This window comes from Gymnogyps californianus, chromosome 5 (assembly GCF_018139145.2).
Source record: "Gymnogyps californianus isolate 813 chromosome 5, ASM1813914v2, whole genome shotgun sequence".
Lineage (NCBI taxonomy): Eukaryota > Metazoa > Chordata > Aves > Accipitriformes > Cathartidae > Gymnogyps > Gymnogyps californianus.
The window spans coordinates 55,015,823-55,137,718 of NC_059475.1; the positions used below are offsets into that span (position 1 = coordinate 55,015,823).

Below are 121,896 nucleotides of genomic sequence, written 5' to 3' on the forward strand. Positions count from 1 at the left end.
GGTCGGCCCTGGGAGGCGCTGGCAGTCCCATGCAGCCATCCTCTCCTCCAGGGCACCCCAGAGGCACAGAGCAGAACTGGGTCCTCGAACAGGGGCCGAATGTAACGTGCAGACACTCAGCAGCTTTTCATACATCTTCATCTCTTCTGCCGTAAACTACAGTGCACTGCGCAGATTTATGGGAATTCTTTCCATGTTCACAACTTATAAGTATTAATAACCCGTCCAAGTTGGAAAATAATACACCATTCCTAACTCTATTAACTACAGAAATCTGGCTTCACTTAAAATAAGATCCCCTTTAGCAATGCCCAATATACAATAAATATTACATATAAAAAAAGCCAGGCCGCATCTTATCTGAGGTACAGTAACAGTAATGTTTTTGCCTGAGGCACTGCAAACTTCAGGCTTAAGAAGTCAAAATGACAGGGTGCAGATGATCACTGGAAAGTTATCATTTTTAACCCAAATAGTTACCTTAAAGTCTCTTTTTATCTAATAATGATTACAGACAGGCAAATTCAGCATGCCCACAAATCTACACTGAGATATTAGTTGTAGATAACTTATTCAAAAACTGATTTTTTAATACTTGTTTCTGTCACTGATCTGCAAGAAAAAATGGCATTAGCATCTCTGCTACTGCTGTACAAAAGCAGCTCTGAGTTTCCCAAACAAGCAGTTTCATCCAGTTACCAGCGGTTTTAAAACTACTTGCCTTCTAATTTAAGACTAAACCCTTCAGTCCTTACTCTGACAAAACTCCTGTTGCAGTCAGTGGAAGGTCTTTGGTTGAATTAAGACTTCAGGATTCAGGTTAAGATCTTCTAAGGTATTTAAAAGCCAGATTTACATGCTTTCAGTAGATGTTTGGTACCTGAATACCTAGGTCTGGGCCGTACTGGTACATAAAAACTACATCAGTGTGTTACAGTATCTCAGTATCTTTCAGGATTAAACAAACTAAGAGATGTTCCCAGGGTTACTCAGTGAATCTTTAAGTTGGAAATGCTTCAGACCAGCACAGCCTCACTGGAGCTGTAATTCTATGGCTCTCACCCTGCCTTAATGTAGCAGAAGAGACTCGCTGCATATTCTGCCATAGCAGGGGTCACTTGCAAAGTCAGCTGCCAAACCCGTGCCATTGCAACCTGTGGAGAATGCAAATCCCTCAAATTATTTACTGAGAACAGCCTGGCTCTGGCCTCAGAAGTTCAATTAACCTGATATCCAGTTAATTAAAAGTTTAAACCAGCCATCATCTCAGGTACTACTCAGATGCCCTTTACCAATTCCTGTGCCTCTGTTATGACATTTTACCCTTTTCTCTTCCCTGTTGCTTGGGGAACCCCCAGCACGGTCCTCGAGGATGGTGTTGGGGCAGTGGTCTGTCCAGGAGCTGTGTCACAGACCACATAAAAAATCCTGCTCCTGGAAAAGCATTAGCCCTTCTAGCTGTGCACCAGGGCAGGGCTGAGCAGGGACGTCCACGCTGTGACTCAGTACAGGGTGCCTGCCCCTCGCCTGGCCCCTCCACTGGCCTCGGTCACCTGTGGGAAGAGCGGGATGCGGTCAGTGCCCCTTGGTAACCCGGCACAGGGACATGTCTTGGGCCACTTGGGGCTTTTTGTTGAGTTTTGTTTACGTGATCACCCTGGGCATGAGATCCTCTCAGTGCCTCAACCTCATCACGTATCAAAACGGGCATGATGAAATGTAGGTATCTCTCTATGTAGTGTGAGATCCACAGGTGAGAAAAACTATCTGGAATCACTGCAGTGGCACGCTGTGGGAAAAATCTGTGAATTTATTAATTATCATTCCATTGGTACCTATGATTACTGTTTGCTCCATTTCTGACATCCTCAGAGATTCATGGTATTCATTCATTCAAATTCCCATTTTCTTGCATTATTTTGTGGCTTAGTGTTAGTCTACAGGCTAGATGCCAGTTTAAAGAGTTCAGGATCAAAATTACCCAAAATTTGCTTTTATTTGAAGGTGTGGATGAAACTGTTAAGAAAAGGAAACAAGCTAGTGATGCAATTCACAGCAGCTCATGGACCCTCCTGCACCTACAGATGTTAAATCCAGAACATGAGTTTGATTACATCTTTGTTAATCATATTGCAATACTGGTTGGCTCAGTATTGCTTTTTTTAGCGTTTTTTGTCTGAGCAGAGAAAGTCAGAAAATTATCTCTTTGGCAAACAAGCTCTTTTAAAAAATTATTTATTTATTTATTTAACATCTTTGTCCAAGTTACCAGTCTAACAAGCTTAGAACGATTGAAAATTAAAGTCAATGGAGAAACTGAAAGATTTCACATGCATACCAGAAAGCAAACTCATGTTCAGAATGAGATTTGGACAGAGTTATCTCACTCTGAACATGACCTCATGAATCTGGCAGCTCTGTTGGCTTCCACCCTTCAGCAGAGTTTGAACTCTTTGGTGGATCAGCGGCTTAATCTCTGACTTGCTTTTCATTGTAACAGTGAGGGGAAAACCTCGATAATTTTGCAGGATTTTGCAAGCAAGTGTCAAATCACTCATTCATCAGACTTATAAAGAGTCTGCAACTGCTGTTGTTTTTATCCAGTTCAGGTCTGTTCTTTACCTAGTTAGCTTCTGATTTTTTTTTCTTTTTTTTTGTTGTGAGTGGAGTCAGGAATTGCTTAGGGTCCCCATGAATTCTGAGAGAATGGTACTTCTACCCCAGAAAAACACCCTTAGCTAGATTTCACAAGAGCTGAAATCCCCAGGGCCAGCACTTTCAGTTGAACAATGTCCATTTGAAACATAAGTCACAACACTGACTTCAGCAGGAAGATTTCAGATTTGCACAGGTTTGAACACGGAAGCGGGCCCTTGGAGTTACTGTGCACATTGCTCCTCCAGTGATGCTGGGCTTTTCTGCTGCTCCAAACCTTTCAGACTTAACCAGAAGCAAGCATGGGACACCCTGGCACGGGTTCAGACGCATCTCGCTTTTCCCATATAGAATCTGGTAAAGAGAAAGGCTTCGTGATGCTGTCTTTCCACCTTTGCACCATACAAGAAGCAGCTTGGAAAAATTGGTATTTTTCCATATGGCAAATGCTACCTTTCCAGTGAATACCCTAAAATTTTGGTTGGTATTGCTTCTCACAGCCATGCCAGTTGGGAAAGCTAGGAGACCCTCTCCCAGCATTTGTGTCATGTTAAGGCGGTGGGATCCCACTCTCCCTCCCGTGTGCCCCACAGCCAGCTCTGCTACACCACGTCGGCCCCTCACACCCTTGCAGGGCATCATGGATATATGTCCCCACACCCACCGCCACTGAGGGTCACCATTTTAACCAAGGGAGTGGGAGAGATCTGACGGGAAGATGTTTCCACCACAAACTGGATGTTCAATAGCGTGTTGAGAAACAGCCCGACGCCAAGCTGCAGGCAGTGCCAGGCCAGACGGATTTGAATACAGCCCGTTCTGCTCTTAAAGTATTTTGGGAAAGAAACAAAGGGCTAAATAATGGGAGTCCATCAGGGTGGGGGAAGCTTTTATTTTTATTTCCCATTATAGTTTTTATCTATGAAAGAGGTTTGGCCAAATTCACTGCTTTCTGAGCAGCAGCAGTCATATTTAGGGGAAAGATATTGTGAAAACTCTGGAAAAATTGAAAAACACATTCTTTCATAATGAAGTATGAACTAAGGGGCTTGCCTGGGTTTCAATATAATTGACAGAAATTTGTGAAAGACATGAAAAACAGAAAAAGAGGGAGCTTGCTTTGATCATCTGCACGGAAGAAAGAGATCTTCAGAAGTTTGGATTTCTAAGTTATCCTAGACAGTTACAGCAGGTTTTGAAAGTCATTAAAGGCTCCTTTCACAAAAGGGTTTGGATTGGCATTTCCTCCAAACAACCAAAGCTTCCTTTCTCAAGCAAATGAAATTTTAAAGAGTGTCTTTAATTATGACAGTTATTGTTGTTATGGAGGCCAGACAGGTTTCCTGTTAAAAACGGCAGGAAAGTTTTTTATACGTTTCAGTTTGGGCTCAATGGCTGTACCTGCAGAGTATTTTAGGAGTAGGTCAGAGCTGGAGCTAAGTCCAGTGCCTGCCCGGAGCCAAGGCTGGTGCAAGGCTGGCAGCAGAGGGAGAGGTACCGGCACAGCCCGTGCCTCGAGCTCCGTGCTCGGCACAGCAAAATCCCACCTCCACAAAGCCCAGGGCCCTTTCTGCAAGGGCTCAAACATCACCTGCTCCCAGGAACATCCATTTAGTAGACAATGTGAGTTGAAGATGACTCCCTTCATCCTTGTCCAGTCTCCTGTCCACACACAGGAGTGTGCTGCCTGCAGTAGCTTTTACATTAATTTTAGGACTCAAACTAATAACGCCTAACCTACATACTAGTCCCATTGAAGTGAACTGGAATTATTCACTTGTGCAGAGATTAAATCTCTTGAGAAACTGTAGAAAAAAAAAGAGTCATGCTTTTAATAAATACTAGAAACATCCAGCCTCCTTATGCACAGCCATTTTTAGTAATTAATTTGCTATAGATGTAGTTAGCTGATTTAAAGAGTCAGATTTATTCTGATTAAAGCATTTACTTCAATGTCAGCAGGAGGAAAATTTACTGCCTCAGGAAAACATAAATGTCAAATGTGTGCTTGGATATACAGAGTACGGTAGATATAAAGAAGACTATGTTTTCACAGGCCATGTGCTTAAAGGTCAGTCGGGTTAAAGAGTACTTTCTGTTGCTTTAAAGCTGCCATACCTGAAGAAGCTGTGCAGCTGAAGGGAAAATGGCAAAAGGGAATGTGCTTTCACGTCCATGGGAAGAGCACCAGCCGCTCAAAAGGAGCACATGCATATAAACAATAGCGGAATTTGGCCCAAGACCCATAAAGAAGACTTTTATGTAATATTGCTCCAGTGCCAGAACTACTGCTTTTCTTTTCTGATGCACATTGGCAGTTTTGGGTTTTTAGACAACAACAGTAACCATGGGTACTCTTCTCTTCATAGACTTGCAACATCTAAGATCCGTTATACTTGTGTAACAAGTTGCTACACCCAAACCGATTCTTATCCGGGGAGAATTCCAGCCTCCAGAAGACTAAGCCAGGAACATTTCACCTGCACAAATGCAGTGAGAACATGAGAGAGAAATTATTGAAATAAATTAAAACCTACCTCTTCCATCCAGATATTCCTGTTGGAACTAAGGGAGCGGTGCTGGTGCCTAGCTGTAGGTATTGAGTGCTGTCCTAGACCTCTGAGGGTACCTAGGACATTAGCACAAGACCAGCAGAGATGACAGAGGATGCCTACAAGAGACTCGTGCCCTTATGGAGTGGTGGCTGGAAGCCACCTATATGTAGGGACCTGTATGTCTCCCTAAGTAACTGAAAGGATGGGAGTTTTTAAAGCAGAAATTAGTACAGAAGCCCAAGAAATTCAGGCTACCCTAGACAGAAACGTGAAGGGGACGATGACTCCCAGAGTTTGCATGTTCTGGGGACCAGATCCCATGTTCCCACCAGCAGTTCTGGCAGGGACTGAAATCCTGCTCCGCATTCCCACTGACTTCGGGTGTCATCCTAAAACAGTCTAGGTTTCTGCTGGCTGTGGTCAGTTTTGAGGCTGCTCACTCAGCACCTCAGAAGAGGTGTTGCAGGATGAGGCCATTAGCCCGTATTTACATTGCCTGGTAATGCCATCAAATGTTCTACTTCTAGTCATTAGCAATCCATCCCTCCTGCCTTTCCGCTCCCTGAGGAAGTGCTCTACAAAATCTGTCTCATGGATTTCTGTTTTTTCATTATTGTTGTAGTCTCCCCAGTTTATCTTGCTCTTTCATTAAACAGCAAACCACAGATACAGTTTCAATCTAACAGCCTGTTTGCAAGAAACTAACCATTCAGGAATAGGAACACATCCTTTGCACGTTCTTTAAAAATTCATTTAACATGATTCATTGCTTTATTCTTTGCTTGAAGCATGTTTCACTTACATTAATAATATTTTACCTTTCACTTACAAATTCAAACACAAAAGCGGTTGCAGTTCTCCAAACGCTCATATACGTAAAATATTACAACATTATCGCTTTCCAAAGGTCAGTTTCTCTTCTTTCCCTTAATTAGGATTCAAGATTTCCAACAATAAGTTATTGCAGCAGATGTATAGCTCCTTTATGTTTACTAATTCACATCTCTGCTTTTTCACTTTGCGAAGAGGAAAAAGGAAATGGTTTTAAGTGGGATAAGTACACGTTTTTCTAAACAAAATAAAAGGAAGTTCCAAATATGGGGGAAACAGAAGTAATTGGTGATCTGATTCAGTAAAAATTTATACACAGAGTCCATTACTTTTTGAAAAGTTTATCAGTCAGTCCCCATAAAAGCCACATTCGAGTGAAGTGGTATCAGCATCTGATGTACTGTGTCTTATGTGCCTGGACATGCAAGTCAGAGTTCCTTATTAATAGAGCTCCAGGATCTTCTCACACCTAAAATGACAATATAATACCAACATCTTTAAATAATTTTTTTATGTTCTTGCAGGAGTAGATCTCATTTTGTGACTGATTAAAATAAAGGAGAGGATTTCATTATGAAAATATACTCTAATTTGTTAGATAATACCCGAAAGAAATAATCCTTGTTTGGAGGGAAAAAGGTGTGTTAAATCAACCAACCGGTCTTAGAGGACAAAGATAAACATAGTGAGCAGTGTTATTTCCTGTAACATGATTTTGCTGCATCTAAATATAAAAATCTCACGTAACAGGAACCATGTCCTTTGGGTCCCATAACAAGAACCTTCCCAAGGGGTCATGGAGAAAGTTTATAAATGTCTTCTTGTGAAAAATACCTGTTTTAAAAAAAATTAAATTTGAAAATGTGGAAAAGAGCAAGCAGTCCACACACAAGGTGATGTCTTACCATTAAGAATTTTTCTTGATGCAATTCCTATTTTTCTGATTTCATGGGTATATGTTCTTGGTATTCCCTCTAACCTGGCTGTGCTACAAGGGAAAGGAACTTTTTGGTTTGGTTACTTACCTGGACCTCAGGGTCTGGGCTGGATCCCTGCCCCTGTTGGAAACTGTTCGTGTGTCCATGAGCAGATGACTCCATTTCTCCCATGTCTCAGCCATTCACAGGTTACTTGTATTTTTCTGCTGCATCCCTGCGCTTCCCAGCTGGAGCACAGCCCCTGGGGTAATGCTGCTGCCACAGGCAGGGACAACAGCGTCTAGGAATTGGCACCTGGACCTTGTCAGCAGTTCAAGGCACGGCAGCCCTTCGGGGTCCAGCCTTGCAGTCGCCACTACCCTTGAAAAGCAAAGGTCCTGCTGATTAGGTGGTTGGGTGCAGTTTCCTAACCCAGATGCCAGCGCTTTGCTTGGGAATCGCTGATCACCTTCTCGGGACTGAGCAGCCTTCCCGGGCAGCGTGATGGCATTTTGGCCCCCGGCTGCCCCTTCCAGCCCCATGTTTTGAGGTTTCCAGCCCTGCTGCAGAGACGACTCAGCTGCCTGTGAAGCCGTATCAAAACCATGGCAGCTTACAGCCCAGTGTTAACCAGCCCCGGCTTCAATTTACCTTCATACGCCAGCCAAAAACGGTGCCAGTTCTGATGCAAGTCAGAGCCCTGAGTCACCTCCTCATTAATTCCTAGATACAGGTTTTAGGTGCTTTAATCATTCCTCATAATTCAGTTCCCCTGGATTCCCAGTCACTTTATCATCTCCTCTTTGAAGTTCTTCCAGTTTACCTAGATCCTTTTTGGTAATAGGGTGCCCAGCAGTGAATGTAATTTTGTTTCCCTATATATTTCCTAAATCCTAGCTCTTAAAGCATTAGGGTTTTATGTGTGCATATATATTCTATTATGTATTATAGTATATCATACTATATACAATGTGAAGAATTTGCCTTCATATCAGTGATATCAATTTTATTGGGAGAGAAATACTAGCAGGATTTGATTTTGAATCACCAGCTGTTTTTTCTTCAAGAATATTTTTTTCTTATTGGTGTCCCAGTGAACGACTAAAATGTAAACTAAGTTAAGACTTAACAAAACACTGGGATGATTCATACAACCATAAAATTATATTGGTCCAAATTTTTCTGAAGTCTCTCCAGAATGCTTTGAGTTTACTGGACAGATTTCAGGCTGCTATCACAAAAGTCCAAAACCGGACTGAACTTTCTTAAGGCTCAGTTATCAGCCATCTCAAAGCTGCTGGTGCCATTTCTCCTATCAAAATCCACTTGCTGCCAAGCTTGGGCAGAGGACAAACAACAGCAATAGTCACAGTACAACCTAAGTTTTCAAATATCTGTGCAAACACTTTTACTCCAGGTCAGTGATATTAATAATAAACTTTCAATCAATTTCAGTGGGAATCAGCCCTAATATACACGGAAGAGAAGTGTATATATCAGCAGATATCCACCTAACTATGATAACTAACCTACATTGACCCAGCAGGGGTTTGTGCCCCAGTAAGAAAGCTGTGTCAACATGTATAATCTAGGTGCAAAGGCTTAAGGAGAGCTATTTCAGAGAGTTAAAAAAACAGAAAAGTTATACATGAGATATGAACCTCTAGTTCAATTCTGAAGTCTACCACAGACTCCTTGGTGATACTGTGCAACCTGCTTAGTCTGTCCCCAGATTCTCCACCATAATGGAAGTCTTCCTCGCTTCTTTCAAAGGGGAGAGCCATAGGACCCAGCCCTTGCCCACTGTGACTCTCTTGATTATGGCAATGACAGTAACTGACTTCAGTGTCTTTGTTTCTGGAATTATTTGTTAGACTTTTTTTGTGCTTTTTTGGACAGAAAACTTTCCAGGAACTGAACTGCCTTTTACCAAGTGAGATGACAGCAAAGGCCCCTCGCTTGCAGCCCACTGCCAGCTGGAAGGAAGGGGTTCTGCACCTCCTGAGGTGGGCAAAAACCAGGGGGAAACCCCCCCGGGGGGGGCGGGCATTTTGGTTGCGGAGGGGCGGCCGGAAAGCAGACACTGCCCCTAAGCTCCATTCACAGACAGAGTCAAAACTCGTCTCATGCCATCTCACCAGAGGGAGCGTGCTGCTGGTGGCCTGGAGCTGGTATCAGCTGTGCTTTGGAGGTACCATGCAGTGAACGGTGAATCGAAACCATTCACCACTGAACAGACCTGCGGAAGTTTGCCTGTGCTGTCCAACACACCCAGAACAAGAGCAACTTGCTATAAACTTGTTATATGAACCTGGAAAAGGACTTTACAAACTTAACGATGTGTTTTAAGATAGTAGTATTTCATTTTCCAATTAGCTGAAAAAAAATTCTCTGCTGTGCCACACCTTGTGAAATAGCCCACCTCAAGGCTGGGAGGTAGCAGCTTACACTAATTTTGCACTGGTGTAAATGAGAGCAGAGAGTAATAGAAAAATCACACTGTGTACCAGGCTGAAAAGCAGACAAAACTGCACTCTTCCATTAGACAACCATGACTGTAGGAGGGGATTCATATAACCTCCCCAGCCCAAAAAAGTGCTGCATGGGGTGAGTACTGCTGTTTAGGCTGAAAATCTTTGTCTCTAGCAGAGATAACAGAAGCTGCTAATAACCTCCAGGACATCAATCGGTGCTGAGCTAGGTATGTTTTTTGAACACAGAATTTGAAGGATTTAAGCAATTATATTTAAAAATGCCTCTTTCCTTTGTAAGCTACACAGTTACATACTATTGCAACCCACTCTGAAACTCTTAAGCTAAAGGCAAGAAATAGGAAAACATGAGGACTTCTGAATAGTGAGAATTTGCATAGGGAATCAAAGAGGTTTCAAGTTCACTTAGTGCAGATGTTTCTATAATTGAGACACACTAGAAAAATGCATTAATGCACAAATCAGTCTTGCCTACAGTTATCTGAACCATAAAAAAATGTCCATAGTCAGGATGTAATTCCCTATTAAATCCTATAGGATACTTAAAAAAAAACCACCATAGGTTCTTTTTTCCTATTACACTCTTTAGGACTTTTTCAGTAGGGGAGTCCACAGGGAGCACAAACAAACCTAAAATCTGTTGACCAATTCACCCCATAACCCCCTTTCATACACTTACCCACAGATATTAAGGACCTGAATTTTAATGAGGCCAGCTAAGTGCAGCTGGTGACCTGAAAGATTTATTCAGGTCCTGATCTCACTCCCATTTAAACCAGTAAGACTTCCTTTGGAACTGGCTCAAGCTCCCTTTACTGCATGTGCTCAGTCAGCCATCCAACTGGAGTGCAAATTCCTGCATGCAAGGGCAGGAATTGCACGTACACATATGCTGCTGATGCAAAATGCACACCCGTTTCACAGGTAGAGGGAGAACAAGGAGTCTCACTGGCTTTTGACGTCTCAAAACTGTAATGCTTGAAGCATGGACACTATCCAAAGGAAAGAAAACGTCTCGGACAAATTTGAGACAACCTGAAAAGGATAATTGAGTCCTCATCTTTCTAAATATGACACAATCCTCCACTTTTATGGTCCCACATATATAAGGAGAACTGGCATGTTCTTCTCAGCAACAAACTGTTAGCTCCCTATCCAAAATCAGCAGAGACCAGCTGTGCCCTGCTGTAACATCCTTCAGGAACATTGTCTTTGCTGGAACTCTAAAACCCCCGGGAGTCACTCCTACCTGCAGGCTGCACATCTGTTCACTTCTGAAGAACCCCTCAGGCACACAGCCTCTTGCTGTTACACTAAATTTTAACAAGGATCGCCTAACCCTAAATCCAGAGATTAATTACGATTATCAGGTGCTGGCTCCCAAACACATCTGTTTACCCTGCATTGCTCCTCTAAAAGAACAGTAAACACTACTTTCTTTTTTTTTTTCCATCGAGACCATGATTGCCATGATGGATCAAAATAATTATACAAACAAGAAGGAAATTGTGTCTCTCGGTAATCTTTATCTCAGCCCAGCGGGAGACGGATGGATAAGTATGAATAACAAATTATCTTGCAGTGGATTCCACTAATCAGCCCCAGGGCTGGGCTGGTTTAGCATGAAGCAGTTCTTAGTTTTTTGCAGTGCTAGCTTAGGACTTGGGCAGAGGACCCTACCCCCTAATTAAGAACCTGAAACAAATTGAAAACAGCTGTGAATAATTAGACAATTTAAGTGCTGTTAAGAAGGAATAATTTTTGTAGCCATCGTAATAAATCTTATGCTGTCCGAACCCATACGTTTTACGTGAACTTTTTTCTGCTGGTGGGTTAGTGCATTACTCATAAAAGAAACAGTATCCCTTTTGTTTTGATTGGGCCTGTTTAATAACAAAAGAGCATATCACTATAAGTGGAAGTGTGATGACAAAGAGAATAGCCTTTACTTTCCTTAATTTTCAATCGTTGTGGTTCAGATCTTATGTCAGATTCCTGGCATGTGAGTTTGGTGGAAAAAAAAGAATTCTTGATTTGCACTGTAAATAATACCTGAGCCCAAGCTACTTAACATTTTTTAGATTTCTTTGGAAAAATACATGTCAGGAAAATACTTAAAAATTTAACAACCAACCCTTTAGCCCTATATAGCAGATAAGTTCTTGAAGTATTAACTAAGACTTCAGGAAATCTATTTGTCTCTGAAATTTTCCACCTTTTTTTTTAATCTTCCCACTTGTCTGGAACTCAGTTAAAGTGTTTCACAGAAAGTAATTTACAGAAGTAAAGCTTTCAGCATGCACTGCCAAACTATTCAGGGCCTGATTCAGCAACCCATAGCTGGCTTTATTAGAAATTAGTTCTGTGAACACCTAAATATATATTTAATTTTTATGTTATGTATAATTTTTCTGAAGGCAATGTATCTGCTTACACACCTAATGGTAACGCCGTTCTTATGTCCTTGTAGGATCCAGCCTTTGCTTGGATAATGGCATTACTTGCAAACAGGATATGGAAGGAACTTGATTATTCAGAAATATGCTTTGGCTTTATTACTATCTTAAAATAACCTACAGTCCTCTGTCATTTTGATGGGCTTATATCACATAATTCCAATCTGGACACAGATTCTGAACACCCAGTTTTTAGAGGATTCATGAGATGCTGTTTTGCTTTTCTTCCATTTCCAGGGAAGAGAAAACAGAATTCACCATGGCAGCCATGTGTTCACAGTATTTGCAACCCAGCCAGCAGAAGTGCAGCTGTGAGGAAATACCTGATGCAAAGTGCCTGGTTCTGCTCTCCAATGGTCTAGATTTAAGTACAAAAAAGGAAACAAAGCATTGTGCAAAGCCTCAGAAAATGAACCTTATGAAAGTGGTCTAAGTGGGGGTAAGGGTTGAGATCTATCTTTTCTCTAGCTCATACAGTGGCAGGCGGTTCAGCCCTTGCTACACACCATTCTGCTGTAGGTCCTATGACACCTCTCGCTGTTCTGCGCCTGCCTGCAGACGAGATCTGTGGCAGTTGCTCCTGTACTTGAAGCTCTCCCCATCCTTGACAATATTTAGCCAAGGCCCTGTGGGCCATTTCTTCAAGTCTGAATCACCCTTTGTACAGCTTATCGCCAAAGTACCTGCTGTGTATGACCTCATCAGGATGTTGCTATGATGTGGTGAGTTCTCTTCTTTCCAAGCTTTCCATGACTGTACTTCTGTCCTTATGTTGGCATTCGGGTATTCTGCATGTGGAATCAGTGCCCCCTCTGCGTATGAGGACCTGAGATTTAAATTTCAGATCTTATATCACCTAGGAGCCTGAAGACTACATGCAGTAATTAAGAGCCTGCTTTGTACTAAAATATATTTCAGAAGTTGTTGTGGAAAAGCCAGGATGTCACACAAGCAGGGTGACAGTTCTTTGCTATGCTTTCTGTGCAGAGCCACGGCAAACATTTCCATCACTGAAGTTATTTACAACATTCAAATTCCTTTAGAAAAAAGGGAAATAACGTTTTAGGTCCTAATGATACTTTAAAAAATAGTAGCAATATAAATGCACTATCCCTACTTTTCCACCCTTCATTTTTCATTCACCTACTTGCAAGTGCATGTATGAATTTCTTTTTTTGAGAACAAAGATTGAATGTCTTCCCCAGAAAAGAAGTGCACTGACAGCGAGGAGGGACTTAATAGATTGCTCCCTCATCAAGCAGGAGAAGATGAAATGTCAGCGGAGACATACCTGTCTATTCATATGTATTTCTCCTCTTTCCTCTCTATCAGACTGGTGTCCTCTTTGGAGGACTAGTGTCTAATGAAGATCCCTAGATGTTTTCTAATTTTGGCCTAGTATACAGCTAGAGTTTACAGCGGCCAAAAGAACAATTTGATGTTTCAAAGATACGTCCTTTGGTAACCAGTTCAGGCACAAGCCATCAGTTGCATCCATGCTCGGGGCTCGCCGTTAACCCCAGGGATGATTTCTGGGTGGGTCAATGCAAGTCCTTGGGGGCCAACAGGCAGATATAGAGGGAAGCAGATGCAAATCAAAACCAGCTCCTTTGGTTCTTGTTGGCCTTGATGGAGTTGCGGTAGGGGAAGGGGTGGTTTTGGCCACCAAAGGAAACACCTGCGTGTCTGCCCACCAGCAGCCACCTTTGGCCTTCAGCTTCTCATTCCATAAAATGGGGCTAATAGTTCCTTACCCTGTACATGGCTGCAAGTCTTAATCGATGAAGGTTTATAAGGTGCTTTAGCAGCCTTGACTGCAAGTTGCTGCAGACTTGCTAACTACATTATTTCAAAATAAAATAAACACATTTTATACAATCGAAAGGAAAAGAAAAAAAAAATTCACGAGTCCTTCCTCCCCTCCAAATCAGCTTCTCAGGACTTCTCCAGCATGCATTACACTGCAGTCCGTACTCAAGGTCTCACAAATAGACATAGCTGGTTGGCCAAGAGTTTTTTTTTACCCTGGTGTTTATAATTCCAATTGGTGTAAAATTTCCTGATGGTTAACACATCCCGTTACAGACACTTTTGAATGAATGACTCATTCCCAAATAATTGACTAGCTTTGTAATTTGGGAAGTAAAAATCACATTTATGAGTCCCTGGGGGGAGGGCCTATAATGTTGTCCATAAAAAGTAGATAAATCATAAAACCTGATTTTTTTTTCCTTTTGTAAAAGCTTCCATTAGCCTTTGTGTGCACATTAAAGCAATGCCCTCTAAATATGTGCAGCTGCTTTAAATCACTGGTGCACTTTAAAATCAAGTCTTTTTATATCTTGATGTTAAAATTACATGTTGGTTACTGTAATTCTGTCTTGTTTTTTGTGGGACATCCTTGGATCAGATCTGCTTCTGGAAAGACCTCTCCCTTTGCACTAAGTTTTCTAATCTCTGTAAGCAGAAGAAGCCTAAGCATTTTGCAGCCAGTGTAAATGGTATTTATCAGGTAAACAACAGAGACAAACAAAAAGGACCAGTCAGTGCCAGTGCAATTAGGACCCCATCCTCACTTAGCAAATGCGTGCATTTTAGATTTAGGTTTCAAATAAATGTGCAATGTGATTCTAATGGGATTTGACAAGGGTATTTGATGGCTGCAAGGCAAATCTATTATTATCTACAAAATATCTAGTTACAAATCTAACCTCCCCCCCCAGAGGTGGTACTGAAACTGCATAATATTTAGACTCCTGAATGTAATGGCCATGCCACTTGCCTTGCCTTTGCAGTCTAAAAGTCCCGTATACCTTTATGCTAGCAAGGCCTTTCCCACATTTTCAGAGTACTGTAAATTAGTTTAGTATGCTTGAAAGAACCTGTAATTGTAACTGCTCTTGTTGACACATCAACTTGATGCCACACAGAGCATGACTGGGACCATATCCCTTGGTTTTGCAGCTACAGTGCATTTCAAGTGCTTGACAGGTCCAGCGCTAAGATGTTCTGAATTAGATTTGAATTACAACCGCTAAATGCCCTTGTCAAAGCTTGTTATGCCTGAAACTAGCCATATACATTTAACTGACTATTCCTATGGAAGGTATACTGCTTAAACAAAGACATACTCCAAAGTTTTATACAGAATTGTCAAAATATAATTGAGTTAAAAAAACAACTAAAGCATAAGAAGAGCAATCTTTACTGCCTTTTTTCCCCCCCTTTTCCCTCTTTGAAATAAATCCAAAGGACAATTTAGTGGAATCTTAGTATAAAATAAAAAGAGCATATGCAGTTCCCACAGAGACATTGAAATCTATACGAATACCAGATTCATCCACACAAGTTGATCCTAGCGTCATGGAAGGCCATAGCAAAACTTTAGGATCTTGCCCTGTGAAAAAGGTTTTGTATCACATTGCTGGCATTGGAGAGCATCTGGTGCTGCAGGAATACAATAAGCTAAAGCTAATACATATATGGGAATAAGGATCAGGCCTTGAATTCTAGAGGACCCCAAATTTGTGCTTCATCAAATAAGGGAAGCATAATATTTATACATATACACGTGTGTATGCATGCATATACTTCTATGCCCATATACAATGTATAATGCACGTATGCAATGTTTATACAGTTTAGCCACACATAATAGGAACTTCCTTCTAACTTGCAGATGCATTTACAATCACATACTGGTTGTGCGAGGCTGTAATCATACATTCTTAGGCTAGAAAATAGCAACCAAAGAGCACAAAACAGATTTAAACAGTGTTTGTCTATCAGTCCGTGCCATGGAGATCTCAGTAACTCAGTGGGGCTGTGTTGTGTTGCTCCTTGCTAAACCCTGGGCTGCTAACACTTGCTGCGTGATTACTGGAGTGGTCTGCTGCGGCTGTCCTGGCCGGAAAAGAAAATGCTTGTTGTAAGCACTGTTATGCGCAAAGGAGCTGGCCCAAAGCTGAAAGCTGAGAGAAAAGAGTGAGGATCTCCTGCAGACTAGCTAGCTATCTTAAACTCTCTTTAAAGAAGCAAGACAGATTTGCTTAACCTAAACCCACAAAAGTTCAGACTGTGCAGAAGAGGAGGAGCAGGCTATTGCATCCATGGAAGACAAGACAAACGCGGGCATACTTGTGTACATGACACAGCATCATGGGCTTCTCTTCCTCCCAAATTTTCCTGCATGAATGCAACAAAACTTCTAGGGCAAAGAGCTGTTTCTTCACCACAGATTTCCCAGTTGAATTTGAAAGTTAACATAATCCCGGAAGTTTTCTAGACTGGAGGGCAGGTGTACACTACGATGAGCTCCTGGGTTTGTGTTCCCCGGCTGACCTAACTGAAGACATAGCCCTTGGTGTCCTCGCTTACCGCCTCTCCCTCTCTTGAGATGGGAACTGCGAGCGCAGGAGATTTTAGAGGGGAGTTGTGGGCCTTCCTCAGTAGGGAGCCAGCACATGGTAGAGGTGTATATTCAGAAGGATCCTACGTCCTTCCACCCACAGTAGATGTGGATGTAGCCTCAACATCAGTCCTCTGTTTCCAAAATAAGGATAAAGGTCCTTCCTCTCTGTGCCTTGGCTTGTAGATTGCAGTTTCTTTGGGGAAGATAAAGTCCCTCCCTGGGAAGTGCATAAAACACCCAGCACAACGGCATGCCGTTTCATCCAGGGCCTCTAGAAGGTACTGTAAGACAAATAGAGAATAATCCTGCCTTACAGATGGACAAGGGCTAGACAAAGACCAGGGCAGCTGCAGCAGGGCTGCGTTCCCATCTCCAGTGGTGTGGCGGTGCAAACAGATTGGGAGCGCACAACTAAGATTTCTCCCATCTAAAGCTGCCCTAGGCATTACCTCAAAAGATGAATTCTCCAACAACAACAACAACAAAAAGATTTCTAACCCCATTCCAAGAGCAAAATGTGGCCTGAACTGGTCAAAACCTGCTGACAGCCTTAAGCAGCATGAGAAACCTGTTTCATGATGGCAGTTGGTTATTTTAAAACTGAGCTGAAAGATTAATGGTGAGATTTTCAAAAAATGTAGGCTCCCTGTGACAGGAACCGACAATTTGCTCATGCAATTTCCCATCGCTATGTGTGCAATGGGGAGAAACGGGTGGGCAAAATGACACAAGGCCATTCTGTGCCTATACTTTTTCTGGAAACCTTAGCCCTAAGAAGGCAATAAGCAAATAAGCAGAGCATTTAAATGAAAGGCAGAAAGACTTAGGCTGAGAGATACATTGATATTCTTTGTTAATTTTTTTATTCAATTAAGAGGCACATGCTGATTATTTTTAGCAGTGTCCCCCTGATACAATTCAGATGTAAATCACATTTCTGTAGTCAGCTGCTGCTGTTTAAGCAGAAATATTTTGACACTATAATTATAGGGTTGAAACTATGCTTTACATTAGTGTATAAAACACTCATTAAATTAAAATTCTTCCATGAAATCATGAAAATAAACAGTCTGTCTGAACTAGCATCAACAAATTCACAGGATGCTTCTGCGTTTTCTCAGGGCTGGCCTTCAAATGACTGTATTACAAGGCCCTTATTTAACCATGAAGTGTTAAAGGTTCACATTCTTTTGAAGGTCTCATTCTGCTTATTTTTAAAATTATTGCTTTAATTGTTTTTACAACTTGTAAGATTTTAAAGCTATTAAGCCTCAAAGTTGTGGGAAAAATTAAAATGGTGATTATTATAACTTGCATAAGTCTGTGAGATGGCAGTGGCACTGCGGTTTTTTTCAAGGGTGGATTAAATAAAAGGGGTCCATGGCACCATATGTAGCATGTCACATTGGTCTATTATGGCTGAGAAGCAGGATACACAATGTATACACAGTGCCTTGTGGGACAGAAAAGAAACCAAAAGCTCAAGGTGGTAATGGTGTTAGGGGATCCTTCTTGCCCTCTCCCTTGCTCCCCACCATCTTCCTGCCTTTTGTCCCCCTCCCATCCATCATGGACTTGACAGTCCTGCAGACGACGGGTCCCACTGTCTGTGCGCCGGAGCAGGCAGAAGTTTTCAGCAGGAGGTGCCAGAACAAGAGCATCCCAGTGAGGTCCATCCACTTCGCAAGAGAGGGAAAGAGGACACATGTCTTAGCTCTGCCCCGCTAACGCCGGGATTAATTTATCATCAGGTCTGTTTTCATTTACTCCACTCTCCAAGGATAAGAAGTTGCTCCTCATCAAACTTTCAAGTGTCCCAAACTGAGGCCACTGTCCATAGAAAGAGGCAGTCTCTGCTGGCCTGCCAGTCTCATTAGAGGCACCCACTGACGGGCAATGGCATCAACCCTGGTTCCTCCACCACCCACCATGGGCTTGAGCAAAGCTTGCTGGGTGGGACCGTGGTTGACACCCTTGAGCCTCACCCTCCACTCCCTGGGCATGTTAGCAAACCTGCGTATGTTGGCACACTAATCCCTATAAGCCCTGACGGGGTTTTGTTTGTTTTCTCTTCATCTGTACAGTATCACTGATCTTTACAATGTACCGAGCGAGCTGTGGCTGTGCTGGGCTTGGGAGGGAATGGCACAGGATCTTCAAGATGTAGATGATGTAATCACAGTGGTCTGAAATATTTTTGCTACATCTATATTCCATTGAAATCCACAATTATGGTTGACTTCTCTTTGATTGAACATATTCCAGAAAGATGGACTGCAATGGTAATTGCATCGTTTTATCTTAAGATACGAATCTGAGACTGATCCCTCTGGTCTTATGAAATTACAGTCAACATGTTATTTTCTCCATTTGTGCATGAAACATATATACAATGGTGGTTGCCACAATGTATATTTAGTCTTAACTTGTCAGAACCATCAGCTAAAAAACATTCAAACCCTTCAACCATTTTATTAATCAGGATTATGCACAAGAAAGTCTGTTTCAGAGTGTAAGTTTTAGTACACATTGTAATTTAATAGTAAAGATTTTTTTTTAATGCTATAGTTGTCTTCCTTCAGCAGCCACATGGATGATTTTTTGTCCAGCATTACTGGTATTATGGTTATCCCTCCTCTCCCACAGGATGATATTTTCCACATTGGATAGCAATAACCTTCTTTTCAGAGACTAGATACTATAGTCCAGTGAATTCAATTAAAGTTTTCCTTGAGGTCAAAAGGAAGAAAAATATTTTAGCACTGGAAAACATTACTTTTTTATTCTAACTTCACATCATCAGTTCCAGATCATTCCACAATATATTTTAGTTCTCAAATTAGATAATTGGCAAATAAAATTTTTTACTTAATATGTTTATTCAGATGAATTATTGTAACTCTTGATCATTAGATTTTCAGGTCCTACACAGAATGTCATGAGAATTCTTTCAGATTTTTAAGCACTTTATACAGAAAGTTTTGTTGTTGAAATAGGAAGGAAAGGCCAGAATAGAGGATCATTTCTTGGTTAATATAGGCTCCTTCCAAAGAAGGAGAAAAAATTTTTAAAATCTAAATGTCTTTTCTCTTGAAAAAAAATAATTTTTCAGTGCAAAAAATATTTCTAGTGAGCAATTAGAAATATCCAACATTAAATTTATTGAACATATTACATGTTATTGCCTCTGTTTGGATTACCACAAGATAGGTGTTAATGTGCACTCTTATGTAGTTGTAGTTTACTTTCCATTGATATTCTCTAGTATCTGCTCGGCACTCATTTTTCCTAAAAACATCTCTGTTAGCAAAGTTGCTCTCTACAATATTCACAGAAGACAAACACAGCTGAAGTGAACTCAGGACTTGGCTTAACAAAAATATTTTTCTAGAAATTATTTGCTGGGACTATTAAAGACGTTACATATATAAAATGTAATTTAGTGACAAGTAAGTGGTGACACATTAGCGTAAGGGTGAGTGTAAACTCTGAGGACAGAGTGACTTAAAACAGTACCTAGTGATGGCAACATAAACAGACATTAGCAAACACTTGCAACGACCAATGCCCAAATAAATCAGATTACTCTGCAGTATATATGTTTATACAAATAGTCATTTTGGTGAATTTGAGGCACTTCAGATATGAACCTTACATTTCAGAGCTGCATGACCTCCCACCCATGGCAGAGGATTTAACTACCTGGTCCTACCTCTTCTGGCAGAGCTTCTGGAATATTTTTGAGTCATGTAAGTGGAGGCCACAAACAAGACTCCATACTCTTCACTTTCCACCAGCTATTCTGCCTTCCCGTTTTCCCCCTGTGCCTGGAGCAGCTCTAGGGATACTCAGGAAACACAGAGCTACTCATGGTTGAAGGACACCAGTGACTGACCACCAGAGCTAAATACCCAGCCCCACATGTTTCAAGAAAGGCAGTTTGACACCCATTCTGTGTTCTGTTTCAGCTGCCTCCAAGTACCTCCCCCTCCCTCAGGAACAACTCCATTTCTCCTACCCTATGGAAGGGTGGTCCATTTGTGGCCCTTTACTTAACCAATGATAATGGAGACATCTGAATTCCTCAGTGTCCAAGATCAACAGCTGACACCACCATGACTACAGACTTCATCTTCTTGCCCATACCTGCCTCATCTATGGAAGTCCAGGAGTTTGTGGCTTTCTCAGCTTCCCCATGGCCAGGAGGCACCAACATAGTCCAAACCTTCGGGAAATATTAGAGCTTCCCCTACCTTCTGCACTTTCTTCCACCTTTCCTTATATTCTCTAGGAAGAAATTTTCTCTCCCCTACCCTCTCACATACAAGAGTTGAAAGAGTAAAATAGGAACTAATTCCCTCTCCTTGTTAACATCCTAAATGATGACTCCTGCTATGGACTGGCTCAGGCATCTGGGTCATCATCATCAGCTGGCTCTGCTGCTGCTGAGTTATGCCCAAAGAGCTGCTCATCCTCTCAGTAAAGCAGCTTTCCATAGGGAATGGAGTTTTACTTTTTTAAAGTTGAGGAAGCTGCAGCCTAAGTCCTGCAGTGGTACAACCTCCATCCTCAGCCAGAAGGGGTTGGTAGGAGGCAGAAATGGAGGTGGCCAAGTCTTTGGAAAACATGAACATATGACCCTCCCCCACCATGGTGACAAAGACTGTTAATGGACAACCAGATCACTGGCTGTCAGTTTTACAAATGGTAACAGATTTCAATTTAACGCTCACATTTTTCCTGAAAACCGGAGAGGTGCCTCGGACACCTCTTCTTGAGACACTCAGGAAATATTTGGGAGGCAAAGAGGGTGACCAGCCCCCTTTTTGTGCCCAGAACCTCTCCTGGACTTGCTCCAGGGTGGCTTGAAGGCCAAATTCCCATGCAAGACCTCTGCCCAAGCAAAGTGTGAGGGTCTCCTGCAACACCCAGTGGAGAGCAAAGCTTCAGTCAGATATGCAGTGTTTTACTGCTTCTCCTGTCACTCGATTACTGACTATGAGACAGAAATAACTCAAATGTTGGCTAACGCACCCTAAGTGCCACTGTGTGCCCGAGGGGGTTGGGGGTTGCTGGGCTAGGCACCTGCTAGCTGGTCGCAGGGAAGGTGGTAGATAGTTGCCCCATCCTGAGCGTGAGGGATGAAGCCTCCTGGGCAGCACCCGCAAAGGGACATCTGGCTGTCCTTCTGTCAGCAGGCGTTCGGCAACGGGGTGTTAACAGCCATCATCATCTCAGCTGATCGTCTGATGATGAGGTTAGAGCGTTCACCCTCAGACTGACAAAGAAAAAATTAGGTGTAAACATTATTTGGCCTTGCTAGCAGCAAAAGCCCCTTCTCTCCACCACCTCCACCTCCCTCGCTCTCTCTCACATGTCCCCAGGCACACTTGCAGCCTCTGATCGCTTTATTGCTTCCAGGGGGAGAATGTTACTTGGTCTTTGCACAGACCTCTGCGCCTTCCCTTACATCTCTCTTTCTTCCCATCCCCAGCTCCTGAATATGTTAGTAGTACTAAATAAGCAGCACTTCAAATGGTTTTGAATCTTCCTCTGGCAAAACCATAAAATCTGTACTGGTAAAATATATATATATTTCTGTCCCAGATTCCCAATCTGTTTCCTTTAAATCCAATAAAATTTATATCATAGGGCTTAAGGGCAGAGGGCTTCATACAATTGAAACTGATTCAGTAAATGTAAAACATAAAAATAAAGTATTGGTATTTGATATTCCTATATTTCAATATTGCTTTGATATTCCACTATGAAACTTAAACTGGCTTGGGGTTTTATGCATTCTTTTTCCCCCCTTTTTGATTTTGCCCACTTTTTCCTTTGAATTTCGTCTCTTTAATCACTGGACCATGGATCAGAAATACTTGCAACTTGTTTGTGGAAGGCCAGAGTCTAAAGCAGCAGCTTGTTTAGAGAGTTATTTCACCATCTGTTCTCTCTTTTTCCATTAGAGGGCTGGTTTTACATAGAGATTTATTTTATCGAGTTCTCGTTCGTTCTGTAGTGCATCATCTTGTTTCATTCACATGCTCACACAATTGCTCACCTATCTTTCTCTTTGTACACAGTACCTATTTGTACAACGATACATTGAGAGCACACATACCTCAACAGGCAATATTCTCCACTGACTTTCACCGATACCACATGTAATTCATTGAAGCCAGAGTAGAGTTTTTCTAAAACTGTATAATAGATCCAAAGATCTGATAGCTGAAAGGGGTTGTTATTATCATATAGTCTGACTTTTGATATAACAAAGGCCTTACAATAACAAAGGCCAAGAAGCGATTCCTGAACCAAACCAATACTTTCTGGTTGAGCTGGAGAACGTTAACAGAGATCTCCAGTTTGGGCAATCCACTACAACCTTGGAGAAGTTGTTCCAGCAGTCAGTAGTGGTGTTGCAAAGTATTCTCAATGCTGGGTTGAGGACGCTTTTTCAGCATCAAGGTGATTCATTTAATTCCTGCCTATATTACAGTAACACATGAGCTCTGCTGTCTGAAAGCAAGGACAGACGGCAATCTGCATAGATCACGCACTTCTGATCACTCAAACCCTTCACCTAGCTAGGAAGATGCAGATTAGACTCCACACAACAGATAAAGTTGATCCCACCTCAGTGGAGAAAGTTGAAATAGTTAACTTCTTGAGTTTCTTTCCAGCCTTGTTTTCCATGATACATAAATACATAAAATACATAAAATTCACAAGACTGTGTAATTAATGTTTTTTTTACCTACTGTCAGCTGCATTCAGTGAGTTAGGCATGTCCCTAAGGCTTTCCCAATCTCTAAGCAACTTCAATAGCCATTTTAAATACATCCATACACATATTAGAAAAATCTTTTCTTTCCTTCCTCCAAAATTTGGCATTCTATACCAATATGATCATTTCTTGACATCTACTCTTTTCAACATTTAATGTGATATAGTGACACCATTGCATATGTAAAACTACCATAAGCTGAAAGGCTGACAGCTCACAGCCTGCAGGGTGAGATGCTGGAGACTTTCACAGCTGGAAGGATGGATGGAGCTGGAGCATGGCAGGGTCAGCCAGTACTTGTCCCAGCCCTGGAACCAACCAAGGGATTAGACATTAAAATCTGAATGGCTTTAGCTTAAGAAAAGCTAATTTTGATACAGTTGTTTATTTATTACTTATTAAAATTTTCCACCCAAAAAGCGGTAATTGTGAATGAGCTTTTTTTGGAACATCTAGCCTTTAGCTTCTCAAGAAGCTCTTTGCAAGGGGAAGATTTGTACTGTCACTGCTAAAAGAGAAAAAAAAAAATCAGGAAACTTCTTCATCGCTTTTTTTTCTGTTTTCTGACTAATTCTTATTTCAGGATAATCTCCTCACATCCCTGGTTTAGTTAATGTTATGAACTATTCTTGATGTTACTAAGAATAGCCCCTGGACTACGATTTCCTCTTCTATGAAGGTGAAAGGATGTGTGTCACCTTCCTTATCCTACTTGGTGGCTGTCAGAATTTTTCAGAGTTTTATCTGACATACAGTTAATCTCAGAAATTAATTTTTCATGTATATACAGAAATTGTACAACAGGGGATTGAAAGGGACAGAATTCATCTGGAGTATCGCAAATTCTGAAACATTCTTTTAACAGTCAAATAGCTGACATCTGATTATTAGGAAGATGCTCTAGATAATTCAGCCCGTTCTGTGGTGCCACTGTCATTTTTAAGTCATATGATGCCTGTTTCTTAGCACAAATTGCTTAACACATCCACCCATTTTAAGACAGAAAAAAATCAGTTTGACAAGCATTCATTATTCTGAAATCACATATTAAAGAGAGTAACATTTGCAAAAGTACCACAACTATTAAGGGAGAAGAACTTATATGAGGTATAACCTTACTGTGCAGTGGGTAACAGAAGCATTAATAGGAAAGACCTAAGTGGAAACAGTTGACAAAATAAATTAAAGCACAGCTCTCCCCTGAAAAGTGACTAAAAATGGCATCCTAGGGTCCCATGTTTATTATGTGTTACCGACTCCAGATCAGATTTGCTCAGTATACAAATAAGGGGTGAAATTCTAGCTGGGCTGAATTCAGCTGGAGCTTTGCAGATGACTTCAGTGGGGCCAGGATTTCATTTTAAGAGACCTTTTCTTTCCTTTTTGAGCAGCCTGTGGAGATTTGAATTGGAGGATCACAAGGCTGGTTGAAATGTAAAACAGAAAAATCCTAAAAAATTTCAAAATTGTTTCCATTTTGTAGAGTTGAAAACAAGCCAGTTTTTCACTTCTGTGTTTTATAGCTGAAGATTTTGCATACGATATTTTTAATCAATGTTCTTATCAAGGATATCGCTGACATGTTTATTAGCATTCTTTTCTGCCAAAAACATAGAATTTGGAAAAATGAAAAATCTAAATGATCGTGCTGGCATTGATCTTGATAATGCTTGTCAATAAAAATGTCAACAGAAAAAAGCAGCCAAATCATGACATGTGAAAAAGTCCAGTTTTCTCTAATGAACTTTGTCTTCAGTAAAAGTCAACTTTTCAAAGAGAGGAGGAGAGAAGGGCTTTCCCAAAACAGAGACTTACTTTCCCCAGTGCTTTGCATACCTGGACCGGTTTTACGGGTGCCTCTGGTGACTTCTCATCCTGAAGCCCATGAAGGCTGGTGGCTGCCCGCTCTGGATGTTTTAACATGTCGGAGAAGCCAGCAGGGAAGGATAACCCACTGTGCTTCCCTCCTCCCTGGCGCTGATGGGGCTGGGGAGCGGGACTGGGGAAGGAAGTTTGTTTTGCCATTTCCCGTGCTGTACTCCTTCTGCGGTTAAAAAGAGACTCCAGACTCCAGAGCTGTCAATCTGGCACTTTTCACTAGCACTTAAAAACAATTTCAAAATCTCTTAAAAAAATTAGATCCCAAACCTGCTGTATGTGAACAGACAACAGCAAGAGCCGTATCAAGGGCTTTGATTGTAGGCGAGGCTGGCTGTAGAGAGTCGGTGCTGTGCGGATATTACATTTTATTTTTGATAGCGCAGGACCTCTCTGTGCTTCTGTCATGTCTAAGCTGCCTGTTTCCATCAGGAAAAGGTCTTATGAGCACAAAACACATGGGCAGCCTTTCGGCCCTGTTTCAAATTTCTGCAACACAATAAATCCGTTTGTTTTTATTTCTTCTTTCTGTAAACATTTCTCCATCTAACATAGTAACTGCTGTTTATACAGTGCAGTAAAAACACAGGTCAGAGCACAATAAGATTATAGTCTTACTTCAATATGTCCAATCTATAATAAAATAAAACCTTACAAAATATCCAGAGGAACAGTTTGGGGTTCTCTTCGTATTAATGTATGTCATATGGGAGGGTTGTATTGGGGCATAATATTTTCCACAGCTGTCAGGACTTATTTAAAAGGCAATATCCTTTTTCTGGGATTTTATTTAGGTTCTGTTTATACCATGTGTAGGATTGTTAATCCCATGATGTATGACTCAGTGGTGTATGATTACTTGAAGGTAGTACGTACAAAATGAGCTAAATATTTTGGGATAGATCCTTGGGATCTGGCACACTGGGCTCACAACAACAGAGAGAGATGCGATAAGGAGGGAACAGAAAGGTAACTGCAAGCTGATTTGTGTCGTGTGCTTGGCCCAAAGGGAAACTGCATCGGTCCTGCTCTAGTGCGTTCCCCATTCTCTGTGGCCCCCACGCTCCCTTCTGCAAGGAGGCACAGGACGGAGGCTTGGATGCTTTGGTCTTGAATCCTTTTTCACAGCTCTCTGTGTTATACCTCTCTGTGCTGGGGAAGGAAGAGGCATTTATGCCCCTGCCCTGGCTCTGCTCCATTCACTGGGGGCATGTCTGAAGAGGCAGAAATCCCTAAAAGGCCAGCTATGTCAACTTTCATGGGTGATCGCATCGTGAAGGACAGAAGTAGGTTGATACAGTGTTCTGAGGGCTATTTGATGTGGAATATGAAACATATAGTATGTCTTCAGATTTAAACGACATGAAACATGGGTTCATTTCATGGTCGGCGTGAATGTACTGAGATATGCTTTCTATCAGCTGTGAGTCCTTTGACATGGAAAAGAGACGCATACCTAACACCACTGAGCTAAATTTGTCCCAAGTGTAACTTCATTGGCCTTACATCAGGAATGTGTTTGGCCCAGTGACTCTACAGGTATTTATTTTTGCTGTTTAGCCAGGTTCTTTCCAAGTGAATGGAAATGAAAGGAAACCATTAAAAGGACGTAAAGTAGCCGTACACTTAGGTTGTTAATTTTCTTTTAGTTATTCAGTATGTCTGGTAACCAGCTTATTTGGTTAGAGAATTTGCAAGGACACCACTAACTTCTGTGCTCCCAAACTCTGGGTGCTCCTGGAAACAGACGAAATATGTAGACATAAAACTTGTTAAGGTCCCAACAGGCCAGAGTTTTGTAAGTATTTAAATGCTTACAAAATGCTTTTCCCCCAGCTGAAACCAGGACACTGGAGAAGCAGACAGACTCCTAAGGGGATTTCCTTAAAGTGCCCATATGCCTGACTCCCCCAAGTCATGGGAGTGCGAGTGAGGAGGGAAGGAAGAGCTCAAACATCTGAATAAGATGCCAGGCCAGGAAGATTTAACAGCTGAGATCCAGCTAAGTATTTTTTGCCATTTTAATGCATAATATAGCCAGCTTTTGAAGGGTATAAAGCAGGACAAGTCTTTCTTGAAGCACAGGACCTGAAAAGGAATTCTCAGTTGCTGGGTGCATCACCAGGAGGCATGAATGTGAAACCTTGAAATCTCTGAGACCCTGGCTCCTCCCAGGCCTGCAGTTACCTTGAACAACGTTTCTGAGCCCCGGACACACCTCTATTCTTACACAGTTCGCAATTGCATGAAACCACTAGGAATGACATACGTACAGTATTCAAGTTCTCCTACGAACAAACTCACGGCAAGAGGTGCCCCACCAACGCAAGGCTGCCCAGGAGGCAGGCAGGCGGCTTCAGCCCCAGCCATGCGCAGGTGAGGGACAAAGGGGCAACAGCAAAGTAGCAGGAGAGGAGATGGCCCCCGTGGCAGGAAGGTCCTGCTTTACGTGAGGTTTAGGCATCCACCCAGAGAGATGCCTTGTGTGGGGCTGGAGGGTTACAGTCCCCTGCACTGCTGCTCAGTGCACACTGCCGGGCTTGATGCACAGAGCAACACAGGGGGAGCAGGAGAGACAGCAGATGAGAAGGGCTCCTGAACCTTGTGAAATACTGGAGAGGTGCCTTCATGGGATGGCATGGGACAAGGATGCTCAGCTGTGTTACCTAAGCATGAAGAAGTCGGGAAGAATATGGCCTGTTTCAGAGAAAATAGATGGTATTGAGGCACCTTCATCACTTAAAGCCAGATTCAGAAAGATTTACATATCCCTAGATAGAGATATTAAACCTGACTAGAGGGGAAGACTGGAAGACATTCAACGTAGCACAGCTGTGGTAGGCTGTATTTGTACACTCCCCAGATGAAAATTAATGTTCAAACTTTGCTCTTATCCACATCAGTTAACTCTGTTCAAGCCCAAAGCAGCCATATGGGCAGCCTTGGCACCATAGTTGGGGGCAGGAACTGTATAAAGTGGGGAGATGAATAAGAGAGCGGGTAGGGTGGTGAAAGCACTCGCTAGGCTGAACTTCAGTGATACAGTCAGCCATTTTACTGCAACATTACTGCATACACTTACAGGCAGTGTTTCACTAGCAATGCAAGCAGCAACCTCGGTTACAGTTGGGCATTGACCGCTTTGATGGAAAACAGTTCTTAATGGGGTGAACTGGATAACTGCAGTTTTCCTGAAAACCATCAGTATGAGCCTTACTCAGCAGGGAAATGGCTCTTAAGGAGAGTGGTAGAGCTTTTCTCACGTAGGATGTTTAACACCGCAGGATGCTACACGGGATGTTACTGAAGCATCTGTAGGTGAGAACCCAACCAGACTGCATTGCGCTGGCCACTGGCAATCCAGGGGCCATTCACTGGCTGCTGACACAGGCTCTCTTTCCCCCTTATTCCCAGATGCTATGTTGCATTAAAAGAAATAAACAAAATGTGAAACTGTGCACAACATTACTTTCCCCATGTCAAAGTGTTTGCTGGAAAACCACAGGGAGGCAATGTGATTCCAGAGAGGGGGCAACAGGCAGTGGGATGCATCCTCCTTGTCCAAGAACAGCAGTGCAGCCCCACAAAATCAGGACAGTGACTTAGAAGTAATCTGTGTGATTGAGTTATTTAAAAATGCAGGGCAACTGCTGCCTGCTCTCCTGCTCTTCAATCCTGAATACTGAGCTTGCTTCCAGTTTTTAAGCTTTCTGTGTCACCATGACATCTAAAAATTTACATTTCCTTATTCAGAGGAGAAGGAATATTGTTTGTTTAGGTTTGCTTTTTATTTTTTTTTCCCTACCGACAAAGTGGGGCATTATGCAATATACTGGATATCATGATACTGGGTAGTTTTTGGCATAGTGTCTCGATTAATGTGCAGCCACAGTAAGAAAAAATTGAGAAATCTTATGTACACCTCATAATCTGACAGACCTATCCCATTTATCATTTCTATGGGCCAAATCCTGAAGATATTTATTAGCTACGGATAAGATCCTTGTTTATTTTTCAGTGCAGATAAAAGACCTTGTCACAGAGCAGGGCCTTCTGCTGGATGCTGCACAAGCCTTCCTTTTAATTTAGGGAAAAGAACATTTACACAGTGTTCTCCAGGCAAACATCAGCTCACTCTGCACATGCTCAGAGCAGGCTAAAAGCAATGGGGTCGTGTTAGCACAGTGTTGTACCTATGCTAATCTACTTTTCTAATAATTAATAGAGCTGCACTAGCCATAACTTCTGGTCAAGACTGGCCATAGCAGAGAAAGCTTGCATTTGTTCAGAGCAAGGTTAAACTACTTCAGAAAATGGGCAGACCAGGCTCACACATAGACAAGCTCTACAAGTGGCTTGCAGAAACTGTTCGTTTAAGTAGGCGAAGGATGCAGGATTTTGTGCTGCAATTTAATATTCTTTACACATAAAAGAGGCTGAAGACCTTCTGAAGCCATAAAGGTCTCTGGTGAAATCCATAGAAATCAATAGAAGTTTTGTCTAATCTTTCTGTAAGCACTATTTGATGATGAAGGGAAGGCCAGAGTAGTATCTAGTCTCACTAACTCTTGTGGTTTTTACCATGAGACCTTACAGCTCTTTGGTGTTCCCCCACCACCCAAACCCCATGGTTTCTACAAAAAAAACCACTTCCCCATGTCCCATATTCCCCTTCCCACTTTTCTCTGGAGCTGATTGTCCTCTGAAGAGGAACTTGCCTGGAGAGCTGCTAGGTGGAGGCTGACACTGTGACCACGTTTTAGGCCCAGTCAGAAGACATAGTTTTCAATTTTCTGCATTGTGCAACACAGAAAGCAAATTAAACTCCCATGTTTGCATTTTTGAGGTAAAGAGGTTCCATGATGAGCCTCGCATGCAAGGGCAGGGGCTTTCCTCTAATTCTCATTATTTGTGACAAGCTCTGGTTGCATGTAAATAACTCCTGCACACCATAACGCTATTATCCAGTAGTGTCTTTTTCTTGCCTTTCTATATCATTGTCAAGTTTATTTACATGGCCCCTTGCTCTTCAGTTAACACCCTTCCAGACATACTATTTTCCTGCTCTATAATTATCAAGCCATTATAAAGCTAAATTGGCAGACACTATATTGTAATTCTGGCACTTTTAGCCTAATTGGGGATAACCACATCAAGAGAAGATGGTCAGTGACAAATGAGCATTTTTTTCCCTGAAAGATAATAGGTAGCTGCTTCAATCACTTTTTTGACAGCTCAACATTTCTATATCTTTTTGAATATATATTTCTACAAGGAGAAAGCTATTACCAATACACCACACAAGCATCTGCTGTCCATAAATCTGGTTTTTTATTATGGGAGAGCTTTACAACTCAAGACACTGTGGGCAGCTTTCTGCATTAATTTCGGTAGGCACATCCAGCAGGACCTGCAGCCTCTCCACCTGGTGAAGCAGGACCAAGCTCTGCTAGACAGCCTGTGGGCCACTAAAGGGGTCACGAAAGAGCTTAATGGACAAACGAGAGAAACCACAGATGACTTCTGGGCTCAGGAGAAATGTATGATACAAGCAATGTAAAAATCCAGGGCTGCTGTCCCGGGGATTAAGGGCTTTTTTTACACTTTGAAAGATATTTCATCTCATTCATGACATATGGGCCTTGGAAGTCATACAAGTCTTGTGAGATATTAAATATGTAATGCCTTCTGGTGACAAATGTACATTGCCGAGCAGAGGGTAACAGGGGCCATGTCCCCTGCTAGATCTGCCCAGGCACACGTGTGGCGTCCCAGGGGAGAGGCTGTCACCATGCTGCCTGCCCACACCACGCTGCCCCACTGGGCATTTGGCCTTCCTTCTCTGCATCTTTCTTATTAATTCCCTTAGCCAAAGACAAAAGCTTTGGCAAGAAGCAGCTTATTTTGTACACTTCTGGGGGGTTTGGTGTGAGCACAGCACTCAGTGCTGGGAGGTGCCAGTACAAACATCTACCTTGACCTACCCAGCAGCCAAGCCACCACAGATCCCCATGGGGCTGTCAGAAGAGACTTCAGATCCTCCAGAAACTGCTCGTGACACCACGAGGGCCACTGGCATGCGAGGGACCTCCTGCACCTCACAAGTCTCCCTTCTTGCCTCAGGCCAGGTTCAAAACCCCTTTGGTCTGTGGGAAGATACTCCAGGAACCCAAAGCACTCTCAATGAGCCACTCTTTCATTTCACCCTTGTGTTGGTATTTAGGGCAGCACAACAATAAAAGGACTCAAATCTTTCACAGGCTTTTAATCTAACTGTTTTAATCTACACATCTGTACCTCTCTTAAATATGTTGCTTACTCCGCCTCCAAATTTCTGCATAATCCATCCATCCATTACACCCTATACCAAATGTTTTGCCTTGTCATCTCCTTGTAAATAGAGGGTGTCAAATACATGGCCAGATCATTGGACACAGCTAGGGAAATAGTTTAATCTTCCCAGTGGAGTAATTAAAGAAATCATCCCAACTAGTCGGTCAACTCCAGCCACACACCTAATCAGCCCGGCTGGAAGCAGGAGGCTTGCGATACACATGCACTGGAAGGGGAAGGACATGCAGGACGTGTGGTCATACATGGAGAATTCATGTTTTTGGCAGCTGTGTTCCCAAGGATCCAACCGTGGGACTCATTCTCAGAAAAGTAGCCCTAAATACTGGAGAGACATTAAAAAGCCTGTGATGGGCTCTCCTGGTAACTGCTTCAGGAAAGGCAAATCCTTGAGTTCAGCTGAGATTATGTACATTTTGTCCCCAGTTGATAAAATTCGTACCATGTTTTGGGCAGTAACCCTCCAGCTGCAGTCACAAGCAAGGAGCCTTGCCCACCCAAATAAGAAAGTTATCCATGAAAGCAAGAACTACTTTTTTGCAAGTATTTGTCTAGTATTGTTCAAAAAGTACTGTACTTCATTGTATCCCACCGTGTGCCTGTTACAAACTCTGAGCAAAAAGGATCTGATAACCCAGAGACTGGAGATTCCTCTTTTCTTCATTTTCTTGAAGATGTTTCTTTTTGCCCTACTTAGTTTTGTGCTGCATGTTAAAAAAAATCTCCAAAATAAAAGTCTGTTGTGACAATATTCTAACTCGATAACAAGTCTGGAATTTAATTAAAATCTCTTATTTCAGTCCTTCTATGTGCAAGCTAGCAATCCTTCAACTTTTCATGAACTAAAAGGCTTTTTTGAGGAGCCTGGGAGTTTGGTAGAGGAAAGAATGGAGATCAGTAAACCTGAGAAGTGCAATGGCATCATGGTTCTTGCTGCTGTCTTCAATTCTTTAAAGGGAGACAAGAAAAGGAACTTGATCAACAGTGAGAGACAACACTCATTTTTGCTGTGTCCCTTGGTGGCAACGCAGGAATTGTTTCTTTTCTTGCCTTATTTTTAGTCCTAGGATTTTAATGGACTTCCCTATTTTTCTGCTTCATCCCCATAGGGAAGAGTGTTTCTTTTCCTTTCCGTTTTATTTCCATTTGCCTCACAAAAAGAACTCTTCTTAGAAGAAAGAGGAAACTACCAGAAAACTGTTTGTCCTAATGTGCTTCAAGCATGGTTCCATGTTTATAGATGAGACTTAGCTGTGCTTCTGTTATGTGCTTTAATTAAGCCAAAGTGCAAAGTCCCACCATACCCAACAGAAACCTTTGGCTTGGAAGCATGACCGGAGCCATTGAGGGAAACAAGGAATTCAGTGGAATGAGGTAGTCAGTGCACTAATTAGTGTCCAACAGCTGCATCAGAGGTTTGAAAAAGGTAATATTGAGCTTGCAGCTGAAAGGACATGAGATGTTCTTTCCTTCATGCTCAGCCACATGTACCTGTCCCTCGCTATGTTCGCAGCAGGACTCGAGGGGGTGAGGTCAATTGGATGAGGGAGTTGATCTGGCTGACAACTAACCCTAAGGGAAAGGACAGGAAAATCCAGTACAAGCAGTATGTCTCTGGGATGAGGAGGAGGGGGCGGCTGTTTGTAAAACTACACCCAGGTATATGGAAAATAACATTTAAAACATCTGATCTATGATTATTTAATGCTGTGCATCAGCAGAATATCCTGTTAGCAGAGAATAAATTCACTCCAGAGTTCTCCTGTCTCAGTTCACCAGAAAATTTGTATTTTTAAGTTCCCAAGCTCAAACACAAACATGTTTCTTCGAATAGTGAAGTCTGCTTGCAATTCATAATACGTGTTCTTGTATTCTGGGTTCTGATATTTATTTTAACTTTCTGGAGCACCAGAAGAAAAAGGTTCATTTATCAAATGATTTGGTGCATTTCAGCAGGAGAAAGCTGCTTCCATAGGGGTGTCTGTCTGCTGCTGTTAGGAGGAGAAGTTTTGTCTGTTTATACTAGAGGTCTCAATTAGGTCAGTGTACCTCATTTGCCAAAACAGGCTGCAATGAGATTTCCAAGCTGACATTACTAAAATGCCGTAATAGAAAGAAAAATTATCTGACTTGTGAACTGAAATGAGGCTTTTGATAACTGCAGAACTAGAATACATCCTATTCATCAGTGACATTCAGATGGGCCACTGCGTAAAACACATGTCAGCATCACTGATTAGACATCTGCCAGAGAAAGGCGAGCAAACCTCATAGGAGAAGACATTCTTCAATCAGCAGGGCTCATAACGCTCCCTGTGGAAGCTGCTCCATTTCAAACAGTTCTGTTTCCTCTACCGAAGGTGTGGTGGAAACATCTCATTTCTATTTAGCTGATCAGACAACCATTTCTTTGCAAACTGCAGTGTGGTATAAAACATTCAGAATGAGGTCTTTAAGAAGTTATACTTTTTCTTGGACAGTTTTTAATTTTAGACCTCTGAGTCTTGTTACTGTCCAGCCAGAGCTTGCTAGCACTTTGGGAGTGCCAGTTTCCTTAGTGTTTGAAGTGACAGCTACATGAACTGTGACATTTTAAAAGCATGATGTCTGCTAGGCATGTCTCAAAAGTTGTATGTGTTTGTTAAGCCCATAAATCTGCATGTTCACTTGTTGCATTGCAGTTTTAAATTCAGATTCCAACTTTTGCTTCTTTTTGCCAAAAAAATTGTATATGTCAGTGTTTAATTTTTCACTGTAAATTTATTATAACTGGAAGAACTCATGTAGTCTAACACTCTCAGACAGAGGGGGTGTCTATACTGCAACCTGGAGGTGTGACTGCAACTTGAGCAGACAGCAGAGCTAGCTTTCATCTGGCTTGCTGGGTACTGATAACAGTGCAGTCATGGCAGCAGAAGGCTGAATAACCCATCGAGAGCCATGCGCCTCACCATGGCCTCCAAGCACTCTGAGGCTGCTAGTTTCAAGCTAGGTTGGAGGGCTTTCATGAGCTGCAGTCTCCTTGGGTTTCTGACATGGATAGACAAATGGACAAGGAGACTATACTGGAAAAAGATACTTTTCAAAGAAGTTATGCCAATGGCTATTACGGCTGTCAGATGAACGAGTCTGGAGTTTCAAAATAAGGTCAGAAACCAAGAGTTCTTATCCGCTTTTCCTTAGACCTAGGCTCTTCAAGGATAAGGGCAAATTCCTCTTGCAGGTTAATAAATGGCTGAAATAAAAGGTATTCAAAAATCCGTGTGAAAGTGAACAGAGGAAAGGTCCCCCAAGGACTGTGAGGGGGATGCAAAACAGATGCAACTTCCTGGCCAAGAAGTTTCCAAGCCACAGACTGGCATAATATGGAAAATATATACGGAAAATACATACAGAAAATATCGCAGTATAACACTTGGTTCTTTCCCTAAGCATCCACAAGCCACTATCAGAGAGACAGGGCTGTGGGCAAGATGCACTTCTGGTCTGATCCAATATGGCCATCGTTTCATTCTTGTCAAAAAGCTCGAAGAACCATGTTTCATTTCTCCAGTGGAGAGAAAATACCCACAAGGAGTTGTCTCAAGGAGTTGTTCCTGGAGATGTGCTCCTTAAGCAGGCTCAAAAACTATTTAGGAAATAGAACTGGGTCTCATTGCAGTTTGTCCTCTGAAAGCATCAGCTCTGGGATTCACAGTGGTCTAAAGAGCACACATGATCTTAGAGTTAGGAGAACACAACCACAGTGCTCACCGCCCCACTGTGTAAATGCATGGTGCCCCCACGTCGTGAATCCCTGATGCTGTTTCGGCTGCCCAGTCTCTAGCAGGATGCAGCAGAACTGCAAAAAGATAAGGCAACAAGCATATTGGAGAGAAGTCCACCAAGGGCAGTAAAAGACAAGGATGTATTGAACTTTCATGCATGGAAGCAGTCAGTGGAAAAGATACTTTGAAAAGAAATGACTGAGTGTGTTGGGGTGGAGAGGGTAAGGAGATACAGCAGAACTGTGTAAAATCACAAATGCTACAGAGAAAGTAGATAGCGAAAGCTTAGATCTGTTGCAAGGACAAGGAGAAAAGGAAGACAAACCTACTGTTTTGGGGACAGAGCGCAAAACATATAAATATTTCCAAGCCTTGGTGTCTCTTGCTGAGCCCATCTGAGAAGAGGTGCTTCAGCTCTTCTTTGGAAGAGGGGAGTAAGGGAGCAACCAGAGGCTCTGAGATGTCTCAGGATCTGCTGGATGATAAGCTGGGAGGAGGCAGGAGGCAGAAAGTATAAGAGATGCCCCTGGGGCCATAACAACTTGTGGGAATGACTGTTCACTCTTGTCCACCCCATGGGAGCGGGCCAAGCAAGCTCAGAACAACCAAAAGTAGGTGCCTTCTCACCCAGGGTGTAATTACAACATCGGATGTCACTGCCACAACATGTAATGGAGGCCAAAATATAAAAAGGGTTCAAGAAGGAATAAAAAATTTCAGTGGCTATTAAGCCCTGTGGTGGGGACGCGGCCTCAAGGACTCAAGCCAGGAGTCCACAAGACATGAAGTGCCACAATCAGATGGTCTACCGGGAAGGATAACTCTACGCCTACTCCATTGCTTATATTCTTTCCTCAGACACCTATAGACCACTGCAAAGGTGCATCCTGAGCAGGGTGGCCTTTCAGTGTGACCTTTTCTTACAGTTTTATGTCACACCCTTATGTAATTCACTCCCTAAACAGACTGGCTTCCTCCATATGTATTTTTTCATTTCTAACAAACAACTTGCCGGTGAGATGAAGTCACAATTAATCCTTCAAATAATGGCATTCTACAAGAGTGACAGATCTGGGCTCAAATAAGATATATTTTTTAAATTGGTTGAAAAAGTAATTATTTCCTGGAGCACAGTAGGAACCAGTGTGAGTGCTGCTCTGTTAGCTCTAGAGCACAACATCTGCAATACTGAATATTTAATAGGAAACATGCTTGCCAGGATGGATCAGACCAGTGCTCTACTGTCTTCATCAGTAGCTGTTCCCAGAGGCTTCACAGGAAGGTGCAAGACAACCCTTCATAGACCACTAGGAAATAATTTATCCATAAGAAAACCATCTCCTTAACTCATTTTGGTTAATGATGTCCTCCCTACTTTGAAGGCTGATACCTTTTCCACTTTGGACCTCTTATTATTCATATAAATTCCTAACCCTGCAGAGTGGTTGGCCTCAGTAATACTTCCTGGCAGAAAGTTCCACAGGTTAATTATGTGTTAATTATTTCCCAAGTTCCCTTTAAAAAACCTGCATCCAAGTCAAAGAAAATCCTCACCTCCCTTTGGTTTCAGTAGACTCAGGGGCTCTCAGACCTTGGCAGTTGGGGGTGGCATTGACAAGGTGGTAAAGAATCCAGCTATGCATGTAGTTTGCGTTAAATGGAGCATACTCCAGCTGCCCGCACTTTTGATAGAGATCTGAGAGCTGCAGAGATTTAAGGTTCCCCACAGTGATCCATCATGACTCTAGACACAAACAGAGCTGCATTCTGGGATGTGCAGCTCCCCGTGGAGCATTTTTCCGTGCCAACAAAGAAGGCATTGTGTGTGTGTGTGTGCGCGCGCATGTGTGTGTGCGTGTGTGTGCGTGTAGTGGATGGGGAAGTAGGTGAGCGGGAGTGAGCCACAGCACACAGACTGATATCTTCCAGAAGTATTAAGTAAACTTCTGTCTCACCACCGAAGTGAATTGCTAAATGCTTGCTGTGTCTGACATGAACATGCTGAGATGGTGCTTTGATCCATGCCTCCACGCGGGCTCGGTTTCACACCACACCTAGTCTGACCCAGCTGCCAACTGCTTCCAAGACAGTGGCCCAGCTCTCCCTCTCCTGCCCATCGTCATCCATTTCTGATGCTTTCTTTGTGCTGGGACTGCATGGCCGCATGCAGACACATTGGCTCGTCAAGTAACCTGACGACCAGGTCAGGAGCTGGTCCTGGTGACGCTCCCATGGTTGGTGTGACGGGAGACATGGATTGGGAGCACATGGCCAGCGGTCTTGCAGCAGCTCGCAACCAGGGGAAGCGGAGACTGGTGTCAGCCCACGCTTCCCCCGCCTTCAGCAGCCCTGCCTTCTCCCTCATGTTGATGCCAGTGCTCCTGAAGTTATGCAGTAGGTCAGATGAGGAACCTGATCCAACTGAAAGCTAATGTGACCATAAAACAGAAAAATACCCAAAGATACTCTGCGATGGCGGTAGTTCCCTCGCCCAGCTCAGTGTGCAGTCTGCAAACACCACTGCTGGTGGTGGGGGAGAGGCAGGAACACAGCGCTGGGAGGGCAAGGGAGGGCAGGAAAGCAAGGCTGGACGTCAATCTACACAGCGGTTAGCTTACAGGAACTGAAAAGTCATAATTTTTTCACCTTTTAGTCCTTACATTTGGGAAGCTCTAAACATGCTTCCGACACAGCCAGCAGCCTTGGGTTTGCACAGCACGTTGCACACAGATGCCAGTCCATTGGTGAGGCTGAGTGCTGCCCAGCACACGCTGCGTTACTCCCACGCGCACTCCCCGGTGCAGGGGCAGGATGCAAAGGGGAACGTGAGATCCAGCATGAGTCCAGATAAAGGGAGCCTTGCAAAGAAAAAGAAAACAAACAGCACAGGGGGGTTCAGAGACAGGAAATCAGAAGAGGACAAGGTGAGGTAGAAGCAGATTTGTCTTCCAGGGTACACAAGCTTTATCACAAGAGCTCTGAAACATCATATGTTCTCTGGGTGCCTCCCTCTGGGGACAGTAGCTGCTAGGACATGGTGGGAGGTGACGCTTGATAGACGGAGCCTCTCACCCAGGTCTGAGAGACCAGACAGACACAATGTCCCTACTAGACAGGATGGACATTTTTTTGCAGACCAGAACACCAAAGCTATTAGCCGTGCTTAATGTCACCAGTGTTTCAGTCTTATCTTAATGGATAGAAGGGTCCTATTTTTAGAATCAGTCAAGAACCTAAGAAGATCAGCTCAAACAACAGTTTCCTCCAGTATTCAGATTACATTGCTCTGACTTTGAGGAAAGAGAATAAACCCAGAGACCATAATTTCAAAATAGAAATAAATGAACAGGGATATTTTAGGATATAATTTTCACAGGTCACAGAGTGCTTGATGGATGTGGCTGAACGTGTGCTAGCATCAGAACTGCTGGCTCCTGACCCAGTAGCCATTTCCTTCCGTATTTCCAGACACAGAATATTTTTTTCCATAGTCTTAGTGCTACATTAAGGAGGGCAGCACGAGGACAAGGACAGCTGGCTGTGCACCTACTGGAGCTTTCCTAGGGAAAGAAGCAAGGACAAATTTACCTGTTCCAGCCTCAGAGACAAAGGGACAGAGTCTGAAAACCTAGCCTTCTTTCTTTCCCTCTGTAGATGTTGGGGTTTTTTAGCAAGCTAAAAATTATGGCACCTAAATACTTGAGGGAAAACAGTCATTAAGAACATTATAAGCACTTCTGCTACACCTTGGTATTAGTAGTGACTGCATTGTTTTCTTTAGAAGCTTCTGAGTGGCAGAAAAGTGGATATAAAAAAGAAGAAATAGTTAGAAATTGTACGATATTCAAGCAGACTGTAATAATGTTAAATACCATTTTAAAGCCCCTAAACTACTTTAAAAACAACAAAAAAGGGACTGATTTACAACCTGCTTCACAGCTGAAGGGTGGAGTCCAGTAGGAGTATTTGCCTTTGGATATGCTAGTAAAATAACAAACCTATATTAATCCAGCCTTGAACATAACTGCCAACATTTTGAGTGTATCTGTCTGTTAACAGTATAGCAAAGCAGTCAAAACAGACTTTGTTTTAAAAAGGAATAAAAAGATGAAGGCACCACTAAGACAGAAGTCAGTTATTCATTATAATGCTTTTTGCAGCAGTGCTTCGTGTCAGAAGCTGTGGAGCTGGTTGTTTTCTTTGCTTCGTTGTCAGATGGCTTGACGTGCAAGTCATATATGAGCAAGTCCTATACACATATATAGTGTGTGTATATATATAGATATATATATACACTAAAGATTGAATTAGTAAACTTTTTTACTTGGGGAAGAAGCATGGGGTATAGATACACATTCTGATGCACAAAAAATCATATTTTGGTTTTGCTTCATGGGCACACTGGTAGAATAAGGTCACCTACCATGTACCCTCTTTTGACCAGCTTACCCAATGTCATTAGCTAATGGGCATCAAGCAGGAAAGCAACTACCTTCAAAGTCATTGAACTGAATAAGCATGTTTGAATTGGAGTATTACATGGTGGGGCACAGTCATCATTGGCCAGCAAAAGGGGGAAGAGTTACCTAATACCAGCAGCTCCCACTTTACGCTGCCCCGTAGGAAGACGGGAACTGCAAGAGCAACGCGGCTGTGAGCGACAGAACGGCTCAGCGATGTCTCTCTGCAAAACTCAGCTGATCAGATCATGGTGCTAACAGGCTTGCTCAAAACTGCTAACAGCTTGACGATTATTCACACCACACAGACTGTTACAGGGACTGAGCTGAGATGTCTCTTAAGGAAACCATTATAGAGCAAACCGTTGGGCCCTATCTTCTCTGTGTAAATGAACAGAGCTCGACTGAGTCAGCAGAGGTTCCCCTTTTTACAAGAGCAAAGAATGCGGCCCCTCTGCTTTGAACCTGCCAAATGTGCCAAAACTGTCACCTCTGAGGGCTGAATGATCAAGGTTTGCTCTTTGCATCCAAAACGATTCTTTCAGCAAGTCCTTGAACACAGGTAAAGTAAAATAAAGTAATTGAAACATTCCAACCCATACTTAAAAGAAAATTAAATAATAAAAAAGAGAGACTTACGGCAAGAGAAAGGATTGTGCTTGACTCTTGGTGCCAAAGTCTTCCTCAGTGAGAAGTTTAACTTTTGCCTATTTGGCATGTAGTTGCAGACAGCGCGGCGGAGACTCAGGCCTGCCCCAACACCAATACCTAGCAGCTCACACAAGACATGGGATAGGAGGAAAACACCTTTCTGTGGTACATTGGGATCTTGTAGAGCCACATTGCTTATTGCCCCCACCATCGCTAGGCATTTGTGAATAAACAATAGCATCCAAAGTTGTCAGTAACAGCTTTTCACTGTGCAGGTTACTCTACAAAAATGAGTGAAGAAACCTTCCCTGCACAACGTAACTTCAAACACAAAAAGCAGAAGTCGAAGGATATACGCACATGCAACTATAAAATAAAAACATGTATTATAACAAACAGCTGACTTACTTACACCTCTGTTCCAAAAAGACTTGTTGGATATCCCTCATTGTCCATGGCAGAATAGGTACATTTTTGGTTGAAGATGACTGCTATCACCATGCTTTTGCTTTGCTTCATAGTACAGAGAAGCAGCCCTCCACCTCAGCACCATTCTCCAGTTAGCTTTCTGCTGGTACATCCATATTAAATTCAGGATGACACTGACACCCCAGCTAGCTAGCTCAGTCAACTCCAAAATGACAGCTCTCATTTTAATGAGGAAAGTTTAAAATTATGTGGTAACTAATCTGTGACTTGGGCTCCTGCGTGCTCTCCTCATGTGAAGCAAAAAACGTGCCAGTGAGCTCCTGACAAGACTGAAGCCAATGGGACTCTCACCATCAGCATCAAAGGATCAGGATTTCAATCCATGCTCTAGCTCAGTCTATATCCCTGGCTAGGTAAATCACTTAAAAAAACATTTAACAATTTATTGCTTTTGAGAGGGTTATTTATTTCTCTCTGCCTTTGTTTTCTCCTCTGACAGGAATAATACTCAGAGCTTTATAAACCATAATTAGCAAGTTTCAAAGGCACTTTGAGATCTTGAGATAACAGCACACTACAGGTGCACAGTGTATTTATTCTTAACACTTCAGGCCAGTGGTCCCTGTCCCAGGAGCTGCAAAGCCATAGCTTATAGAGATGGTTTAACCCCAGTCAGCAGCCAAGCACCATGCAGCTGCTCCCTCACTCCCCCGCAGCTCCCAGTGGGATGGGGAGGAGAATCGGGAAAGAAGGTAAAACTTGTGGGTTGAGATAAGAACAGTTTCATAACTAAAGTAAAATATAATACTAAAAATAGTAATAATGAAATATAATAATAATAATAATAATAGTAATGAAAAGGAATATAACAAAAAAAAAAAAAAAGAGGGAAAAAAAAGGAAAAAAAACCCCAGTGATGCACAACGCAATTGCTCATCACCCACTGACCGATGCCCGAGCAGCGATCCACCCCTCCTGGCCAACTCCCCCCTGTTTATATACTGAGCATGACATTCTATGGTATGGAATATCCCTTTGGCTAGTTCAGGTCAGCTGCCCCGGCTATGCTCCCTCCCAGCTTCTTGCACACCTGCTTGCTGGCAGAGCATGGGAAACTGAAAAGTCCTTGACTTAAGATAAGCGCTACTTAGCAACAACTAAAACATCAGCGTGCTATCAACATCATTCTCACACTAAATCCAAAACACAGCACTGTACCAGCTACTAAGAAGAGAATTAACTCTATGCCAGCTGAAACCAGGACAGATGGGTTGCAAATTCAGTGGAAGTACAAATGGCAATTAGCACTCACAAGTAGAAACCATGACACCAACCCAGAAGTGGTATTGGGAGTGAGGTTACGAACCTGGTAGTGAAACCAGAAGACAGGTCCATCAGTTTTGCTAGTTCCAGAACGGCTTAAAAAAGCACGCTTTGTGCTGATAAATATGTTTCCACTCAAGGCTAAAATGCAAAGTCTCACAGACCTGCTTTTCTGTTGAGCTCTCCCTCAAGAACAACAACAGAAAGTTCTGCCTATGCCAGTGATCTACTCAATTAGATTTTACTTCAATATGTGTTAAGAGATTGGAACAAGATTTTAAACAAATGTTTACCCCCCCAAAAAGCCTTAACAGACTCAAACCTATATTTGCCATGGGTATACATAATCTGAATAATAATAATAAAAAACCTCTGGGACATACTGTGAACATCAGATTGGCTACAAGCTTTAATGCATGGAAAACTTCCCGGCAGGTGGTTGTAATCCTTCTAGAAAGGATCAGGGCTGGATCAGCAGCGCCTTGGGGAGTTAGGTGCCCATCTCTTATTGGATTTACACTGTGATAATCTAAGCACAAAACTGTTGCATCTTGGTTACTTCATTAAAAAGCTGAAATTTTGGTTCATGATGCCATGTCTAATCTAAGCACTTGGCTTGCAGAGAGTTTATTTTCTGAGTTTATCAATGGTAAATGACCATTGTTTTCAACTTTCACAAAGCTTACTGGTTCTTCCTGGGCATTGGACTCTCTCTTTGTCCTAAAAAGCATATTTAATTTTTCAGGAACATTATGTTCTGGAAAATGTTTTTCATAGGGCAGTAAAAAAAAAAAAAATCCCCCTCCAAAGGGTTTTCATTTGTCAAATATAATTTATGCCCACATAAGAGTCATTCCTTAAAATAAATACTGAAACCTCAGAGAAAACCCTTGTGCGGGGTTTGCAAAGGAAAAAAGTGCCGCGTAAATGGGAGCGGTGGTTCGCTGCAGCCCGAGCCCCGCTGGTATCCTCGGCGAGCAGAGCAGCAGACCGGGGTTTTTACTGGCCTCTGTTGTGTCTGTTGAACTGTTGCTCCGTCTTTAGTGAAATCTCAAGCAACAGAAATCCTCTATTAAAACCACCTGCGCGGCTTTGTCAGCCGAGCTCCGTGCTGTCAAATAACTTAGCTTCTTAAGCCAATACAAGTCATTAAGAAGAAGGTGAATTAGAGATTTAGACGTTGCCGATAGTAACTATCTCTGATCAATTGATATCTTCCTCTGATAAAGCGGCGCTCCACGGCCGACCCCCTCCTCTGCCTCATCCGCGCAGACCCCGACCACTGGATCTAATTACGGGTGAGGAACACCAGGCCCTCGTCAGCGCTGAAAGGCCATCAGTAGGCCTATCCATTAATAACTCTCCTGTGCGCTGTACATTGTAATTGTCAGACTGCAATTTACAGTAATCCTCCAATGCAAAAACTTAAATAGCTGCAGCTGATTTGAAATTCATACAACCAGTTGAAAGAGAGAAAAACAAGATGCACGGGTTAAAAGGCCAAATTGTGCAAGTGTGTGCGCTGAGTGACAGACATTTTAGTACTAGCCTGGGACCATATTTTAAAAGGTCACTGAAAACTTTTGGCTTGGGCCCTCTGACAAACAATGAACTTTCCATATATTTATTTGCCATCTCTTTGTTTTTACAGCAAGCAGAATAAATGAGTTAAATGACGTTGCGCGGGTCTGCACATTGTCAGCACAGGTTATAAGTCATTATTAAACTCCATCAAATCAGACCAAACCCGGTCTAGGCAATGAGACTAAAAGTTATTTGCATTCCTTCTGTCATAAAAAATCATATCCCCTTACCCAAGACTTTCGTTTCTTTATTAAATGCAGCCACAAGAGTATTTCAGGTCTGGCAATGTGAGCTCAGGAAAACCTACTCTGTATAACTCAGTGTAACAGCTTAGAACCGATTCCACTAAAATGTCCCAGTTGAGTGTATCTGGGCACTCAATCAAGACACACATATTACTTTTAAATAAGATTAGCCTTTATATTTTGCTGCTTAAGTTAAAACTTTTCATGTCATTCTCTCATTTTATGTAAACTCCAACATAATTCTGTTTTAGAGAATACTTCAAACAAATTAAAACCCTCAACTTGAACGTGTCTAGCAAAACTTGCCTAATGGCATAGCAAGCTGTTTGGTGACACTAAAACACTTTTAAATAAGATGAATTTTCCCTGCGTTGCCCTGGCTTTGTAATTACTGCTGCTGAACAGCATACACCTTTGGTTACAATGGCAAAAGCAGCGGCTTGCGCTCTGAAACTTATTTGACAAATAACTTACAAGTGACCTGCAACATCTGTTTAAAAAATCGTCCTTTGGTATCTGCCTCAAGTCGAGTTCAGCATTAATTATGAAATGCAAACATATCATCTGGGGCCAAGGGCAGCTTTTACACATACACAAGGCATGGTGCGGGGAGGGGGGCGGGCTGCAGACGCCTTCCTTACGCCAGTCAAGGGGAAAGAAAATGTTTAAGTAAACCTCCATCCAAGCTACCAGCTTGTAACGTCTCGCTAGTGAGATCCAGCTACGCTCAATGGTGGGCCTCATCCCGGTGGTGCTGAGCTCCCAGGCGCTCAGGGAGGCACAAGCCATGGTGGGACAGGGCTTGGAGAGGCACGTGGTGATGCCCAGCACCTTCAGCCAGCCTGGACGTCAGCTGGATCGGTGGGAGCACAGCACCTCCGAAACCTGGCCCCGAGCCTCACTCGTCTGGAAGGTGCCAGCAACAGCTATGGAGGTGCGTAAGTCACGGCAAACGCCGCGGAGCTGCAAACACCTACGTGAAAAGCAAAGGGCTACACACCCCGAAGAACACCAGCCATAGGCTTTAATAACACGAATGACAGCCCAATTTACACTCACAAAATCCTACAGTGATGGAGAAGTGTTCTTCAGTCACTAAGTTTTGAAACCTCTACCCGGCCCTACCTCTGGATAGTTTACTGCTGTGCTGCTTGGTGTAATGTCAGCTCAGGATGAGATTCAGCTCGTAGTACAAAAGCAGATGGAAGAGTGAAATAGAGCACTTCTCTCTTCTTCAGAGAAGGGAAACGTTTTTTCAAGGTCTTATAAGTCTTTTTTATGTGGAAGTCAGTAAAAAATAAAAATAAGAAATTCCCACCCTATGTAATCCTGAATTACATTATTTTGGATCTGATTTAAAAACTATCTGGCAAGGTTTGATTCAAATAACATGTGCAGTACAGATATCCCTTCACATCAATAAATATTAATAGTATAACTATTGAATATAAACTTTTAGAGAACTATTTCATTATTGCAATCAAAATAAACTGCTTCTAACCTATATGGAAGCACATGTAAAATACAGTTGGACAATACCGAAACTATTGATTTCTGCAGCTTTAAAAGATATTTGCTTGCAAGAGATCAAAGACAGATCTAAAAGTTTACTTCTGCAGATCTCTTTTCTCTGTGCTGCTTTTTTCATTTACCTTCTTATACATGAACTTAATCAGCAACCAGGCTCAGCCATCAAGTGATAACATTTCTGTAGCTAATTGTGGCATATTGGAGTCTAGTAAGGAATATTATTACACTGTCCTATAATTCATGTTTCGTGTGAAAAACTGGGACTTGAAAAACACCTGCCCAAACAATTCATAAACACACTGCACAGCAAATACCTATGGTAATTCACTGGATTTACAACCGTCATATTATATTAAACATACAGTATCAAAATTTATCACCCATTACACAGATTCCTGTTTTAATAATATCTTGTACTTGTACAATAGCACCTTCTCTCCCAAAGGGTCCCAAAGCACTTTAAAATCATTCATACAGGAATTGCTTCATTCGCTGTGGAAATACAGCTGCCTCTGGGGTGGAGCGGGGGTTAGGGGAGGAGAGTAATTGTGCACAGCAGTTATAAACACTGACAGTCGAGAGAGATGGTTGGGGACGGGGAGCAGAGAAAATCATACCAAAGTCTCAGGAGCATAATATAAAAGGCATAACCCCAGTTGCAGGCGAGGGAGGTGCGTAGGCAGCTGTGGCAGGACAAGCGCTGATTCGGGGTATCCTTGCAGTAACCGTCACTGGTGAGCAGTCCTGACCGCAGGGCCAAGCTGCAGCCTTTGGCTTCCACCCTCAGGCAGTGGGTCAGGGAACGGGATGAGCCTCCCCACGGTGCAGCCCCTGGCTGCAGAGGGAGTCGAGCCAAAGGCTCGAAGGCTTCATCTCCAGTAACGTCACACTGCATTGCGCAGATTCCCCAAAGGTAACCCCAGCTGCGCTTCCAGAAAACCACGGGACAATAGGAGCCCACTGACCAGAGACCTCTGTGGTGGACAACTGGGTGAAATTGTCCAAAAGTAATGCAACATTAGAGAAAAATCAGGCAGATGCATGGATTTATGGCTAGGCCATTGACCTAGTTAGAACTTGGCTGTCAAAGACTGCTGTTACCTACATCACTGAAAAATGTTTGTGTTCCTCGGTTGACTGCAATCGCAGCTTCACCTGCTTCTTCATACTTGCCATAATTGCCAAAGTAGTCTCCTGTGCCTTCACGTCAGCCCCAAATCTCTCCAGCCTGGTCTCACTCAGGACCTTCTCAGAACATCTTTGATCACAGTGAGGAATCAACTTCTGAACATCAGGTTAGATTTAGCTTTACAAGAAAATCAGTTGAAAGCTTAAAACTGTCCCCTGAAAATCACCCCCAATGGGCTTACTCCTGCCTATTAGACTTCAACCAGACAACTGAAACCCTAAGCTGCAACTGCTTCTCTCTAGTTTGAGACGTTATCTTGTGAAGGCTCAGGGCAGAGATGCTTTTTCAAAAAAGACAGAAGACTGTGCCAATGTAGGGGGATGCATAAATGTAGCCCTCAGTGTGAGCGATCACAACAAGGTGAAAAACAGCAGGGGTTTTTAAGCCGAGTGATGTCAGAAGGCCACAACTACAGTCGTATCTCTAACAGCAAAACCAGTTTCCCACCTATCAAACACAGCCCTACTGTGCCTGCTGTCTGTGGTGTGGCTGGCACGGAAACTGTACCTTTATGGTTGGCACAGCAGACGGACCGCGGCTCTTCTCACCACAAGCCTGCTTTGGATGCAAGGCAGAGTTTTCACTATTGCAGTTAAGACACGGAGTCCTCACAGGGGTGACATGCAAAGAGTCACAAGCTCTAAGCTGTTGCAGGAGGAGGCAACGTTCAAGGCAAAATGGCCCCTGGACCACAGGACTTGTTTTGGACGTCAGAGGACTAAGTTCAGGGATACTTGAACTTCCAGTTTATTGGAAGTGGCAAAAACTGATAAGTGACTTCTGCAGTACCTGGTGGCCAAGCTCAACCTCTGCTGCTTGTAAGGCTCTACTTCAGTTGGTCTCTTCTTCTCAGTCCCTCCCACATGTCCCACTGTCACCTTAAAACCTGATGCTGGAATAAACGAACTCTGGCTCTGCCCGTTTCCACCATTGGCCAGCCCTCCTCCACGATGCTCACCCCTTTCTGGGGAGCTGATTTAAGAGCCGAGTTGCCGAGGTCTGTTCCCTTTCCTTTCTATATTTGAGGTGTCTCTGAATCCTGGCATTTCTTCCGAAATATTTCCAGCCTACAGCTTTCTCTATTTGTTGATACATCTCAGGTGTTTATGCAGGTCCCCCATCACTCCTTGCCTCAGTCACTGCAGTTTCTGGGATTTTCTGACACACATCAGCACATCATATCCTATACAAAAAACAGCTGCTATATATCTAGCATAGATTATATACTCATGTTTAGTTTAGTTCCTGCAGCCCATGTGCCATAGGCTCTGTTGCGATTTATTTAGCTGCTGCATTAAGTAACCCTTCACCTTAGCTAAACTGTCGATAAACCAACATTACAAGAAATCTTCCACAGAGGTTTCTGTATGGTTATTTTACGCTAATTTAGTGGCTTGCAACCAAACATGAAGTAAAATAAGGAGTACCCTTCCAATGCACACACACAAGGATGCGTGCTTGATTCAGCTCCGCAAGGTGGGTCGGGAAGGTCTGAATTGCCCTTCTCCTCTGCCTTGCTGTACCTGCTGGGGACAGCGGTGCTCTTTGGGAATTCAGCCCTCCACGGCAGGCAGTGCTCGGTGCTCAGCACAAGAACCCTTCTAGCTGATGGATCCCACAGAAAGGGCAACTTTTTAAAGCCCAGCAAAGACATTGGTCCACGAAAAAATGGTAACTACATCTTCCATAGATCCCTTCCCATCTCCACCACCAGCAACTTCAACACCGTTGTTAAGGCAGAGTCCTGGGAAGTTTTGCCCTTGTTTTAAGCGAGCGTTTTGCTGGCATGGCCCTGCACAGCAGCCAGTTGGCCAGACAGAGAGTACGGCTGCCTGTGCCATCCTTGTTTATATAATGAGATCTCTTTTGCCTGGAGCACATGTACTATGTAAAGCTGGGAGGAAGGTGATGAGTGTTGCTGGCAGGAACATAATGCTTTGTTATTCCAGCTAGAATCACTCTGAAAGCAATAATTTCTTAACTTAAAATTGGTGCTGCAAAATACTATTAATTGCTATAGATGTGTGAGAATAGGGCAGATCTTAACTATCAAGATACTGAGGCTTGACTGAATGCAGGGAGGGTTTTGTTCTGACACCAGGGTCTTGCCTAAATTCAGGTGACTGGAGAGTGAATACATGAAAGCAAAAATGGCTGGTGTAGACAGCTGTGGTATAAGAACATAGAAGCAGATGTCTATGTTTAATGATATCTGTGTTCACCAATGCGTCTGCTAAGGCTAGTAGCTGTGCAATAGGCAACTCGTACAACCATAGCGCTGCTCCTCTATGTTACTTAGATTCTCATTTATAAAACAAAGTTAAAAACCTTGCCCTAAAATTGATGGCAAAGTGCCACTCAAGTACTTCTGTGAAAACTACTTTCTTAAAGGAATATATACTTAAAGATGGGACTGGTGATCCCGCAGTCCCCTCCTGTAGCTCCATGCTTCAGAGTTAGGTAAGTGAAGTCTGCAAACTTAGCATCATTTTATTACAAATGCTGACACAGCTGCAACAGTTCATACTCAGTCCCCTGCTTCAGGCCAAGTGGCAGTAAAGAGGGGATCATCCTCACCTTGGCAAGAGATGAGCGTGACCCTGGAGTCATTAGTGACTCCCTGGCCACGCTGCAGCTAGATGAAATCTCTTCTCCTTGCCCAATCACTTTCCCTGAACGAACATTTCCAGCTTCAAGCTACAGTGTGGGATCCATCTCATCAGCCGAGCGCCAGCCCTGGCTGGGGAGGAAGGGGCCTCTCCCTTATTCATCTCACCTCATGCTGAAAGGGTGATCTAAGGGCAGGAAAAGCAAACGGTGCCCTGCGGCTGCCGATGTGGCTCCACTGAAAGCAGAAGAAATGGGTGGGAGTTAGCCCAGATGCAGCCGTCTGTAGAGCACACGCCTGAAGTTAGCTGAAGCATCCTAGATGTTAATAAAAGCTGTGAGGAAGATTGCCCTTATTCCTCCCCTCTAAATCTTGCCCACCTGGCAAAAGAAAGTGGTGCAAGCAGTTGGATATTCACCACAATAGGTGGGCTATCTCAAAAGTAGGTAGCTGGCAAACGTGCCACCCTTTTTACTTAAAAGCCTCAAAAATAGAAGCAAAACAGCAGGGGCTGCCTTTGCACATCACTGCATTTCTCAATTTTTACTTGACGTCTGGAATTTACACTTATTATATCTGAAGGACTTTTGTGCTAAGTTTAAATGCACACAAATTACAGAGCCCAGGTGGATGTCTTCCCAGTGACTTCAGTGGGAGCTGGACAGGAACCCAAAACTACAGGAAATTTTCAAGTTAACAGAAGAAAATTACTTCAGTTTGAGTTAGCATGAGGCTTCCAATAAAATATATATAAAAAAGTAATGTTAAAAAAAAAAAAGCGCATATAAGCCAGGTAAGTGGAGGTGGTTAAGCTGCAAAGTGAGTGATACTGTTTTCATAACATATGTAAGGTCCTTGGTTATTTTACTCACCAAAATGAAAGTATTGTTCACTTTCTACAATAAGGAAGGACATAATCACAGCTATGAGAAAAATAAAACCCCCTTACATGTCAGTACTGCCTGTGTCCACTGACATGGAGATTTCCTCTAAGGAGCAGATCCTGCACCTGGACTCTAGCAGAAGTGTGAAGGGAAGCCCAGCCAAACACCAAATCTAAGGGAAGCCCAGCCAAACACCAAATCTGCTCCTCTGTTTCTGGACTTGAAGTTATGATTAGCTTTGTTACTACCTCTTTTCAGAGCAAGCATATTCAAAAACTTATTCCTCTCAGTTTTCACTCAAATTCCTTTTTCTGTATGGTTTTACTTAAGAAGAACAGCAGCTAACCAAATACATATCTTAGCTCTATTGATGCAATTATGAAACACATTTATTCTTTTAAGTACCTGTAAACTCTTCTTCAGATAGACATACTCTCTTTTCAGTTCCTATAGAGTGGCCACTGACGTTTGTCAGGATGACAAATGGTAACTACCCTGAAAATTTGTGATGTTATAGCTTTACCAAAGTTAATAATTCCTCTTTTTAAGTCAAGCCTGATGTTCCTTCGGGGGGGGCGGGAAGAACCCAGTTGTTGCTGCATTCTGAGCAGCTTAAATTTAAAAAACTAAAAAGATCTTTATGTTATGTTATGCAGTTTCAACACCATTGTTAATAAGCTGTACTCGATATCTACAGTAAGTAGGTGATGCTCCCATACTGGCAAAAAATGCAGTCATCTGCCTTTGAAGCAGAACCTTTACTGATTTTACACTTTGACTTTCTGAAGAAGTCTGGATGCTTCACATTACTACCCAGCAAGGGATGGACCACTTCGAGACTCAAGTTTAGATGGCCATCCCTCATCTCATTCCTCCACAATGAAAGGAAGATAATGGCATCTTCAACTATTTTTTAATTATCATTTTCAGGCCTATTTTCCTGTAGAAAATTTGGGGAAAGAAAGTTTTCCAATTTGACCCACTTGCTAGAACTTGGGGGAGGGGGGCTTACGGCTTACTAGCCTATACATTGGAGCTTAAAGGGCCTTACCTACCAGCGCCATCAGTGTCACGGTGGGACCTAGAGGGGGAAAAAAAGAGCTGGAAAGCCACAGAAGATCCAGAACGTTCCTCAGGATTCTCAGCTGAGAATTGCTTGCTTCATTACAGCTGAGATAAGGAACAAACTGACACCATTGAAAGACAGGTGATTCGGCCCTCCTCCAAGTCCCAGAACAAGGTACCACCATGCCTATCAGCAGTTCGGCAGGCGTTACTCTATAACCTAAGACAAAATGTATAGTAAGAGCTGCCCGTTGCAGATACCAAGAAACTGACTGCTGCATTGGGAAGTTTTCAAAAAGGACGACTCTTGACCTTTGACTGGCAGGTCTGTCTTGTCTCCATAAAACACAGACATCACACTGGTGTGCCAGTCAGAACACTACAAACATGCTTTCAATATTCAGGATAAGTAAAATAGTAGCAGAAAACAAATGGAAAAAATAATTAAAATCAATGTTATTAATGCTGATATTAAGCTTATTATCAGCTAATGCTGATATTAATTAAGCTAATATTAACATGTTGTTCTTAAAACATGTGCCGAATTGTGCAAACCTGTGGTACTGAACCCTTGTGCTCCAGGGCCTCCCAGCTCCAACAGGAATTTTACAGGTATAATGGTCACCACAGAGATCAAATTGTAGCATGTACACCATCATTTTTAACCTGAGTGTCCCTTAAGAGTCTTCACATAGCTATGAAGACAGTTCATTCATCAGAGGAAGGAGACAAGCAGACTTGTCTTTAAACAAGGCCAAGAAATAATGCTTTCACAAATTATTTTAGTTAGACTGAGACTGAAAAGTAATTTTTTGTAAATTCTAGAAAATTTATGGAAAGATTAAGAGGAACTAAAAACAAAAGCAAAAAGACAATACAAGGTGAACAGACCATAACTTTATTGGAGATATACTCAGCTACAATTATTACAAAAAACTATTAAAGGTAATTGTGATCCATAAGGTGCAGATTGCAAACTTCTGCAGCATGATTACAGTATGAATGAATTACATTTTATGTCCCTTAAAGACAGCTGCAGCATGTGATGGTAAATATTTTATTGTCCATCAAATTATATTTGTTATTCATTCTACTTGATTTTAACCATCTTTTCAGTCAAACTATTTACAATAAAAATGCCTGCAATTTCCAATTCTTGTTCACAAACATTTTTCTCTCCAACTTGCTGCTGCAGTAAATTCTGAGTGCATCTACAAAGCAATTAAAGTAGTCTGTGGTTGCCATTCAAATAAAAGAGGGAAAAAACCCAAGGACTTTATTGGATAAAATTTATTTTTAAGAAATGTAGTTAGCTTTGACAGAAGTTAATTTTAACTGCTAGTGGAGTATACTACAATGACCTCTAGATATTTGCTAACATAATTCAGATTGAGTTACAGCTGATATTGAGATTACATTTCATGGTCACGAACTGTAGTGTTTTAGGTTTTAAACCTAATAGGAAAGTAAAGAAATTAACTGTAACTTCTTGAAAATTAGAACAATTGGAAAAGGATCAATGTCAGTAATTAAGTACCAAAAATCAAAATCCTTCTCGCTTCACTCATGTAATAAATACAGAGATTTACATGAGAATGTTTTTGTAGGGAACCCCACCCAAAACATACAAACCCAGAATACTGTCAGACAGAGGCAAGTGTAGTATCACAGCAGACCACGATGCTATTTGTCATTTTCTGATTACGTGTGCTGCTGTGACTGGCATACAAAGATTTCACTTTCTATACAGATAAATGCATGTAGCATAGTTAAGTCATATGCAGTAACATAAAATCACATTTTCCAGTTTATGGTTCTGTATTTGCTTACAAGGAGGAAAACCCAAACTCTGCAACATACATATAAGCACAAGATCTTCAGGTATGTAAAAGAATGCAGTTCCATCGATTAAAATGATACCACATCAATTTGCACTAGCTGAGGATCTGGCACCTCATCCCTGGGCCACGACTATATTCCTCCCCAGCACGGAAACTGGTTCTTGTCCAAGTTCTGTACTCTGCAGTCACAACATGCTATTGTGTAATGAGACTTAAAAATAGGAGGCTTTTTTTTCTGTGCAGGCTTTAGCAGCATCAAGCTGAAGAAACACTTCAGAAGTCACTACTGGGTGCTCAATATTCAGACTGAGCAGAGATTTAGTTGAGGCTGACCAAATTACTAGGGGCTGTCTTCTTGCAAAAACTACATTATACGCATAATATGTTGGTTTGTTCAGAGATAATTACTGGAGTGTCAGAGGTCATTCTAATTTTAATTACTTCACATAACAGTAAAATGATGTAGTAGAAAAACAATAGCTTTAAAATACAATCAAGAGTTGTTACACATCTTTGTTGTATTTTTCCACATACAGTAAAAATGCCACAGACATTACAAATGACCTATTTAAGTTGTGCAAGTAAATGACACATTGCAGGCATTATAATTATCTTTTTCAAATTCAGTAAATCAGAACAGCAGCAAGGCCAAACCACATTTTTCCTCTCTGTTAAGCATTTTTTCCTTGAAATGAGGTAAAGCATGGTACCGAGTGCAATGCTTATTTGTGCTACATGAACAGAACAGCGCAAAAAAAGCCATAAAAATAAAAACGCAGCATAGTTAGGAGGACTGTTTAAAGTACAGTATAACAGGACTTAGATAAAAAAACAAGGTTCATGCCAACTAACCCCCACACTATTTATGATGAGCCTGTGTGGTTGCTTTTGAAGATGGGTTGCAACAGTCCGCTTACACTTGTGCTTATAGCATGTCAAGTGATTTCTATCCCAACCTTCAAATGATCAGATTTAGGTCTTTAATAGCATACACTGTCCAATATCAAAATCATATCAACTGTAGGGTAAAACACACAGATGTATAACATGGAAACTAATATGAATTTTCTATCTCAAAGGATAAAAAATATTTCAATGAGGTCACACTGGAAAAAATTACGGCATTTAAAACGCATTTAAAAACGCATCAGCAGCAGAAACTACTTTATAGTCAGCCACTACACATTTCAAATTTCCAATTCATAGGCTTTATCTAGTAACAAAGTGATCATTAAACTATTCTGAAACACAGAGCAAGTTCAGTTACTTTTCTTTGCATCAAAACACTCTGTAGCACTTTACTGCTATCAATTACCTGAAACCCCTGAGAATCTATAACCTTGTAACAATCAGTAAGAAATTTTAGGCGTTCAAAGACTAACTTAAATTTTAGTTTTTCATAATGCAGTTAAAACTACTTAAGACTTTCTAGATGGTCTGATTTTATCTGCTGATTGATGTCTGGCCAGAAACAGAGTTGTTAACATTAGTGATCATGTATTTTCTCTAAGAAAATTCACTCCTACCACGAAGAAAGAGCTATAAAAAAAAAAAAGTCACCGATTTAAGTTAAACAGCTAACTCAAAGCAATTTACCTTTGAAAATTTAGACTGCGTGTTTTTACTGTTCCATCTCATTTACATTTCTTTTATACACATCAAGACTTGCAGGTCTTATACTTCCCTGTTGTATTTTCATGACTGAAATACCAAACAAATGCTAGTATTTTTTATAAGCTAGTATTTTAATTCTCGGTCTGACTACTGTAACAATGCTGCTTTCAAATACAAGAATGGTCCTTTCTGCAGAATGAAAAATGACTGAGATAGAAAATGTATGAACTTTTGAAAACTGTATTTCAGAAAAGCTTAATGTCTACCCCTTGTCACTAAGGCATTTATTTTATTTTTTTGTTAAGAAAGCAAGAGCTGACAGTTTTTGTTTTGTTTTAGTGTGCATTTGTGAGGAAAGGAATAGGGTTTAAAAGCAGGAAATACAGTATTTATTTGTAATTTAATACATAAGACACAGCATCAAGTTCAAACTATTGTGCTGGAAAATGTTAAAACACCTTGCTCTGCTTTCTCAAACTTCAAGCATAATTAACAGGGCAAAATTGCAGCAAACCTCTACTGATATTGGTGGGAATACGAGACCCACAGCTTTTTTAAAAGGTAAATTAAGAGGTATTATAGTTACAGTGCAAAAAATTAAAATTTCAAGCATAATATATAAACATAGCACCAAAACAGAAAAAAACAATGCATGCAAAAAAAGAAGGAAAAGAAAAGAAAAAAAGAACTGAGGTATTTAAGTGAAGAGTGCCTACAAAAATCTAATTAAAGAAGTATAGGCAAAGCCTAAAAAATAAAAGTATGATTTCCCCCCCACCCCCAGCAGACCAAAACACCAATGAGCTAGTTTCTCTAAATTAAGGACCTAAATCACAGATGTATCAAAAGTACGGCAGTTATATGTCAAACATCAACTTTCATGTTATTTAACAGCACAGCTTTGGTAGGTGAAATATGCATGCAACTCTGAAAAGTACAGTAAGAAATTTACGTGGAAATATCTCTAAGTGTAAAGGTGCTCTGTTTGTTAAATACGTAACCAATTGACTATAAAATCTGCAGCATATTTTAGGTGTGATATGTCTAAGGTTATTTTGTTAGAGTGACAGTTTGCACTGTGCAATTATTCATTACTGTTTCCAGTATTGGAACTATTCTAGCTTGCAGGTTTGTGTAAAATTGGAATTTTAGCCAAAGACCATATTTTGTTTATGGTATAAAAAAAACTGTAGACTAACCACCTCCTCAGAATTGTTAAAAATAACCTAATTACATATATATGAATACAATTTCTATTATAATCCTGTAATAAGTCACAGCTATAGTAATGAGTTGTACTGTAAATATAGAGCTGTATCATTGTAAAATGCATAACAAAATGAAGGGAATGTAAAACAGTTTGTTCCAAAAAGATCAGAAATTAAAGATTATTAATGAGGGTTTATTTATTTTTAAGGCAAGAACCTTTTTTTATGCAAGACTGTGTGGCATAAGGAAACTGAAGTTTCATTCTACCAGTATGCCAGCCATTTCAATTAAAATCTGTCCCTAACAAATAAGTGCAATAATGATTGGGAATGCCATCTTAACGTAAAAAAGATGACATGGAGAGGAAAAAAAAAAAAAAAGAAAAAAAAAAGGAGAATACTGGCACACTTATTCTTTCTTATACCAAATCATCCAGTACAGTTTATCAACTGCTTTATGACTGGCACTAGTGCACAGATTGAAGAATTTCAAGATTACTATATATAAATCTAGCAACTGCATTAGGCGTAAGCTCCCTGGCCTTCTAACACTAAGCAAAGCTGTACTGACAAGAAAAGTAAACCAAAAAGACCTGACAACAATTATTCTGAACACTTGCTAAATGTCATCATTAAAGCACTCTTGTGATTAAACAAAGCAGAAGTGAGGAAAGAAGACAAGATTGTGTTTGCGCAAAAAACTATAACTACAATTAGTTCCAAAATTTTATACATGTTAAATGCTTTGTTATCTATTCTGTTATCAAACAAACTTTAAATTGTCTTCCAATTTGTTCCTCTCAACATCAACATTTTTAAAAATTTGCTTTATTTGTATGTGGTTTTTTTCCCCCATTTTATTTATTTTTAAGACGAGTCTCAGCTGTTTGGGACCTGAGGTTGATTTGCTTTGAGGCTTCGTAGTGCTCTTCTCGCAGCTGCAGATTTGGCAATCCTGTAGCTTCTGCCAACACCTTTAAACTTTCCCTTTCCTACAACTTCCACCGTTACTCTGACCTTTCCATCGTAAGTTCTTTCTGCAGGACTGCAAAAATATACACAAGAATTACTTACTGCCTAGGCAAGTTAATGTGAAATAAGAGACCTACATTCTCTTTTCTACAGAATTTAAAGCAGTAGAGTTAAACAGAAATCATTACTTTTCTCAGAAAGTTATGCAAGGAAAAAAAATAAAAATCAGTGAACACAATGATCATGCTAGCTGCTTAGCACAAAAGAAATTAAAAGTAATTCGTGACATTTAAAAATCCTCAGTAGTTTATGAAGCACAGCTTAAAAATATTTTATGCCAGTGTGTACCAAAGGAAGTGTATTCTTACCTAAATTTGGCTGTCTCTGGCTCCATCTCCAGCAGCTCTCGCACTGGGGAACGGGGCACATTAGCAGAAAATTTTTCTATTTGAAAAAAAATTTAAAAAATTAGCTTTGTTCTCTTCATAGCAGATGGCACTTAATTATCATTTTTTTTCTGAAAGCTGACAATACCTATTAATGGCCTCATCATTGGATAGTACACTTGCCAAACCATTTCCAAAGACATTCCACTATCCATATAGATGGCACCAGCAAGAGACTCAAATATATCCCCCATGGCCTTTGGTACTTCAATGTCTTCCTCTTTTTCTTCATCTTCTTCAGATCTTCTGAGCTGTTTGCAATTAAAAAAAGCCAAAGGGGGGGGGAGGGAGAGAGAAGGGGAGGAGAAGAGAGAAACAATTGCTTCTTTTAAAATAAAACAAAGATCTTCAGAAATGTAAGCTCTCTTACATCCTATGCTGAGCTGCTTCCTTTAAGTTTTTCATTGACAACTTTCCACAGTGAAATTGTTCTTTTATTCCCCAATGAAACCAAGTTGCTGGATATATCATTTTTCAAATGTGAAAAAAATCCCAAACACCATTGCGTATAGAGACCTTATATGCTTTGTGAATTCCTCCTGTAATAATTTTGTAGGATTTCACCATGGGTCTGTTTTTTTCCAATAAGAAACAGACTTGGCTCTATCAGTTAATACTAGAAAGCTACTCATAACAAAGGAGGAGTTCATACATTAAACATCTCCTAGAAGGAGACTTTAAAATCTGTAAGTCCAATCTCTGGATGAAAGTCAGATATACCTTTCCTTACCTCATTTACCCCAGAAGACAAGCATGAAACAAGCATTAGTAAAATAAGCCATTAATAACTGATAACCAGCAACATCAGACTGAACTAACAGGCACACTTAGGTATTTTTTAAATGTAGCAGGCAATGTTTTCTTCTGTGCTACTAATTTAAGACAATAGTCTATTCTCATTATTAAAACTAAACTTTCAGTATATGTCTTAAAGGTCTTGAGTTAATCTAATCTTTTACTAAAAATACCTCAAATACATATAATATACATTCACCTAAGTCCAAACAAAGTAACCTGAAAACAAAGTTTCTGACCATTACTCTCCTCTGCCTAAGAGAAATAAGTTTCTGTCGGTCTTTTCCCCCAGCAGCTACCCTCTCACTCCATTTGGCCCCTATTTGGGGTTTAAAACCTGATTCAGTCCTCCTAAGAGTCACCATAATACTTCATAAACTAGTCCCACCCAATATTTCTACCTAAAATAAATCAAACAAGTCAGACCTGATGTGTACACACTCCAAACGGGAATTTTGATGTTAAAAACCAAATTCAACTGTTTTGAATAGTGTATTTCATACCAAGAGCAAACTGAAGCACTTTTGAGTTATACTGAAATAATGGAGAGAAACTAAGAGCTGCAAGGCAACGGACAACAGATGTTTCAGGAGTGAGACTTGAAAAAAGAAAAGCAGATGACGTGGAGACACACATGGAAACCAGTCTAGCTGGCACGAACTGCAGAAACAAAGACTCTTGCATTAACTCTGATGAAATAAGAGTTTCAGTAATTCAGTGCCAGACCAAGATAGGGAGCAGGCGTAGGGAGAGTGAAACAAGAATTTTATTTGAAACAGCTATCACACAATTTGGTTGCAACTTTGGTGGAAGTTTCTAGGCAATCTTTTTGCATACTAGCAAAAACTGAACAAAGCTAAAAATCACTACTATGAGCTCTTAAAATAAGTTTTTAGCCTTTTCACTCATATTGTGAAGAAAACAAGATGGATAACAGAGTTTGATCCTCTGATGTAAAATAATTTGTATTATCTAAATTTCAGTGACAAATTTCTTAGTCAATGTTTACTGAACCCTCCCATAAAACATATGGATTTCACTTTGCAACAGAGTGTGAGGGCTGTAAACATATATACGTAACTGAAGTATTCTGATTCCCAAGCTTTTAAATTGTATATCAGAAAGAAGAAATTACTAAAGACAAAGATAACATGTTTATTTAGTGCTGGAGTATTCTCAGACAGAATGTCTTTTAGAAGACTGGTCAGTTTTTCAGCAGACAAACTATTAGGGATATCTATTGGATAACACTTTTAAAGAAAGGATAATGAGAAAGTCCATCTCTTCCAGGACTCTGATTAGAATTTGACTCACAAGGCCCTTGCTCTCATACGTTTTCTGAGCAGCTTATCTAAATGAGTTAGTTTTAGTCCATTCTCCAGCAAATAGATGTTCATTATCATTACCTTTCCTGCATAGCACAGATATGATCTATGTTTGCAAGTCTTCAGTTAAACTATTTTTCAAGTGGCTTATTTGAAAGATGCATATAATGTTTCCCTGGCTAGCAGAGATAAAGCCTTTAGGAGCACGCCAAACACTCTTGAGTACACTGCAACAACACCTGCTCCAGCAGAAATCATCAGACGAAAAACAGTGGAAGTCTGTGTCAGTGTGCTACATTTAATAATCCCAGCATTGTGCCAAGGTAGTATTGTGCATGATGTTGCATGGATATCCTATCCTGAGTCAGCATTATGTGACTTTAACTCTTCATCACAATTTTATGGTATAGTAGTGCTTTCAATCTGTCAGTGAAGAAAGCAAGCTAGGCGTTTCCCACCCCCCCGCCATTTTGTTCTAACAACACAAAAGCAAAATAGTGACCGAAATCATGTGTCATAGAAAAATCTAGAGGCAAACTAGTTTCAATTTAATTATTTTCTGAACGTTCTTATTGACTTTGTACTTTCTGAAGATTGTATTTTACTTTGCATATTGCATGCTTTATTACTGGGAGCCTGCTTCTATGGCTGCTGTGTGTATAAAACTAAAACATTACAAAAATGGACATCACGCTAAGAAATCCAGTGACATGCTTCAAATTGGACACTGAACACAGTCCTCCTACTTCCACTAACCTCAGAATCCATTCCTTGCATTTCATTCTTTTCCATTTGAAACTGCACGAAGTCATCAATAACATGAAACAGTTCAGGAGAGACAGCTTTGAAGTACTTGTGGTAGTCATACTTTACAGCTAATGATGCAAAAATGGTATTATTGACTAGAGCAGATCGTAGGTCAGTAAGAACTCCTGGAGAGTGTTGCCGTGGGTCTTCATAAAGGTGCTTGGTTATGAGGTAGTCCAAAATTGCATCTCCCAGGAATTCTAAGCGCTGGTAACAATCTTAAAGCGTTGCAAATAAAAGAATGTACAACACCACAATTAAGTTTAATACACACATTCTTTCCAGGCCTTTCTGGATACAAGGTTTGGTACACTGCCATGTAAATTCCACAAACTAACCAATGCTCAGAGAAGACAATCTGTTTTTTAAAACAGGTATCTTTGTGTTTAAAGAGATTGTTATTATTAAAAAGTCAAAAAAGCAGAAGTTATATCTAATAATAAAGCCACCTTTGAACCAAATGTTAATTTGTCAGGCTAGCGAAACACTTGTGTTTATAATCAATTAATGCTTTTACTCAAGATCTTCACATTGTGCTGAGAAACGTCAAAAAAGTAAAATCAAGAGGTTCCACCAGCACGCTGATCTGAAAATGGTAACAATTAAACCTCCAAAAAATTAATAAAGAAATCAATGTATTAAAAGCAGGGGGAACATTCAATCTGAGATTTTCCATGTAATTTGCCACACATTTAGATTTCTCAAAAAGCAATGAATAAAGATTCCCATTCGGAAAGGGTCTTTTAAACTGGAAACTAAAATTGCCAAGCCTTTGCTGTTTGGAAAATTGACAGGGGACGTGGGAATGGAGAGCTATGGAGGTCTATTTTTAGAATATAAACAAAAGCAAAAAACCCTCTTGAAAGCAAACATGGATAGGTGGGTAGAGAAGGAAGGAAGACAAAATTACTACAAGAGTAACATGAGAGTGAAATGGCTAGTACTGACTTGCTTTTATCACAGCTGAACCTAAGATGCTGCCAGATCTCAACTGCTAGCTACTCCTTAAGAGAAAAAGTTACAGATAACAGCAATTCACAATTGTCTTATTTGGTAAATAGAAATGGAATCAAAAGTTTCTGCTATCAACAACGTAATTTCATTTAGACACTATGCCTCAAGGTTTCTGTTTGTTAGTATATATGTAAAAAGGAATCATCTACCTTCTATATCTGTTGTGAAATATTTGTAAAAAGTGAATATATATATATGTGGGTAATATTACCTAGAATGAAAAACCAAAGGAGCGTTTCAGTGTTTTGTCAGAACTGTTTCTCAATGTACTAACATTTCAAAATGACTTATTTCTTTAATTAAAGCAGAGTTTTCTTACTCGTTGGAATAAGGAACCAATTCACTATGGGGAAAAATTCAGACCGCTGACTGCACAGGAATTTGCCATTCACTTCAAATAGGGTTGGAATTTTACCGTGGTTTGTTTTTAATTGCATATTACCATAGGAAAATATTTAAAGTTTTAGAATGAACGAATACTAAATTAATTAGTATAAGCAAAAGTAATTCAAGATTACAGAAATAACAAATTTTTACTGCTGTAAAATCTTTTATGACATCACGTACAGAAACATTAAGCAGTTAACCTGAAATTAATATTTAGTCTGATTTAGTCAACTGCTTCAAACTTTGACTTTAAATATTTACTCAATAAAATGCCTAGACTTAAATTAAGCCTTCTAATTCACAACTTCAAATGGAAGTCTCCATATTTTGCTATCCTATAGACTATTCAGCTAATAAAAGTTGTATAGTCTACTTTTAATCTTCTGAAATACAGTCAAAGGGTAATATTCTTGGAATTAAATTATAGGACAAATTTGCTAAATATATTTGCAAAACATGATCGCTACTTCTAGGAGTACACTGCAATTTTCCAGAGTTCTACAAGAAATTATTTCAGCTAAATGAGGATCTAATGTCAGTCATATACACCTAGTGATACAGCATCAGAGATAAAAAATGCTGCTCTTTCCCAAAACTTGGTTAGGCTTCAGTAAATCTTCTATCTGTATCAAGTCAAAATATGAATAATCATTGAGATACAGCTTCAACAAGTATTCCCCTCTAAATAAGGGGCAAGATATTCTAAGTTTTTTTATTCAGAGACTATTGACTTCTTAAAGTAACGTGACGTCGAAAAAAAGACTACGCATGGGAACACAACATATATTGCTTCTCTTGCATTTACAATATGGGAAAAAAAACTAGTTTCTTTAAGACAACTTACCAGTAATGGTATTATAATGGTACGAGGCATGAGTAAATGCCTGAAGAAGATAAGCCTTGTTCTTAAAACTGTAGTTTATTTTCTTCTCAAAGTTTTCAAAACCAGAAATAAGGTGATTTAGGGTTTTTTCAGCATCTGGGTGATCAAACATACACCTCGGTGGAATCTTCAAACAGCCATACTCGAGGTCTTTATACAGAGAAGGCTCTGAATTAGCTACAGAAGCAGAAACTGAGGTTGGTGAAGTATTGTTCTGCTCACTGTTACAATTCTCTCTGGTAGCACACAAAGCGCCTTCCCAATCAGTCTTTTTAATTACAGGGAGCACCTTCAGCCCCAACGAACACAGGAAAAGCTGAGCAGCTCTTTCACCACAGCTGGTCAGATAGCAGCCCAACAGGGCTTCCACACAGTCTGCAATGCTTTTGTCAGCAATACACTGCTCTGTATGCAAGTCATATGAGATAGACTGTTTTCCTGCATCAACACCACAGTTTTCTTCTGATGGATTCCAGAAGCCCACTACAAAATCATCCTCTTCAACAGCCTTGCTAGGATCCAGATAGCACATAGCATCCCAAGAGCTATAGTCAAAATCATCAAAATCTGATGAAAACTGAACATTACCCAGGGATGACTTTTTGGGTGCTTTCCATTCATAGTTTGAATCAGTGGTTGAAAAGTGTGAGAGAGAAATTTTCTTCACAAAAGCCCCTGATCCCATTAACATATTATCAATGAATTTGATATGCTCCTGATCATACTCCAGAAAATCATCTTCAAAGTCTGTTTCTTCCTTGGGTAACCTCCACATTAGGTCTTCATCCTCTTCATCATCATCATAATCATCAAGTTTACCATTAGCCAACAAGTTCTCCTTTGTCTATGAAAGAACACAAAAAATATGTTACTGAAGAGGGAAATGAGAAACTTTTATTCCAGAACTGTCAGAAGAGTAGGATTTGAGTAGTGTCTGCTAACAATAAGACTGATTTTTTTAATGTTCCTAATTACATTGTCTGATCAGATGCACAATACAACCTCAATTAGCACTAGCATTCTAAGTCTAGAGTAATTGTCTTGGAATACAAACCCTTTATTACTAACCTATAATAGCATATGTTCTAAATATAACACATGCAGCATTTCACAGGAATTCGTGCTTATACTTGAATGTGATGCACATACAATTAACTTTAAATCCACTAAACATTATACACTTGCACACCAAAGTAAACAAAGGAAAGAATTCTAAAGTAACAAATTTAGAGAAGTACAAGAAACAGTTTTGGGTGCATCCTTCTCTCTAGCTGCTAAGTAAGGCTATAACAAATGTTGAATCAATGTAATTTTGAGGATTCTTTCTACATCCTTCTATGGCAAATACTAAGGGACTTGCAGGGTTTACTATAGTCACAATCACGACAATCTCAGTTTTGGGACACACAAATGGAAAACACATTCAATGAAACAACTGTAAGAACTTCTTTATCCTAGTTCTTCAATAATCATCACTCGAAGCAGCAAAATACATTTATCTACGCTCTCAAATACAGTCAGCTGTGAATTAATTCAGTCTACTTGGCAAACTAGTAGAAAGTAAGTTTAGTGAATCAGTGTAGGTGATTTTTATATGACAGATCACAACCAACAGTCTAATACCAGTTAGTTGGCAAGAATCTAATGCTTACGTGGGCAACAGTCTTGACTGCATGTGTTGGGGATTCAATAAGTGATCTTGCTGCTTATTAGACATTAGATATAGGCCAATCTTTGGTTCTGTAAGAACCACAGTACAAGTTAATAATTCTTAATTTTAACAAATATGAAATCTCTCCAGTTTGTCATACATTTAATTTCACCAGGATTTCAACACAGCAGGTCTAAAAATGGAAAAGCAGAAAAAATGGCACACTTCTGTAATATAGGTTTTTGTTGTTCGTTTGTTTTTAAACTGAATATTAACATATACTTTATATCATGAAGTAGGATAATAACTCGATGCAAAGGCAACTAGTATTAATCCTATCCTTTAAACAAGTACGTATTTGTTTAAAGTTTGGGGTTTTTTTCAGGCTATACTTATAGCCTTAACTAATTAAAAGAAAAGTTAAAGTTGTCACCAATTTTCTAATACTTACATACATACCCACAACAACAAAACTAATGATGTCTCATGTCTTTTCCCTGCTCATACTGAGCAAATTGGTACGGACTGATGTAAATTATAAATTGAATGCAGATATGCCCAAGTTATACAATGCTATACAATTTGCCATGGCCCCAATCCAGGAAAGCACTTAAACATATTAGCTAAATGCACAAGTAGTCTTCCTAACATCAAAAGGACTATTCACAGGCTCAACCCAGCATCACTGATGTCAGCAGGAATTCTGCCACTGAATTTGACAGGAGCAAGATCAGATTCAAAGTGCTTTTCTGGATTGGGTCCTGAAAGCCAACACCATTTTGAATCAAGTGAAACAGCCTATATCTGCCCTCAATCTATGTATGTCATATTGTAGATCTCAGTCACTTAATCTTGCAAATCTGTGAACCAGATGCTACCACTGGGGACCTCTCCCTTTGGGCCAAATGCACAACTCTCTAGAGGTGTGGATGGGTGACAGCTGTAAGGTGCACTAGGCAGCACTTGAAACCATCTAACGATCAAACAGATCACGACATTCCTCATCAGGATGGAGCAGGCTTGGTCAGGTTTATTAATGAGAGGAGAGGAAAAAAAGTGACTACAGAAACTCATAGTTAGACATTTTGCCAAAAGAATTTCTGCTGCTGTAATTACTTATCTCACATATACACAGCAGGGATTTCTGTAACTTTAATTGTTCAGAAAGAGGTAGCAAAATTTGATTTGAAATAGTTATTTTGGATACTAGTAGCAGTATAACGCTCTAAATAAGACTAATTTAACGAGTGCCAACTAGAGCTAGTGCTGATTTTCCCTTGTTACATGCCACCTGTGACATCTGTCACTGAAATAAAAATACACTCTCTGAGTGAGACATGTCTATACGGATGATTCAAAACAGATTTCGGTGTCTGTTTTTGCAAAGATTTAACAAATGAGAAATTTCGTTTTTATTACAATTTCATTCACAAGTTTCTTAAAATAAAATTAATTTTAATTAGGACAGCTACATGAACTACCCTAACATTGTCTGCACATCGCTTCCTGTATTAAAAAAAAAAAAAAAATTCTAAGTGATGAGAACGAACAGTAGGTAAAGGAGCCAGGAAGCAATTCTGATAGTTGATTTTTTTCATCATTAGACAGCATTTAAAAAATAAATCAACAATGAACCCCAGGAGAAAGAACCTTTTCTTAAAGAATGCCTGCTTGATTTTGAACGAGTTATGCCCACTTACAAGCTGAAAATAAATACATGTAAGTGCCTTTTTCACGCTCTTTGGAAATCAGCTATTTGATCAAATGAACAAAGGAAGATCTTTCCCCTTATTAAAGCTTGATAACACAAAAAATACCAACATTTGACCAGGATGTTTTAGGAATAATTTGTCATAATGATATGAGATTTCTAGCCCCAGTTATAGACCATCAGCCCATGGATGGAGAATGAAATTTACATCTGAGAAAGCAAAATATCTACTTGGCACAAAAAACCCACTTCTTAGTTGCATCAACGTCTGCATTTTGGTCTGAAATTGTGTTTTATTTACAAATAAACAGTGACTAGCAAAGAAGAAGAGGCCACTGAAAAGTTATGGAGAACTGAAAGCTTTTTAAAACCAATGATTAGCTCCTGTCCCAAACGTGCTATCTTATTTTTAGAAAGGTATAGCAGTAAGTCTCTTTGAAAGGAAATCTTGGCACAATACAGAACCACAATAATCAGGTTGTTTTATTCTGCAATAAACATTTATTTGCACAGTACATCTGTACTAGATGTCCTAACAGTCCTCTCATGTGCCCTCTGGTGGTTCTACAATCCGAGTGTGGTCTTCAGAATTGGGAAAAAGAAAAAAATCCCTCTACCTTCCTCCCCCGACCTCCAAACCAGTCTCAGACACTTAAAGATTACATTACTGACTGCTGTGATCAGTGATATTTCTTATACACGCATTTGTACTCTCGACATATGAGTATAGTCAGAAAGTAATTTGAATCGTTCCTTATTAAGATTTGTCATTCTAAAGCTTTTGGTGATGGACAGTGAGGGTGTCTAAGCCAGCATTGTATTTTGGATGACAAGTAACTCTCAGTCATACTCATGGTGTAGCTAACAGCAACCAATATTGAACATTTTCTCAAGCCAGTTCTAATCTTCGTTCTGCCTCAGCACTATGAAAAACAGCAACTCCTTTTCATATATTCTGTAAAGGTGAACTCATTATTTATTAAAAAGCTGACAGTCTTCTGCCTATATGTATTACAGCAAAACCAGTAATAATAATTTCATTTAAAATTTCCAAGAGAAATTTCAGAAAAACTCCCTGAGAGCATGCTAACTACAAGCAAAAAAGTTTTTCTTCTCTGCTTTTCGATTAATATATACACTCATTATTGGATGATGTGCAGTAAATTTCCTTACTTTGGGTTCTATTCAGGATCAGTTTTCCTCTCATTTTCTGTAAGTTATAGTGAAGTTTTAGAAAGGAAACAAAGATACAGATTTACTTTGTTTTGCTGAAAACATAGCAAAATATCTGGGGGGTGGGAGGAGGTAGGGGTGAGAGAATACAGACACATGAATAATTATTCCTCAACATAATTAAATAAAGTCTTACCATTTCATCTTTCTCCCACTTATCAGTGTTGCTCTTGTCCTGGTTTACTATGTACCCAGGAGGAAGCCAATTCACCGGGGGATCAAAAATCGATACCACCATACGACTAGGCAGTCCTTTCTTTTTTCCAAGGCGATACAAGTTACAGTTGCTGACCTTCAAGAAAAACATTCTGATAAACCTCTAGACATAATTTACATTAAAATAGGTTAAAAAGCAAAAGGAGCAAAACAATTTTACATGTCGAGCCAGATCTTGTACCATTATGCATTTTCTCTAGTTCTCAAAAGGGTGTTCAGCTTTCTTAATATAGTACAACCAATTCATAGCAAGGTACAGATTTTTTAAATTTTTTTTTTTTAAGGCCAAGCATATTAGGTGTGACAATTTCAGTTAAAGAAATCTGATAGATTAAATTCTCTTTGCAAAACAAGATTATTGCAACTTCTAAAATAATAGTAAATATAATCCGTACAAGTATCATTAATTACCAATATTAAGAAACAATATTCAGACTAGATTTGGAATGAAAAACCCTATTAAGGGTAGATTGACCTAAACCTTGGCAGAAGGTGTCAAAACAGTTCCATATAACAAATCTTATTAAGTCATAATCCAGATGTTATTTTGATAGCCTCTAAAATTCTTTTAAATATTTTAAAGGGAAGGGAAAAAAGCACTCTCACATACACAAACATGCTTCCTTTTTGTTTTTAACTATTAACTTCTGATCTTCGTTTCTCATTTTAAACATATTTTCCATGTTTGTTTTTAAAGTCTTGAAATTTGAACTTGAATATTCAATCACTTCCTTTATTTGAACTGTGCAATTTATTTAGCCCCCTTTATTTTCCAAGATTAAATTACTCAATCATTTAATTCTCAATGATGCATTTTGTTAGAGGCAGACAATCAAATCCTTAGCATTTAATTCAAGTTATCACATTATGTGGGGAAAAAACCCAAACAAAACAAAACTTTCACGACTGATTATTCCAGAATTTAAAAACAGCAGCAGTAGAACTGAAGACTCTGCTCCCTACTGTTTATATTTACTTTAAAATACTTCCAAAGTTTTGATGCAACAGTTCTGTAAGAGTTTTCGTTATTTCCTTTTTAGTGTTCCTATAAGATCATGCTAAAAGTTTTCAAGGAAAGTAACTTACTGAGGAAACAAAGGAAAGGTCAAATAAAGCTACAACCTAAGTCTCTGTGCTGCTAATTCAATCCTTCACTCAAGCACTCCAGTTAAAGAGTTTCTACTCAATACAGCTCTAGTGTTCAGTCCACCAAACATCCTCACTAACCCAGAACTTTTAGTTCTGTTCAGTCCTGTCCTTTCTTAGGCTGGTAACCAGCTGGTTTAGATTTCAAAATGAACTGCAGAAAACAGTTTCAATCAATCACAGTTATGGCAACATTAATCCCGTAGTCCTGTATTTTTATTCCTAATATGCATGCTACCCAATGTATAATCACTAAAGCTGTGGAATTAAATCAACCTGTTGCCATCCAATCTTCTAGCAAAATTTTTATATATATGGCTTGTTACAGCATGCCTTTTACATAATACCATTAGATTGTTTCTACTTACTTTTTTGCTTCTCATATATGACAGCCGTCCCTCATGAGCATCAGGGTAAGTGCAAAACAAGTACGTAGTGATGGCATGCTTTAAAAATGAATCACCAAGCATTTCTAGCCGCTCCAGATTAAATCCATCACTAGCATTTGAAAGAGTCAAAGCTTGAAGAATGAGACCAGGATTAGGACCGAGAGTTTTTGAGGAGTACCCACTGGAAGGGTTCTTTTCAGAATCTGCTCTGTCTTTTGAAAGATTAATAGCTTTTGAAGTACTGGTGGTCACTGCCATTTTGGGGCATCCATCTGAGGTAGATCTGTTAGCATTTCCATCAAGGTATTTATTACTCAGTAGAGTACATTCATTGCTGGGCTTGGGCTGGTTCTCACTGTTGTATAAATTCTGAATGGGATATGAGGTAGTTGGTTGTACAGGTATTTCCTGCCTGCAGTAATTCAGCTGATTTCCTTGGCAAAAGTCTCTGTTAACTAAATCACAATTGCCATTGGCAAGATTTTTATTATAAGAAACACCATTAATTGCTGCAAGTTCTGCCGAGACATCAATTTGGAGTTTACTGGGTGACTCATTGAGCAATGTTCTGTAACTCACAGACATTTGGTCATGGTTTTCTGCAGAAGAGGTTCTATTAGCACCTTGATGTGCAGCATTTTCAGGGACTACAATTGTGCTGTGCTTACAGTAATTTTCATTCTCTACTAAAGAGGAGTTAGGAATAGAGATGAAGGATTTGCTGTCAATAGATTTTTTCCATCCGAAGTCCAAGTTAGGATATCTGTAAAGATACATGCTGATTTTGTTAACAAAAAAATATTATCACAAGACAAGAAGACTCTACATGCACATACATGTTTAAAAAAAGCCACATTCTTCTGAAAAGAACAGTGACTGCAGCATCTAACTTCACCATTCACAATCAAGTCTTTTTAAACTATGTTTCACTGAAAACTGACATGAGTTAAACAAAGAGGATCAGTTTTAAATTCATGCAGTAATAGTTAAGTTTCCACCTTGATTTCCAATGAAGTCAGATATCACACTGAAAAATACATGCCTGAAATCTGCAGGAAGTGATTTGACCCCTACACCAGCATCAGTGGCTGTTTGAGCTCTTAGTTCCTCTGCTGTCAAAAGGCAGTGCAGGCGATAAAGTATGCTGGGGAGGCAAACTGCTTTTCTCCACAATGATGCTGGAATAGGATGTATAGCACAGAGCTCTGGAACCAGTATCTGGGGAGAGGAGAGGAGAAGAAAAGAATTTTACCTGTAAAAGTAGTGGTCACATCACTGTTAAGAGAGAGACAACTTGAATTAGATACTTCTATTTTACCTGCTTATTCTGCAAACTTTCCCACTTTGCTTTCCTCTTCTCAGCACTGCTTAGTGGAAGTGCTTTCCCCTTCTGATTCAAATGGCGAGGAGTCAAAAGATTAAGTCTAAAAACCATGTGAAAATACTTTAATGTAAGTACATAATTAATGAATAGAACTTACTAGCCTAAACTTTCTAAAGCAATGACTTATTCTTAGTATTCAACCTTAATGCATTGTGAAGTGACAGCACAGTTACCTCTGAAAAAAAAAAAAAAAAGAAGGACTCAAGTTACAGTTGTTATAAGTTAAGTACCCTTCAAGAAAAAAAACCCAGTAATTATTTTGGAAAACATAAGCCCTCAGCTTTATCCTATAATTTAAAAAAAACAAAAACAAACCAAACCAAAACAAACAAAAAAAGGCACTGTATTGTCAAACTACAAACATCAGACACAAATATGACTGTTGTTACCTTGAAGATGTGTGGTCCACATCCAGCAGTGGCTGGTTGAGATTGGTAAGGTCAAGATTATACTTTGTTTTATAATATTCAGCAAAAGTTTCATATTCAGGGGAAGGGAATTTACTGAGCGGAGTAAGATCAGTGTATACATCAGCTACATAGAATCGATGAGGCTGATCAAAATTTCGATACCTAAAAGAAATAATAAATATTTTGGCATATGTTATAGCGTTAGAGTAAAGCTTGTGCTAAGTTCTTCATGTTCTAATGTGGTCAAGTGATAAACCATTGAATAGCTCACTTGAGGTTTTTGGTTGGTGGGTTTTTTTGTTGTAGAAACCATTTGTTTAGCTAACTCAAATACTAAATGAGAAGCGTGCTATAAGATAAGGAAGAATAAAGTCAATCTATAATCTATGAAATTCCCTCTACAGAAACATTTAAATTAAATGCAGGATTTACGTCTTCAATACCTAATACAAAAACCAGCTCTAGACAACAATCTCCAAAAGTAATGCTGCAAATGATAATTTCTTAATTCCAAACACCTAACAATTAAACTTGATAATTTGGCTTTTTAATGTCTAGTCTATGTGCTACAATCGGTAGAAACGGAGTTCTGCTGCATACAAAGATTGTACTACCTCACATCTAAACTGGCCTTTTAACCAAGTCATTCTCCAAATAAAGTTAAAATACAAAACCCCAAAATACATAGTAAGGTAAATTCACAGGCCTTCCAAGGACAATGCAGTTCTTGTAATACAGGCAGAATGTTAGAAAAATAAAGCCATAATGCTGCAACACCTTTACTGTGGCTACTGATGCTCATTGGATACTATGGTGATAAACATGCACAGGAAAATAATAATTAAAAAATCATTAAATCAACATTCAATATATAGATTTGCATATTAGTTTATTTCATACTTTGATCTGCTGCATCTATCATTTTAAGCTTCTATTCAAATATCTAAACAGACATCTCTAAATAAAATTAACACACTATTAATGAGTCTTCTCTCTTCCAAAGAGAAAAATCAAGAAAACCATATTCACAGGCTGTCTGAACTTCTTCATTGAAGAACACGCTGGTTAAAGGAGCTTTCAGGAAATCCTTTTTTCTTATCTTATTCAGAATGATGCCTATTCTAAAGAATTCAATCAGAACTGTACCAATACACAGTCATCGTATTCTGCTTCCCCTGAGGAGCTCATAACCAAGTAGGACAGAGAAGGACAAGCACATATTTCCACCATTTTTGTGCTAACTGAAAACAGAAGTACTTGAAATTCTGAGATTTCTTAATGTATGAAACAAGGTCAAAAATTTTTTGGCTTCTCCCAAGCCTCAACATTATCACATAGCAACTAATAATTCTCATAAGAGAGATGTGCTCAGCCACCTACCCTAGCTCCAATCCCAATTAAAAAAAAAAAAAAAATAAGGGGGAAGAATAATACTGGTTTAGGCACCGTGGCCAGACCTTCAGACAGGTGAAATACCACAGCTTCACTGAAGTCCAGCAACCGTGCTAATTCGCACTACCTATGAGGTACTTCTACAGCGTTAACTCTGATCACATGAAGTAATGCTTATACAGAGCGATGGTCCGTCACCACTTTTTTACCCTAGTGTTTTTACCACAGTATTCACCAGCACTGGAAGACATTTAAAGAAGAAGGAAAAAAAAAAAAAAAAAAAAAAAAGTCTAACACAGATGAGGCCAAAATAAAGTACTAATATTTATCTTCCATATATATTCTGTAACTGCTGTTGTAACTACTGTTGTTTACAATATAATAGGTACAAGCACAAGCCAGTCAGTCCATTTTCTTTTTTCACATCATGCCAAACATGACATAGGGAATAATTAAGTCTCCACAAAACCTACCAATTCTGGAGAACCTTTGTATATCCAGTACATAAAGCGATGTAAATTTCCCCTCTAAATACCACTCAATAGAAAGATTCTTTTAACTGGTCTTTTTCAGTTGTTAATTTTTCCATCTACCAACAGCATACCTTCCTTTTGCAGGCCTTTGGTGTGACTAAGCAGTAACCAGAGAACAGGACTCCCACTCAATCTTTCAAATTAAAATTGGTTTCAGCAGGCCTTTTCTTGATGGAGTCACAATGTTTTATCAGAATACTACGTAAGTTTTGTGGTGAACTCAACTATTCCTAATAAAAAGGTAATGAGTCTTGGGAGGCCTAAACACTTAAATCCTACTATATAAGATTAACTATTGACTAAAAAATATCTTTAAATTATTTGAGACACCACCAGATACCTTCAGATTAATAGCATACATTTCTTACAAGCAATTCTGTTGCAGATACTAACATCCCCTTATTACAAGTGCTTGTATAAACGCAATAGGTACATACCTGAAGTATGTATACAGCACTTACCGTGGAATGATAACCGCATCCTGGTAATCTTCTAACTTGAAAATAAAAGGCATTTCTTTTGTATATTGTGTACTGGGAATGCCTGTACGCGCCTCAGATTTCTCAATGTCTTCCATAAACTTAAAGTCAATGTCCAAAGTGCTGGAGTCATCAACTTAAAAAGGAAAATGCATAACTCAGTTATTCAGGGGAGAGTTTTCCAGGCTGAACTTTTCTGCGAAGTTGTAAATTACAGAATTTTTTTCTGATTCTATACACGTATTTGATTATTTCCAAAAAATTTCAAAGGAGATATATATACGATTTTAGGCCCTTATGGAGTCAGCTGAAACCTACTATAAATCAACTCACATCACCAAGTTAAAACTCATTTGGAATTGTGAAGAAGTAATAAAAATATAACTGACAAATTTTCATACTACCACATATATTAGTTCTACAGCTAACATCTAAAATTTAACATAAACATTAACAAACTTGTTGCTAAAGGAATTCAAAGAGAATATTTAAAAACAAGAGCTCTGTTCTTACCAACATTAAGAGGTAGAACACAATAGGCTGAATCAGCTTCTGTGGGTTTGAACTCTAGTGCAGGTTTCTCAAGACGAAGAATATGTGAAAAAATGTACTGGTGGAGTCGCGTTATCAGCTCAAGCATTTGCAGAGACAGAGTAAAACCAGATTTCTTAAGCTCAATAGATATTGTAACCTCTCCAGAGCGAGTATACACAGGAAAGTGAGGAATCTAAATAAGAAAAAAACCAAAAGAAATCAAGAGAGAAAATCCAGAGCAAGATTCCTCTACACAGTACCAGTTGTTTAGTTCAGATGCTGAGGTAGCGCTTGCCTGACCCCACAGCAAACTGCAAACTGGATCAGAATTTTGACCTTTGATGACCTTCAGTTATAGATGAGATTTTGAAGGCTTAAAGAATAACTGCTTTTTTTTTTCCCCCCAATAGTTCTCCTTGTGTTTTACAGCTCTTCTCTTTATATAAGATCAAGTAAAGATGCAAGTCTTTTCCATTATGGAGGAAGAAATGTGAAAACCAGCAATATTCCTGAAATGTTTTCTTCTGCAGACAACGGCAAATATAATTTGAAAAAGTCTTCCTCAGCTGAGTCTCATCCACAGAAAATGCCTTTCTATTAAAAACTTTCCGAAGCAAGAGGTGCCAATTTCAATTAACATGGCCTACTTTTTCTGTTGCTGCAGACTACGAATGCTGAGAGGACTTATTACTATAGCTTTCATATAGATAAGGTAGCGCTGCAGGTCATCTCTGTAGCTCATACACCACTCCTATCAGACCTCACACAAAAAAGGAGGAACATTTTGAATTTGCCACTGCAAAATAATAAAAAATAAAATTGTAAATCAAAAGTTTGGCAAAAATAGAACAGATTGTTCCATCACTAAAGACAAAATGAAGTGGTGACTCGACTGGATGGATATTATTGCTTATTTTCTGGAGGTTACTTGATACAAGCAGCACTTATGGTCATTTCCAACTCTTCAGTCTGGGGGTGGGGAATAAGTGGAAAATGACAGATTGTAAGGCATGTAGAATAAAGGAGCTAGATTCATTACCTGAGGTATAGGTTTGGCTGTCAATATGCCAAAACATCTTGTTGTATCCTCAGGAGGATATAGCTTTCGTCTCCTGAAGTTGAGCTCATCAGGTAGAGGAGTCGTTAACACCATTCCTATTACATACAGGTAACAGGGCTGATCAGGTTTGGGATAACTATCCCTCAAACATTCTGGAATCTAAAAATCAAAAAAAGAAAAAAAAAAAATCAACATGATAAAAATCAGCAAAATTCACCTAAAGACTATTCTTTGAACAAGGCTTCACATGTTTATTTGGAAAGGTATTGCTAAAAATAAGAAATAAAAAAAAATTAATCTGGACCTAAGTAATGTTTTCTTTCTTAAGCAAAAACGTTTGGTCAGCAGCCTGGCCTGGCAGCCATGACATCCGTCTGAACACTTGCATTAAGGGAGCATGATGCTCTCAGATCTTCCTGTTTGCCAAGAGGCAACTTCCATTACATCCCTAAACTTCTTCTGTATGCACCCTGTATTAGAAATGCAAGTCCAACTGTAGAACACAGACAGCACTTCACCATAAATACAACTGAAGTTTTGATGCCAATTTCCATATTTAGCCAGTAACTCTGGAGCACACTTTATGTCCAAGGTCTTTGGACCTTAACAGTAGAAGAGAGGGAAGAAAAAAAAAAAAAACAACCACTAAAAAACGCCCCCCAAAAAGGTGCACGCACAGGAAAAAAGCTACATCCCAGTAATTCAATTTTCATATAAGCTTGGCTGAACTTACAGCTTCATTAACATGGATACTTTTCCCCAGCAGAACTGTTTAAAAGTATCAAAAATGTTTTTTATACACTTGGGACAAACACACAAACAAAATTCGATACACTGCCCCTTTGCCCAGGCACTACACTATAGAAGTTTTCTAATAACAATTCTAGCTTGCAGATGTGAATACTAACAACAGCCACAAGCACTTTTAACTCTGCTGCTCGTATTTGTCATAGACCTTAAGAAACCATGCTTTATGTTTGGTAGGAGTTCATTACTTTGTATGTCTCAAAAATGATTCTCTTGTTTATCTAAAACTAAATTGCAATACATGTAGTCCTGGATTTTAAAGTTATACTGTAGCAAAACTACAGCTTTGGCTTAATGGAAAATTACTCCTAAATTTAATAACTATATTAAGCCCAAGAGGATCTTGTAGACCTTCAACATTTGCCAAAGCTTCTTTTCCAGATGTGAAAACTTGGTACAAAAGCAAGGGAAAGTATTCTTGGATTCTGTATTAAAAAAAATAACCAAGAAAGAATGATGCATCACTTGACAAATCAACTCCTCTGAATGAGATACCATAATTGTGCATTTTACGAGTCACCCCTATTCCAGCAATCACTAGTGAGGTAAGATGACTGAGAAAGGCACTTGTAACAAGAAGCACCAAGAAACACTGTGCAAAGATGCAAACTGTTTGTGACGTATTGCAAGAAAAAGGTTTTCTCATCTGTCGTTCCCTCTGTAATATACTCTGTAATGCCACGGTATCCTTTCCTAAGCTTTCCCAACAACCAATTATTTAAACTACTAATAAAACTGGGGCATGCGGAGGATGCCAAGAATGGAATTACTTTAGGGCTATCACCACAACTGAGGCTGTATGTAAACATACAACGCAGCACTGTAGCCTACTACTGTGAGGGTACATGCTGACATTCCTACATGTGACCAAAGGCTATAGGTTTCTCCATGAAATGCAAAGATTATCAGAAGCTACTATGCAGTCTATTCTGAATGAGTTACCTGTTCTATTCAAAGGACCTTGGACAGAACCTGTAACAACTGCAGGGGAAGAAGGAAGGTTCTGGAGTAGTTGCAAAATACTCTGACAAAGCTTCTTTTCTCCATTTTCTTTACTTCTAAAGTATCTGACATTCACCCATAAATACTTTATAACAAGTCCAATTCTACAAACTGATGTGGCTGAAACCTGTTGTAACAGATCTATGGATAAGTTACTTAGTAATGCAAAGTAATAGTAAGTATCTTATGTGACCCCTTTAGCATATTAAGTATAATATTTAGAACTATTTTAAAAGTAAAAAATATTAAAAGTATACTTGATATTCTAAGATTCAAACCGAAAATTATTAAATTCTATGTTCAACCAGTAAAGTCATCAAACTAAGACAAGCATCTAAAAAAAAAAAAAAAAAAAAAAAAAAAAAAAAATTCTGTGTTTGGTGCCTGGCAAATAACTTTGACCCCCTGGGCATTTCCTTCAATCTTCAATTATTTGTTTAGAAAGGCAGTAATTCTTCCTTTGCTCTAGTATATTTACCAGAGAACTTAAAGATTTTACAGATTATTAATGCAGGACAATTTTTCCTCCCAGTTATTTCTATACTAGGCAAATACACTCAACAAGCTTTACAGAAAGTGTACATTCTTTGAACTACAGGCATGCTTCCAAAGCATATGGTCCCATAAGCTCATTCAGGTAACAGTGCAAGTTTCCATACAGGTAAAACCGCAAAATATTTCCACTCCAAATGCAAGACTTGTTGTAAAAGATTCTTATCAGATAAGATTAAGAGTTGGCAATTTTGTCTTATCAGTACATAAGCATTTGATCAGAGATGTGGACAGCAGTGAGTGATACTAACAGCTTTAGGATAGCACTGTCTTCGTTTTGTAGAGCCTGGCCTTCCTGGAACACTGGTTTCTTCTTCATCATGTAAATCAAGCTCCTCCTCATATTTAACCGTTTCTTTACCAACTGGCATCAAATGATCATCCAGTTCACCTGAATATTATGAAAGAGTACGAAGAAATAGCATTATGAACAATCAAATCTTGGTTCCTTCAGATACTACGCAGTAGATGTGATTTCATGATTCTCACGAAAACACCTCACCTAAGTAGTTAAAATACACTTACTACTGCAAGGCTCCGAGAGCGTAACTTTGGGGAAAGAGTGATAAAGGTTGAATTTTTGGCAAAAATACTTACAGTAAAAATCTCTGAAATTTTAATAAAAACACCTGAATTCTGTAACAAAAGTATCAAAGAAAAATAAACTCTTTTTGCCCATAAAAAGCAACCAGTGACTGAAATACTCATTTAAAAATCACTCGCATGGAGTTATGCCAAGAAAGAGGGAACAGTTGTATTTCTGTATCATTCTAAAAAGAGAATTACTACTGTTGACTGTGCACTCTCAATACTGAGTTGAGCCATCACAGTGTTATTCTTGGATACATTTATTGGTATGAATTCAGTGATCAAAAGGTTTAACTCAGACAGAAAAAAAATACAAACCCCAGACCTACAAATTTTTTTGCTTAAAAGATACATAAATACTTCTGTACTTCATCAAAGCACCCATAACATGGAATTCTCTTTAAAACATTCCACAATAAAGAATATGCTCCATTACACTTACTAGAGACAAGAGACCTGAAGTAATCCTGCAGTGTCCTATTTTTGGAACACAACTTACGATACAGTAGAGAATACAATAAATTTAGGGCTGTGCATTTTATATTTTAATTTGTTACAATTCACTTTAAAAAACAAGTTATTTTTTGGCAGCTGGATGTAGTCCCTGACCTATAATCAACATCTTCTAGAGAACAAGGTTCTTTTTCCCTTTATTAAGTATATTCAATGTCAAAATCTGCGTGTCTTTTATTAATGTTGCATTTGCCGTATAGGACAAAATATGTTAAACAACAAGATTCCCCTGGAAAATTTAACTTTAGCTTACAAAGTGTACAAGGCAAGAGAAAGGAAGCTATAGCAGATGGCTATAGCAGAAATGTGTGTATATGCATAACATCCATACCATGTTCAATTTCTCAATTATAAAATATTCTTTACCAAAGAGGTGTTGCTTTTCCAGTTCTTACCAATTTTGTGCAGTTTTTCACAGCAAATAAGAGCTACAACTCTCTCAGCCAGTCTTGCACAACTCATTGGAGGACCCTATAAACATTTAAATATTTCTTAAAAACTTTGGTTGATTAGAACATTATTTATTATACACGTTTAATTAGTTTAATTTAACACAAACATATTAGGTCAGCAAAACTTTTTAAAAAAATACATTGATGACAGTTTTGTGAAGATATTCAGGCTTATGTTGTTTTTCCACAGAAGCCAAAATTACAAAATTACAAGAAGTCAACATACTATTGATCAAAACCAATAAAGGACGTTTTCCTACAACTGATACATAAACGTGTGAAAAAACAAGGCCCTGAGAAGAGTATCTAAATATTTTTGGCTTTAGAATAAGCAGTAACTGCTGGAAAACAGAGACAAACAGTGACCTAAATACAGTTACAGAGCACAATACAGGAAAAGAAAAAGTGATTTTCGTTAACAACAATGAAACTAATTCTAGAAACAGCACAGACACATCTATACCAACATATTCACTTATTTCCATTATTTTCCTTCCCCAAATACCTACAACAATTGAAGCTCGAAGAGGTGAGTTGATTGGCAGGTAGAGTGTAGAGTAAAACGTATGATCAGGTAGTTCTCGGGTTTTACACTTGGGAGCTAGGTGTGTAAATGGATCACTTGGTAATCTAGCGCAGTACCTAAGTTGACAAAACATTTTACAAATCATCAAAACCTGCAAATTGAAACCTAAACGCATTTCAGTGGAATCTTGCCTTACTGGTGTAAACACTACAGAATATGATTTCAGGCCATACTGAGCACTGCAAGGGTACACTGCTGACTCATATTCAACTAACTACCAAGCAGAAGACCTCCAAGTCCTTTACGACAAAGCCGGTCTTCAGCAAGGTGGTTCGAAGGTTGTAGGGATGCACAAGACTATTCCATCTCGGGTCCCAGAGTTTGCATTTGTCTTTGTTTAATTTCCTGAGTTTACTGTTGTCCTGTTCCTCCTATTTGTCATGGTTCCCCCCTCTGAATGGTAGCCTTTCCTCCACTGCACTCACCTCCCCCTCTCCCAACTTGGTGTCAAATGCAAACGTGCTGATGTTAAACCATATTGGACCTCCTAATGGCCCATGAATAATGCCACATATAACCAGATGCCAGCTAGCCTATGAAACATCTACCATTACACCCTTCGAATCTGACTGCTTTGCCAGGTTTTATTTACCAGGCAGTCCACCGAAATGGCCTACATCTCAAGAATTTGGCTACTAAGGTACTATGGCAATTGCATCAAAGCTTTACTTAAGTAAACGACATTCACTGCTTGTCCCCTGTTCATAGAGTCAATCACTTCATCACACAGGAGACAACAAGGCTGGTCGGGCAAAAACTGCCCTCAATAAAACTCTGTTGGCTGCTGCCAACCCCTTTTTCCTTTATGTGCCTGCAAACTGCTTCCATGAGGACTTGGTCCATAATATTCCATAAGCCTAAGGTAAAATTGACCAGTCTGTAGCTCCCTGGGTCTTCTTCCTTGCCTTTTTTGAAGTGTCATAACATTTACCTTTTCCTGTCACTGAGGACCTCCTCTAATTGCCATGGCCTTACAAAGATGGTATTTGGCTAGCTCCCTTGGAAACATACCATCCTGTCTTGTGGACTTGTATTATGTTCAGCTTCCTTACTATGTTTTTGTTTTTAAACATGACAACAGATTGCTATTACAAATGTGAAGATTAGAACTGGAAGATTTTACTACAGTTTTAACAAGCCACTTTATTTTTACAGCTAGCTTGTCAAGAGCAAAAAAAAAAACCCAAAATAATCTTACTACCCATTTTGAAACTGAACTTTTTCAGGGCAGCTTTCAATTAAACATGAATCGATATCACTACATTTATTATCACAGCTAGAACCTCTGTAGGATAAAGAGACAAAAAGCAAATTATCCCTTCAAACCGCTGTAAACATTTTCTTTGGGAGAGAAGATCCTGTCAAGATTCTTAAGAGGAAATGTGTACAATGCTCCAGCCTATGCTTCCATGTTGTGAGACAGACTAAGAAACTTTCTATTAAAAGACAAGAAGTAAAAAGTGAATATGCCTCTCACCTATTTATGTGTCCAATAGCAGTGTTAATAGTAACTCTTGGACTGTTCTCATCTGGCCTCAACACATAGGGTGGAAATACATCATCATCATCAACAATGGGTTCAGTTTCGGTTTCATTGGTATCAACAGATTTTGAGCATTTGTTTCTGAGGATCTTAACATTTCAAGAACAGAACATGATGAGAGATTTTTCCGTTAAAAAATACTATGATACATTTAACAAAACCAGGAACATTCCTTTGACCTCATACCTTCTCAATTGCTTTGTATGTCTTAAGATCTTCTTCAAAACTTTTGATTTTGTCTGTATCTGCTAACATAATGTAATTGGAAATTGGTGCTCTAGCTCTTCCTTTTGACTGCACATAGGAACGGTACTCTGTGGGCAAATCAAAACGCACCACCAAGTTGCATTTTGGTATGTCAACACCCTCTTCTACAATACTAGTAGCAATAAGTAGGTTGGTCTCATGTGCTCGAAATTTTCTAAGAACCTGCAAAAGTAATGAAGACAAATTTGAGCGGTTAGTCTGAGATCCGTTTCCATCATCAGATTCATCAAAAGTCAATAAACACAAGGAGAGTGGATCAGACATTCCAAAAACTTGTCTAAATATGCAGATATAAAACTATTACAAAAAATTTTTTCAGAAACACAGCAAGACTATTTATCAGAACAGCAGATTTGTAAGCATCAAATCTGGTATGTGGAATTACCTGAGTCCAAGAAGCTAGTACAGCTACTAGCAAGGGAGAGGATCTCACCTATTTATTTACAATTTTTCAGCTGCAGTATAAAAAAAAAAATGCTGCTTTCAGGACACCATCTTTTCCAACCATTTCTGAGACTGAAACATCCTCGAGGGGTGGAGCACATTCTAGAGCTGGTACTTCTCATATTTATACTATTTACTAAAGAATACTAAGGGAAGGGGGGGGGGGAGGGGGGGGGGGGGGGGGAAGGGTCAGAAGGACATCCCAGCCAGGGGTGAGGGATAAATGCATTTGCTTTCAAAATACTCTACATGCTTTAAGTGAGGTCAAAATCATGGGGTTTTATATTTATATCATTTAATGATTTATAGAATTCACTGTTAGCAAAGATAAATATTAAAACCAGCTTAACTGTTGAAAATGTCAGGAACCTTGATCTTATTTACAGTATTACTGTACTACTACTAACCCAATGCAGAAAAATTAGACAGTTAATGATCTGACTAGACACAAATATGATTTTATATGAAGTTTTAATTTCTGTTTGTGTAATGTGACATAGCAATGTCTCCAAACATGTTATTTTTTTTTAAATGAAGAATATCTGTATCTCCAATAAATATGCATATTTATTAAACCAAGGATATTCCCTGAACTCCAATGACTGTGCCCCAGACTGCCTGTTGGTTTGCTTTGTTTTTAAAGACACACACACCACAAAAAAAAAAAAAAAGAAAAAAAAAAGAGAAGAAAACAAAAGATTCTGAAGGTGCTGCTAGTTTCAATTATTTTTTCTTGAAGTTACCTCTTCCTGTTTTCTGAATTCTACTTCCATCTGCTTGTTACGAGGCTGGTTTTTGCCAATGCCATGTCCAGTTATAAAATTGCTACTGATGTAACCCAGCTCTGGATCTTGCTTGCCAGCTTCTTTTATCAACCTAAAAATATTACATGTGTTTTTAGAAGTCACACAACCCAGAAAATGGAAGACAATCTTTTGTTTGCAAGACCTACATTAAAAGAAAAAATGGAGCATGACAATTAAGCCATGCTAACACATAAACTGACCTTAGTCTTCTCTAAAAACACTAGTTCTAGTGAAAACCTCTGTAAGGATAATAAAAGACAGATTGCGTACATACACAGCATGAGCGTGCATGCATCATGCATTTCAGACCTATCATGGTAAGCCCAGGTATATTTAAACCAATCTATTACTCTAAGGCTCCCTGTTGTTAGGGCACCCCACTCACAACTGCTTTAGTTAATCTCACTTTCTGTAAATTATGACTGATTTTAGCAGAAAGACGTGTAACTGCTCCCTCAACAAAGTATGTTTCCTCAATATAAGGTGTTAATTTTTAGGTTAAAACATAGATCGTTATTCTCCTTAATATTAAAATATATATTCTGTTCAGGTATACTAACGACAAAATGTTGACCTGTTTTTCTAAAGAGCAATGCTCAGCCTACCCAGCGAGATGTTTACTACTTTTGAAATTAACCTAAATGTATCTACAATTGGAGGATTTAAACCAATTCTTTAAAAGGAACACTGAACAGGGAGGTGAGGATCATCCATACTCTCAGTTTATTCCCCTACATCCTTCTTTAGGTTACAGAAGCAGAAAAGGCTGGGTTCTGCAGTGTTTTGATTTCACAGACAAGGTAGAAGATTGCTCATATAAATAACGCAAAGAACTAGGCATTTATGGATTTAAAAGCATAATTACACTGTGCAATCAAAGTAATTATGCTGTAGCATCCTTAGTTGGTCTGTTTTCAGCATGGACAGAACCTGGGATTTCTCAACCATAACAGGTTTTTGAGCAGCAGAGCCAATAAAAATCAAGGGATCATATACAAAAAATTACATCCCTTGCATGTCTCACTATAGCCATCCCAGTACCACTTTGCCCATAGCACATCCATCATGTTCATTCCATGGTGCTCCTCATATCCAAAGGACAGTCTGCCTCTGTATACCTCCAAGAGTAATTCAAACCCTTCCCAATTACATCTCTAGCAGTTCTGCCTCACATATAAGACAGGTGCCGTGCCAGTCCCCAGCTACATGCCTATCACCTGCCCAGCAAGCTGCCGCCAAGCCAGATGGAAAATGGCAAAGCTCTCCCTGCCCTTTCTACCCTTGGAAAACTACTGAAGTCTCTCCTCTTTACCTGGTCGGTTTTACACAAGATTTATGGGAACATAGAACACCTTGAAGACTTCCTTCCTTTGCATCTGTTAAAACTGGAATGGACAGGGAATATAGGCAAGAGAACAGAAAAGTGGCAAATAGCTTGCTGTCCTTACAGGAACAGACTAGAAGGATTCTCCTGTACTAAAATGCATATGATTTGTTAGTTCAAGGCTAAACAGATTCACGTTTCTGTATGCAGTCTAGGCTCGAGACAGACATACTAAGAAAGTATGGGTTAATAACTGGACAAAACCCAAAAACCCTAATTATTTTTTTATATTTCTTTTTCCACATGGCATTTCTGTCAAGTCATATAGCTTCAGTTTGAGTACCTACTAAGCATCTCAAAGATCCTTACTGTATCTCACTTATTATAGAAATGGACAATTAAAAACATCTGAATAAACATTTCACTGTGCACATCTTTGGCAAGTTCTTGAGAAACATTCAAGACTTCAACCTTGTGGTTAAAAAAGTATTGTTAGTGGTAAGTAACAGGTGTTGTTTTTCAAATAGATACAAAAGCTTCTGCTTTCAGACCCTTCTCTAACGGAGCTGACAGGTACCGCAATGAAAATGGAAGGAAACTGGGCTTTAGAAAATGTTTTCTCTTCTGAAAAGGAGCTTATAGGCACCAGAACTCAACTGTATACATCAAATAAAACAGTAAGTGAGCTACTTCATCAGTTGTGTGTAATAATAATAAAAGAGTAAATTGAGTTTTTTGGGGTTATTTTTTCTAATTTGTAGCATTTACAACGTGCAGTGGCTGTTGCTAAGGATCTCTAAAGAAAGCGATTAGCTCCAATGACTGCTTCAGAGAAAGTTCCTGCCAGTTTCTTCCAGAAAGTACAACACATGCCATGAATTTTGCCCTTCCTTAGTCATCATGGACTTCATAAAATGGGATTCTAGTCTCTAAATACTACCATAATAAATATATTTTAAGAAAAAATATACTTCTGCTTTAACTTAGTTCTGTATAACAATCCATACTGGATTACTAGAAGCTCGAGTGGTTTCGATATACTAATTCAAACACTCATGACTTCCTTATTCAGGAGACAGTCCTTCCACCTATATATATACACACATAAGTATAGCTACAATCAGCAGAGGCCCTTGAACCAAATCCACTCAAGTGAAGCAAGCCTACAGTGAGGTTCTCCACTGAAGGCTTTCAGTCTTAATTCCAACAACTCAGGTCTACTGATCATCCAAGTATTTTGAGACCAGATGTGTTACATGAGGTAAAGGAGCATTTTGAGAGTCTGCTAGCTAGCTTTCAGAAGTGGATATTAAGTTATATATAGTTTCATTTTTTGCTGCCAATAACCTGTACCAAAGGTGCCTAAAGCTTGAAGATGGCAGAATTTGGTTACCTATTTGATCTAGACATCATATTCTGTCAGGTTCAACAACAGTTAGGATATAATATAGTGCATATATCAGTCTACAAGAATGCACAGTGGAAAAAAGAGTATAATTTAAATCACATTCATAACAGATGAAAAAAATTTTCACAATTCTGTTCACTCCCTGTAGGATAATGAAATACTCATTTCAGCTCAGCAAAAATTTATCAGAATCTGTTAGTGTTATTTCTTCAGGAATTATTAACAGAATATGTTCACTTCACTGAATGGCTTAGTTTACCTCATATTGCATATTTATGTAAACATATTTAAAAACGCAAAAAAAGGCAAAGAAAAAAGGTAAAGTTCACAAAAAACACATAGGCAAGTCTGCAGATCAAAGAATGTATTATGCACTCAAACTATTGACTCAGGCAAAAAAGTAACAACAGAAGAGTCAGATTCTGAGGTACTCAGAATGCAATAAACAAATTGCACAGGACATTTAGCACACTATCAAAAAAACCTACCAAAACCCCAAAATCAAGATATGTGAATAAATCAGATGTCATTCATGGTTTGTGGCAAATAGCATTTAATATTTAAGTGTTATGTATAACTAACATGGATCACATTCAGGAATAAGAACTGATAAGGAAGTAGAGTATTGCATAGTGTATCTTGGCAAATATTTCAGGGTTCATATTTTTCTTGGTGAAGACTGTAAGAAAGTGCTTAGTGTTTCACTGAATAGGCGTTTTATAAACACCAACTGTTAAAGTAGTACTGGTAAATCTTAAGACATATTTGTGCAAAGGCAAATTTGATTTTCTGTAGACTTGGATCCTACAATAATGTGATTTAGTAAGGTAATGGTAAAATTTCCAGAAGTATCGCACTCAGTAGGTTAGAGAAGTTTCCAGCATCCATTGCAAATATAAATTTAAAGGCTGATTAAGACAAATCAGGATATGGCTATTTTACAGGTTAAGTACAGTATTTCACATTTTGCCTTCTAGAGGAATCAAATTACAAACTCAGGTTCAAAACAAACCCTTGAGTACAATTTTCAAAGACACATGCTCTTCCCATCCACCCCATATACACAGAGCCTGAATTTTTTTTTTTGTTGTTATTCTTTATGCAGATCCAATATGATCTCCTAAATCAACTTTAAAATAGACTTCTGAAAATACAAGACAATCCCCTACATATTCATGATATTAACATCCATGTGCTGGCAGCTGAGTCTGCCTTTTTTCTTTTTTTAAATGAATTTTTTTAAAATAAAAAGCTTTACCTATTTAGAACAACTGCTGTGTATCTTCTTTCCACAAAAATAATTCCACACAAAATATTAGTAAAGGGAGATGGGAAATTAGTCTCTGGCTTCTCTTTCTCCTCAATTTCTTCATCCTCATCATCATCTTCAGAATCACTCCAAGATACGTAATTATCCTGATTCCTATTGTTATACCATTCAACACTTTCAAACTGCTGCCGTTCATATGGTTTATATTTGCGCAAGATTTCAAGCAGCTTTATTACTTTTGGGGTTACAAATTTCAGGTCAAGTGAGGCAGGCGAGAAGTGCTCTTCACAGAGTGCATGTATTTTCCTTAGGAAAGTGTCTGTAAACAATAAAAATTTCCTGTGCAGCTCCTCTTGTTCGTGTTTGATATACTTCTGTAGCTCTCTCACCATCATCCCAGCTACCTTATCTGCACACCAGGGTCCCAGAACAACCAACACAGCTCGACAGTCTGACAATATCTACAACACATGAATTCAAATATCAGTTCAAAGAGTACATTCATGAACTATTCATTTAAGACTGGGATCTTGTTTCTCATATAGCACAATCTTTGTAAGGATTATCACAATTGTTCTATTATAAAAATATTTAGAAGTCTGCTTTTGTTATTTAGATAACCTTGGGAACTTTGGTGTTTCTAATGGAGCAAGTTTCCCCCTCCCCCCTAAATTACTACAACTGAACTTTGAACTTTGTACATTTCTGAATCTCAAAAAAACAAGTTAAAAGAGTATTTTACAATTTTATGGAATTGTAACTTGAAATTTACCATAAGATAATTATGCTAAAAAGGAGAATACTTCTTGAGGCAGCTAGATAAACAAAGCAGAAATTATTATCCTTTATATTTAACATAGAACTAATAAAATAAACCCCTTACTGGGCATCTTTACTTTGTTACTGACACTTGCCACGGTTTCAAAAGTATCTAACAAGAAAGTTGTACAGTGGCCTTAAGGTAATCTTAGCAAGTCTAGCCTCTCAAAGGAAAAAAATGAGGGGTTTGTATGTGTGGGTAGAATAGGAAAAACAGAGAGAACTATACCCTACTCATAGAGCACAACATAGGCACTTGAGTACCATCAACATCTTATCTGACAGCAATTTGTTTCCTCCTGAAGAGTCAAGTAGTCAAACAATAAACTAGGAATCCAGAAATGGGGTACATTGATAATACCATTAAAAAGACTCAGGATTTGGATGTACTATTACAACAGAAGAACTACGATAGAACTGTAACAACAGTCAGGATGATACAGTTTTCAGCTGCTGCTTTAATTTCTCTTCCTTCTTCCCTTCCATGAGGAAGTCAAGAACAGGTTATCATCCTCTTTACACTATCCTCCCTGAAGTTTGTTAGCTGTAAGACTTAATTAAGGGCAAAATTTATCTAAACTAATTGTAACTGCACATAGAGGCTTGATGCTCTCCAGTGCCAAGACAAAAGGCACTTCAGGCTGCAAACCGATTTCTTTTTCTTAATATAGGTGCCTCCATCTTCTTGGAGAGCTACTGGATCAGAAAACAAGCACAGAGGGTTACATGCATTAGAAGCACAGCAGTTAATCCACTCTTCTGGACTATGCAAATCCTGGGGATTGCCCCCAGCTGCCAGTGTTCCTTATATATTTTAGCCTATTACATTTTAATTTTAGCACAAAAGTAACCAGGACTTCATTTTCCCATGCAGCTGTGATAGGCTGCCTTATGTATCATCCTTCCCTCTGGCCCAAATAATCTTCTTCTGGACAGCGTCAGAGTGCTGGGTTTCTAAGAATGTTAAAGGAAACTGGAATATTTTGGGCTGAAGAAAGAAATGTGTTCCCCAACTTCCTCATGGACTATTACAGAAATGTGACTCACTACTGACTTCTTGTTAAACAAAGACTACGTAGTTGTACCTCAGGAGGCAATTCCAAACCACAAAGCCCAAGAGGGGAAAAAAAGCTGCCCGGACCCCATGTGTGACAGGTCCCTGCTCAATATACCATGCCTTCTGGACTCTACCCTGCCATCTCGCATTACAACACAGGGGCAAACACATAGAAAGTTACGGGCAAGCTTGAGGTTAAAATTCCATTCCAGCAAGGTGTGGCACTAGTCCAATGTTGTTCTAAGATAAACTGCCGAAATTGTAAATGTATGGCTGGAATTTTTGCCTGAATTCTTACTTTATCATCTTTTAATATACCTGGGTACAGGACTTCCTCAGGCATTACTTCCTCTTCTGTACTGAATTATTCAAAGGTCATGGGAGATCGTGAAGACGTCAAATTCTTGACTTCAGAAATAAGGACCCACAACATCAGGGTGCAGAATTATTTTACTGCCTTAAGCAAATTTGAATCTCAAACTAGATGAAGTTCTAATCAATGGCTAACATTCAAGCCCCACTCATTTATGAAAAGACCTGCACTGTTAGCGAGTACAAAAATCAGAAGTCTCTTTGCTCAGATAGTCTAGGATGGCTAGCTTAGAAAGTTTCAATAATATAACATACATGGCAAAAAAAAGCAGTAGTAAGATGTCTGTTCCCCAGGTTTTTCACATAGCTTAATGTCCTTACCTGCTTAGAAATTAAGGTAGAATCTCTTTCTTTTGAATGTACAGATATGTTGCAGTCATTTAGAAAAGTAAGTGCTTCATCCAATTCCTTTAATAATCTTCCATACAACCCACTTTTGTCAGTATATGGTCCACAGTCTACAACAATCTCACATGGCTGAGAAGTATATCTTAATTGAGGGCAAAGATCAAGTTAAACACAGCTTCTGAAAGTCAGAGCTATTTCAGCCTGTTAAGGTTATACAGCAAATAACAGCAGCAACATGAAGTGTATTCAAGTATATTTCTTTCCTCATCATGAATTAATATGATGAATAGTTACACAGTTAAATACTTTAAAGTAAAAAAACCTCCACCACCCCAAATACTTCATTCTAAAATACTGTTCTTTCTAATACACTCCCTAAAAAGGAGGTTAATATCACTATCCTCATTTCAAATATTGGAAAATTTAAGGCAAAGCAAATTGAATTTACTTGACCACCATCTTCACTTTTGGTTTTCCAAAGTGTCATTTTTTTGATATGCCAAACAAATACAATCAACATAATGTCAATTTAGGTCTATACACACACACACACACACAATTACTCTTCTTGAATGGCAGAGCTATGAGTGAGAAATTCTTAAAAGCAAATGGTTCACACAAGTTCAGAAAAATGCATTTAAAAAACACACCCACAGAACACCTGTTCCAGAACATGAAATAACCATCTTTGACTTTGTCTGAAACTCAGTTCATACAACACAGTACAGCTGGTGTAAGAAAACATGCTACATATGAATCATTTCACACTAATTTTCCGCTACAACAAATCATCATTCACAGGATTCTACATTCTGTAAGAACACAGAGGAAAACACCCACTTGCTCTGCTACTTCAGTATTGGTTTTAGTGCTTCCTTACATCTCCCTCTATCTTTAATCCGCCTCTAAATCCAGGCTACTCATGGGGGGGGGGGGGGGGGGGGGAAATCATGCAACTTTTCTGGCATTAAGAACATCTTGTACTGTGGACGTTGCAATATTTTTCTAAATTAAATAGCAACATCATGACATCATGGCATACACTGAACATGAACCAGTTACTCTCCAAACATAAGACAATGCATTTTACAAGTTCAGAAACGTGTTGTGTATGTGAATTTTTTAGGTTGGTGGTGCATTGGGGTTTTTTTTTTGGTTTGTTTGGTTTTTGGGGTTTTTTTTTAGTTGTTTTGTTGGGTTTGGGTTTTTTTTTTTTGTTTTTTTTTTTTTTTTTTTTTTTTTTTTTTTTTAACAACTACAGAAAATCTCCGAATATCAAGGCCAATCAGCCCTTGACCTAACTTTAAGGAAAAATGTACTTCAACACTGGTTACTCAAAAAGCGATTTAACATTCCCTCCCCAGCCCAAATAGAAGTAATGGCATCACACGCACACAAACTTTCCTAAAATTTAAAAGAGGAAATATTTCTATTGGTTTATTCCTCTATCCAAACTGAAAGTGCAAGCTTCAATTTAACAGCCATAATTGTACAACATACCTGTCTAAGACCACCAAATCAGTTGCAGTTTCAGCATTGCTCTTTAAAATTTTCTCCAGTTTCTGGATCTTCTCCTCTAACTCAGCAGGATCACATTTCCCATTTAAAATGGAAGCTGTTAATCCCAAGATTCGAGGACATGATGGATAATCCTCACAGATCTGTGAAGTAAAACAGAATGAAATACCTTAGTTATTCCAAATCTACCATCAAGCTAGCAGACTGCGAAGTTAGATGCTTAGTTGGAAACTAGTATTTCAAGAGTAGGCGCTGGAAAAGAAACCAAACGTTGAATGTGTATTTTCTATTCTATTAACTGGAAGTTAAACTAGAAACTGAATAACATTTAACAGCAATCATCTTTAAAGGTAAATATTTACAATGTGGAAAAATATAAAGAAATAAACAGTTAGCATTGCACAGAATATCCTTGCCACATTTACAACACACGTATCGCAATACTTCTACACCATGTAAAAACTAAAGTATCATCTAAAAAAAATAAAAGACACATGCTTTGGTTAAACTTGAAGGGTGATTTGGAAAGACATCTATTATAAAGATTTCTCGTATTGTATAAGCCAAATACCACATGGAGCCAAGAATACCCTGAAAGAGCCCTACAAACATCTTTAGAAATCAGTATTTTAAAAATAATAAAAACTGATTAGTGCATCCCATTCCCAAACTCAAATATTTTATCAATGAATTTACAAAATTCCCCTAATTCCATAAAATTTAGCTTCTCTTCTCTGTTAATGCCAGATTTTTCTTTACTCTCCACTGTAAAATACAGTAAATACACTATTTTTCTATCTCATAATATCACTGAAGTCTTAATTCATTACAGTAATTTCACAGTCCCAGCTAAAATACAGTTCCACTGATATTTTTCCTTGGTAGCAAAAGCTGCCTTAAATAGTTCCCACTTCTCCAGCCCTCCCACCTGACTCCTCATCCTCAACCAAGTATTAGAACATTCATGCAACAGAAACCCACCTTCATAATTTCACGGTATGGGTGATCCTGGATTGCAAGATGGCACTCATCAAACACCAGAAGATTAATATTTGACAGTGATAAATATTCATTTCTCAAAACAGTCAAAGCAACATGACATGTCATAACCAGAACCTAGATTGAAAGGAAAAAAGAAAAAGAAAAGTGTCAGTATAAGAAAAGTGCAAGCTGTCTTAGGTCAAGGTGAAGTAGGAAAGCCTTCTGCAGGTCTTGCTAGACAGTATTAGCAAATATCGACTCCTATTCCATGTACATACACCAGGTAAGGACAGAAGAGAATAAAACATTCTCTACTTGAGAAAGTAATTTGTTTGAAGATTTTATATGTATCTCCAGTCACATGCCGGGGGGGGGGGGGGGGGGGAATATGAATACAACAAACAGACGGTATCAACACCTGCCAGACTACACAGAACAGATGTCATTAAATCCATAACAAGTTAGTGTCCCTTATGTGTCCCATCATCATGTCTCTGGCAAGAAAGATAATTCTTCATAAACTCATAACCACCTGCAGTTGTAACAGAAAAGCAGGATGTTATGACAATTCTTTTTAAAGGAAAACTCATTTCTTGTACATTATCACAGACAAAAAGTTGAGTTTCTTGATAAAATTTTGCACTATTTTTACGCTAACTTTAAACTCCACTAAGTATAGTAACGCTCACTTGTCAGAGTTCCTTAGACATATTTCATAGGCAACTACTAAACGCTGGAGAGGAAAACTGAGGAATTACAAATACTTGCATTACTGCAATATACTTAGGTCAGCATGGAAAAAACAGATTATAACAGAAAGAGTCCAAGAACCACCAAGGAAAATGTTACCATTAAAGCTAATGATTTTCCATCTAAAAAGAGAACTATACAGAAACAGTGTATCCAAAAAGGCAGAAATAAAATGCATGCCAAAGAGAATGTGCTGCATCCCCAGAGAACATTCAATTTTATCATCTTTTTTTACTACCTAATATTTAAACATCTTTTAATGGCATTTAAAGTACACTATGCACACTCAAAATTTCTTCTGCAATCATCACCATGATGAACCACAAGTTAAGGAGACTGAAAACAAAGCATTAAAAGGACAGCTTTTTTAAAAACAACCTGAGAAGCCTTATACAAGTTTTGCCTCAAAATTCATATACAAATATACCAGTGTGCTGAATTTCTGTTAGGAAAAAAGTTAATGTATAATTGGAAGAAATTATCACTTCTGATCAAGCCTAACTTACTGTAAACTCTGCTTGTATTTATAATTAATACATTACCTGATGCTTAGAGAATTCCTGACTCCACTCCTCTTTTGTCCATGATTCAGTTATCTCTAAACTTGAATACTCTCCCACTTTAAGATCTGAATGTGTCCTGACAGCTGAAACTTGTTGAGCAACTTGATTTGCTTAAGAAAAAAAACACAAAAAAATCTCAATCACATAAAGGTCTTTTCACACATGAATTTTCAAGATGCGTGTCATATTACCTAGCACTGTGTTTCATAACATGATCTTTAGCTTAGACTAATGTTAAACCAGGTGTACATGGCAACTGCCTCCACGTAAAACCACAGCAAGGAAACAGATTGGTAACTAAATTGCACTTCAGATTCAATGTCTTAATTTTAAACCAGGGAACAGAAGATGTCATAAGCAGGTTGTATTAAAAGGATTATAAGCAAAAGATGAGAGGTATCACATTCTTTAATCAGTTTAGCATCCTTGCTGTTGAAGACTTTATGCAAAAGTTTCTACCAACTTTGCTTTCACACAACTTCTATTAAGGAATATTCCATGGAAATATTAGCAGCACGTTTAGGAACTTAGTATACTTTTCCTCGTACCTGAGTTGACCAAGAACACAGTTCTTTTTCCATTTTTGTTGAAATCTCCCCTGATCTGATAGGACAGCTCTTTAGTGAGTAGTACTGCAATAAAAGTCTTCCCTGAGCCAGTGTTTAAGCAGACTATTGTATTATGATCCAAAGCTGCTTCAAGCAGTTCAACCTAGGTTTAAAAGAATAATAATGTCCTTACTTGCAGCAATGCAGTGAAAAAGCTGACAAAAAAATAACACAAGTGGTAAATAAACTACAGACAAGTCAGTAGTATCTCTAGAGATCTTTCCAGTGCCATAGAATACATCCCTTTCATAACAATGTATTGTCACAGTCTTTCAAAAAATACTAATACACACTATATATAGTTTATCTTCTACATCTAAAACCCTTTAGTACCACAATTTGCTGCTATTTGAAGTAGCTTTCTAATTATATCTTTTTAATAGATGATTCTGTTGCTAGATACTTTGTGTGAAGAAAGAAGCTAGAGCTTTTAAATCTAACTGTATACATCAATTCACCCAAATAAGCAAGTACATTAGCTCAAGGTGATCTAAGCTTTCCAGTAATACTAACCAAATGCTAGCTTTCAGGCACCTCTGCGGTGCAAAGAGAACTGAAATTCTAGAACTCGGAAATAGGTTTCCTTAACAAAATGAAAATCAGAGTGCCCTAATGGGGTTTCTGAAATTACTGAGCTGCTTTGACCAGTATATGAACCAAAAATCAAGGTTTACCATGTAGAAGACAGAAGGTCAGAGGGGGAAGGAGACATGACTGTATGCATACAATCGAGATGCACAGTGTAATGTTTACTGTGTTTGTCCCTAACAGCATTTTGCAGAGAGCAGCAAGAGCACACTCAGCTTAAAAGTTGTTCTGCTCGTTAAAGCAAACTGAGAAGAGGGAATGGGGAATATTACAAATGTGGAACACAGTCAAACTAAAGAAAGAGAGACACAATTAAATCCCAACAGGTGGAGCTGTGAGAGACACATGCCTAGACTGACTGTGTGCAACACTGCACATTCTCCAGCTGCTCTGGTTCTTTTTCTATTAAGTTAATGGATTTAATTGTACTTTTTTCTGACATTACTGTATTAGCATTATCATTAGTACCTGATATTTTCTTGGCGTGTAAATGTTATCATGAATTGCTTCTTGTTGCCATGGTAGTCCAAAAAATGGACCCATTGGGGAGGAAGCAGGGGTCATGAGCTGCAGTCCCGCCATGCTGAGGGATTGCAAAGCAGGGCTTTTCATTCATTCATCCAGTGTTTCTTTCATTGCATTTTTGTTCCAGCACAGTCTACTATGAGAAGAAAAAGAAACAGTATTAGATACAGTCACAATATAAAGCAAGACGAGAAAATTTTTCTAAGAAAAGGACATTACTTGATTTTACTTCCAGTAAGTGCTAAATCTCATACTATTTTCAGCAGAAAATGTTAATTTTAGATTTACAGGCAATTTTCCACTTAAAGATGTGTGTTTATCAAAGTACCAAAGAAATTCAAAAGGAGCTGTATTTTACAGGGCAAAGTTCATTCTAGGCATTTGGATTTACGCACATACATTTCAGAATAAAGTTCCATTTATGTTCTGATAGAATCTCATTTAAAATATCTTTAAGAACAAATTTTTAAAAATAAACCTGTTTTAGTTTTACTTCAAGAAAGAAAAAGATTGATTTTCTAGAGCACAGGCACAAGTATCACATTTTCCATTTTTCTTTCCAACCAGAAAGTCCCTGTGACCAGTTAAAGCTTTACAAACACATATGCAACAGGAACTTTATTCTAATCAGCGGGAAAAGAACGGGAACTTCACAAGAACCTCAGTATTTTCAAATCAAAAGATTCTGATAAGGTTATCTGTTTAAGGAACTGGGAAAAGTATTATAAATAATTGCTGATGACTCTGATAAGGGCTAATGGAGAAAGGGACCCTTACCAGGTTAACCATCAATTTCCAGAAAGATATTCTAATTGATAAACACACAAACCATTCACAACTTGATGACGATTATGAACTGCAAAACACTTTCCTACTAAAGCTATGAAGTCCTCATCACTGGGTTTTTTTAAAAATGTTTGCTATTTGTCAGGAATGATCAAGGTAAAAAAAAAAATACTAAAAATAATCAATTCTACCTTGCCCAGGGAAGCTGATACAGAAAAATATTGCTGAAGTATAATACAAACATACTGCATCAAATCTAAGAAATTTTGAATACTTGACTACAAATCACATACCTATTCAACAAAATATTTTCAAAAGTTAGTTTTCCTCAATATTCCTAGATGCTTTATATTCATTTTAGCATCAATCTCAAAATGAGAAATACATAAAATTGACAATGCTTTCAAACTTAATCATTCATTAGAAATACATGAGGAAAAGCTAATTATCATCCTATTGCACAGAAATGTCCATGCTTTTCTACATATATATATATATATATATAAAAAATATATTCTATATATATTTCTGTAACAGGAAAGCTGGTTAAGTTTTGCAAATGTGCAGTAGGGAAGAAAGAACTGAGAAAAGTATGAGATGGTATCTAACAGAAAATATTAACCACTAACGGTTATGAGAAATAACTACTTTGAGAGATTACAAATAAAGTAGTACAATTAAAAAAAAGTATTCCTTTATTTTTGTACCAAGACGAAATTTTATTTAACATAGTCTTCAACCAATAAAGCATTGTAGTTCTTTGTTGTATATTTACCTTTTTAAGTTAAATATTATAATTTGGGCCATGTCTAAACACTGATTTATATTCTAACTTAACCAATATTAAATAACTATGGGAAGCTCTTACAAAAGAGATCAAACTGATTCTCTCTAGACAAGATGACATTGAATTACATGGTCACTCCTCTTGCAGATTCATGCAGAAGTAATGCCACTTTATAGAAAGTAGTCAGAGATAAAGCTTTGTCTCAGTTTTTTCCAAAGGGATAGAGAGGGGGAGTCCTGAAGGACAGTGTGGTTAAGTTGAAGTAACACTGTTCTGTTCCATTATAAAGAATTATTTCTCTTTTGAAGACAAACATTCAGTAGTAAATGCTACTTAGTGAAAGAGGGTAAACTTAACTTCTTGGTCTTTGGCTCAGCAATCAACGTACTTCCCCTTCCAGTAAAGAAATACTATTTTTGATAAGAGAACTGTGTTGATATTGCTGGAATCTTGTCTGATATTTTAATTTGAGCTTCACAGAAACTGGCAGGGTGAGAGACTCCAGAAAGAAAAGACGTATTCAAATGTTTAAAAAAAAAGGGGGGAATGAACGTACATTTTCACAGGACATACTAAAGAATGCTCCTGACATTTTATCTGATTTTTTTTTCAGTTGCTTTTGAATGAATCTCCAAACTCATGCAAGTCTTCTCATTTACTTTGTCAGTCCTGTAACCTAAGCTACCGTTTCAACCTGAGTCTTTCAGATTATCTAAACAGATAAAATGGATCAATATGATATTGCTTTACTTAGCTGCAAATAGAAAATAACATCGTCTACACACATCATAAAATCAGTAATACATCGTTATTCATTTCAGTTATAATACAAAAAGACTCATATAGATTTTTAAATTGTTTTTATACATTTCAAACAATGCATACAAACACATGCAGGTTCTGTTCTAACAATTCAATTAGTAACTTTATAGTGTGTTCAAATCTGACACAACTACAAGACGTTCTGGTTAAATCCCTCTTTGGAACTAGTAGCTTCATGGCTGTTCCTCCACTAGGACTCCACAGCTCTGGGTTACGGGAGACAACCAGCAGAAAAGATGTGTATGTGCTATACAGTTGCATGTAGCAAAGATGATCGTCCTTGACATTCTGATCTACTGAGCATTTGCACATCAAATGTACTGATGTCAATCAGTATGTGACTAATCAAATTACATCAGTCACGTGGCAAGGACAGTAGCATGATACACAATCTTCCCGAGCCACTGGTGGAAAGCATCTGGAAACTCTGGGCACTGCTAACATAAGTGAAGTTTTTGTATGAACTGACAGCTTAGGTGTATGAGAGCAGGGGAGAAGGGAGAAAACATAGGGAAAGGTGTGTCATCCCCGATCACCCCGCAAGCTTATAGATGAAGCTCCCCTTTAATATATCTAGCTTCTCTTTTTATATTCCAATGAGTATCCTGCTAGATGGTAACACATACAAAAAAATCCTTTGAAGAACACAAAAGTCTTTGTCATGACTACACTATTTTGTTGAAATGGTCTCAGGCATGTTTCTCTACTTACATATAGCAACTCATGTGGAAACACAATTAGTGTTTGCTTTGTTTAAAATGAGACCTGGCCACAGCCATCATAATTGCTCAAAACTAGAAGGGACCAGGAAAAAAAACCCAACCTTTTGCATAATAAAAGCTAAAGCTGATTCCCCAATCATTCTTGCATCTAAGCCCAGACACTTCAGTTTTATAAATCACTCAATCAGCAGTGCCTCCTCTTTGCTTACTATTCCATCTATTTCATGTTTCTTTTCCAAATCATACTTACAACTTTGGGAACCAGGAGGGAATTAAGGAAAGAAAACCAACCTTATTTGAGAAGGCTGCTAATAAAAGACAAGCAGAGGATCTAATATTCACAAATAAGCATATCTCCTTTGCTACACACTTCATGACAGTGATACTAGGTTAGCTACCCCACTGCAAGAAGCAAGGGGATTTATACTTATGTATGGTTCTAGCTTGATCTGGAAGAGCTGTGAAACAACAATTTTGATTTGTGTACCTTCATGAAAGACCTGCCCTAAAGTACAATCATCTCGAGATCGAAAAGCATTCTCAAAAAAACCTTTGAAGTGCAAAGGAAGAAGTACATGCACATTTGTAACTTGAAAAGTAAGCACAAGCAAAACAACATTGCCTGCCACTGTTAACCATACCATTATTACCCTGCAATTTGACCACAAAAAAAAAAAAAGAGGAGAATTTAGCTATGATAAACTGCACGATTAATTAGCAAAATAATAGAGCTAAGTTCGCACGAGGCAGAACACACTTGAAATAGCTTTAATTCCCTCCCACTCTATGCTAACTCAGGTAAAAAGAAAAAGTTCTCCTCCCTGAACCATCAACGCTACTTCCTGCTGTGCTAAAGTCTCCTAGTCCTGGCCTTCATTTGTATGATTTGTATTGGAAGTATATAAGATCTGAAAAGATCAATGTCAACGTTATTACGGCAGTAAGCCAGAATAATGAAGTAATTGTATCATTCTAAGTCTCTATTTCAATAGCAAGGAAAAGCTCTTCAATAAAAGAAAAGCAGTATAGGACCATCTAGAAATAAAAAGGGAAAACACACATCTACTTGAAGAACAGGTTTTAAACTGAAAACATTTGAGATGTAAGTACATGTGTTCAGAATTTGTGGACAGAAGTCAACTGAACCTAGCTAACTGAAACTAGCTATCAGGGAAGCAGAAAAAAACCAAACTAGTCCTGCTCAGCCACTGTGAGCAACTAAGCTACTTGCTAAGATGTTCCATCTTTATCCACTGCGTTATTTTGAAAATCAATAAAACAAGAAACTGTAAGAACTTGCTGAAGCCAAATTTGGAGGGATAAACACAGGAAACAAGTCCTGCTTCCTGTGGCTTTAGACTAGGTTACAGAAGCTGCACAAAGCAGCACAGTGCCCAAGCTTATCTGTTCTACTAAATATTGAAAGGTCCAGTTTGCTGTTAAAACTATCAAGATTGATGGCCGCAAAAGTCCACAACTTGATGTCCTTACTTTAATGCACATTTATGTGAATAGACAGTGAACTGCAGAGCTAAAACTAACCCCTTGTTCTACCATTTAAAGAACTTTATTTCAGAAGGGCACAAGTTTGGGAATGAACAGCCAGCAATACTTAATTGCAGTTTCTTCCAGTCTACAATAATTCTGGAACTGTGGTGTAAGTTTTTCAGTCACGGGACTATATCCAAATTGAAGCAGTCCCTTGGTGCACAAAAAAATTTCAAGGAAACACTAAGGAATACAAGCCAAACCAAGTAGGGCACTCACCTGGAATAAGACACCCTGGATCTAGTCCTGCTCCAAGGACTGTTTAAAAACATTTACGGAATGACACTCTGAAGTAAACAGAGAAGAAACTAGAGCCCTGGGGACGCATCTTTCAAGTTTTTACCACCATTTGCGTGCATAGTATGTGTTATATTCATACCAAGTGTTATATTCATACCAAGTTAATGGAAAACTACAGCTATCTCCTGTTAACAACAAAAATTTATTACTGCCATACGCAATGTATCTCATCTGCTTTCTTCACCAACGTTGATTTGTAAATTTGTACCAAATATAATCCTTGTGATACAAAAGTTATTTCTAATGCTGTAGGTTTTCATCTTTGTCCAGGAATGTCTAATTTAGTCTCTAAAAACACACCCAGCATCAGCCAAAAAAAAAAAAAAAGTTAGCCTTAAGGGGTAGGGAAAAAAAAAAAATCCACTTAATCTAAAGTAAATAAACCACAATCTATACAAAAAATATGAATAGAATCTTGCTGCCTGAATATTCTCTTACACGAACACCTAGAGTCTGAATATCGCATTCTTTATAATAAGTTTTATGTCCAAATGCTACATGAAACATTAAGTTGCTGAAAGATCTAACATACAAAATTCTTACTTGAGAGAAGTAAGGAGGAGGAACAAATAAAAAGAAAACTATAAAATATTACAAATATAAAATACAGAGTAGAAAATTAATGCAAATGTTAATCTACAAAATGTAAAATATTCACTGAGGATGTTCTATACCAACTACTGCAGAAGTCTGTAGTAAAGTGACTTCTACTTAGACTATAAGCATTCAGTGGCAAGAATTGTTTTTGCCCAAGTGAAGGTCAAGATACAAGATTCCTACATCGTCTGGTTTCTAACCCTGCTTTTAAAAGTATACTTTTTAAAAGGATTTGACTTTTCCTGTAATACTCCAAAAGCATTACAAAAGCATATTTTGTGAATATTACTCCTGTAACTTAAGTTCTCTTAGAGAACTTAAAAAACCCAACACACACCCAGTTTCTATTTGGAAAAAATAAAAAAAAGCCCAAAACTCAAACATCTCAGAAACAAATGAAAGTTTCATTTTCATGGGAAAAGGGTTTTTTTCCCCCGCATTTAGCAGCCGATATCTAAGACACTTTGAAAATTAAGCATTCAGATTTCTGCTCCCAACTCAGAATTCAAAGTTTCTAAACGACATCATTCAGCTCAGAAGGTCTAAAGTAGGGAAATACTGTCAAACAACATTATTCAATAAAATGAATCAGAAATCTCTTTTATATTATGCTATCTTTAACATACAACACAACTGCACAAGACACTCCGTATCTGTTATCCTTCAAAGATCTTCGCCACATGCGTTGCCTAACAGCAGTCTTTATATTTCATCTTCAATATTCTTAAAGTGAAAAAAAAACCAAACAAAAAAACGTATTTCAGATCTGTTCCCTTTCAAGAAGGGCAAACAGCATGCATAAATGCTTACAAAGCTCAAATGTAAGGATTCCTATAAGAAACAGCTTCCCTGGTTTCCCTAGCACAATCATCAATATTCATTGTGAATGTTCATCTTGAACTACAAGAATTTTGTTCTATTTTTCTGATACAGAACCAGTCTAACAGCACAAGCAGAACGTTGGTCTTTAATAGCACACTAAGACATATCAAAGCATCAAAGGCTGCTTTCTGTTGTTCAGAAAAGTTTTATTAAAGAGCTCATTAAACGAAGATTACACTGAAGCTCTACATTTGAATGAGCTGCTTCTGAAGCATTTCTACAAGCAATACAGTATAGTTAACAGCTGGAATTCCTAGTAGACTCCTCCTAATGTCTGTATATAGGACAGAAATGGAGTACAACATGACACCTAGCAGACTCAGAAAAACACACAACCCCTTAAGTCCTTCATCTAGTGTTCAGTCACCAGTATGACCAAACCTGGATTTGACGCAAAGGCCTAATAAACACTTTCTGTTGCAATTAGTCTACCTCTATGAACAGAGCCAGCAAGACAGTTCACACCAACAAAGTTATGCTGCTGTACATTGTAACAGTCTCTAAAGCAAAAGGATTATACCACTATATATCAGCATAACATATATGGGCTGTAGGGCATTTACCAGTACAGAAATGAAACATGAAAACAAAAATCAGTTTTCTAGCATATCTATAGCGACACCACTACATGAGGCATTCAGAATAGAAGTTTAGAAAGTGGATGTTTTTCCTTTAACAAATACAGACATGCACCCAGATTCTGGAACAAACTATTTCATTTTTTAAAAATGATGTGTATAAGGTCCTGTGCAACAGTCCTAACGATGTAGTTGCTCAATCAGTGGTGCAGAACCGGTGCTATGCAGATTCCTCTTCTTTTACCTCCTTAACACAGAGGACAAAAGATAAAACGTGAAGTGTACGGCACCTAAGATGCAAGGCAAGGTGAGGACCAGTGAAACTAGATACATTTCTGTCTTCCCTATGTTATCAAACTACATATCAATTTTTCTTCTACATAGCTTTAATTGGATAGCCTCTTTTCATGTTTTTGTTGAACTCATAATTCAAACTGAAGCATACTATTGAAACTAAGGCCTTAACAATGTACCTGTCATTTACTTTCCTCACCATTTACTTTGTATCTCCTATCTGGAACAACATATAAATCCAATTCGAATTCCAACCCTTTGTATCTCCCCTCTTTCCACTTTTTTTTTTTTTTAAATTGATTGTATTTCACCAACACAACCACATTTGAATATAAAATCCACAAGAAATATTTAAACACACACACCCCTCCTTTTAAAAAAATAGAATACATTTCTAATCATATTCAGCTTCATAAGAAATATCAAAGCACGTGTTTCATGACAAACATCTTTTTTATCTATGCCATTGCTGTATCTAACCATCTATTGATAAAATAAAGTAGCTACTTTCATTATTCTTTCCAAAGAAATTCACAGCAAATTTCTATAACCTCACACACATAAGTTACTTTACTCTAAGGTTCTGAAGAAGCTTTAAATATAAAAAAGGAGAATACCGTGAAGCAATACATAAAAACCCACTTCTCCCATACTACAAAGCATAGTCTTACCGTTTTAATTTCCGCAGTCTCTGTGTTTATGCTTCCCGAACTGCATTTTGACATCATGATATCAGCTTGTAGATTAATCACATAATTTGCAAGCTTCAGCTCTTAAAAACAACAACAAAACCTATGAGCTATAAAAATGGTTTGAAAAGGAAACCACAATAGCAGGGTTAATTGTGGCAATTCAGTTGCTTAAAACATTTAAATGTGTCAACCCTACCCTATAACCGGCAGAAAATGAACTACTTAAGTCCATCCTGAACATGAATTATTTTAGTTTAGTATCAGAAATAAAAATTTAAAAGAGTGATTTAAAAGCTAATTTTTGGTAGTTTAAATGTGCAAGGAAAGCATACTTCCCTAATCCTATTTACAGGTTACTATGATTAATAACTGATTCATGTGAGAAATACAGTAGTATGTTCTACATAATTTTACTATGTTCTGTATAATTGTACTGCTTTTTCCATGCACATGTATTTTCATTTGAGTTAAACGTTAAAAAAAATAAAATAGGAATTCAAACTACTTTGAAGTATTTCAATTTGAAGCTGCTATTAATACAGTAAACTGATGAAAAGCAAGAACCATTTCTTCCTAAGTACATTAACATGTGTTTTTTAATAAATGTAAAAATAGTGTGCAATTAAGATGGTGATTTGCATAAAAATACATTTAGCTATACAAGTAAAATTAGGAAAGACATGACAAAGAATTTCATAGATATATTAGCCATTCCATAAACTACAACTTAAAACAAAAACACTGTATCTAAGCATACCTACAATGTTCTCAAAGCTCTAAAATAAAAAAATTTACACTATATTCACCTAAAGTATGAGTTTTCCCAGACCTAAAAAGAGAGATTCTGAAGTCAAATTCTTTTAAATCAATACTGAAAACTTAAATGCAAAATGGATCTTGATGAAAATTTCTACCGCAATCAGTTCCATAAAGTTAACAAGAAGGACACTCCCAAGATTACTTCAGTATGTTCATTTTTACCTCAAATGCTGATGCTGAGCTTTTCCAGAGTCTCCAAGTCTGTAATTTTGTTTCACCCTAGGTAACCTAAAAGGCAATATAAAAAGAGAGCATTTTAACATGAACTGCCATAAAAATCAATTGTGCCATGTGGTAGTCTGCTTTCTTGCATTTTAATATTTAGCTCTGTAGCAACAGCACATGGTCCTTCAAAATCTAATTATCGTATGTCCTTTTTTGGCTAGGGATATAGAAAGTCAGTGTCTGAAAGATCAGCCTTAGAGTGCGCAGGAGATATTTGCATATTTTGTTTTATCTGCTAAAGTAATTGCTAGCTGAGTCCAACTAGATTTACAGTTTTCCTCCCCTGTGCTCCCTCCATGCCTGTTTCACCTAATACAGTAATGAAATCTTGAAGAAACTTATAATTCAACACATTTTAAAAAAACCTTAAAGAATGTATGTGTTTCAAGAAAAGAAAATAAGCAGTTATTGTTCTATTTTACAATAAGAATATTTAGGGAGTGCAGCACAGAAAATCTGATGAGTACTGCGTTCATGTACAAAACAGACCTACAAAAATTTTATTCCCAGGGCTACTTTTTAAATTCATGTTTGCACCATACACACATCCTTTTTTCTGCACAAAATGCAGCAAATTGCTGCTCAGATGCAGTGACTAGAACTTAAATTTATTATAACACGTCCCTGTTATGCTGAGGTTATTCATTTATTCACCACCTCTAAAACATGAACCAGAATATGTATTCCATTGAATCAGAAAATAGCCTAACAACAGAAAACTGTCACATCTCTGGTAAAAATACAGACATATACTCCACTTTACATTTGCAAGAAAAGCAGAAAGGTACAATACAGCATTCAGTTACCCCACCATGTAACAAACATGAACAGAAGAAAAAGGTTCAACTCTGTCAGTAAAGCTCATACCATATATGGCTTCACATAGCAAGTTTACTTTATTCCCTAATCAAGACGGCAAACAAAAAGCATACAGATCAGCAGGTAAGATCTGGGAGAACCAAAAAAAGTATGTAATTCTCCACCAACCCCAACAATTTCCTTTGGCACATCAAAGCCATAAAACAGAAGATTGCAGCTTTAATCGATTGGCATGAATTACAGTAGGCCCTTTTAATGCCGAAGCCAACATAAAACCAGACAGGCCACATTCCTGAGATGCAGTCAAGTTCTAGTACAAAACAGCGAGCTTATATCACATTAGCATCTAAATGGTGTTGGTGCAGCCACTTAGACAAAAGCCTGTTGCGGTAGACGGCCAATCCTTCCCGTCTGCAGGCCGAAGGCATCTGCAGCTTGCCAATGATTCCACCCAAACAATGGACACAGCTAGGGATTACCACAGCAAACAGCACAACCAACCACTCCAGCATTTGTTAACTATAACATTGGAGTCCAATCTGACAGGGTTTTTTTTACCACATTAAAAAAAAAAAAAATATATATATAGATCTCATTTTACTCTACAGTGACTGGGGATCTTGTTAAAAGAAAGCAAAAGGGACAAAAAGGAAAAATTAATGACATCGACATTGCTAAAAATTAGATTTCCAGAATGTCTTCTATTGAACAGTAATGCCACCATTTTTTTTTTTTTTTTAAATGTTTCTATTAAGAGCTCAAGATTCACATATTTTATCTAAAGGTAGACGGTGAGAGTTCCAAGATAACTAGCCATTTGGAGTGTCTAACTAGACACACCACAAACACATCAAATACTCAAAGAATAAAGCAGCAACACAGAAAAAAAAAAATCAGTTCCCATAAAGACATAAAGAGAAGCATCCAAGAAATGACACACCAGTCACTTTGCAAATCTTCACTGCTCTAGAAATCTGCAAGCAACCACTAGTTACTTCTGCAAATCTCAGCCAAGATATTCCAAGTACCTCGGTTATTTGCTACTTAAACATTTGCTAATACAAAAACCAAGTATCCAAATATATCATAGAGAATACAGAAGAATATATCAACAGGTTTTATTTTTATTTCCTGGTTTTCTAATTCAGTATTTGAAAATAATCATGTTAATATGATACCTAATTGTTGGTACCAAAAAGAGACTGTCAGAAAAAGGAGGACTGAAATTTACAGTAAAAGACCTACTGACACAGTAGGGGCAACAGGCTGAATCTGAAACACAGACTATCAATGTTCTTGCTCTTCAACATCACCTACAGTTTGAAATGAAACAACTATATCCTCCATCCCAATAACGATGTTAATATTTAATTAAACAATTATTCAAACTGTTAACAACTTGAAAATGAAGTTCTTATCTTGCAAGAAGATCTATGTAATTGGACTCTTAAGCTCACAACAGAGCTATGATGAAGGGAATTGTCTTCATGCAAACACAAATGAATTCCAGCACGAATCAAAGTCCTGCAGCGTCAGAGGGGGTAAGGTAAAAACTACCATTAATGACTGGGAGGAAAAAGTCGGTCTGGGCTGGCATCCTGTCTCTATATAATTACAGCTGGTCACAGATGCTTTGGGGGGGGGGGGGAAGGGGTGACTATAAAACGGGACTCATCCTTCTCTTCCACGTGTTATTCCAGCAAGCTTGTACTTCAAATATTTTTCTTTGGTTTATTATGGTACAAACAATAAAGTTAGTCAGAAACCACAGTACAAACTCCCTACTGCCTCAGATTAACTCCAAAACAAAATACTCTTAGCATCCAAGGAACTAAGCCTTCTCCATGGAAGTCAGGAAAAAAAATTACACTCAGGACACATCTCAAAAAAACCTGAGCTATATGAACACTCTGAAACACATTTAATAATTTAACAGCAGTTAGAATGAAATTATTCCACGTAATACTTAATTGGATTTTTTTTTCAAGCTGCTGCTTGAAAATTAACCCACAGAAAAATCACAGCTAAGTTTATAGATGCCAATTCACGTAGGTAACTATACTATTATTATATCAATATCACAAGAAGGGATAACTGACCATATCTGTGAATTTATTTATCATTTGGTCCTTTACTTGGCTACCAAATTACTTACTTGTGATTAGTTTATCTAAAAGTTATGTTCAAGCCTTTCAGGCACCTACGTCTTTCGACAGGAAGGCAATTAAGCAGACATTAGGGCAGGGATTTCTCTCTTCCCCAATCCGGGGGCAAGCTGTGAGGCAAGTACAGTTCCAAAGCACCAATTATTCTTGCTTATGATAAGTAAAAGCAGCAGCTGCCCCCTGAATATAACCCCATGTGGGGATTTCAATCCCATTATTTGCACAAACATAAATCCTTTCTCTCCCTGGGGCAAAAAGTCAAGCTCCCCAAAACATGGGTGTTCGACAGTTTTCCGTTATCCCTGTGCCAGACCATCCAAAATTACTGAGAGTCCTACATTACAAAAGGCTTTCTCTGAAGTCAGTAATTGTATGATGCAAGACCTGCAGATATTTGGGTTTTAAGTCACCCTCCAGAATTTCTACCAAGTGTAAAATGAGACTTTAAATCTCCTATAGTTGGTCATATCAATCTATGTATCACCCAAGAATCAGTGTACAAATGATAGGCTTAGTTTCAAAAAAGAATGTATTTATTATTAACGGTGCATCAAACTAACTCATCCTAACACAACCTTAAAATATAGAAGTATTACATACTGGTTAGCACATTATTTATTCCAATTACATTTTGGGTTTGTAGTTTTTAATCTGCCTTCCTAAAATAGAAAGGCTTCTCACTAGTTACACTACATGTCTGCACATGTTCTTCCCCTGCAAAGAACTTGCGGGCACACTACTGGAATTTTCTTTTATGTGAAGCTGGGATGAAGTCTAATATTAAGTTCATAAAAATATGTAGTATAAAGAGACTGGTTTTGCCCCCAAATTCAGAAGACATTCAAAGCTGCTCAGATGCCACAGAATCCAATCTCCAGAGAGATAACACCAGAGGGGGAAAAAAAAAAAAAAAACAACCCACAAACCAACCCCCCAAAACCCCAACATACTTCACTGATTCTTTCATTTTATTGAATAAAAAACTGAATCATTGGTAAGACATTTCCATAGGCTGACCAATTTTTTTTCAGAACATGTACGAATGTCTGAAGGTATAGATGAAAATGCTCTGTGGAATACAAACAGTGTTGCAAGGGCTCTCACACAAGATGAAGAACAGAATTTCCGATGTTATGATCGCAAGAAAAGAATATATGTGCCTGATTGTAAAATGAACTGAATTAATTCCAGAATGGAAAAGGGCATTAGAAAAGTAAATTCTTAGTATCTTAACCTACACATCTGGCTAACCAACTTACTGTGCAGAGCAGCCAGAAAAGGCTTTTATGTTGAGCCATTTTTTGTTTTAAGAGCTGAGAATCAACCAGGCCAGTGTTAATTATCTGTGTGATGATAATCTCAAATCAACAAGTGTAGTGCATTCTGCAGCATTAACGGACCGATGTTAAAAAACTCTGCACACCATGAAGCATTTTACATAGATTCCAGGTATTTTGAATTTTCTATTTATAAAAATTAAAATAACCTTTAACTTAAGAGTAGTCATTAATGTGTTCTATTTGAGTCAAACTAAAAAGAACTGCCATCTTTAAGGCAGAGGCTTTTATATCCTACTGAAGCATTAGGCCTCAGCATAGAAGCAGCTACTTAGATCATACATACCCAGTTGAATACAATGAAAATCACGTTAAAAAGCTACAGCATTTTATAGACACTGTTATTTACCTCCATGTAAATATACACATTTAGAACAGAACATGATCATTCCTTTATATTCTTTACAGTTAAACTAATATAAGACTTCAGCAGGTCATATCAATTGACAATTTATTTACTTTAATGCATCAATCTTCACTTTTCAATATTGTCCAATATAGCACACAGATTTGCATACTGCCTGGGGTTCAAAACTGGTGAGAAGCCATAAATATTACATTTTAACATTATAAAGCTAGAAGCTTCATGTAGTATTTTCATATCACAGGTTATCTGTAGCACTGTTGACCTTCAAGAACAACTGACATGATACTGAAACTGATTCAGATATATTCAAGAACTTGGCGAAAGTGTAGGGATGGGAGAGCTGAAGTCCTTATCTGAGGTAAAGTGGCAAAAAATAACAGCATGTATGAGACATGCTTATTTTGTGTATTCTCAGTCCTGAACTAGAGGTAAGAAAAACTGGAATGGTTTGCAAAGATTTGAGGACTTCATCTTGTGCTGTATAACTTAAAGGTTTCATTGAAGAAAAAAAAAAATCTTTATTTAACAGATGCCTTAAATGGAAGTCTTAGGTTCAAGAGTAAATATGGAATGATTGACTTTGAAAAATCAAAATATTCAAGATCCATAAAATAAAACTGGAACAGCTTCCTCTTCCCAATATGTGGGATCATAGGTGTCTAAACATTGACTAAGAAGCTTTAAATTTTAAAGCTTTTTCTTTTTTCTCCTTTGAAAGCTTTTCACATTCTGATCAACTATGAAAGCTAGCACAAGGTCAAACAGATAAACAGCCTACCATGTTAAGAGTTGTGAAGTAACTCATTCATAAGGGTCCCTTAGCTCCAATATTGATGCAACTAAGCACCAGTAGCACTTTCAGTGCACAGACACAAATCAGAAAACAGACCCATTCCTGATTCAACCATCTGTCAATCTTCCACAGTAGCAGAACGAATGCAAGATGAAAAAGAATAATTGGAGATAAAACAGGTATCCTTGAGAGACTTTTCTGAATGTATATTCATAGGCATGTTTGCCTAATGCCAAGTCTACACTACAGTTAAGAATCTTTTCAGTCCAGTGCAGCATTAGTCCAATTTTTCACATTAGCTCTGCACATTGCATATATAGTAATGGATACTCTTACTACGTGGCTAAAAAGTATTCAAGTTGCTCCTCCTTGTTGAATGATAAAACAGCTTCAAAAACTGAAATAAGCTGTTTTGCTACAGCCACCATTAAAAAAAAAAAAAAAAGCAGGGGAGATAGTTTTTTTACCCTTCGTTTCTCAGAATGGAGTGAAAGCTATTCCTGCATATAAGCAAAAGCATTCCCAGCTATGCAAATGAAAGGATGGTTCTAGACATCAAAGCAGTTGTGGTTTACTGAATACAGCATTACTCATTTAATGATTAGTGAGGTAGGTCAGAAGAAAAGATAATGGAATATTGCTAAACAATTCCACTTTTTCTATATTATTATCTAAAACCACTCAGGGCTGAGAAATAATGTTTTAGAGGCGTTAAAACCCTGTAAATGGTGCAGTTGAGGGTTTCGGACACTAGTTTGGGTTCTGGAAGCAATGTAACTAAATTAATACAGTACTGCACCTGCCAATTAACTCTTCTGCCAAGCACTATTCTTGTATTTCTATGGTTCTTTCAATTCCAGACTGTGTTTGAATAACTGGCACAATATTGCACTGAAAAGACAGACAAACCTACAGGATCCTGGTCCAGAGCCATCAGTTGAATGGGGTTCCTCTCTTCTGTAACACTAAAATATAGTCCTGTAATTCAATCACTTGTGAACTGCATTTTCAGAGTAGAACACAAATATACTAGTTTCAGTAGAGCCTCTTTTCTAAAAATATCACTGTAGATTTTGCTTTACCTGGAATTACCAGCTCCACAGCACTGGTTATCAAATAATAGTAGTATCAAAAAATTGAAAATTTGAAGCAAAAGAAAGAATTCTCTCCTGTTCTTACCACATCAGTTGTAGTTTGCACAGTTGTCAAACCACTTATCATTATGCCTAATATCATCTAATTACCAGAAGTATAATAGCAGACATTTTACAGGTTGCTTGACTGCAGCGACATTAAGCGGCCAACATCAAGCAACCATCAGCAAAAACTCTGAGGTGTTTTACTATTTCATTAGTTTTGAGTTTTCAGAAAAAATGCAGCCGAATTCTGTGAGGTCTACCTGACAGCTACATCAGCAGAGCCTGGACCATCTCCCCTTTCTGCTGGTGTCCTAAACATCTAGTCCAGATACGTTAAGACCTACAAAAAAAAAAAGTAACAGCCTGGCCAGGTACATTCATTGCAGAAATCCTGGTGATTGACAAGAAAGGACAGGGAGATGACAGGAGAATCAGATAAGCAGTAGAACATATCTCCACCATTTTGAATCTGGGAAAAGAAGATACAGATTCACACACGATCTTTTGCAGTTATCACCATATCATTCTTCCAATCTGGGCAGTTCTGCAAACACTTCAATACTTTCACTTAGCGATGAGTACTGGATTAGGAGTACTTTCTTGCCCTCGTTTATCCTCACAGTACGCTGCAGATGACCAATTCCAGCAGGTCAGACTGACTATGTAGTTCTCCAGAGGTCAATTAAATCCAGACTCTCTGAAGACATCCATGAAGCAGCACAGAAGGGGATGGAGAGCAGAGCAGCTGTGATGAATACATAACCCTTTAGGTAGGATCAGAAGAAACACTGCCAGCATTTAAATGACAAAGAACTCAATCTAGTTCTGAGGGAATCAAAGGAAAGGAACAAGCTTCTAGAAGCAAACCAGAAAAACATGAATGCAACCAAAGTCTTGGAAAAGTAGAGATACTTCTGCTTTAAAAAGAAACCCACCTTACTAAAAGTCTTAAGATACCAAATAATTTGGTTTAAAAGCAGGGGAATAATCAAGCATTTTAAACTAAATTACTCCACCATTAACATCCCAATACAGCAAGTCTGATTAAATCAAAGGCATTAACACCCCTTAATTTAATCTTGATTTATATTGGGAAACCTTACATATCACGTTTCTTATATAACTAACCTTTCTATCAGTTAGAAACTGATTTTGTTTTTGTAGTTTTCTTTAGAAACAAGTGCTTCCATATTGATATGATTTATCTTGGTTTGAAACTATCAAATACAGGCATCTGATTAATTAGGAGGTAGTGTCACAGCCATTATTAACATTCAAGTAATTACATCATTTAGTTTATTAATTGGTATATTCCAGTATGTAGAACAATTTTTCCCCCTGCCTATTACAGTGTATTTGGAAAGAATCTACAACTCAACACAAACATATCTTGAAGTTACAATAATAAATAAAACTTTAAATTATGCAAAATAAATATTTAAATACAACTGGCTTTCAATTTAATTGACTAATCATTTGCTTTTATCAGCTAATGAGCTGATTATTTGAGTAGGCATAAACAGATGCACTAAGGTGCCTAAAGAGGCAGATAATTGATTGGTATGACTTTCAGAATGATTTAAGCAGATTACGTGCCTAACTTTCAATGGAGATTTGAAAGATTTCCCACTTCTTCCTCAGCATTGCTTTCTCAACCCTGAACAACAGGAAATCTCTCACTTCTCTTTAGTTAACAGATGAATTACAACACCTTTCTTGCACAACAAAAATCAAAAGTACTATTATTTGGAAAAATGCATAGTTAGCCTTCACCATTTTAAAGACTAAATAGACAGATACTGAAAGTAGGATACAATTCTAACACTCAAAAACTTTCCTTTTCTCCATAACTACATATAATTCATTCAAAAATATCCATTTTCATAATTTACAATTCAAGCTACTTCAGCATCTTTCAAACGCATACTAAAACTAACTGGTGGAAAAAAACCCCAACCAAACAAAAAAAAATCCCAGGCCATAAGTCTAGGCCTTTAAGACTTGCAATATAAAAATAGTTTTGAAATGAAATTGTAAAGGTATATCGGTTTTAAAAGTTTGACTTTGCTGCACAGACAAGAGCTTAGAAAAACTGAGACTAATCAACCGAGGCAATGAAGTTCATTCAAAAAGTAAAAGCGTGTTAAACTCTTATGGGCAAGCTGTCACTGAGAAGAGTGACCTTATTACTCCTCTTCTAATAGGATTAAACACAGTGCATATGCAGAGTTTTAACATATCATAATTTCACCAGATTGGTATTTCATTTTAGCTCTCTCAAATATGCTCATAAAAATCTGCGTCTGGTTGTACAGTCAAACTTTTCTAAAATAATCACAGAAGAAATATGATATCTCTGGCGTAGACAAAATACAGGAAAGTCACTTTGTATTTTATCACTTTTGTTTTCACTCAGCAGCGAGAAAAAATGCTGTATCATAAAGGCTCCCAGATCACAGCTTAACGTGCATTTAATATGGCACTGCTATACATACAAGAGCATCACTCTTATTCACTCTTCAACCTACATGCTGCCTCCAACCCTCTCTTAAGCTGGCACGACTGTTTCCATGTAATTTCTGACCACAACTAGAGACAGACCATAACAGAATAAAGAAAACGCACAGAATAAAATTGTTTCTTAGATGAATTAGTCTCCTTAATCCACTTTACCATACAACTTCAGGAATGCTTGCACCAATAAACCTTAACAACAAATACCACTACCTGGGGACACACAGGTATTTTCTTTCCAGGCAGAAATGCCACCTAAAATGCATGTCAAACTACAGCCCGAGATACAGCCTATGCACCTCAGATGCCTAAGAGGAAAAAGGATTTACTGTTTTGAGTAGTACCTCCATGATCATATCTCCCTTAATTAGAATGCAAACTTTTAAAGAATATGAATATTTTATGTTAAACTTTTCTGCTTTTGTCTTTTTAATTAACCCTCTAGACAGTATCATAATATCAATCACAAATACTCCTGCATTAAGTATTGGCTACTATTTCATATGAAAATTATACATACAGTCAACTAATAGTCTTAGAAGTATGCCTGTAAATCGAAACTTGTAAATATTGTTTATCCCATAAATCCAACGGGATACAAAAGTTTAGCCCACACTTTAAGTGCTGAACTCCTAACATTGAAAGGCACATTGCATACATTTTGGTTATTCTTGCTCAATGATTTAATGTATCTTAACTGTACTATCACCACTCAGTTATATATTTTAACAAAAACTGCAGTCAGTTTTCACCATAAAACTGAGTTTAGCCTATTGAAAAGGACCATGGTCTGGAAAATTTGTATAGTCTAACCCCACCCCCACTTCTACTCTGAAGTCACATTTATGGGGTGGGGAGAAATAGAACCTTACTCAAGTTGGGGAAAAAAGAAAAATCAGAATTTCCTGATTTACAAAGGTGACTGTCTCTCTCAATTAGTCTGACTTGTTACTTTTGAACTTCCCACATAATTATTTAAAGACTTCTGTTGTGGATAGTGTGGGGTCCTAAAGCTTTGATTTCAAATTAAGGATTACAAATCTCTATGATGTTGGTGGTAAACAAACTAGGGAGTTCTTTGTTTTTGTTTTGGGTTTTGTTTGGGGGGGGGGGTGTTGGTTGGGGTTTTTTTGTTTGTTTGTTTGGTGTTGGGTTTTTTTTTTTTTAAAATCAGGACAATGATTTGCCCTTTCCTCACTGAAGCCTAACCACTCTGCTTTCAAGAGCTTTTAAAGTTAATCAAAGTATGCCTGAGAACTTGAACACACAATTACCAAAAAAACCACCCCATCGCTTTCAGAATGGAAAACTAGATAGAGGAAAACATTCATTTTTTAGGTTATTAGGCTTTGATTTGTATTTGATTATATTACTATCTTGGAATACATAATCACTACATTTGAGGAAAGCTGGAAAAGATGTCCTAAAATTTTAAGCAGTTTCTTGCACAGCTCCCTAATTATGGAGTCACGACTACAAATTACCACTACATAAAAATGAGATGTTTTAAACTAGGTATAACTTCGGATCTGCATTTCCCAAGATAATAGCTAGAGCCTAAGTGTTCCATCTTGATTATTGCACTTTCTGATGGTTGTTACCTCTGTTAAAAAGCCTTTAAAACCTCAGAACAGTACTCACTACAGAAGCGTAGTTAACTCCAGTTGCATTTTTATTCCATTTTCCTAATACACCATAAGCTTTTCCCCCCACTTTGGTTCATAGCCTGGATTTACCACAGCTGATTTTCACATACAAAACCACAAGATTACTGTAATAACACACCTTTTTCTAACAGCAGCTATTAACAATAAGTGAGAAAGTAGACGTTGAGAAAAATATGAAACAATTATTTTAATTAATAGGTGAGAAGAGAAATCAATATTCATAAAGGAAGACAATCAAGTGGAAAGTCGTATTTTGGGATTAGATTTCATGAGACTGCAGATCCAATCCCATGGCAACCTAGCGCTAGATGAAGCAACCCCAACTCTCACTGCTCCTTCCCTTCTCTAAACAGCTTTGACACTTGTCTGAGTCTCTGGGAGAAAGAGAGTTCAGCACACTAGACAAGTTTGGTTGTTTTTTTTTTTTTTTTTCCTTGACCTAGGCAAGTTTTCCACTGGTTCAGCAAGCTGAATTAAGTAGTTGATGGGGATCAGATGAGTATTAAAGTTGGCATGAGGAGGCAGTTATCCATTCTGACAGCCACTAGACTGCCTATATTACAGAGAACAATCAAATTGGATTCAACAGGTTTTTGACTGTCACCCAAAACCAGACACCAACTTCTCTTCTCTATTACCAACTGTTGCTGAATTGTGTTACACTAATGACAATAAACCTAAAAATTCCAGAAACAAAACTTCTTGCTGTTTAGTCCAAAACTATTTGAATGCAGCAAAAGGAAACACCTAGTGGCAGACAACAGCAATAACAGGATAAAGCAATAAAAGATTTTAACAACTGTTAATAGTTGGCAGTCAATGTATACATTAGTAGCATTATTGGCATGCTACTCAAAATGCTTGCCAGAAATCAGCACCTGCTTCATCATTATGCCAGTCACTACATGCCCTGAAATCATCCAGTAATTCCTTGTATACGCTCATCCACTGATATAATAACTGGTCAGTAGACAGTTTTAACAAATCATGAATTTTGTCACTGAAAACTCACCTTCTATTCAGTTTAGGCAACACAGTCTTGAGAAGACCATTTTCCAGACAATTTAGTATTAATCAAGGCATGTTTCACTTCTCAACTTCTACACAGCACAGCATTAACTATGCAAAGATTACCATAGGGAAAATTACTCATCTCCTAGAAGTTGATTGTATGTCTTTCAAAGACCCAGGGAGCTCATAAATGTTTTTGGCATTCTTCCAGTCCTTTTTCAATGAACTACTTCAAGGTAAAAAATGTAGGCCTACATTGTCTATTACCTTCATAAAACCTACACCACCTCCTCCAGAGTTTTGTCACCCGTCACAGCTCAAACTCTTTCCTCTCAAATCCCTCAGTAGATGGTATAGCTACACTTCTTCAGAGGACGATTTCACTAAATCATAGTCTTTCTGATTACACAGTAAACAAACCAACCAATCTGTTCAGCATATAAACCTATGGACTTGAATACCTGGGTATACATTTCTTAATTTTTTATTCATGATCTTTGAAAGTATACAAACAGACAGCTTCTTGCCCTATCAGTTACAGCTTGCTATGTTTCTGTAGGGTCAAAATAAGTCAACTCAGGAAGCTGATGCTGACAGATTTCAATATTCTTTGGAAACAATGAAGAAGGGAAAAACTTTCCCCCTCCCCACTTTTTTTACAAGTAGTAAAAAATTATAAGGCAGTCCGTGGGATTTTGTTTAATTTTCATAAGCTAACAGAAAATGCAGACCTTGCTTACAGTAACTGTAGAAATACTGAGAAAGAGAGAAGAAAAGGACAATCCCATGGCTCTTAGTAACATGTTTCTGTTATTTTCCTCTTACAGTCTTTGTCATTCATGCCGACTCTGTTCACTACACTGGTAGAAAATACTCATTTCCTAGGGTCAATTTTCCTCTTACTTTGCCTCACAGAAACAAGAAAGCATAAGTAGCAAGAAGAATAAATAAAAAATACAAACACATCTTCCTGGGGACTCAAAGAACATACAGCAGAAACAAAGGTTCAAAATTTTTTTTTTGGTTTTTTTTTTTTAGAAGTAGTGTACTTTAGAAAAAGTCTTGGAGATCATTGAGACAGCAATATCTTAGACAGCAAGAGTAATGAAAAATGATCTTCAGTAAATGGGGCGGGGAGGGCATGTCTTTTTTTTTTCCCCAAAAAATTTTTCACAGACCTCATTTCACTTCTTAAAACTTTACATAGCAAATTGACAATATAGGCATTTAACTTTAGTGGAAAGATGGCAAAAGGTTGTGGGTCACTGAAAAATGAGAGGCCAAAGCTTTTAGTTGTACTGTAAGTATTTTCTGTCATTTTATATCCCCTTTCAAAAATGAAAACCTACTAGCCATTGACCATGAAGGTAGCAAAGCAGACAGGTTTGTATGCTCAGAAATACAAAGCTTAAGTGAGGAACTAAAAGCCTTATTTGAGATTGATCCCAGGCACTAATATCCTGATTCAAGATGATCAAATACAATCAACGAACATTATGAATTCATAAAGCCACAATTAATAAGTCAGCTTAAATACATCTAAATGTCTTAATGTACAGAGGCAGAATATAAACATCTAAAAACTCTTTAAGCACTTGAAAGTTAAACTCAAATGATACCTGAATTAACTTGCCAAAACTCAGTCAGTGAGAAAAGTTAGGTCTTCTGAATCCTAGACAACGTCCTAACCACTAGATCACCTCTAGAAGTTTTTACTATCAACTACAAAGCGACTTCACCTTTAGGTAGGTAAGCCTTGTTCACTTCTTGAACAAGAAAATATAGAGCCAAAGTCATCATAAAAAGCCAGTAACAGTTGCAAGAAAGCTGTAAGAAACTTGATCTAGATCAGAAACAAAGCAGACTTTGCAAACAAAAGAGAAACATGAATTGCAAAGTTAGCCAGCCCAGACTTGCTTGCATAGCCAAATCATCTCAATGGAGTCAAACAAATTAACTTTAAAAAGCAAGTTGTATTTGCCTCACTTCCTAAGGAAAGGAAATTTACACTATCAGTAAGCAGGCAGGTCTAAAACTCCAAACCAGTTTTCAAAAATAAAAGATTTTTTAAAAAATTCCTAAATTCTTAAGTTTTCAAGGAGACAGATTTTTTTACCACTATCCAGCTACTTACTAGCATCTCTGCTGAGGAAAAGGCTGCTACATGGCTTGACAATTTATCAGGAATCAGATTCCAAAAGAGGAGACAGGCACTGGAAACCAGGTTTTAATAATGAACAGTAAGGGGTTTGGTTCGTTTTGGTTTGGTTTTTTTTTTGTGTGTACAAATGAAAAAACACAAGGATATTGATGAGCAATTTAAAACAAAACAAAAATCCCAATGCCAGCTCAAATAGTCCCAGCCAGACCACCTCTGTTTCCAGCGACCAATCCCTTAAGTCAGCAGCCACCCTGCTGCACCTCAGATACAAACGCACACTTATTCAGTAAACCCAAAGGAACTGATCCTTTATGAAGAGTAATAGCAGATGCAAAACACTGGCAGAAACCGATCGTGCCAGCTTACAAAGCATAAGTACTGAGCCACAGACATAAAGAGAAAAAAAGCAGAGCAAAACAAGTTTTTCTACAATACTATCATGTATTAGCAAGGATCAAGAGAGAACACTTTTGGTTCTTTTTCCTTGGTAAGAAAGGACCCAAAAGTAACACCAGTGCCAACCAAAACAAGGATCACAGATTCACGAGTGTGTTGCACTTAAGTAAAAGCCACGACAAGCACTACTAAAGTCTCCTGGATTCAGGAGTATTTATGGAAAGAAAAGTTGGAGAATATTACTCTTCCTTCTCTTCCCACCAGAGAAGAGCATTTCAACACCTCCAGCCGTGCAACAATGCAAGTAAATTCCTTGATACTAGTTCCAGTTCTCTGCTTCATGACTCCAAAAGCTGCAGGGATTTGAAGGTGACAAATGTCAGGGAAAATTTACTTAACTAATGCAGTCTGCAATATAGAGCAGAAATAACAAAGGAATTTGAGAAATACTGCTCAACATTCAGACTTGAAAAATTATGACATTACTAGGGAAGGCATGCAAGAACTACCAAAACCAAGAGTTCACCTAATATAATATCATGGCATACATTAAAGTGGGCACTGCTTTGTCCTGTAGATTAAGTCTTTTAGAGTGGTTATTTTAATTACATTCCTACATCTGCCACGCCCCCAAACGATCAACACAGTTTGAACACCAAACCTTGAAATCCCAACCAAAAACTGCAGTAACTTCAGCTAAAAAATTAACTTCTAGTTTTTACTATGTTTCTTCTCTTCTGGTTTATCACAATACATATGGAAGTCATGAAAGGCTAAAGGATGAAGAAAAACGTCTGGATGGTGTAAAGAAAAATCATGCTTTCTCCTCTACTCTAATCATCCTTAGCCTTCAGGGTTCTAAAAGCATATTGCACACAATTATATAGAGGCTCCTGTTCTATACAATACTATAATTATACTTTCACTTTCTTTAAAGGGAGGCACTTCCTGAAAAAAAAAAATTTAAAAAAAAAAATTAAACTTCTGTGCTGTCAGTCTGAAGAAATTACTGTTGAACATAGGAAGGTGATGGGATACAGATGGTCAGTGGTTACACTGCTAGGCATTAGGACATAGGAACCATCTCACTGTTCTGCCAACAACCTATCAAGCTCAGTATATTCCCTAGTTTGTACTACCTACACGAGAAGAAAAAAATACCTGGATTTCCTCAGAGAGAATTACGGAATAATGGAACAAACCATCTCAAAGAATGTTTTGATGTTCTACCTGCTGCCTGACAGACTAGACTATGCCCTGAAATATAACTCCTGTCTGTAGTCTTAGCACTTACTATAATGCTAGTCATCCCTAAAGTGTACAATCCTTTTCAAAATCTTCCTTAACTCTTGCTGTCACTTATATTCTACAGCTTATCCAAAGAGAAATCAGAGTATTTCAACTCCAAGTTTACCATAGCCATTTTACTAAATGGCTCCTTGCTCTTCTAAGAAGGATACACATGTTTTTGTATTTGGTTTTGCCAGTAATGTGCATTGATCTGTAACTGAATGCAAATTAGTTCATACTGAAAGTGAACATGGGTGAAGTAGTGATACTCAGACTCTAATGAGCTGTGCTAAAGCAACTTTGTGCAATCCATTAACTTTTCAGAAAAGTACTTTACAATTTTTTGAAGTGGGAAATGAGAAGCATCTATGGAGTACACAAAAACCATGACAACAGTTTTTTTGAACTGCAGGTTCTGCTTTTTTCCTTCTTGTAGGCTACAGAAGATCAAGGTATTTCTCCAAAAAAAAAAAAGTGTAACTTCTATAAAAACATTAGTGTAATATTATGCCAGGCAAAATAGCTTTCTAGCTTACTGGCTTCCCTCTACCAGTAACCAATGGAGGACATGTATGAAAGAGTATAACAGCAGGGCAAGCAGGAATACCTTTCACTGACCAGTCACCTTGATGTTTGCTGAGTTTGAGAAGCTACTCCTGTATAGGGAAAATCATCAGATTTTCCCTACAAATTAATTGTTTCAACTTCCTTGTAAACTTTTGGCATTCCCAATATGCTGCTGCACCAGGTCTTTTAGTTACATGTGGTGTAAGGGAGTATCTGATTTGTTTTGAATCTGCAGAACACAGAAATCTTTCAAAAACAGGGGAAACAAGAAAAAACCCACCAGCTCCCTATCTACTTTCTTCATGACTATAAATTTCATAATGTCTCTTATCCCTCCACTGGTATCTCCTTCCCTGGGTGAAAAGCCCTAGTCAATTTTCAATCCACCTTTCTCTTAGCCTAATACAACCTTTCTCAGGTAAAAGAGCGATAAAGTGAAAATACCAAAACTGCACTTAGTATTAAATATACGGCCCCAGAAAGGATTTATACAATGGCATATTGATGCCATTTTCTTCTCAATTAATTATTAACTCTAGTACTATTCACTTTTTGACTGCCAAGTACTGAGCTGCCACTTTCACAGAACTGTATCACCAATATGCTTTCATGAACAGCAGTAGCTAATTCAGAGGCCAGTACTTCTGAATAAATATGTCTATTTTTTAATCCTATGGATTAATAAATAATACCGTAACAATCCAATGATTATACATGTAAAAGCACCTTCCAGCTGAAAACTTCTAGTAGCATCTTCAAAGCTTTTAAATAGACTACAATGTATCTTGTAGAGAGGCACAATGGGAAAGACTCTCTTAAGAGAAGGATTTAGGAGAATAATTATGGCATAATAGAAATCAATTTCAGTTTGCGTCTATATCAACTTGTTAAAACAAGCACCACCCAGTCTACTGAACATATACACGCACTCTGCACTTCAACAGATCATTCAAAATCACTTATTAAAAAAGAAAGCATAAAACATAGTAAAACATAGTGTAAACTGTCTGCAAAGTTAATTGTTTTGATTTTCCATTTTGTTTTGTTTCTCTAAACGTGGTAATCATCTCCCCATCTACACACTTCCACCACTTGAGTCTACCACATAACTTGAAGTCCAAAATCTTAACATCAAAAACACTCATAACTGATCATCTGAAGTGCCAAACATCCTCCAGATTTTTAGCAGTTGAAGTTAACTGAACCACTGAGAGATTCACTTTTTTGAAGCAATAATTTCTGGCTAACGATAGTACACAAAAAATACCCTCTTTTTTTTCAGACGTCAGTATCACAATCCATTTTCTACTCATTTGGGCTTTTTTAGACTACCTAGCACAGCAACAAACTCCAGTGCAAAAATATTTGTCTTTTTAACCTTTTTTTTTTCAACTTAAGATCACACAGCACAAGGTCTGCCTTAATCAGGTTGCCACTACGTTTTTCACTCCATGCGCTGCCTTCATTTAAACTGGAAGAGGACGGAAAGGAAGCAAAGAGAAGAGCTAAGAGTTTCTTATACCGCCTTTAACATTAGCACTTCAGAGTGGAAACTCTTTTACTACCCTACGCTGCTTTCCCCAAGCCCATCACGACACGGCAGAAGGGCTCCAGAGACCCCCAGCCCTGGGAGGCAGAGCGCGGGCCCTCCGAGCGCCCACCTCGGCAGGCCTCCAGCGCGGCTGCCTGGGGGCGCGGAGCCAGAGGAGACAAAGCCGAGGGGCCGGAGCGCGGCCCCCGCCGTGCGGGCCCTGCCGCCGCCCCACACGCGGGGCCCGGGCCCTGCCGGCGTCGGGGCCCGCGGGAAGTTGCCGAGGCCGATCCCGGGGCCCGGAGGTCGGCGCTGGCGGCCCCGGGAGCCGCGGGGACAGGGACGGCCGCTGGGACGGAGGCGGGGCAGACCTAACCGGGCCCCAGCAGCGGGAGGGCGGGGAAGGAGCTACCGCCGCCATCCCACCCCGCTCGGCGGCGGCGCCGCCGGCGCTGCGGGAGCTCAGGCCGGCGCGGGCGGCGGGCTCCGACACCCGTGCTCGGCCGCCATGCAGCGCCCGGGGCGAGGGACAGGCGCGCCCGGGCCGCCATCTCCTACCTGCTCGGACGGGACCCAGCCCGGCGCTTCCCCCCACTACAGGCCGCGTCTCATTGTGCTGCTGCCGCCGCCGCCATTTCCCCGCCGCCGCCGCCTCACTCCCCCAACTGTCAGGTTCCTCCATTCACCTGGGCCCGGGACAGCCTCCTCCCCCTCCCTTCCCCCTAGCGCTGCCGGCCCTACGCAAACGGAGCACCTCCCCCACCCCTCCCACCCATACCAACGGGGGCCGCCCAACGCCCGCAACGCAAGCCCGCTCCGAGAATTCCACTCTGCGCAGCTCACACACTCCACATCCCCACGCTATGAAAGGAACCAGGCGATTGGCGGCGAAAGC

The 121,896-nt window shown here is 38.8% G+C and overlaps 1 protein-coding gene across 3 annotated transcripts; it reads right to left on the minus strand.

The window, feature by feature from the left end:
* Positions 1-56,132: 56,132 nt before the first annotated feature.
* Positions 56,133-121,600, minus strand: DICER1 (dicer 1, ribonuclease III). 3 transcript variants are annotated; one of them, XM_050897268.1, is made up of 29 exons: positions 121,560-121,600; positions 103,182-103,247; positions 102,180-102,280; positions 94,136-94,328; positions 93,020-93,182; positions 92,451-92,581; positions 91,159-91,293; positions 90,160-90,320; positions 88,633-88,801; positions 86,052-86,524; positions 81,999-82,131; positions 80,731-80,973; positions 80,479-80,633; positions 78,925-79,057; positions 78,359-78,434; positions 77,114-77,253; positions 74,481-74,660; positions 73,421-73,634; positions 72,890-73,043; positions 70,483-70,665; positions 70,028-70,133; positions 69,752-69,927; positions 68,689-69,472; positions 67,095-67,250; positions 62,325-63,207; positions 60,029-60,297; positions 57,241-57,403; positions 57,075-57,150; positions 56,133-56,779 (listed from the first exon to the last, which is right to left on the minus strand). In XM_050897268.1, the coding sequence occupies exons 4-29, from the start codon at positions 94,277-94,279 to the stop codon at positions 56,614-56,616; spliced, it is 5,766 nt and encodes a 1,921-aa protein (XP_050753225.1). In that variant the 5' UTR covers positions 94,280-94,328; positions 102,180-102,280; positions 103,182-103,247; positions 121,560-121,600; the 3' UTR covers positions 56,133-56,613. The 3 variants fall into 3 exon arrangements, with proteins under 3 accessions (XP_050753225.1, XP_050753226.1, XP_050753227.1); XM_050897269.1 differs by lacking the exons at positions 94,136-94,328; positions 102,180-102,280; positions 103,182-103,247; positions 121,560-121,600 and having other exon boundaries at positions 92,451-92,577; positions 93,024-93,117; XM_050897270.1 differs by lacking the exons at positions 92,451-92,581; positions 94,136-94,328; positions 102,180-102,280; positions 103,182-103,247; positions 121,560-121,600 and having other exon boundaries at positions 93,020-93,117.
* Positions 121,601-121,896: the final 296 nt, after the last annotated feature.

What these genes read in the sequence shown, in the direction of transcription:
- DICER1 (XM_050897268.1), bottom strand. Translation starts at nt 94,279, where the DNA reads ATGAAAAGCCCTGCTTTGCAATCCCTCAGCATGGCGGGACTGCAGCTC. An exon ending in CTCTTCGAGCTTCAATTGTT is followed by an intron (nt 78,435 to 78,924) that starts GTAGGTATTTGG and finishes AAATGTTTATAG; the next exon opens with GGTCCTCCAATGAGTTGTGC. An exon ending in AAAGTTTGCAGAATAAGCAG is followed by an intron (nt 69,928 to 70,027) that starts GTAAAATAGAAG and finishes TCCTCTCCCCAG; the next exon opens with ATACTGGTTCCAGAGCTCTG.